This window comes from Triturus cristatus, chromosome 6 (assembly GCF_964204655.1).
Source record: "Triturus cristatus chromosome 6, aTriCri1.1, whole genome shotgun sequence".
Lineage (NCBI taxonomy): Eukaryota > Metazoa > Chordata > Amphibia > Caudata > Salamandridae > Triturus > Triturus cristatus.
In genome coordinates, this window is record NC_140589.1 from 567,578,787 (window position 1) to 567,722,965 (window position 144,179).

Sequence of the window (144,179 nt, forward strand, 5' to 3'; positions counted from 1 at the left end):
TTATTTAAGTGAATGATTGATATTTATTATGTAATTTATGTAATATTTATTTTGCGGGCTGCTTAATTACATGAATGACTGAGTATAGCCTGAGTATTTCATTACGGCACGTGTGCCTCAGTATTTCAATGACTGCGTGGGTTGTAAGTGGGTGTATAGTTGGCTGCATAGGTTCAGCACAAATGTTATAATGTTTGCATGGTTGCAGCCTAGTAAATTTAGTGTTAAATTTAAAAAAGTGTAGAAGAAGGAGAGATGCAGTGAAACAGAAAGAGCGAGTTGAGAGAGTAGTTGATAAGGCCTTTGCTTTGAAGAGGAAGCTTTTCATTTGGATTCTAAATAGAATGAAGTCTCTTGACAACATAGTGCTGTGCATGAGGAGACAAAACCAGAAGAAAAGATTAGTGAATAGAAGTAACTGTTGTACAGTTTTTAGTGGGCAATGCATACATACCTCATGTATTGACACAAATTAGTTCATGCTATTGATTAAAGAAAATGATGTTAGGAAATGAAGAATAGCAGTCCTATAGCAAAAGAGGTGATGGTACTTAGAAATTTAGAAAACGTTATTGCAGAAGTGGTACAAGAAAGTCACAGTCAGGATACTATATACAAATGGAATTGTGGTAGTTTTCTAGTAGTAGACAGCAATCCACTGATTTATTAAGAAAATTCCTACGTATCTTTCCAAGGCGAAGTTTAAACACAAAATATATTATACCACTCAACAATGCAATCTTTAGGCAGGAGGCTGTATCATGTGAAAACACCTGCTTTATGTTTACTAGAAATAAATAGAGCACTTTTGCATGGTAGTGTGGCAGAAGTAGAAACGGTCTGTGGTGATGTGCAGTTCCCTTTCTTTGGTCCTGAGCAGGATTCTAGGGAAAATGAAGAGTTGTTAAGAGGACGAGTTGCAGAACAACACAAATATATTACAGTTGATAGTTTAAAAAAAAAAGAGATTACGAAATTTAACACAGTAGTCGGTAAAAAGAAAAGAGTATGTTTGTCGGTGTTCTTGATGCACTTACTAGAAGATTTAAACACAGACTGCTGATTTACATTTAAAATGGGAAAAAATTAATTATAATAACTGGCAAAAGTTACCTGTGTTTTTTTTTGTAAAGGGACAGTTAGACTTGTCAATACGGCAAGTTAGATGTAAGTAGTGTTAAAATTAATTGGAAGATACTAAAACGAACAACACATAGACATTAAATACCCTTTTTGTAAGATTCCTGCTAATGTAGAAAAACTATGAAGAGCCCAAAAAAAAATAATCAATATTTATTATTCATTCCAGCATTGCGAAGGGCCGTTAAGGACAACTCTCCAGCACTCACTACAACTCCACAATCCATGCAGTATGATGCCATCGGGAAAACTGTGGAGCCAAACCTTAAACTTGAGGTTGTGGAAATTCTTGAACACAAAACTCAGGAGCCATATCTGTTATAGTAGTCTGCACCTCTGAAGGGACTTTCTTTCCGGTAGTTGTTGTTCCTGGTGCCACTGATGTAGATGGTCCACCAGCTTCCCTCTACTGGATTGCCATTAAGAGATGTTTTCTATGTTAGGTTTTAAGTTCATTCACCATGGACGTCATCCCACATGACTATTTTTTAATTGACCCTCTAGAGTGGAACTTTTCACAGAGAATGCATTGTATTAGTTTTGGAGCAGTTTTTGATTCTGTTGAGTTTGGGTAAGAATGGTTATTTCTGGGTGTTTTGTAGTTATATTCTATTCCTGAGTTCAGGTGTTGAAAGTTATTTTTTGAAATTGCTGTTTTTGTTGAATATGTTGTTAAAAAAAAGTTAAACTGAGGGGCGTGGCTAGCAGCTGAACGGAATGGCCGTGTTCTGAAGCGTCTCCGCCATCCTCGCCATCTTTCTGCACCTATCCGCCTCGAAATTGTCCACCATCCCCTCGAAATGAGGGTCACAGATCCCGAGGACACCAGCGCTGACCATACCGAGAGGCCCGACCTCCCGTCCGCACCGAACCAGCGGAGATTCCATGGAGCCCGTGGAGTTCTGCTGAAGACAGCATGGCGGCCTGCTTCCGGGACCCCGACTGAGTCAACGGTGGAGTTGCGCGCCGGCATGGTGCGGCACCTGGTGAGCACGGAGGGGGCCCTTAGCAAGACCTGAGCTTGCCAACAGCCGAGGCTGTGCCATCTGAACTACTGGGGGCGGCGGGTGCAGGTGGATGAAGGCGCGCGTCCCTCCTCCCCTCAGGACCTGACTCCTACTTGAGGCCCCAGTTTGCGGCCTGGTCGGGTGCGGGAGCCCCTCCTGGGTTGCCTGGAGTCTTTTGCCAGCCCGGACTAATGCCTTTGGGCAGGACCACAGTTCTGCTGTATTGCTGCCCTGAGGTGGGCAAGCCGGCTTGGGTGGTACCCCTTGAGAGCTCCTGTAGACATCATGGCGGCCTAGGACGACGATCCCGACAGCAGCGGTGAGTGGCCCTGAGCGGAAAAGCTGTCTGGAGGGCTAAGGTCGGGCCACTGACTGCCAACGAACTGCCTGGGGCCGCGCACGCATCGCATGGGCAGAGGGGAGCGACGCTCATGGTGAGAGGCGGCGTGCGTTCCCCCCTTCAATAACTGAAGCTCCGGTCTGAGGCCTAGTGGCGCGGAGGACCCCCTGGGATTTCCATCACCCCAGGGTATCGTCTGCCTGGGTTGCACGGCTGGCTGTAGTGTGGCGGCGTGGCTGATGACTGTAACATTTGCTGCTGACCCAATCACGCGAGGGCCCATGCATTTGAGGACACTGGCTGGCAGGGACACACTTTAGAGACGCCTTGGGAGGACTCTAGTGCCCGCGATCGCGCCTGCCTCATCATACCTCCTGTGTATCTCCGGCCCGTGTACCAATATTTGTTAGTCCCCTCACTTTCATTTGAAGACAGCTGAAAGCTCCAGTGGTGACGTTGAGTGGCGTTCACCTACCGGACTACACAACTCTCTTGCTCACCGGGAAAACCGACAGGCCGCCAGAGGAGAAACTCAGAGATCCCCCCTTCCCTGGGCAGGTGGCGGCGAGTACCGAGATCAGCCCCACACTGAAGGTGCTCACGCCCTACAATGGCCACCAACAGGGGATCTAAAACCCAGGCTCAAAAGGCGTTCACCAAGTTTGCATGGGGGAAAACAGGGGAAGAGCCCGACATGGCAGGCAAAGGAGGGGCAAATGACCCACACCCCAAGTCTCCTCAACATGACCCCACCCTCCAGGATGTAATGGAAGCCATTGCGGCAGTTCGGCATCACTCGAGTCCCGGATTGACACAGTGAATGTAGAAATCTCCCTCATCAGGGCGGACTTACGCGAAATGGATGCTAGGGTAAAAGATGTTGAAGACGCCACTGTCATCTTGATGTCGGACACGGACCTCCTCAAACAACAGGAAGCTCAACTTCGAGACCAGCAGGCGAAAAGGGAAGGCCTCCTCGATGATTATGAGGGAAGGGTGCAAAGAAACAACATACGCATACTGGGTGTCCCGGAGCGGGCAGCGGGGCCCGCAGCGGACCTCTTCGTGGAGGACCTGGTCATTAAAAGGCTCCAACCGAAACGCCTGTCAGACTACTTTTCCATTGAGCGGGCCCACCGAATCCCCGGGGGGCGGCCCAAGCCGGGGGCTCCCCCGAGACCTATAATAGCCAGAGTGTTCAATTTTCGAGACCGCGACGTGATCCTCCGAACGGCACGTGGCGGGCCACCTATCCAAATAGAAAACACCGCAATAACATTCTTCCCGGACTTCACAACCAAAGTACAGGCCCAGAGACTCAGCTTCCAAGCGGTCAAGAAGGCGCTACGGGACAAGGAAATCAAGTATTCCATGCTTTTCCCGGCGAAGCTCCGGGTTGAATCGGACGGTAAATCCTGGTTCTTTTCCTCACCAGAAGACAACAGGGACTGGCTGGAGGGATGGCGCAGGGTGGAGAGACAGAACGGCAGGCATGACGGGGCCAGAGGAGGCACACTGGACAGAGGATCGGAACAGTATGAGGAATCCTCTCAGAGAGAAAGCACCATAGGCCCAAAGGGTTCAGAGGGTGGGAGATGAAACAATGCTCCATGCTGCACCTGGGCGGACATTTGAGACCTTGAGGAACAAAGTAAGGTGTGGTGGGTCGCGGGGTGTGTGATGGGGACCCCTAGCTGAGTAATTTGAGAATTTAATGTGGTTGAACCGTGTGTTCTCATTGACAGTATTAGATAGCTCAATTGCAGCGCTGAGTGGTCCACGAGGATTTACTTGATATTTGTGTAACATGGATCCATCCTTCATTCACGGCGAGGGTGGGAAGGCTGTACACCAGGCACCCACAACGGAAGGGGGGCGACAGGCACTCTGCCTAGTTGGGGGGTGGATAGTTTGAAATCCACTGGCAGGGGGGCAGGGCAGGAGGTGGAGGGGAGGGGCGGATGGAGGGTTCAGGTTTTTGTCAATGTTCAATGTTTTTCTGCAGACAGTATTGTCTTTGGCCTAAAAAGCTGTGACTATTCTCAAGTGATGTTATCTACGAAACATACAGTTGTTCGATCCCCCACATGGGATATCCAGCCCCCATTGACACAATTGCTTACCTTGATTGACTTGGGTCCACCCCCCCAGGAGGGGATACCTTCCACACCCCCTCTGACTACATTATTACTCCACACTGACAACTATGGCTAACAAAACACTTTCTGCCCTGACGTGGAACATCTGTGGTAAATAAAATATCACGCTGTCATAATTTTTTCAGATATCAATAAGATCATGCATAAAGCAAGAGGCTGAGTCTGTGGTATCAGATTCATAAAGGGCTTTATTCCAATAACTCGAGTCAAAGGGAGAATATCTCCATCACCAAAAAGGATCTGGACGGGGCTGAAAAGTATTCTCAATATTCTCAAAACATTATTCACAGAGTACAGTATATATACATTTCTCAATTGTACGTAAGCAAGAGAGCAAGAGAGAATGAGATAAGAGCATGTGGGCGTGTAAGTAGGCGTGAAGGTGGGCGTCCATGTGGGCGTCCACTTGATGATAAGGGGTAAATTGTCATGTGTGGGTGGATACCTGGAGATGATTTCGCAATGTCAGCAGAAATACTTGGCAGAGATGCGCGCGCAGCAGCATGACGTGTGATTGACGCGCAACTAGAGGGTGAAGGGGACTTGACATTTAGCTCTACATGTGGAGACAAAAAGTCTGGGGTTATGTCAACCTAATCCCAAATCATATCTAATATCCTATGTTTAAAGAACTATGTTATCCACAAGGGAAGGGCTCTCGGACAGAATCTATTCTATACTGACTGTGTGTGCGTGTACAAGCGTCTAAGTGTCTACACTGAATGCGAGGGGATGGGAATATTCCATGGTGACAGGGCTATGAATTACTTGCATGAGGGCAGAGAAACCGGGCCTTTTGCTTGGTAGCTGGAAGAATGTTTACTTAAACTACTAGACAGGAATGCATCGGCTGAGGAGCAAAATAGATAATTCGAAGGTGAAATACAGCTTCTTGGCAGGCAGGCGAAAACTGGCCGAGGCAGGCACCGTTAGCTGCACAGGGAGTAGGACAAAGTTCATGGATACAGATGCGAGCTCAAACTGATGCTGTCAGAGGCAGAGAGCAGGGAAAGGCTTTGAGGACAGAATCGGGCCTACTCTGCCTGAACTGCAAAAATGGAGTAACTTAGCCATAAAAAGTCGGTGGCCTTTCATACTTAGGAATCGAATATCCAGCCCATTCATGGCGGATCTGACAGAGGACATGTTAACGGTGGACGCACATGTGTTTGCGTCTTCGAAACTGGAACTGGAGGGAACATACATGTACTTGTAACATGCATATAGAACCGTTGGGGTCCAAGATAGGGGACATAACTGGTCAGGAGAATCCACATTTCCACATTCCCTCCTTGTCCCCTACTTGCCCTTCAAGAGATATCAATCTTCATCAATCCATTGATCTGTTCATATAGCATCATTTGTTCTTCTTTCTTCTTCCGTGATCTTGAATGAAATCTTGGTGGTGGAATACACGATGTGGCACACAGACCACAGATCGCTGGTCCACATTGTAGACATAGACAGCAACTGAATAGTATGAGAAGGCCAATACCTAGGAAGGATAGGACCCTCCATCCAAAGGTAGATAATACACTCCAAAACCAACCGGACCAAGTCCAGGTGCCTGGATTCTGGTGTATCTGGCTTACAATCTTATGAAGGCGAGTTATGGCTTTATATACAGATGGCGAATTTTCTGGTATGAAAAATGCAATAGCTTGATCCGATGACCCTACAAGCTCCGCCCCTATCGGCCAGGATAACGTCAAGGACAAGAATATTTTGAAGCACAACAATCCGCATAGCAGACTGCTCTTCTGTTAAATTGCCTAAGGCGGGAATAGTTTCGTTCACTACTGCTTCAAGGGTTCTGGTTAATCTACGTATCAGCTTACTATTGGTAACTGTACCTATATAGGGAAAGAAACCTTTATTGAAATCTGTGTATTTTTCCCATGCTGTTTCAGTGTAATTGACAATTGGGAGATCTCTCTGCTGTCTATTGTGTACTAAATGAGTATTTCTATGAGAATCAGGAGGAGCTAGGAAAACAGGTGGTAGGAGGAATGCTATGTAACAGGTACCATCCCAATCTAGAGGTAAGCGTATATATGCGGTCTGGCCACATATAAAGTAGGAATGACGAGAAGCTCTAAATGTAGACTTGCCTTGATCACTGAATTTTATTACAGTGGTGCATTTACTATGGCCCATGTGTATGGAGCCATTCTTTCTTATACATAATTCCCCTTTTACTGGGAATACGGACATGGCGGGCAATATTGGTGTAGCTTCAGATTCAACGTTCAGGATCATGAGGTTAAGTGTAAAATTACCTAATCCATATACTTCATTTCTTAGATCAGTTCCTGTTCTTTTGGGAAGTCCCTCCTTGTTAGGGTAGCAGACTTTAAGCAAAACTAAGTTCAGGTTTCCCCATACCCAGTTGTCTTGATAAACTGCGGAATTCGAATCTAGGGAATTAATCAAACTAAACCATGCTCCACAGGAGCCATTGTGTGTGAACGGATAGAGAATAAAGGGGCAAAACTCCCTTATAGTTCTGATAGGGGGGGAGTCGGCCACAGACCCAGCAGTCTGTAGCATTGCTAGTCTGATGTGAATGGTGCAGCATCTGAATAAAGGTATTGTTGCGTAAGGCAAGTCGATATGATAGCTCATAGGATGGCAGATCACTAAATGTGTGCTTTATGGTGTGCTTTATGGTATCATTAGTGGAGGAGTATAAGAGTGAGGCAATAGGAGGAAAAATAGCATGTAGTATTAAGCTGATACATATTATCGTGATGCTCTTAAGATATTGAAAAATTACAGTCACTATACATCTATTTGCTTCTTATCTAGCTCTCTTATTTTTGCTTTGTTATTGTCCAAGATCTTATGCGAGCCAGAATACATGTTCAACCGCTTCACCACCTAGTGGACTTAATTGATCAAACGGGTTCTGACTTTTTGAATCAAGGTTTAGCTTTGTGGAAACTTCTGGGCATTCTCCTCTAGAAAATGTTGTTCAAAATCCAAGTTCAAAGTTTTTTTTTTCCTTTGTAAAAGAGTGGTGAAGGTGCACTTTGACTTTAACGGCCGTCCCCGTGGTCCAGAGCACTGACTTTGGCGCCTGTCATCCAGGAGCGATGGAGTATTCTTTGACCTGGGTGTTGTCAGGGAAGGCGGCACCAACCTGCGAACAACAAGAGAGTAGTGCAGACATCAAGGAAGCCAGGTAATCTGTCAGCATGTTACTGTCAACATAAGTAATCTTTTAGGCATTGTAGTGCCCACATATTTTGGTGGTCTACCAAAGACCACTTCATAGGGAGATAAGCCTGTTCTAGAATGAGCTACCATTCGCATGTAAAAGAGGGCAACCGGCAGGGCTACCATCCAGTCTATACCTTTGTCTGCGCAAAATTTTAATGTCTGATTATGTCTTTCTACAAGGCCTGCTGCTTCAGGATGTCGCACACAATGGAATTTCCAGGTATACCCTAACAGAAGGGACACCTGCTTCATTAGTACCAGGACATATTTGTAACCTCTACATCTGTTTATTTGGATATAATCCATTTGGAGCACTTCAAAAGGGTGGTCAGGTGGATGGAATCCACCTTGTTCCATCGGAATGCCTTTACCTGCATTGAATTGGCAACAGATCATACATGTTCTGACCTTTTGTTTCGCTGCTGCACGCAGGTGCTTGTTGAACCATATATTCTGTAAGCTATCTATCATTGCTTTCTCTCCTAAGTGTGCAGGACTATGTGCGGTATTTATAATCACTTGTACCATGGTATCAGGAAGAAACCATGTGGATTTGCCCTTATTCATCCAACCTTGATCAGTCAGTACCCCTCCTTGTTCCGATCATTTCTTTAATTCGTCTACAGTAGCATGTGTCTGTATGTCTTGTACATCCTTGGAAGGATCCCTAACTGTCATGGCTTTGGACACTTATTAAACCTGTAACTTTGTCATGTCTAGTGGGGTCTGGGCTGTCTGTTTAGCAGTTCGGTCTGCCAGATCATTGCCTTGGGAAATGGTATCTGTGGCTCTAGTATGTGCTTTACATTTTAGGATAGCTATGGCTGTTGGTAAATGTATTGCTTCCAGTAGGGCTTGAATAAGGGGGCCATGCTGTATCTTGGCCCCATGAGAGGTCAAGAAACCTCTTTCTCTCCACAAAATCGGTGTAAATGTTTACTCTCAGGTGCTTAGCTCTTATGCACGCTTGTGTCAGGGCGATGAGCTCTGCTGCTTGTGCTGACAATATGTCTATTCTTTTAGTCTCTATTATTACAGTATCAGCAGTCACTGCATATGCTGCCACTAATTCTCCCGCCCCTGTCCTCATGCATGAGCCGTCAACATATAGTGTTAGCTCGGGGTCTGGGAGTGCAACATCTGTCAAGTCTTGTCTTGGTTTAGTCACGGTATGTATTACTTCAACACAGTTGTGTGGTGAAACGCTTTCTGTACTGGAGGGCAAAAGGGTAGCGGGATTCAGTATGTTGCATCGTCTGATCTCTATGTGTGGTTGAAATAACGTCAGCTCATAATCCGTCAGTCTAGCTACAGTCAGGTGTTGTGTTTGTGTCCGGTTCAAGAGAACCTCTACTGCGTGTGGTACTTGTACTGTCAGAGGGTGGCCCAGCACTATCGAGTCACTTTGTCTTATGGCTAAGGCCGTTGCTGCAACTGATTTTAGGCACGCAGGCAAAGCCTGTGCTACTGGGTCTAATGTACTAGAAAGATAAGCACAGGGCTCGTGTTTTCCTGCATGATCTTGTGTTAGGACAGATAGTGCTGTTCCATCCCGCTCTGTCACAAAAACATAAACGATTTGTTGTAATCAGGGTTTGCTAAAACTGGTGCTTGACATAAAGCTCTCTTTAATTCTTCAAATGCCACAGTGTGTTCTTGAGGACTTTAGTCTTTTTGTGTCTTGGGCTGTGAAAAACCAGAAATCAATTGAATACGTTCCGGTGCCCACAACTAATTCCCCTGAAAGATCACAATAAAACATGAGAAAAAGGGGAAAGCACCATACCTATTTCCTCGGCTTAATTTCTAAGGGGGCTAATTTCTAAGGGGCTTAATTTCTTAAGGGGCTAGCGGGAAGCGAACCTCCTCAGGGGCCAGCAGAAAGCCAATATTCTCCTCCTTCCCCCCCCTTTTTGACAGGAGGAAATCTGAAACAGATTTCACTGCTGTCAAACACTATCAAACCCTGTGTCTTGACAATACTATTAATCCCTGTGTGTAGCTACTGGGCGTAAGCAAAATTATAGGAGATACACAGCGTATGTGAAACGGCGAGAAATCCTTCAAATTAATGTACAAACCTCATTGTGTTAGCTCATAAGCTGGCCAAATGACATCTCATATGCAAATGTCCCTATTACATGAACCTACACCAACCTGAAGTCAATATTAATGCTAGGAGGCCCTAATAGGAATGCTAAATTACCTAAATATTCGGAAAACCAAGTTTAAGAACAGTTGTTAATGTTGATAATTAATAATTTATCTGCTAAAGAAATCAGTCAATGTGCAATAATTTCCACCTATACAATAAATAGCCTAATTCAAAAACAAGTCAACTTTTGGGGCCACCACTCACAAGAATGAGCTTACTAAAGCAAACTTTAAAAAGGAAATCCTGTCAGATATTTTCTCATTACCCTAAATACCGAGCCTTATTTGTCACTCTGTGGTGGCAGTCCTTATTTAAAACAGGCCTTTCAAGAGTTAAAATGCGAGTGCACAGATCATAATTGTTCCTTAATGTCCAATCTGGAAACATATGACCGAGGCTGCCTGTCTATAAGAGAAAGGCAGTTATGTGAAAAATATTTTAGTCTTGCATAGCCTTTTTCTTTTGTTTCATTCATCTCCAACACCAATTAGACATACACTGATAACGTGTTGTCTGCTATTTTGACAGCATGATAATGGTAATATCATGTCTGTGAAATTTAGTAATTGTGCCAAGCCATCAGTATACCGGGCACAGAAAGCATAGATAATTACACTAACATATATAAATGAGCAGCGATGCGTAATTACAGTACCTACAGCTCAGATGCGAACATTCTGGCCTGCTTAATTTGTCAGGCTTATAATCAATAACTTATTTACCTGCCCTATACAACCCCATCTGGCAGTGGGTCATCCCAATGATGACCGCGTCAAGTCTGACACACAGGATCAGCAACAATAATCAAAAAATGACGAACACACGAACCTGTCTCTTTTTTTTTTTTTTTTTTTTTTTTTTTTTTTTTTATAAAAATGTGCTATGCTTCTTTGTACACAATGTACCCTCATGTCCTAGTCGAAGATGCATCTCACATCTTTCCTCACAGACCCGTAACCACTGGATCATTTATCCAATGCAACTGGTGGCAGCTTGTGGCCACAATTCAAAAATGTCTGAATTTGAAAATCGTTTTTATATAGGCACATAGCCCTTAAAATTCCAAACAAGAGCAACATTTTACTTTCTGACCAGAAGCAATATAACAATTGCTAAAAAATAAAACAAATCTTCTCCATAGACATTTCCTCGGGGCACTTGTTTTGCACAGAATAGAACAAGGGAATCTTTCTCGACTTACATTTCTCAGCTGCCCTGTCTTATCAGAGAAGTTAAAAATAGCCCCTCAGCGCGGCCTGAGCCTGGGCTGCCAGCCATCTTTTTTTTGTTTTTCCTACTCCTGGCCCCAAGGCTCTCCAGCTGCAGGCATTACACAGATGCGATGTCAGAGAAGCCTTCTAAGCAGTGCCCTGTTCTGCTCCTCTCATCGGCCCCCACCTACACTGGCTACAAGGTCAGAATCTGTCTCCGATTTCTGTATCACATTCTGCTCTACACGGCCCCCACCTTCTCCTCACTCTGAAGCTGTCAAAGACAAAAAGACTACTCAATTCCATAAAAACTGCAATAATTCGCTCAATTTGAAAAATTATTTTTACATACAATTTGCACTCAGGGGGTCATAATCTTACCGACTTGACCCAGCACATTGGCTCACTGGACCATCAAGAACACAAACCTGTATTCATGAAAAATTTGCAAATTCGAAATACCCACAATTCTTTTTCCAAGCTAAACTTGTCACTAATTATTTTTCGTTAACACTTTGTACATTAGGGGTGTCATCAAATCACAGGAGTTGCTCCTTCTCTAGCTGCACCCCTCTCAATTTCCTATTGACAATGTAGTCAAATGTTGGACCATGTAAACACCAGCTATGCGCTGTTCATTTGGTGGGGGGCTCAAGAACCTTTGGGCTACTATGTAATTAATATATGTATTATAACTGGTCTTTTTACTGGGGCCACTCTTGCTGGGTCCTCTGAAAGGACGGGATAAATACCAGCAACGTCAGTATTTCTTTTTCTGTCAGCCTGCGCTCATTTTACCAGCTCAAATTCCTCCTGTAACATCTCATCCTTGGCTTTTCCAGACTCCAGTCCACTCCTCTCTGCTTCGTGAAACACTTACTCTGTCCTTCTATGTCACTCCGTGCGCCAAAAACTCAATGGCATCCTTCCAAGCTGGTCTACATTTCCTCTTTCATAAGAGTGTTTCGTTGTCTGTCTACTTGTTCTGCTTTTACTCAGATACCTTCCTCAACTAACACGTTTTCTCGGGCTTTGTCTGAATCCTCCATACTTTTCTCTTCTTTTCTGAGCGCTTACTCTGTGCGTCTATGCTATTCTTTACGCCATAATTCAACAGCGTCTTTCTGTGACTGTCTAGCTTTCCTCTTCCACAACTCTTCTTCGACTTTCATGATACATTCGGCATCCCAGGTCCCAGCTACGGGCCATCTCTGACTTTCTGGTAACTCTTTGGTGTAGTCCACCCATAGATCAAGGAATAATATGGCGTCTAAGCCATGCTTGTGATAAATAAAATGTCCTGCAGTGTCCCTAGGAGGAATAGGAACTGCTTCTTCAAGCACCCCTTTTCTGGTAGTAAATCTGTCTTAACTTCGAGAAGAGCGGCATATTGACAACTGATCTGATACTTACTCTTGAACTCACTTAATACGAAAAAAACACAATAATGAACAGTGAACAATGAACAATCATTCATACCACAATATTTGAACACTTTAAACATTAAACATTAAACATTTTAACAACGACCGACAATGATGACAGTCTGCCTAACTAATCACCACGCTGAATTCTTGACAATAACTGAATACTTCGGAATACTTGATATACTGCTAAACAGTACATATACACTGCTAAACAGTGCAGACCGGATTTGTGTACCGAAATCCGTCTTGACCGGCACAACCTATGTGCGCGTCAACACGCCTCCCCGGCGATGGTACTCACCGAGTAGCTCCTTGAAACGGAAGGCCTCAGAGAATGGACTGGACTCGACGACTGCGGACATCGGACCCTCTGGACATCGGGACTTTGAAAACCTGGTGGGCCTCTATACCTCGGACGCAGCTCTCTCGCAGGTGGGCTCTGGGTAGACAATCTGCGTTCCTCACCGCCTCGTATGGATGCCTGGTCGCAGTCTGTCCCCTTCGGTGGCCTGAGGGAGTTGGCGGGAAAACCCGCGACGTGCACGCTTGAAGTCCATCACGGCTATGGAAGGGGGCAAAACAGGACCTTCATCTCCGGCGTGTGGGGAAAGAGATTAAACTGTTCGGGCGCCATTCTGTGGTAAATAAAATATCACGCTGTCATAATTTTTTCAGATATCAATAAGATCATGCATAAAGCAAGAGGCTGAGTCTGTGGTATCAGATTCATAAAGGGCTTTATTCCAATAACTCGAGTCAAAGGGAGAATATCTCCATCACCAAAAAGGATCTGGACGGGGCTGAAAAGTATTCTCAATATTCTCAAAACATTATTCACAGAGTACAGTATATATACATTTCTCAATTGTACGTAAGCAAGAGAGCAAGAGAGAATGAGATAAGAGCATGTGGGCGTGTAAGTAGGCGTGAAGGTGGGCGTCCATGTGGGCGTCCACTTGATGATAAGGGGTAAATTGTCATGTGTGGGTGGATACCTGGAGATGATTTCGCAATGTCAGCAGAAATACTTGGCAGAGATGCGCGCGCAGCAGCATGACGTGTGATTGACGCGCAACTAGAGGGTGAAGGGGACTTGACATTTAGCTCTACATGTGGAGACAAAAAGTCTGGGGTTATGTCAACCTAATCCCAAATCATATCTAATATCCTATGTTTAAAGAACTATGTTATCCACAAGGGAAGGGCTCTCGGACAGAATCTATTCTATACTGACTGTGTGTGCGTGTACAAGCGTCTAAGTGTCTACACTGAATGCGAGGGGATGGGAATATTCCATGGTGACAGGGCTATGAATTACTTGCATGAGGGCAGAGAAACCGGGCCTTTTGCTTGGTAGCTGGAAGAATGTTTACTTAAACTACTAGACAGGAATGCATCGGCTGAGGAGCAAAATAGATAATTCGAAGGTGAAATACAGCTTCTTGGCAGGCAGGCGAAAACTGGCCGAGGCAGGCACCGTTAGCTGCACAGGGAGTAGGACAAAGTTCATGGATACAGATGCGAGCTCAAACTGATGCTGTCAGAGGCAGAGAGCAGGGAAAGGCTTTGAGGACAGAATCGGGCCTACTCTGCCTGAACTGCAAAAATGGAGTAACTTAGCCATAAAAAGTCGGTGGCCTTTCATACTTAGGAATCGAATATCCAGCCCATTCATGGCGGATCTGACAGAGGACATGTTAACGGTGGACGCACATGTGTTTGCGTCTTCGAAACTGGAACTGGAGGGAACATACATGTACTTGTAACATGCATATAGAACCGTTGGGGTCCAAGATAGGGGACATAACTGGTCAGGAGAATCCACATTTCCACACATCAACGGGCTAGGGGACAAAATAAAGAGGGGCATAGTGTTGCAATATCTGAAGAGGCACGCACCCGATATAGTCCTACTGCAAGAAACCCATCTTATTGGAAACAGCTGCAAGGCCCTCAACAGATGGGGCTATAAACTGTTGGTACACGCACGATTTACATCCGGCTCCAGGGGGACAGGCATCCTAGTGCGTAAGAACCTCACACTTGCACCCACCTGTGTCTGGGTGGACCCACAGGGTAGATTTGCGTTTTTGAAGGCTACCTGGGAAGGGAAAGCACTAATTATCATCTTGGTGTATCTTCCCCCCGCATTGGGGAAAGAAGCACTTAGTGACTTAGGTAAAATTTTGTTGGAGCTGCCTGCTGGCTCTCTGATACTGGGGGGGACTTTATCCTGACTGTGGATGATACAGTAGATAGATATACCCAACGACCAAATCTCAGACAAAACATCCTTCTGAAGGAATTCACTCAGGCTATGGGACTTGCAGACATATGGCGATCACTGCAACCACAAGTGATGTATTACACCCACTATTCAAACACACACAAGAGCATGTCCTGTATTGATTACTTTCTCAGTCTACTGACAGACGTCGGCCAATTTCAAAATCCCCGCGGACTTCTGCGTGGCATCTCGGATCATTCCCCGGTTTGGGTCGAGCTTACCTTTCACCGCCCAAAACAGTGTAGCTCTATAGTTATCAATCTGTGGCTTCTCAAGATACCTGATATAAGGTACCATCTAGTTGAACAGACTGATCATTACTTTACAGAAAACGTTGGATCGGTGGAGTCAGCACAGTCGATCTGGGAGGCATTTAAAGCGGTATTGAAGGGCCACGCATTAACGTTAAAGCTGGGCTATGTCCGACATAAAAAGGAGCGCATTCTTGAATTAGAGACTGATTTACAACGACTAGAGTTACTCCATAACTCCTCACCCTGTGATACTACTGCGCACCACCTGACGATCAGGTGTCTTGAGTATAAAGCCCTACTGCGAGAGAAAGCAAGTGCGCACCTTTTGTCCACACGTCACAGAGTGTACAAGATGGGGGAAAGGGCGGGCAAGATGCTGGCCTGGCTGGAGCAGAGACAGCAGGGACACAGGTGGGTGCCAGAACTATTCACTGATAAGGGCGCGAGAATATCTGACCCACAGGACATTGCAGATGCTTTCGCAAGTCACTTGGAGGGAGTATATACTCCCTCTACCACCTACACATTGGAAGACTCCAGACAATTATTGATGGATAGCAACCTGCCTTCCCTGTCGGTAACCAAAAAGGCGGATCTAGAAGCGGATATTACAAATGAGGAACTCTGTAAAGCCATCTATAATGATCACTCAGGGAAGGCGATGGGGCCTAACGGTATCCTGATACAGTTTCTTAAATCCGTGGTGATGAAGGTGGCCCCCCCACCTCAATATTATGTACTCGGAGAGCCTAGAGAAGAGCATATTGCCACCAGACCAAAGACTAGCCTCTATAGTGGTCATACAAAACCCGGGAAGGCGGCAGACTGCTGCGGGTCGTATAGACCTATTTCGCTAATAAACGCAGAAGCCAAGATCCTGGCTAAACTGCTGGCCTCCCGCTTGAACGCTGTGCTACCCTCCCTGGTCCACGCAGATCAATCTGGTTTCGTACCCGGTCAGAACACGGCATTGAATATTCGCAGGGTGAATAATGTGCTCGCGACACAACCCTGCCTGGAGGAGGACGCAGTGATGATGTCCCTGGATGCCTCGATGGCATTTGATTCAATAGAATGGCCATACCTTTTCAAAGTGCTTGCACGCTTTGGTTTTGGCCCCAAATTCATAGCCTGGGTCCGTTTGTTGTATTCTGACCTGCAGGGGCAGGTGCGGGTGAATAATCATACCTCTAGGGAATTCCAGTTGCGCTGAGTAACCAGATGGGCTGCCCTCTATCCCCCTTGCTTTTCGCGCTTGTGCTAGAACCGTTAGCCGAATGGGTAAGGCGAGACGTCACTCTGCGGGGGTTAAAATGGAATGACGACATAGAGGACAGAATATCATTATGTGCCAATGACCTCCTCATTTATTTGGCTTCCCCATACGCCTCGATCCACACTATACTCAATAATTTTACTAATTTCGAGAAGTATTCCGGCTATGCCATTAATTGGGCAAAATCCATGCTCTATATTCTCCATGGCCCTACGCCTCGACTACCTAAAGGATGTAACGTAGAAGTAACTAGGGATGGCTTCATGTACTTAGGAATCTTCATCACCCCAGACCCCAAAACCTTTTATAACAAGAATCTGGCCGCCCCTCTGCAGAGATTCAGGTAAGATGTCAAACACTGGAGATCATTGCCGCTGTCGTAATTGGGGCGTGCGGTCCTGTTTAAAATGTTAGCACTACCACAGTTCCTCTACTCACTCCATAACTGCCCATATCCCATCCCGGACTCCTATTTTGTTAGTGTGGAAGCGGAGGTTCGGACTCTATTGTGGGATGGAGGGACGCCTCCTATTGCCCTCGGTAAATTGACAAAGAGCTGGTACGATGAAGGCATTGCACTCCCAGATCTACGTCTTTATTACTGGGCTTCACAATTAGTGGCAACAAACCACTAGCTGCATAGTCCCCCGTTGAATCCGGCATACCACCTTGAAAGGTATCAGACTGGCTGGGAGGGGTATTTAGGAGCCTTATATACCAAAGCCCACAAGGGAAGATTTCTTGGACCTATGGCTCACACGGTCTCCGTCTGGCAGTTAGCTAACAAACGATTGGATTGGCAGACAAAGCTGACGAAATCCACTCCTCTATGGTCCTCTCAACAATTGGGATTACTTTTCTATCAGGTAGGATTCAACAGATGAGATACGATAGGGATCTCCACGTTTGGGGACCTTTTACACAAAGGGAAATTAATCACATTCAAAGAACTACAACTGAAACATGAACTGGCACCCAAAGAGATTTTTAGGTACCTACAAATCCGTCATGCCCTTAACACAGCACTAACAGACCTGACTGCCGTCCTGGACTCGTCCCCTCTGGAGGACCGACTCCTCTCTGAGTACCTTCCTACTAAGGCCATTTCCCTCACTTACCGTAAACTGTGTAATAACCTCCCAGATCCCTTTCTCACTCTTAGGGACAGATGGCAATCTGATTTAGGACAGCTTGACGACGAGGACTGGCAGGCGGCTCTGATGTCCCCTAGGGAAGCCACGATTAACCAACGCTTCAGACTGGTTCAAATTAAGGTCCTACACAGGACATATTTTACCGGGGTGATGCTAGCTAAGTTAGGGACATGACAGGATGCGCTCTGCCTGCACGGCTGCCACCAAGTTGCCACGTTTTATCACATATTATGGGATTGCCCCTACATACGAAACATCTGGGAACGGGCTACAAATAAGATGCAGGATGCACTGGGAAAATCGCTCGTGCTGACACCCCACTGGGAATCCTGAACGTTTGGGAAGCAACTGATCTCACAGACATTGAACAGCAATTCACCACCCTGGGGTACACACTGGTTAAGAGAGCCATTGCTATGAAATGGGGGGCTGCCGACAAGCCGTTGGTTATTGGCTGGGTGGCTGAAATGGACAAATGTATGGTTGCCGAAAAATAAGTTTATAAAGCCAGGGGATGTCCTAAGAAATGGGATAAAAAGTGGGGGCCTGGAATGCCTATCGGTGAGAACTCTGCAGTTCACCGACTGTGGAACTTGAACTGTCACAACGAAACCAACGACACTGTAATGAATGATTGCATTGTTGTTTATACAATTGCACATTTTTTCCTTTCAATGATACAGTATATACTACCAAGACCTGTATATGCCGAAAAGTTTATTTTCAATAAAACATTTTATTAAAAAAAAGTGAAACCAGTATGTTACTAAAAAGCTGAACTCAAACTTTGTGCAAATTAAGTATCTGTTTTACATGTTGTCATTTGTATTTGTGACTACTTATGTCATTGCGACCTACGGTATTGATGTGAAGAAGGAATATGCATTTTTGAAGTAGTTTTTTTGACAAATGTATACAAAGGGGAAAGTTAAGTCAGTGAGACTTTATGTAAGATATCTCTATATATGTTTTTTATATTTTGTCAAAAGCACCCGGTATTCGCAGTGTGCCCTTGGCAATGGCACTCAAAGAATCATACAGGCACTGCCTGTGCAATCATCAAGGACGTCCTTTCTCCAACACTCTGCAAACAAGCCTCCTGGCATAGTACTCGTAAGTCCCCTTGGCTTCTGAGGGTTGTTGGCGCAAAACTACCCCTCCTGTTACCTCCAGCAAGTCCCACACAGTCAGTTTGCAAAGAGGTCTTCGGAGTTCACACCCCCTTTCTGCACCACTTTGCAAACACGTCTCCTGGCACACTATTGGTTGGGGAATGAAGTTCTCTTGGATGCTAAGGGACCTTTGGGACCAAGAAGCCCTCCTGGTACTTTCTGTAAGTCCCACACAGCGGGATTCCTGAGAGTTGGTCAGAGGCCCGCCCCCTTTCCACACCCTTTTGCAAACACCATTTCAAGCTAAAAAACCATAGAAATTCACTGAAAAATCCAAAGTTACAGGTAAGATGTAGTTAGGAATTAGCAATTAAAAAGCCTTAGAAATTCACTGAAAAAAACAAAGGTTACAAGGCTGTTATAGTTAGGAAATAGAAATGAAGAAAACCTTGGATATTCACTGAAAAAAAACATAGGTTACAGGGACATTAAAGTTAGGCTCAGATTTCACATGCACAAAACCAGAGAAATGTAGCAGTTATAGTTAGCTGACCGAACTAAAACTCGCACCCCCACAATGTACTGCTTATGACCTCACATATTACATCATTCGTAACCAGTCGGGCCAGTTTCTTATTGTCCCTGGTATTGGTCGCCTTATCCTTCAGCGTCTCCACTCATTTAAGACATTGTGCCCTCTCTCCAGCTTTAACAATCACCTCTTTATCGTAGCCACGCTGCAAAAATCTCCGTCTTTTAGAGAAGTTTAAATCATACTCATGGTCCTCACTACAGTTCCACCTTACTCACAACATTTTGCCAAATGGGATAGAATTAATCTGGCTTCTTGGGTGTGTGCTGTCAGCATGTAGTATTGAGTTACATGAGGTAGGTTTCCTATACATCCTGCTCTGTATCTCATACTCTTGGATGTACAGTTATATGTCTAGAAACACTTGTTTCTCTTTCCTGAATTCCATTGTGAACTTCATGTTGTATATATTATTGTTCATGTTGTCTAGAAATTTCATCAACCCAGAGTTAGTGGCTGTCCATATCATCAAAAAGTAGTCAATATACCTTCCCTAGCAGTATATGTTATTGGTCCATCTCTGACCACCGTACCCCAGATGCACTCCCCCTTGAACCAGCCCATGAAGAGGTTGGCAAAAGAGGGAGAGAACCTGGAACCCATCACAGTTCAGCATGATTGCTTGTACCAGTCCCCATTAAATAAAAAAAATATTGTTGTTCAAGATCATGTCTCAGTAATCAAGAGTAACAAGGTCAATTCTCTGGCATCCTAGATAGAGACTTCTCCAATAGTTTTGTGTATTTCAGATTGCTTTATTGTGTTTTTAGTGGCAAAGAACATCTTCAATTTCAAGTGTCTGACAAATCTGTACAGCTCCACTTTTACGTTGAAAATATCACATCCTTGTGTAAGGCAAAAACTCATACCTTTACGTAACACAGAAATTATATTCTGACAATGTTTTGCTAGGCAAATTCAGTACCTTATTATCTAAATCAGATATCCAATGGTAACGCATGCCAAAGATTGTACGGCTCAGGGTATACATAAGAGCTTCAGGTTTCATGGTATTCAAACTGTAACAAGTGACGCCAGGGGTGGAACCATGAACTTAAATTAAGACAATGTGTCATGTTGGATAATGGAATTATCAATAGTAGACAAGCGTCTAAACATTGATCATGAGATGCAATATTTCCTTGGCACATGAGCATGTATTGGCACAGACCAATTGCAACTAACAGTACAGTAGCTGCTTGATTATATAGACCAATTTCTTATATCTTCAGTAATGTAAATGTAAATGGGTTTCTCTTGGTTGTCTCTTTAATTCTGCATTGAATGTACTGAATCTACTCCCTTTTTACTCTTGCTCCACATCATCTTTGAATCTCTCCTTAATAATTAAAACTCAACGTATACTGTTGAGGTCCATTTAGACATTGTCTAGACTATTTAATGACTGAGGCGATATACAACAAATGTGCATCAGGAGTTAAAGGAAATTATACCATATCTCTGAGAATTGATGCATGCTGATGACTTTATACACCTCTCTAATGATATAATTATGTTCACAATAATAGGGACTGTATTATGTGACCATTGAGTATGTCCTTAAAGTATTTACAATTTTTAGGTGTATATCAACATGTCTCCCTTTTCACCCAACAACACTCTTAGATCTTATATTCATTACACTTCACTTGTAGTACATGGTGTTATGCCCAAATGTATATATAATAGTAGATTGGTTGACTGACGGCGTTGCATACCAGCCCACAATGCTACGTGTCCCGGATTCCTGAAGATCTAGGTTAAAATATCCTTAAATGGATATATTTGATTACATTCCCCACTCCCCACACCTTTACACCATGATGATGTTTCTGCTGAAATTTAGTTTTTCTATATCTTATTGCGCTAATATTGATGTAATGCAAGATGGCCACTGTATTTTTAGGGATATTGAGTGGCCCAGTGATGGTGAATATGTCCCCCATATTGGTGGAGTACTGTTTTTTTTATTTAGACATAATAGTGGCTAGACAGATAATGTATGGTTTTGAATACACTGTAACTCAAGGATACATGAGGATAAATGACACATAAACAGGCAGGGCTATTCATGATTTCCGATGCGGTCGCTGCATGACGAGATGTAAAGGATAATTGGGTATAAAAAATACCAGACACAAGATGGCGCTGAACAAACACGCTGACTAACACGGATCGAAAGACTGCTCTTGTAACGTCCAAAGGATCTAGAACAAGGTATTACACAATTATGAAACCTGTACAGTGTTGGAGTATTATTTACCGCACATTTGCCAAGATGCACTTAGTTACTTATTATGTGGGACTCAAGATGTCATGTGGAGTTTTAGTACTTGCTGTTGTACTATGCACTATGATGTTGTGATTCGAATACATGTAAAAAGCAGAGGGGAGAGGGTTAGATACAATGATAGCCAATTGGCTTTAGTATAATAATCTTGGTACGTGTACATACTCCATTCTAAGCTTGATTAGTTCTGTATTTAGAAGTAAGAGCAAAATAATCAGGTTTGGACATACCACGACAACGCATCTTGCATTTTTTAAATACAGGGTGCTACTCTGCCCTCAAATGGAATCTGGATCGTTATCACAAGTTAAAGGCTAATTTTTTTAGATACCATTGGTGAGCAATTTTAGAGAGATTCTTATGCAGCTTAATAATATAACAACCTGCATATATTGACTATACCCTTTGCTTAAATAAACAGATGAATGAGGATGGTGCATTAAATTAGCTGGATGCGCCGTTCGGTGTCACATTACGTATATATAGGTGAGCTGCTATGCATACATCTACATAAACTACCAACTTTTAAGTCAATAAGTGTGACCAAGGGTGGCTTCGTTCTGGAGCACTCTTTCTATTGTAGCACTTTTATATTTTGCTAATCATATGGAATATGATGATGGTTTTACACTCAATTTCTAACAGCATGACAATGGTCACATAAGGTGCTACTCTTTACTTTGGAGGGACCACACTTTGGTGCCGATCACGATCCGGTAAAAAAATTCCCCGTACGACTTGTATCCGGTCTTTTTACCGTACGAATCGCACAAGTGCCGTACAAACTGCCAATTACGATTTGCATGGTAAAAAGTCCATACGAATCGCATTGGGAAGTATTCCCCACACGTCCTCGGGTCGGAAAATGTGTCCGACACGTCCACGGACGATTTACCGTACAAATGTGAAAAGTGAAGTCCGACCGAGGAATTACTATCCATCCCGTGCGTCCGATGGTACAACCGTATGGAAAAAACACCGTCTGCACCGAACTCCCATAGCAACCATGGAGACATGTGCCCGCATACGCGCCGACCCCCCCCAGCCCCCGTACATACGCGCCGACCCCCCCAGCCCCCGTACGTACGCGCCAACCCCCCCCAGCCGCCGTACGTACGCGCCGACCCCCCCCAGCCCCCGTACATATGCGCCGACCCCCCCCAGCCCCCGTACGTTCGAGTTGTACCCCCCCGTGTATGTACACCCGTGTACGTGTCGAACCCCCCGTGTATGTACACCCGTGTCGAACCCCCCGTGTATGTACACCCGTGTACGTGTCGAACCCCCCCGTGTATGTACACCCGTGTACGTGTCGAACCCCCAGCGTAGCGCTGGGGGTACGCACCGTACATACACGGGTGGGGGTACGACTCGAATGTACATGGGTGTACATACACGGGGGGGTTCAACACGTACACGGGTGTACATACACGGGGGGTTCGACACGTACACGGGTGTACATACACGGGTACATACACGGGGGGTTCGACATGTACACGGGTGTACATACACGGGGGGTTCGACACGTACACGGGTGTACATACACGGGGGTTCGACTCGAACGTACGGGGGCTGGGGGGGTACGACTCGAACGTACGGGGGCTGGGGGGGGTCGGCACATATGTACGGGGGCTGGGGGGGCTGGGGGGGTCGGCGCGTACCGGGCCACCTACTCTGGTCGTTTCGCGACGTACTTCGCTTTTCCGGCACTTTTTTGGTGCCGTGAAAATATTGCCGTCCGGACTGCTGTCGGTTCGAATCGTGGTTCCTGGGTCGTGAAACGCTGCCTGACAGCGTCCCGACGTCACGTCGCAGCATTCCCGGAGCACATTCGTATGTATATTTTCGTCGGTCGGTGTTTTTTACGATTCGTGCGGAAATGGTGTTTCTGTGCGAATCGTAATTCCATGTTTGTGAAGTTTTACGACCGGGTACGAGTCGGACGGAGAAAACGCTCCGACCGACGGTTCGTACCCGGTTTTTGCCGGATCGTAATCGGCACCTTTGTTGGTGATATCTGTGATTAAGCGACTTTGCCTTCCAAACTAACTCACTACAGGTCTGGACATGTAGTTTTTTCGTTTTTTAGTCTTGTAATATAAACAACGTGGAGCATGACATGTTGTGGTACTTTAAAGAAACTATGGGGCATATTATCAAGAAACAGCGTTAAAATTATCGCCGCTTTAGCGGCAGAAAACTGCCGCTAAAGCGGCGTTAATGGGCTTGATAATATGCCTCAGAGAATTCCCATAGAAACCCATATTCTGGTGTCAACATGGGCTTCTATTGGAATACTCTGCGGCATGTTATCAAGCCCATTATCGCCGCTTTAGCAGCAGTTTTCTGCCGCTAAAGCGGCGATAAATTTAACGCCGTGCTTGATAATATGCCCCTATGTTTTGATATATATAGTTTTAAATATTAGTAGAATATATTTAATTTATAATATATTATATTGATATATTAAGCTATTTAACATTTACTACTTTAAAACCTCTATTTATATTAAAAATCGATATCTTAATACATTTTTAGACGGTATTAGTGTCAACGATTATTTTTTTCTGATATTTTTAACTTACCATTATAAGTGTACTATATTGTGACGAACAACATTTTTGACACAATATTTTGGTATTGATATTGTTTACCACAATAGTGTGTCAGTGATCAAGGCTTGGGTGGGTGTGATGCTGGGCTCACTGGAAACCTGTGATTCCTCGAACTGGCTATTTTAAACTTCTGGGTTGAGGCATGAACCTTGCAGAAGAGTCAGCTTGGCTGGGCCGGACCTGCACCTCAGTCCAGTGATGGGATCCTCGCATCTACTGCTTAGCAGGGCCGGACTGGCTGTAGCAGACACCGGGCATTTCCCTGATGGGCCGGAAGGGAGGGGGCCGGTTTTGTACTGGTGGCGGTCGATTTTGTTGCTGGGGGCTAGTTTTATGGTTTTTATTGGCTCCCTGTAACAAAAGCGCAGCCGTGTTCCATCAGACACCCCCCACTGCCCCAGGAGGCCGGTCGGACGTAATTGACAGGGCCGGTTTTTGATCCCAGTCCGGCCCTGCTGCTTTAGTCATGCTATAGCCCAGATTCACAACCAGTAATTTTTGTTCCACCATTACTCTACATCCTACTATTCTTTTTCATAATGCATGCCTCCCTGCCATCCTCCCCTGCCGAGTGCAATAACTTTTGTCTAAATGTGATGGCTGAATAGTCAGCATAGGAAGTGGAATGGTAAACAATATTGTCTTTTGTCGGTGCTAGGTTGGACGACTGAGAGCTTGTCTACAGAAACCGTCAAAGCTCATTTCGTAACGGCTGTTCAGGCAACAGCTGGACTCAGCACTTGGAAATTATAAATATGCAAACAGGACATTTCACATTATTAGCCTTGAAATTGTTTAACTGCCTCTACTGGACCAATCATCAAGATCTCACTATCTCGATGCATTATCTCTTACCCTCTGTGTATAGGATTTAAAGCAGCCTGTGGCAGGCCTAGTTCTCCAGCTGCTGTCGGGTGCAACTGTTCTGATTCTTCATGCCAGCCTGTGTTAACTTCCTGGCCACCCAGTAATGGGCAAGCTCCGTTTCACACTTGCATTCCCTTAACACTGGTCTGAGGAAAAAACAGTGAGACAGGATACAAAATAGTCCAAATTATAACTGCCTTGCCGTCTAGTATGTTTATAATTTGACAATGGCCACCTGACCAGAGTTGGCCAATTGTGTGTGCCAGAAGGCCTTGAATTCTTCACGTGGCCTGGGTTCTCCCAGACTGCAGCCTCATTTCGTGTGCTTGATCTAAATGACCACGTTCAGTATCTACCGCATGCTATTGTGCGCTTCAAAGGTTTCATTGAGTGCAGTTTAAACATTTCATATCAGCATTTTATGGTATATTGACTTCTAGTGGAACATTTGTTGTCCTCGACTTTTCACATAACAGTTTTGGGAGTTTTATTTATAGCAATGGAAGAATGTTTTCATGCCACAGGAGTACGGAATTTGCTTGTACTACTGCTGCAAACAAATGTAAATGATCTTTCCATTATACTAGGCGTGACCTTAGAAGTAGTGGCCTTGGCACTGTTCATGTATGATGTCATTTTTATAACATTAATCATTTCTAAACGTTCATCCAAAATATGCCTGCTCCCTCACCCATGTACTGTTGGCAAACATGTATATTCGGCAAATATTTCACTTTTACGAGTTTGACAGTGTGGGTTCATATTGCCCATTTTACGAATTTGACAGTGTTGGTTCATCCGTTTGATTTTAGCATTGCAGGCCTCTACATTTTTTGTTGGGCATGTTATGGCATTAAGATGTTGTACTGTTGTTTTATTTGCTAACGATTAGAATTAGTAAATAAGCAAAATGCATTTCCTCTCACCTGACTTTCGCTGTCACTGTGACATCATGCGCAATCCATTACGTATTGATATATTGCACGGTGTGTAAAATACATCAAATCAAAATTACCAGCTGAGAGAGAGAGACAGACAAAGAGACTACACAAGATGTTGAAAGATTTTTAGGACGCCAGGCCTGATGCAAAGCAGATGTGAACATTTTTATAAATGTAACGTCTTGGAAAGAATGTGCTGCACGCAGGATGGTACATGAAGCGCACCTCTATTACATGGTGAGAATGTAGCGGGGTGTGTAATGTAGTAGACAGCTGCTTTACTATGAAGATGGTTTTCTCACGCATCCATAGTTTGTGGAAGGACATCAACGGTTGGAGAAGTGAGCACTCAATACATAACAAGCATTGGCATAGCCAATAGATCTCACCTTTGGGACCTTATAAGTGATTAGCTAGAGGTTTTGACTTTGCCTTTGTTTTCAAGCTACGTTGTAGAGAAATGTAGCTGCTGTGTAGCATGTTAACGAATGATAATAAAGAAGACTACCCACATTATTTTGTAGGCATGTGCATGCATTACCATGTGAAATGGCGCATGCGCCTTTTTTTTACTTTTGTGATCCAAAAAGGAATTTAATAGCTCTCGCATTTGCTTGAGTTAGAGTTATTGGTATTTAAAATGATAATGTGTTTTACCTATGTGTTATGGAGTGTATGTGTATGGTGTGTAGTGGAATAATGTGAGTTGGATTGGTATTGTTAGTTAAGTAATTATGCAGCGTAGAATTGTGTGGTGTGGAGTGGATTTGTGTAGTGGAATTATGTGGCATGGGACATATTTGAAATATGTGGATAGTAATTATGTGGTATTGAGCATATTGGAATTATGTGAAGTGGGTCTGGGTGTGATGGCATGTAATTATGTGGAATGGTATATTGCGGTGTGGAGTGGTATGTAGTGAAGTTTAAATATGTGGTGTGCAGTTGAATTTTGTAGCATGATGTGCAATTATGTGGTTTGGATTGGATGTATGTGGTGGTATGTAATTGTGTTGTTGAGTTGAATTAGTGGGTTTGTTGGTAAATTAAGTGGTGTGAAATGGAAATGTGTGGAGTTGAATTGTGTGGCATGGAATTGTGTGACGTTGAGTGAAAGAGCAATGTGAAAGAGAGATAAGGAAATGAAGAGAAGAAAGGATTAGGAATTAAGGGAAGGAAGGGAGGAAAGATGAGAGGATGTGAGGAAGGAAGAGAGAGAGGGACGGAGTGAGTGAGGGAGAGAAAGAGGTAAAAAGGCTAGGAGAGAAAGCAAGAAGAACAGTGAAAGGACTTTGTGACAGTCAGAAAGGCAAGATATGAGTGACTGGAATAAGTGAAGTTGAAATTGGGGTTTAGGAAATAAGGTGGGGGTATAGGATTAAGGAGTGAAGAGAGGGATTAAGAAGGGCAAGAAGGAATAAGGAGGAAAGGAGGTGATGAAGAAATATAGGGAGGTAGAGAAGAAGATAGGCAGATGGGACAGTGGAAGTAAATAGGAAGGAAGGGTTTGAGGGAAGGAGGAATCGAGGAAGGGGGAAGAGATGGTTGAAGTAATGAAGAGTGGGAAAAGGAGGGAGGGTTGGGAACTAAGGAAAATAAGGAAGGTAGGAAAGAAGGAAAGAAGTTAGAGGGATAAAGGGGCCAATAAGGAAGGGAGGGACGAGGGAATAAGGAGGAGTGAGAAAAGAGAAGGGTGGGTCTGAACGAATTATATAGGGAGGAAGGGTGGAAGAAATCTGGAAAGAGAGTTAAAGAAGGTAGGAGGTTAGGGTGGGTTTATGGGAAGGAGATCAACAAATGTATGCTGGTCATATGATCGGTACTTATTTATTCAGGTTAGGCTGCCAACTGTACAAAGGAGAATGTTATATTATATGAAGTAAAAGAGACAATTGTTCAGGAGTACTGACCATACCTATTGTTCATAGATGATGGTGACAATTTTTGTTGTGCGCATGCTGTTTGTAGAGGCTGTGGAGTTGCTTGGTAGATGGGGGAAATGTTGGGGATATCAACGACATTGTGTTTGGTATATGGTGAATGTTTTGGTTGTGTCTTTGGTTCAGCCTGCACGAGGGAGAGCATGATTACATATGTATATAGTGGGAAGTTGACCGGAGGGTATTGGAGCACTATGTATGAGCAGCAGTTACCTATTTACTCAAAGGCACAGTGCTACTCACACATTTTAGAAAATTACAGAAACAGAGCTGGAGCCCTCTCATACACCACTCCTTAAACATGGGTGGAATGGCCTCACACCACACAGAGCACTGCATAATGCCCAGGTACTATCTGACTCTGGAGGAGTGAGGTCACTAACAATGCAGCAGGCACACCTGACAAGCAAGCAAGGGAAGAATCAATGGGACACAGCGCTCTCTCGCCCAAACTTCCATTCCTTTTCCGTGTCCCAAAGGATTTTGCTCGGATACCATTAGCACCACATTGGGAGGCATGCTCAGCCATGTTCGAACGATGACTGAAACAAATAAGAGGGTGAGACTAGAAATGGACTGCCTGTGGAGAAACTGAGATAATGCTTGACAGGCAGCTGGCTCTAATGTGGGCGTGTGCAGAGGAAGTCGCATGTCAGGCATTCCTGACATATGAGTGGATCTTCAACAGCCCCGCCAACCAGCTAAGCAAATACTGTGTTTGGTGTGTCAGGGATAGCTCAGTGTTACATAAACAGCCCCTCTCTGCCATCTCTTCACAGACTGGGCCCGTCTCCCTCTAATGATGAAACCCCCCTCCCCCTTTCGAATGAGCCACAGTGAGTCTGCAAGCCTGTCACCCCCCCACGCCACTGCAGTTTACTGGTCTCCTGATGCAGGGAGTGGCGATGCCACAACCCCCCACACACACGAGCGCCCTGGTATTATCACAGCGGTCTGTCATTTGTCACAGAGAACATGGCTCCGTGCTGGCGCCACTCGTATAACAATCCCCAGTGACAGCACTAAAAGCATTGTGTGTGTTTGTGCTGGGAGGTGGCGGGCTGGGGACGGGAGGGGCGATGCCGCAAATTGTTTCACAACTCCAATGTGTTGGGTTAAATAACAGCATGTCAGAGAGTGGGGAATCAAAGTTAATTCAACTGTATACAGATCTCCTCAGCAGGAGCGTGAACCTGCAGAACTGTCTAGTCAGCTAGAAGATGTTGCAGCCTCTGTTCCCTCCCATTTCAAATAGGGAAGAGCAGGAGTGTCTGTAGGGATAAGCAAAGGTGCCAGGCGAGAGGAAGGGGTGGAGCTGGGGGGGCAGGGGGAGGATTGAGAGAGGGGCAGGCACTGCATGGCATCACAGCGCTCTCCTTGTTACTGACCTGCGACCTCCGAAGATAACCCTCCCTCTGCCCACCTCCTGCCTCCTGCACTAACAGCTCAGCATCTAAGGGTTCGGTGTTTTTTTTTGGGGAGGGGGGGTGATTGCGAGATGCATGCCAGCACCTGTCTTTAAACAAAAATAAATGGCCTTTTTCAACAGGTTTTCAGGCAGAGTGAAAACACGTTTCCTTTTGTGACTGACAGCACCGCAAATCCTGGAAGCAATACTTACATTTTACTATTTCACTCTTATTAATAAATATTGTTGTTATTACAATTATTGTGAGTGAGCATAGACAGTAATAAAGTTCAACTGCAGTGATGCAATATTTTCATAGCACTTAGTAACACAGGGATGATTCTTCGAAGCGCTGTTAAGAGCCGGTCTTTCCTCCATCTAAAAACATACGCACACATACTAACCGCTTTAAGAATGATTTTTTTAAAACGTAGATGGGACAAGTAGAAGAGAGCAATTTAGAATCTGGTACAGTAGCCTTCAGGGGTGAGTTCTAGCTACAGACCCACGTGAATCCTGCAGATTTTAAACCACGCAATGCAGGCTCAGCCTTTTATCAGCCAGACATCAATAAAATAAGTACCGTAGAATAGAACATTAACTAACTGTGAGAATGGTTACAAAGCTGTTAATTTTGACAAGGTAGATGCTGCAAGAGGGGGGAGAGACTGTGTGGGAGACAAGCGCGCCGCTGCTAATGGAGAGAGGAGGGGTCCTGCGCCTATTTCCCTTGCGGGAGTGTGCAGGAACCATCTGTTAATTACAAATAGATGGTTTTAAAGCTTGCTCCCACAAGGGAATCGCCAAACGTGCATGCGTTGCCATTGAAAGCAATGTAAAGCGTGCACGTTTTTTGCAGAAAAAGGGAATCGATTACTAAAGGTCTCCTCCTAAGCAGCGCATGCGCGTTGCATAGGCGAGACCTAAAAAGGGCTTCAGACTAGGGGTGGGCGGAATTTGCGGAATTAACCTTCGCAAATTATCGCGAGAATGTTTAAAATTATCGCAAACAAGCAGAAATATCGCGAAGATGCGGAAGTTTTTTTCCGGCATGTTCGCGCGATTTTCTGCATGGTTGCGGGTCGCCAACTTACCCATGTGGCTGCTTGCGGGCGCGGCCATCTTGTTTTGAGTTGTTCTCGCGGTGCATGATCGCGAGAAGAAAGACGTGATCGCGCGACGCATGACGTCACTGCGGGCGCGAACTGTCGCGAGACAGCGCAAATGGCTAAAAACAATACAACATCTCATGGAGAACGCGACCGGATCAAGAAAACTTGTCGGCGAACGCAGGGATTCAGGTAAGGCGATCGCGCGCGCGCGAGAATGTATCATTTTACAGCGCGAGCAAGAAACAAATTATCGCCAAGCTGCGGAAACCGGAATTTTTGACATTTTCGCGCTCTCCGCGGAACGCAAAAATGTCAAAATATCGCAATTTCCGCGAACGGAACGAAATTTTTGCCCAGGCCTACTTCAGACTCAGTCATAAAACTTTTTACACCATCTTGTTGTACAGACTTATGGACGTAAATTCTTACTCCTTAGTTGCAGAATCGAAATGTGTGGGTTTCTGAATATCTGCGGGAAACAGCGCACACATACTAACCGCTTTAAGAATGATTTTTTTAAAAGCACATGGGACAAGTAGAAGAGAACAATTTAGAATCTGGTAAAGTAGATTTCAGGGGAGAGTTCTCTAGCTACAAAGACCCACATGAATCCTGCAAATTTTAAACCACGCAATGCAGGCTCAGCCTTTTATCAGCCAAACATCAATAAAATAAGTATCGTAGAATAGAACATTAACCGACTGTGAGAATGGTTACAAAGCTGCAAACTTTTGACAAGGTAGATGCTGCAAGAGGGGGGAGAGACTATGTGGGAGACAAGCGTGCCGCTGCTAATGGAGAGAGGAGGGGACTGCGCCTGTTTCCCTTGCGGGAGCGAGCAGGAACCATCTGTTAATTACAAACAGATGGTTTCAAAGCTCGCTCCCACAAGGGAATCGCCAAACGTGCACGTGTTGCCATTGAAAGCAATGCAAAGCGTGCACGTTTTTTGCAGAAAAAGGGAATCGATTACTAAAGGTCTCCTCCTATGCAGCGCATGCGCGCTGCATAGGAGGGACCTAAAAAGGGCTTCAGACTCAGTCATAAAACTTTTTACACCATCTCGTTGTACAGACTTGTGGGCGTAAATTCTTAATCCTTAGTTGCAGAATCGAAATGTGTGGGTTTCTGAATATCTGCGAGAAACAGTGAATTGCTTGAGTCTTAATAGTGGAGTGTGGAATAGGATTACAGGTTTTCTCAAGAGAGGTGTAGTACTTTGCTATTGTGGAGCTAGTCGACATAAACTAGTAACTGCTGGTTTCATTAATCTACCCACACGTTTTTCAGTCCTCAGACAGGCACTTAAACTTAATGCCAAAAATGGGGTGGTGTGATTATATCATGCATTTGCATTTTGAACGTAACCATGATCTAGCTAAGTTTGAGTCTGTATAACAACTGCCATTTTAAGGCTGCTTAAAGCCATAGAAACGTAGGACTTTTGTAGATATTACTACATCGGCTTTATAATTTTTGTGTCTCTCCAGGAAAGAGTTTCTTTCAAAAAAAAGTAGTAAGCCAAGGAAACACAATGTTACTCTGACACCATTGAAGCAGCACAAACAGTGTAGTGTATTTTAGCTCTTTCTAACCGCCTCTAAAGGTTTTCATTAGGGGTGTTTTTGTTTGCCATGTTTGTGTTATTAGCTTTTCCCTAATGTCAGGGTTTATGTAGTCCTTATACTGTAAGGTTTATGAATTGCACTGCAAATGACTTCTTTCCCTATCAGGGATAATACCCACCCCCTTCCAATATGCACCCAGGTAGAGGGTTTTTACCCATACCAAAGGCACCCAATAATAAAGGGAAACTGAGGTGTCCTTTGGATATTTTTATCTATATACACTACCCCATTGAAAGTAACATCCAAAGTGCTCCTGGAATATGGGCGAGCCCAATCTGGTTTATAAGGACCAGGGTGAGACCTGATGGTGAAGCACGACACCAATAGGGTGTGTGAGGGTCCCTAAAAAGCAGTCTGGATCTCTCCATCTAGAAGGACTTGGGTCAAGCTGAGCTAATTTTCTGCCAGTGTCCAGGGTGTGAATGGATTTCTATGGTGTTTTGTGTATTCCTTCCAGAGAAGGGGACAAAAGGGGCTTCGGTGTGGGGCAGAGTGCTTCTATCCTGAGAAAGATGTCCTGGAGTGTTGTACTCAGCCCTTCCTGAGCTTAAAGCTTGCCTATTGCCTTCCTGACTTCTAAGGACTGCCTCCCCTGCCACTAACAAATGCAATTCACACCTAGATATGCCTGCTCTTTGTTACCCTAGATATGTTGGGACCAAACCGAAGACTAGGCGGCAGTCAAAAGGAGCATCCCCTACTCACAGGCCAGCACTGTGGATAAATGTGGCACCACCAGGACCTCTCATAAGAACACTCCTGGACCTCTGGAAGATTCAGATAAAGGACGGCCTTGCTGTCTGAAGAAGGAATATAGGACCTGCTTGCCTTGAACCCAGGCTCCCCAGAAGTGACTCCAAGAACAATTGGCTGACCTCCTGTTTGAACTACAGGGGCACAGCACACTTCCAGAGGCTTCCCTGCCACAGCACCAACTGGACCTGCATGAGACCTACTGCTGGAATGAGTCCTGATCTGCAAGAGATCCCCCCAAACACCTGGAACCTTGGCTGTCATCAGAGTCTACTTGTCCTGAAATAAAGGTGAGGATACAGACGTTTTGGGCCCCTTGGGAACTTGAATCGGCCCCTAGTGCCAAGAATTGACAGCCCATGACGAACGCCAATGCGAAGCTCCAGCGGGACATGGACATTGTGCTGACAGTGGCTGTCTTCGATGACAGCCAACATGAATCTCCAACAAGACCTGTACTTCACGGCACCAGTGACAGCCCATGTCAACAGATCATGTGAGGCTCTAGTGATGGACGATTCTTCGCTCCATCACTGTAACCGTCCATGACACCTGACCTGCTTCTCACTTCAGCAATTACCTATTCGCAGCCCCTGCCAACACAAATAGCAGCTCCTCATGTGGGATTGAAACAGTAACTTTTCCACTGGATAAGCCTGTTCCCTGTATCCATCCCAGCATCCATTGAGGATTCGCCTGAACTTTTGACCTTACTATCTTCCAGAAGCAACCAGATAACCAATAGTGGCACTTTGTGCCTTATGGTGCTATTTTCACCTAAAGCTTTAAAAACTCATGTCACTGGTTCTGCTGATTAGGGTTTTGTCATTTTGGTGGCATTTTATGTATTAACATATACTCTATTCTATTTTATTCTATTTTTCCCAATTTGTTTGAGATTTTATTGCTGGTGTGGTTTTTTCACTTTATTACTATTTGAGTGCTACATAAATACTTTACACATTGCTTCTAAGTTAAGACTGACTACTTTTGTGCCAAGCAACCAGAGTGTTAAGCACAGGTTTATTTAGTGACTTTTGTGTTTCACCCTGACAAGGTTTGTGTTTATTAATTGAGTGGGTCTTGCACGTCTCTCAACTAATAACCCAATTTCTTACACAACCAGTTAGTCATCATCATCATCCTCACCACAATACTTTATTTGGTTTCAATAACCATAAATGCTACAAAAAAAGAATGAAATAAAGCACATAATCATCACAACAACTAAAAGCATGAAAAAAAACTTAAAAAGTAAGATAACAATTTTCGTAAAAACATGAACAAAAATACATAGTGCAACTAGTAAATCAGCTAAGAACAAAACCCATCAAGCACCTGGACACCTCACCTGCCACTGACCTGTGTCCTCCAGTTTCTGCTTGTTCCAGCCTGATCCAGGGACACTTCCGCTGCCTGGATTTTCCCGCTCACTGTTCTTCCCGCCAACAGAAGCCCCACCCATCCCAGGACCTACTTAATGCAGGCTGCGGTGGGACAGCACAGCGGGCGTACCACCTCAGAAGGCAAGCCCCTCTGTGCCTCTCTGCACCTGGAGTGCACCCAGCGCCATGAACTCTCCTCCTTCCCGGCACTGCCACCACGTCGACCCACACTACACAGTAGGACTTTTCACCTGCACTCAATGCAACTTCACCTGATACAGCGTGCACAACACCACCCCAGCGACCAGCCCCACTTCAAATACACCACAGACCAAGTGAACAAAACACCAACTCTCATGTGGACTTCTCAACACACACTCACCACACAATCACACCACTGAGATTTGGGACCTCAGGTGCACCCTCACACCTAACGTCCTCTGCCTCACAGAGACCTGGCTCAACTCCACTTCTGTATCCGACATCACCACCACAATACCCGAAGGATACAAGGTCACCCACTGCAACCACATCAACAAGCCTGGTGGAGGGATCAACATCATACACAAGAAATCCAGAAAATGCACCACCACAAATGAGAACATCACCCCAGCCATGAAACACCTCAACCTCTCACTCCAAACAGACAGCAAAACCACCATCAGGGGCACCCTCACCTACCATCCTCCAGGACCAAATTAAGCCTTCTGCAACTTCATCGCTGATTTCACCACCCCCTCAACATATACACAAACAACTACATTTTCCTCAGTGATCTCAACTTCCATCTCAATGACCACAATAACATTGACACTACCAAGCTCCTTGACAGCATGAACAACAGCAGACTCACCCAACTCGCCAATGACCCCATGCACACCGCAGGCCACACGCTAGACCCCATCTTCCCCTCCACTGACTGCATCAGGTACAGCCACACCACAGAACTCACCTGGACCAACCACTACATCATCCACTCCAATATCATGAGCTCACCGACCTCCATCCCTAGTCCACTCAATACCCCCTACTGTAGCTGGAGCAAAGTCTCAAAGAATACATGCATGAATGCTCTCAACACCACTCACCCCATCTCCTCCAACAACCTGGACCAGAACATCAGAAACTTCAACAATTGGATTACCAACTGCACCAACAGAGTCACTCCCATCGGACCACAACACCCACAGAAGGTCCACCAAGCAGGCTAGCTGGTATACTGAAGACCTCAGAACCGCTAAATGACACTGAAAACAAGTGGAAAAGAGATGGCAAACCAGCAAGGACAGGACCGACAAGACCGCCCTCAAGACAGCCCTCAACCTCTACCACAGACAGTTGAGAGAGTTGAAGAAAAAGGCCTTAGCCTCATGCATTGAATCAAGCTCCAATAGCAGCAAAGTACTCTTCAACATCATCAAAGAATTCTCCAACCCTTCAGCTGCAACAAACAACTTACCCACACACAGCAAGTCTGCGAGAAATTTGCAAACTTCTTCAACAACAAGATCGCCAACATCTACTGAAACTCCAAACCCCAGCCCAAGGCTACTGACTTTTCAAGCACCACAACAACCCACCACCACCACAGACTTCCAACTAACCAAATGGAGTCAGCTTGCCCCACAGGTTTCCGCCTCCACCATGAAATCAGTCCACTCAAGGACCCCAATAGACCCATGCACTACAACATTTTCAACCTAGGTGAAGCCAGAATGAGCCATGTTCTCACTATCTTTTTCAACACCTCAATTGCCTCAGTCACCTTCCCTGATGGCTGAAAACACACAGAAATCAATAGCATAATAAAGAACCCATCACAGACCCCAGAGAAATCAACAACTACTGATCGATTTCCCTGCTCCCGTTCCCAGCCAAAGTATTAGAAAAAGCTATCAACCAACAACTCTCCTCACATCTGGAACAGAACATACTACTCAACTACTCTCAATCCGGATTCAGCAGCAACCACAGCACTGAGACAGTCCTCATCGTGGCTACTGATGACATCTGAGTCCTACTTGACCAAGTAGAGACCGCAGCTCTGATTCTCCTAGACCTTTTGGCAGCCTTCAATACAGTCTCCTACCATACCCTCATCACGAGGCAGCACAACTTAGGCATCCAAGGAGCCACTCTCAGATGGATCACCTCTTTTTTCTCTTGAATAACGCAAAGATATTATCTGTGGAGTACCCAAAAGATCCTTGTTCGGCCGACCTCTTCAACATTTATATGATACCTCTGGCCAGCATCTCCAAAACCCACAGACTCAACATCATATCCCCAAGCTGACGACACACAACGCATCCTATCCCTCTCTGAAGCACTACAAACACCAAGACCAACTGCCACAACTGCAGGACAGACGTCGCCAGCTGTAAGAAGGACAACTACTTGAAGCTCAACATGGACAAGACAGGGTTGCTGATTTTTGAAAACAAAAGCTCCCCTTGGGGTGTATCCTGGTGGTTCTCAGAACTCAGACTTACACCAACCCTCACTGGCCATGCTAGGAACCTAGGCATCATTCTGGACTACAAGCTAACCAGGATAACTCAGGTCACCTATGTGTCCTCCTCCTGCTTCTTTATCCTCCAAATGCTTGATAAGCTATTCAAATGACTACCCCAAAGCTGAAGATTCACGATCACACAGGCCCTCATCTCCAGCCGACTGGACTACTGAAACACTCTCTACCAAGGTCAGCTCACCTCCTCCTCCGACTACAAACCATACAGAATGCCGCAGCCAGACTCGTCCTGGATCTCCCTTGATGGATCTACATCACCCCCTATCTCAGGAAACTCCACTAGCTTCCTGTACCGAAAACTACTGACCAATGCATTCAAGGCCTTACACAACTGTGGACCTGCCTACTTTAAGCAAGAACAAAACTTTCATCAGGCCATCAAACAACTCTGCTCCACGTCCCTTTCTCTCAGCCTCACTCCTGCATCAGATGTAGCAGATGCGGAGTTCACCCCTGCTCCTACCTAGGAGCAAAGACATGGAACAAGCTACCCTTTCATCTATGGACCTCCCTATCTCTTTCAGAGTTAGGAAAGCCTCTGCAGACCTGCCAGTGCCTGGATACCCTCACAGGTGACAAGTAGCACTCTACAAATCTACTGGTTGATTGATTACTAGAGGATTGAACAACATCTTCCCACATCCTACTCTCCCTCACAACATGCTATTAATCTTAGCATATTTATGTATATATTTTGCTACACCCCAGCATATATACACAGAGAGCATTTGTAGATATAATAGCACAGGTCTGCACTGAGTGTTCTTTGCAGAACATTATATGGGTTTCACATGGGGTGTCTTGCTGCACTATAAAGATGACATTATAACATAAAATGTAAAGCAGTCACAGGTGAGCTAGAATCAAAAGGACAATATTAAAACAAGCCTGTAAATAGTGACCTTTTCCTTCCAGGATTCGTCTCATACATCTAAAAAGCGTATCAACACTCCTAGCAAAGTCCACAGTCTTAGTAGTTCCTAAAGACTTCCAACTAATTTAAACATCAAACAAGACCCCCAGGTATGGAAAGAAGAAGGTTGTCCCAATCTGTGAGGTGTTGATTGTATAGGATCTCAATATGGCTTGTGTATATATCATAATATGGGCCTTATTCTGATTAATGGTCAAGCCCAGCTGGGCAAAACAAGAGATAAACAGTTCCAACATTTTCTGTAGGCTGATGGGCATCCTGGCCATCAACACGACATCAATATCCAGCTCTAACAAATACTTCCCTTCCAATAATATGTAGTGTAAATAGGAAAGAGACAAGTACACAGTCCTGACGCACCCCCCTTTCAAGCTTAGTAGGCTGAATGGTTTCTCCATTTAAACCATATCTCATGCTAACAGTGACAGTAGACTGTAGCTATCTTTAAAAGCCCACCCTGTGCTTGTCAACCCCAATTTCTTTCATAATATTCCAAAGTTTCGACCTGCTGACATTGTTGAAAGTTGAACTGAGCTCCATAAAGGCTAAGTACAAGTTTACCGACTTGACTTTAGTATAGTTAGTTATTAAAAGGTTTAATAACTAAATTAGATTCGGAAATTGTTCAATCGTACCAAGCCTGACGCGGATACCGTTATGCAGGTCAGACAAAATATGTTTATCATCGGTCCACTTCTCTAGCCGATCCAAAGAAATTCTGCTTTCAATTTTTACACTGGAGATAATGATTAAAATAGGACGAATACACATGTGGTCACTTTTTTTAATCGCCCCTATTAAAGTCTAGTACAATTACCTAATGCAACCATGACTGAGGTGGACCGTTTTTTGCCGTGCTTCTCAGACATTGGTCACAAGTGGGCCCCATAATTACAAATTGCCCTTGAATAAATGTACTGGTCCACCACCAAAACCAGGCGTCTTGTCATCGTACACCGATTGATGGCTGCCACCAGATCTGAAATCTCAAAATCGAGGGTAACAATCATATCAATGTTCAATCAATCACAAGATACCAGTTACAGTTGTCAGATATGTCTGTGGACTGGTCAGCCTCTAACTGTGAAATGATACAATTATGAAATAACTGGTAGAAGATCTTATTTACCTGCAACGCATGTAATGGCTACATCCTGGATCCAAGGAGCCAAATTTGTATTTTGAAAGTAACCACTTTCCTAATAGAAGAAGTGCTTTCTACTCATAGTCTAAATCTGTGTCTACCAAAAGCATGATTAAAAGATTCTATGGCCACATTTACTCATTTTGCACACCATGCACAGCAACAACCACACAGCAACAGCACAGTAAAGAGCCATATCTACTAAGATAGGCCTGCTGCTTTTGTCATCCCTCTGCCACGTTCCAATAAGGCTGCCTTGCATGATGCACAGCCTCGTACCATGACGCAGAGGTTAGTGTGCATTGTTTGGTATAGGAATTTTACCTGAAGCATACACTTGAAATACAAATTCCTGTCTAGGCAAACTTAGAACAATGCAAAAACCAAAGGAAATGATGGACCGAGTGTTGAACATTGCAAGCACTCACCCCCAGTCAACTGATCTGGGTTTAATCCATCACCGTTCTTTAGCCCACTCTGCCACCCCAGTTCAGACATGGCCATATGCAAATCAGTCTGACCCAGTGCCTCATGGGAACAGTCCAGCCCGAACTGCCAAGCCATGTCTTCCCTGGACCGGAAACAAGCTTCCTAGGACCGGTTTCTGGCATTTCAGCCGTCTTCAGCCAGGCTTGCTTGAATCCAGTGGCAAAGTGAGCAAGGGACTCACGTCTGAGCATACCCTGCCAACATATGGCGAACAAAGCAAAAACCAAAGGAAATGATGGACGGAGTGTTGAACATTGCAAGCACTCACCCCCAGTCAACTGATCTGGGTTTAATCCATCACCGTTCTTTAGCCCACTCTGCCACCCCAGTTCAGACATGGCCATATGCAAATCAGTCTGACCCTGTGCCTCATGGGAACAGTCCAGCCCGAACTGCCAAGCCATGTCTTCCCTGGACCGGAAACAAGCTTCCTAGGACCGGTTTCTGGCATTTCAGCCGTCTTCAGCCAGGCTTGCTTGAATCCAGTGGCAAAGTGAGCAAGGGACTCACGTCTGAGCATACCCTGCCAACATATGGCGAACAAAGCAAAAACCAAAGGAAATGATGGACGGAGTGTTGAACATTGCAAGCACTCACCCCCAGTCAACTGATCTGGGTTTAATCCATCACCGTTCTTTAGCCCACTCTGCCACCCCAGTTCAGACATGGCCATATGCAAATCAGTCTGACCCTGTGCCTCATGGGAACAGTCCAGCGCGAACTGCCAAGCCATGTCTTCCCTGGACTGGAAACAAGCTTCCTAGGACCGGTTTCTGGCATTTCAGCCGTCATCAGCCAGGCTTGCTTGAATCCAGTGGCAAAGTGAGCAAGGGACTCACGTCTGAGCATACCCTGCCAACATATGGCGAACAAAGCAAAAACCAAAGGAAATGATGGACGGAGTGTTGAACATTGCAAGCACTCACCCCCAGTCAACTGATCTGGGTTTAATCCATCACCGTTCTTTAGCCCACTCTGCCACCCCAGTTCAGACATGGCCATATGCAAATCAGTCTGACCCTGTGCCTCATGGGAACAGTCCAGCCCGAACTGCCAAGCCATGTCTTCCCTGGACCGGAAAAAAGCTTCCTAGGACCGGTTTCTGGCATTTCAGCCGTCTTCAGCCAGGCTTGCTTGAATCCAGTGGCAAAGTGAGCAAGGGACTCACGTCTGAGCATACCCTGCCAACATATGGCGAACAAAGCAAAAACCAAAGGAAATGATGGACGGAGTGTTGAACATTGCAAGCACTCACCCCCAGTCAACTGATCTGGGTTTAATCCATCACCATTCTTTAGCCCACTCTGCCACCCCAGTTCAGACATGGCCATATGCAAATCAGTCTGACCCTGTGCCTCATGGGAACAGTCCAGCCCGAACTGCCAAGCCATGTCTTCCCTGGACCGGAAACAAGCTTCCTAGGACCGGTTTCTGGCATTTCAGCCGTCTTCAGCCAGGCTTGTTTGAATCCAGTGGCAAAGTGAGCAAGGGACTCACGTCTGAGCATACCCTGCCAACATATGGCGAACAAAGCAAAAACCAAAGGAAATGATGGACGGAGTGTTGAACATTGCAAGCACTCACCCCCAGTCAACTGATCTGGGTTTAATCCATCACCGTTCTTTAGCCCACTCTGCCACCCCAGTTCAGACATGGCCATATGCAAATCAGTCTGACCCTGTGCCTCATGGGAACAGTCCAGCCCGAACTGCCAAGCCATGTCTTCCCTGGACCGGAAACAAGCTTCCTAGGACCGGTTTCTGGCATTTCAGCCGTCTTCAGCCAGGCTTGCTTGAATCCAGTGGCAAAGTGAGCAAGGGACTCACGTCTGAGCATACCCTGCCAACTTATGGCGAACAAAGCAAAAACCAAAGGAAATGATTGACGGAGTGTTGAACATTGCAAGCACTCACCCCCAGTCAACTGATCTGGGTTTAATCCATCACCGTTCTTTAGCCCAATCTGCCACCCCAGTTCAGACATGGCCATATGCAAATCAGTCTGACCCTGTGCCTCATGGGAACAGTCCAGCCCGAACTGCCAAGCCATGTCTTCCCTGGACCGGAAACAAGCTTCCTAGGACCGGTTTCTGGCATTTCAGCCGTCTTCAGCCAGGCTTGCTTGAATCCAGTGGCAAAGTGAGCAAGGGACTCACGTCTGAGCATACCCTGCCAACATATGGTGAACAAAGCAAAAACCAAAGGAAATGAAACCGGTCCTAGGAAGCTTGTTTCCGGTCCAGGGAAGACATGGCTTGGCAGTTCGGGCTGGACTGTTCCCATGAGGCACAGGGTCAGACTGATTTGCATATGGCCATGTCTGAACTGGGGTGGCAGAGTGGGCTAAAGAACGGTGATGGATTAAACCCAGATCAGTTGACTGGGGGTGAGTGCTTGCAATGTTCAACACTCCGTCCATCATTTCCTTTGGTTTTTGCTTTGTTCGCCATAAGTTGGCAGGGTATGCTCAGACGTGAGTCCCTTGCTCACTTTGCCACTGGATTCAAGCAAGCCTGGCTGAAGACGGCTGAAATGCCAGAAACCGGTCCTAGGAAGCTTGTTTCCGGTCCAGGGAAGACATGGCTTGGCAGTTCGGGCTGGACTGTTCCCATGAGGCACAGGGTCAGACTGATTTGCATATGGCCATGTCTGAACTGGGGTGGCAGAGTGGGCTAAAGAACGGTGATGGATTAAATCCAGATCAGTTGACTGGGGGTGAGTGCTTGCAATGTTCAACACTCCGTCCATCATTTCCTTTGGTTTTTGCTTTGTTCGCCATAAGTTGGCAGGGTATGCTCAGACGTGAGTCCCTTGCTCACTTTGCCACTGGATTCAAGCAAGCCTGGCTGAAGACGGCTGAATTGCCAGAAACCGGTCCTAGGAAGCTTGTTTCCGGTCCAGGGAAGACATGGCTTGGCAGTTCGGGCTGGACTGTTCCCATGAGGCACAGGGTCAGACTGATTTGCATATGGCCATGTCTGAACTGGGGTGGCAGAGTGGGCTAAAGAACGGTGATGGATTAAACCCAGATCAGTTGACTGGGGGTGAGTGCTTGCAATGTTCAACACTCCGTCCATCATTTCCTTTGGTTTTTGCTTTGTTCGCCATAAGTTGGCAGGGTATGCTCAGACGTGAGTCCCTTGCTCACTTTGCCACTGGATTCAAGCAAGCCTGGCTGAAGACGGCTGAAATGCCAGAAACCGGTCCTAGGAAGCTTGTTTCCGGTCCAGGGAAGACATGGCTTGGCAGTTCGGGCTGGACTGTTCCCATGAGGCACAGGGTCAGACTGATTTGCATATGGCCATGTCTGAACTGGGGTGGCAGAGTGGGCTAAAGAACGGTGATGGATTAAACCCAGATCAGTTGACTGGGGGTGAGTGCTTGCAATGTTCAACACTCCGTCCATCATTTCCTTTGGTTTTTGCTTTGTTCGCCATAAGTTGGCAGGGTATGCTCATACGTGAGTCCCTTGCTCACTTTGCCACTGGATTCAAGCAAGCCTGGCTGAAGACGGCTGAAATGCCAGAAACCGGTCCTAGGAAGCTTGTTTCCGGTCCAGGGAAGACATGGCTTGGCAGTTCGGGCTGGACTGTTCCCATGAGGCACAGGGTCAGACTGATTTGCACATGGCCATGTCTGAACTGGGGTGGCAGAGTGGGCTAAAGAACGGTGATGGATTAAACCCAGATCAGTTGACTGGGGGTGAGTGCTTGCAATGTTCAACACTCCGTCCATCATTTCCTTTGGTTTTTGCTTTGTTCGCCATAAGTTGGCAGGGTATGCTCAGACGTGAGTCCCTTGCTCACTTTGCCACTGGATTCAAGCAAGCCTGGCTGAAGACGGCTGAAATGCCAGAAACCGGTCCTAGGAAGCTTGTTTCCGGTCCAGGGAAGACATGGCTTGGCAGTTCGGGCTGGACTGTTCCCATGAGGCACAGGGTCAGACTGATTTGCATATGGCCATGTCTGAACTGGGGTGGCAGAGTGGGCTAAAGAACGGTGATGGATTAAACCCAGATCAGTTGACTGGGGGTGAGTGCTTGCAATGTTCAACACTCCGTCCATCATTTCCTTTGGTTTTTGCTTTGTTCGCCATAAGTTGGCAGGGTATGATCAGACGTGAGTCCCTTGCTCACTTTGCCACTGGATTCAAGCAAGCCTGGCTGAAGACGGCTGAAATGCCAGAAACCGGTCCTAGGAAGCTTGTTTCCGGTCCAGGGAAGACATGGCTTGGCAGTTCGGGCTGGACTGTTCCCATGAGGCACAGGGTCAGACTGATTTGCATATGGCCATGTCTGAACTGGGGTGGCAGAGTGGGCTAAAGAACGGTGATGGATTAAACCCAGATCAGTTGACTGGGGGTGAGTGCTTGCAATGTTCAACACTCCGTCCATCATTTCCTTTGGTTTTTGCTTTGTTCGCCATAAGTTGGCAGGGTATGCTCAGACGTGAGTCCCTTGCTCACTTTGCCACTGGATTCAAGCAAGCCTGGCTGAAGACGGCTGAAATGCCAGAAACTGGTCCTAGGAAGCTTGTTTCCGGTCCAGGGAAGACATGGCTTGGCAGTTCGGGCTGGACTGTTCCCATGAGGCACAGGGTCAGACTGATTTGCATATGGCCATGTCTGAACTGGGGTGGCAGAGTGGGCTAAAGAACGGTGATGGATTAAACCCAGATCAGTTGACTGGGGGTGAGTGCTTGCAATGTTCAACACTCCGTCCATCATTTCCTTTGGTTTTTGCTTTGTTCGCCATAAGTTGGCAGGGTATGCTCAGACGTGAGTCCCTTGCTCACTTTGCCACTGGATTCAAGCAAGCCTGGCTGAAGACGGCTGAAATGCCAGAAACCGGTCCTAGGAAGCTTGTTTCCGGTCCAGGGAAGACATGGCTTGGCAGTTCGGGCTTGACTGTTCCCATGAGGCACAGGGTCAGACTGATTTGCATATGGCCATGTCTGAACTGGGGTGGCAGAGTGGGCTAAAGAACGGTGATGGATTAAACCCAGATCAGTTGACTGGGGGTGAGTGCTTGCAATGTTCAACACTCCGTCCATCATTTCCTTTGGTTTTTGCTTTGTTCGCCATAAGTTGGCAGGGTATGCTCAGATGTGAGTCCCTTGCTCACTTTGCCACTTGATTCAAGCAAGCCTGGCTGAAGACGGCTGAAATGCCAGAAACCGGTCCTAGGAAGCTTGTTTCCGGTCCAGGGAAGACATGGCTTGGCAGTTCGGGCTGGACTGTTCCCATGAGGCACAGGATCAGACTGATTTGCATATGGCCATGTCTGAACTGGGGTGGCAGAGTGGGCTAAAGAACGGTGATGGATTAAACCCAGATCAGTTGACTGGGGGTGAGTGCTTGCAATGTTCAACACTCCGTCCATCATTTCCTTTGGTTTAAACTTAGAACAATGCCACACATTGAATATGTTCTATGAGCTGCTGAACACATACAACGCGTGTTTTAAAAAAACAACAATATTTCGACTTGTTAGTGTAAAATAACAATCATTCGAAGCCAAGTCTGGCTACCGCTGTGGATTGGGCTCTGCGTCAAAACCTATTGGTATTTGTGCTGACCTGCCCCAGTAATGCCGCATTTAAGCCCTGGTGACCCAAAGCAGGGTAAAGATTGTTTTGGACTGAGAAAAATGCCCCTTCGCAGCTCAAACGACACTTTGTGCTGCGTAGTAACTACCTTTAAGTGACTCTGTACTGCTTTGCATAAACTTTGGCCTAGGAGTATCTTTTCTTCCAGCCTTTATCAGAAGGTCTTTTTTACCACTTTGACACTCATCCTGCAGTTTCCAGTGCTAACCCTGGGCGTAGGACTACGCTACGCTGGCGTAGTTTGCGCAACTACTCGCTATGCGAATTGCACGTAGCACAGTTCAAAAATGCGTAGCATAGTGTAGCAGGCATTTTTTGCTTGCTCGCGGCCCTCAACGTCAAGTTGGCGACCGCGAGCGTGCAAAATAACATCCCGGCGAGACTGTTTCCTCATTCGCGATCAGCAACATCAAGTTGCCGATCGCGAGCGTGGAAAATAAACCTCCCGGCGAGATTCTCAACATGGGGAGGTCAGGTTTCTCATTGCGAGCGGTCGCGTATGCTCGCAACCGCTCGCGATGAGAAACTACCAGTCCGCGTTGAGAAAGCTGCCGCTCGAGTACAAATCTACTCAAGCGGCATAAAACGACCACTTGCACTGTGCAAGATGCCGTTTGCAATGATTGCACAGTGCGGACAAGTATCCGGCACTGTGCAATCAGTGCGAACAGCATTTTGCATAGTGCACTACGCAGTTCGCGTAGCTATGCGCAGCTTGTGTAGTGCGAAGTGCACATCGCGTAGCTATGCGTAGCACTACTACTCAAACTACGCCCAGGGTTACCCAGTGCTCGAATTATCTTATAAACATTTGTCACCTCATTCGTAGGAACTTATCTGCTCTATGTCCTTGTTTCTATTGCTTCTCTATGCACTGTGTTTTATGGTGTTCTCAGATGCAGAGTCACAAGACTATTGTTCAGGTTTTGTAGTGATGAACTTCCAATCACCTTCAATGGGAGTTATTCAAGTTGATTCACTGCTGGTGTATGTTGAGTCTACAGATGAGACATTTTGATGAACGTCTATGATTTGGTGTTCTGCTTTTGGCCTAGTCTAATACAAAGGAGATATTAGGAAACTGACTTCGGATCTGACGTTTATACTAGATCTATAATCTTTGGTATGCGAGTGAGGCTGTGTTTGAACCTGTTTAACCGATGATGGAGCGCGACTGGATGTCTCTTCGTGGGTACCATTTTCCGGTAGCACATTGCTGTGGCAATTATTGTGCAACCTGCAGTTTGGGGAGTTTGCTGAAACCAGCATGCAAAACTGTCAGATGAGCCTTTTCGAGGGAGCGATGATTCTTTCAATCATCCTCATGAAACTTGCAAATGATCAAAGCCAGTAACGCTTGATAAAGCATGAATTCTTGAAATCAAAAGAGGGCCAGCATTTTGCCTTTCTGTGTTGCGATCAGAGCCAGACTAGTATCGCCTTCTTGGGCTGGGATCTAAGGGGCATATTATCAAGAAACGGCATTACAATTATCCCCGCTTTAGCGGCAGGAAACTGCCGCTAAAGCGGCGATAATGGGCTTGATAATATGCCCTTGAGAGTTCCTATAGAAGCCCATGTTCTGGTGTCAACATGGGCTTCTATTGGAATTCTCTGCGGCATATTATCAAGCCCATTATTGCCGCTTTAGCGTCAGTTTTCTGCCGCTAAAGCGGCGATAATTTTAATGCTGTGCTTGATAATATGCCCCTAAGTCATCAATAATTGCCTGTTTAGGCAGGTCTTCTATTTTTAGACGTTGATCTGATAGTGAAATAATACATTCTGTGGCAACACTAAAATGTTGTATCGTATAAATTAAATAGGTCGCACTTTAAAATAATTTTATGCTTTTTCTCACCCTTGTTACCAATTATTTATACACTAAACATGCATTTTTTCTAAAGTTAAAATGGCATAGCAGGATATCGTGTGCCCCTCTTTTTGATTCACACAATGCACCAGGCTTTGCAAGATACAAATTCAGATTGAAATATTCAGTAGTAACTAACAAATGTCAAACTGTGATTGGAAATGTCGCAATGCATGTATTCATTGTAGAGTATGGTGTGGTATAATATTTCCTCGTGTCATGATGGACCAACTATCTGCCTTAATCTGAGCACGGAGAACCTGACAACATAAAACAATCTAAAGAAGCACTGGTAGTGCCAATCATTTTAGCTTTGGTATAGAGAAAAAAGATTTCCTGAGGCTTTAGTAAGCCACAGAAAACATGTACTGCGTACGCATTACCAGTGAAATATTCTACAAATAGATACTACAAGGGCATCACATCAAGATCACAACCTTCCCTCGGTAGGTACAGCATTTGGAGTGGGCGGAATTTGCGAAATTCACTTTCGCAAATTATCGCGAAAATGTTAAAAATCTCCGCAAACACGCGGAAATATCGCGAAGATGCGGAAGTTTTTTTCCCGCCCGTTCGCGGTATTTTCTGCGTGGTTGCGGCACTCCAACGGTACCCATGCGGTTGCTCGCAGGCGCGGCCATCTTGTTTTCACTAGTCTCGCGGTGCATGATCGCGAGAAGAAAGACGTGATCGCGCGACGAATGACGTTACTGCGGGCGCGAACTGTCGCGAGACTGCGCAAATGGCTACCAACAATCCAACATCTCGTGGAGAACGCGACCGGATTGGGAAAACTTGGCGAACGCGGGGATTCAGGTAAGTCGATCGTGCGCACGCGAGAATGTATTATTTTACAGCGCGAGCAAGCAAAAAATTTCCGGTAAAATGCAGATTGCGGAAATTTTGAAATTTTCGCGCTCTCCGCGGAACGCGAAAATGTCAAATTATCGCAATTTACGCGAGCGGAACGGAATTTTAGCCCAGGCCTATACAGCATGTGAATCAGCAATGTAAGTTTCCATCCCATTCAGAACAGTTACAGCACAACCATCATTAATGCAAGGTGTTCTCCTCATTTAAACAGGTACAGTGCAGCATTATAATGGAAAGCATCGCTCCCTTCAGACCAGAAACAGAGAAGGATGAAAAGCTGTAGCATCACTCGCTAACAGACCTATTATAGAAAGGGATCGATCGTGCCATCTTTTTGTCTCAGTTAAACTTAAGTTTTGGTCTTAAGTTTAACTTGAGTAAAACTTAAATTTAACTGAGACAAAATCCTAACTTTATTACTCTTAAATGGCCTTTGTGAATACAGAAAGTCGTAAAATTAGGATTAAGTCTCAAACTACTTTTGTGAATCGGGCCCTGACTGTTGAAAAGATGTGTCTTCCTGATGGCACAATGTCAAGCAATTTTGATGCTGAATCAGTGTTGGATTTATCATTGAATATGGTGAAAAGGCATTTTTGCTTATTGGAAATTAATGATGTGGAGGTAAAAGTCATGGCAGATTCTGGATCCCCATTTTACCTTTATAATCAAAAAGGTTTGGGGGGAGTCAGTTAGCAAGTTTATGCTTAAAGATTCATTGAAACATCCTGTTGGGTATGGGAGTAATGGGTACATTTGTGGCAGTTCAAAGACAGTGTGATGGAAGGTGTAGTAGATGCAGCAAAGGATGATGCCTCCCTATTGGGGTGGTATGGTCATAAGAATTTGGGGATATTATGGGATCCCAATAATCTCGGTCATATTAAAAAAAGAATATAGCATGAACTTTAAACCAAGAAAAATGTTTTAGAGAGTGCTTATCCTTAAGTGTTTTCAGGGGAATCTTAGTATATTTAAAGTTTTTGCACTCAAAATAGGGGTTGTTGACAGTGCGTGTCCTGCAGTGCACACATTTTGTAGTGTGCCTTTGAGGCCTGAGTTTAAAAAAATGAACTGGATAAACTGTGTGAGCAGGATCTCATTGAACCTATAGAAAGTTCAGATTCAATACCTCTGAAAATGTTGACCCGCAAAGCTAATGCATCATTGCGCATGTCCATGGATTTGCGTGATTTCAATACTCAGATATGTTTGGATATGATTATTTCCATTTAGAAAGAGCATGGCTACCCAGCAGGTTACCCGGCGCTGATAGGCATACCCTCCCCAATATCACAGAAATGTTGTTCAAACTCAGAGGGGGGAACATTTTTAGTTTATTGGATATGCCTTTAACTTCCCATCAGATCAACATGAATCATGATTCTAGGCCTCTCACATCTGTCATAACACCTTGTATCAGTTTAAATGCATGCCATTTTGTTTGGCTTCTGCTTTGTCAGTTTTTTAGAGAGTTTCAAAGAGTTTGTTTAACGAAATGGAAGGTATTATAGCTATCCAGGATGATGTGTTTTTATATGGTTATGATTAGAAGCAGCATGATGAGCAATTACATCAACTGTTATCTATTTTAAAAGGAAGGAGTGTTACTCTCATTGCAAAGAAATGTAAATTTAAAATTCAGAGTATTGCTTATCTGGGTTACAAGATATATGGTAATGGTGTTGTACCAAAAGCAAGTTTGGCTAAAGCAATTGATGTTTATACTCCTCTTGGGAAAAAGACCAGTTGCAATCCTTTATGGGGTTAGTGGAATTTTACACTATATTTATTCCCAAAGCTTCTAAAAACATGTTTACAATGTGGAATATTTTGTAAAAGAGTGAAAAAATTATAAACCTGGTAAAGAATGAAATATCTCATGCTGTTTCCCTGAACTCTTTTGATACTTGTAATGAGACTGTGATTATGACAGATGCTAGTCAAAAAGGTTTAGGGGTAGTGTTGCTACAATGTAGAGGAGGGAGAGAAGAAGTGGTTGCATTTGCATCTGGAGTTTCAGAGGAGCAGAATCATTGTATCTTGTAGTGGAGAAAAAAACTTTGGCATGTTGGTGGGTAGGTCAACCACTTTGAGCCATACGTGTGGGGCACAGGATTCAAAAACCTCTCATACTTTTATTTACCACATGTGGTGGTGGAAGGGCAACTCCAACAATTACAAAATAACAATATAGACTACAGAAGTATGATTATCCGGTGGGGTAGGAACCAGCAGTCAAGAATTTCTCGACTGATTGTCTTTTGCATCTTTCTGGATATGACCATGGTGAGGATGTGTTCTGTTGGACGCATAGGGAATCCGTGTGCACGGTGGAAAGTCACTCAGATGGTACAATGTCTCAGGATGAATGGGTGACCGTGTGCAATCAGGATAAAGACATGATGGAAGTAAAAGATTACATTTTTCAAGGGTCATCCTATTGGAAATCAGTATGTGTTTGAGGAGTTGTCTATAGTTAATGGACCTTTTTTCTGGTCAAACGTGTTGGTAGTACCTTGATGAATGAGAAGTAAAGTTTTGTCTTTGCCCCATGAGGGACACATTGGTATGTGAGCGGTTGTGAACATTTTTGGTTGCCAGGGTTTGATAAAAGTGTTGAACATTTTGTGCAAGATTGCATGTATTGTGCCTTTAGTGACAAATCCCAAGTCGCTGGTCCCAGTCCTGTTGAAGCTATAAGAATCTCCAACAAAGCCTGGAGCAAGGTAACTATATATATAAAAGGTCTTATGGTTGTTTCTAGGGATGTGCTTGTGTATGGCATACTGGTCATGGATTTGCACAGCCTGTGGCCAAAAGTTATAATTGTGAAAACAATGAATAGCTGCAAGGTAATTTGATTTTTGGAGTCTATTTATGCAAGGGAAGGGATACCTGTTGAAAGTTTAATGGACTATGGAGGTCAATTTACATCTTCCTAGTTTGTAGACTTTTTGAATTATTTGGGGATTGAAAATAGGTTCAACATACCAAGACCTCAAGGTATCATCCCACGAGTAATGGTATTGTTGAGAGGTTTAACACAGTTATTGTATCACTAGCTACAGCCAATGGGTTGAATTGTATTTTGGAGCTGAGGAAACGTCTGTGGGCTGTGAGGTCAACTCCCAATGCTGACACTGTAGTATCACCTTTGTGCTGTTGAGAGGTAGAATTCTTTTGTCTAAAATGTTAAGGGGGTGAGTTGGGGAATTTTCTATTTCCATGTCTAAAGTGCAAGAAGTTGAAAAAAAGGATTGCTGGCACAAAGTAGGTATGTTGGCAAGAGTGAAAAGGGTGTTGAAGTAAAGATTTCATGGATTTTGCATAAATGTGGGTCTGGGCTTTTTGTGCCAAAAAGAGTGATGGAGATGAGGAAGAGAGTGGTGAAATTGGATGATGAAAAGTGGTGGAATAAGAACAAAGCTTCTGTGGCACATGATTTAGAATGTAGAGATTTGAATATCGAAAGTAGAAGTGCAGAGTGTTGTGCTGCACAGGATGTCAATGGGGAAGGTGAAAGAGTTGAGAGCATGTGATTTGCAAGTTGTTTGAGTGTTTCATAGAGCAGGAGAAGGGTTCCAAATAAATTCCAGGAATGTGACTTAGTTATTTAACATGTTTATATCATATGTTTTCCAGTACAAGGGAAAAAGTTAAGTAATCTATTGTTGTTTGTTATTATTTCTTGTTTTGGCTTGTGTTATGATTCTTTTGGTCAGATTGTGATCTAACTTATTTTCTATATTATGATAGCCTTATTTTTGGAGAAGGTTTCTATTTAACATGTATTTTATTTGTTGTGTTGTAAAGGGGAAGGTGTGTTGGGTCTTTGCTTTGTAGAATGTTCATGTTTCCAGGGAGATAGAGTGCATGTATTCCTTTAAAATGCAATATATCAACTTATATACATTGGATTTTTGTCATTTTGGTCTTGTGTTCAGAATATAATTATCTATATTTCTGAACCTATGTGGAGTCTTTCTGTGGTGTGGTCAGTGTAGTCATTGGGTTACTGTGTGAGTGTGTTTCACAAATACTTGACACATTGCCTCTATAGATAAGCCTTACTGCTCTGTGCCAAACTACCAGAAGGTGAGCACAGGCTATCTTTTAGTGTGTATCTAGCTTACCCCGACTAGAGTGCTGGATCCTGCCTGGCCTGGTGCATACCACCGCGAACCTGGAATCTCAGTTTTAACAATGAACTTATGGCCTTAAATCCACAGGGCCCGATTCACAGAACAAACTTAAGACTAAATCCTAAACTTAGTACCAATCTGGTATTCACAGAATGCACCTAGTACTTCTGGTATTCACAGAATGAACGTACTACTTTTGTGATTCACAAAATGAACTTAGGACTTTTGCTATTCACAGAATCCATTTACGACCACTAAACTTACGTCCGCACTCAGGCCGGAATTTCCGCCCCCGGAGCGGAATTTCCGGGCCCGGAGCGGGAAGTCCGCACGCGGGCCGGAAAGTCCGCTCCGAGGGCGGAATATCCGCTCTCGGGCCGGAAACTCCGGCCTCGGGCCGGAAATCCCGCATCCGGGCCGGAAGTTCCGATTACGGGCCGGAAAATCCGGTTTGGTGGCCATTGATCATGTGAGCCAAGGGTGAACCTGTCCAAGTCCCTACCATCCCCCACCATGCATCAGCTGACACACTCCAGCCAATCCTAGCTCGGCAGCACGTATAACTGCAGAGCAGACACACACAAACCCTTTCAACATGTCACTGAATGTGTTTGTTGCACTGCCCCTTGCCATGCAGCAAAACCACTTGAGGAGGAGGAGGAGGAGAGCCAGAGGATCTTCAGACAGAGGATCAACTTATTTGGAATGTCCAGTCAAGATATAAGGGCCAGGTACCGTTTCCCTCCAGAAATCATCTTGGATATGGTATGTGAGTGGGAGCAGGAACTTGACTCCGTGACCTGCTGCTCACATGCAATACCAGCATACCTCAAGATCCTATCAGCGCTCCATTTCTTCGCCACTGGCTCATTACAAAGGGTCTCCAGTGACCATGTGGGCATATCCCAGGCGAGCCAGTCGCGGTGCCTGCATCAGGTACTGCGATGCATCACTGCAAGATCCCACCACCACATACATATGCCACCGACACTGGCCCTGAGACAAAGGGCAGCACGAGATTTCTTTCGCATTGCACAATTTCCACGTGTGCTGGGTGCAATTGACTGTACCCATGTGGCCCTTCAGCCACCCTGCCACATTGCACACATCTTCTGCAATAGACACCAATGGCATTCCATCAACGTGCAAGCTGTCTGTGATGCCAGAGGGAGGTTCATTGATGTGCATGCCGTGTTCCCCGGCAGTACCCATGACAGCTTCATATTCCGCATGTCACCTCTTGCCCGGCGGATAGCTGCGGAAGAATTTGGCAACATGTGGCTACTGGGTAAGTACCAAGCGTTAGAAAGGAGGAATATGTGTTTTTGAAATGTCTGAATGCCCCCCAAAATTAACCATTGTACTTTAAGAATCATAAAGCTAGATACAGGGCCCACCTGACAATGCATGTAATACAGTATAGATCATGTCCTGTGCAAGTCAAAGAGGGAAATCTAACCAACTGCCCTTTCCCCTCTACTCAGGTGACGCTGGGTATGCACTCACCCCACATCTCCTCACCCCTTACAGGCGTGCAGACACTGTACCACAGCGTAGGTACAATAGGGCACACATACGGACTCGAGCCATCATAGAGCGCACTTTTGGTCTGTTGAAGTCGCGATTCAGATGTCTCGACCGTACAGGGGGGGTGCTGCAGTACTCCCCAGAAGTAGTGTGCAAGATCATTTTAGCCTGTTGTGTCTTGCACAACATTGCCTTAACGCATGGCTTACAGATACCGCTGGAACCTCGGCTACCTATGAATCTGGGAAACCGGGCCATGGCACATAACCGAGGTCAGGGCATGCAAGTCCGTGAGCAGCTTGTTGCCACGTTCTTCACATGAGCAACCTGTAGTGGAATGGACCAAATGTGGATTGCTGTCTGTTGCCAATGATGAAACTTGGATATACACGACTGTGTCAATAAATTCCTTCCTGAGGCAACTTTGCAAGCCACACTAACTGCATGTTAATCACAGCTCTTGACAGTAGTCAAAAGGTTGAGCCTGCATCAGCACATGTGCCCATGTCAGCGATCAGTGTAGTGGATGTCCCGAAAGAATCTATACCCGCAGATGCAAGATGATACATGTACTGAGAGACACAGCCGGACCTCATGAGGATGGGTCTCTTAATCAGAAAAGGCCATAACCATAGCATTGTCGGCCCTGTGCCATCAACAGATGTGACTCCCCCACAAATGATGCGCCCACGACGTGAGTGATGCAATGGGTCAATCAGACACCATGGGGCAGATTAATGTGGGACTTGCGGCCCTTTCACGCTGCCGTTGCGTCACTTTTGTGACGCTGCGGTGGTGCAAAGCCAGCCCCATGCTGCGGGGTATGTACTATATGACGCATCTGGGAGATGCGTCACGTTGTAAAGGCCTGCGCCACATGTAGGCGTTCTGGCGCAGGGGGGGGCCTTCCGGGCGCAGAAACGCCTCCTAAAAATCTACAATATTTCACTCAGTCACTTTTAAGGCCATGCTGCGTCAAAACCCTGCGCCTGCTTGAAGCAGGCGTAAGGATTGACGCAGCATCATAGGGATAGGGCACCCCCGAGCCTTGCTGGAGCTGCGTTGTGCATGCGACGCAACTCCAGCAATGCGCCGCCTTTCCAACGGGGGATGCGTCACGCATCTGCACATCCGAGCAGCACGGTGCACCGAAATGTCAATGCGGCGCATCTGTGTTGGCGCACGGGTGGGCAGATGCATCGCAACTCTTCTGACGCATCTCTGCTGATTAGCAGAGATGCGCCAGAAGCCGTAACTCTGCCCCCCTGTGTCTGTGATATATCCACACTTCTCAAACACAATGTTCCGGAACACATCACACAACTCTGCAAATGAGCACCTAATATGGACTACATGTACCATAATGCAAAGCATGAGAAACTGAAACAGAAACTGCAGAAATGTCTTGAAATGGTCACTTCACCCTCTTGTCACATTTAAATAATTCTCACATGCACTGTCTTTTCTTTTTTATCCACAACAGAACAGCAGGATGGCAGTAGATGTGATTCCAGATTGTGGATGGATCTGGATGACTACAAAATGGCAGGCAACTACTTCCTGTGATGTATTTGCTGCCTCCCACTCCCTGTCAAACATTTCCTGTATGGAATTATATGTTCCGGGTCATTTTCGGAATTTGCGGCCAAAAAGCGGAAGCTCCGATTACGGAGCGTACGGCCCGTGTGCGGAAGCGCCGATTACGGAGCGTACGGCCCGTGTGCGGACCGCCCGCTCCGGAACCAGAAACTGCGCTTACGGGCCGTAAACTCCGAAAATGACCCGGAACACATAATTTCATTCAGGAAATGTTTTACAGGAAGTTGGAGGCAGGAAATACATCACAGGAAATAGTGTGCAGCCATTTTGTGTTCATTCTGAGTCATCCTCTATCACAGACAGATCCTCTGACATCCTGCTGCTCTCATCCTTCTTATTATCCCCATAATGGCTGAGGGTTACGAAGAGAAGGCACCCCCTTTCACTGAAAGTGAGTTGGACATCTTGGCTGAGGGGGTGCTGGCCACATTTTCTCAGCTATATGGGGACCCTGAACACCAGCTGAGCAATGCAGCCCGGGCCAGGCTGTGGGCCAACATCGCCGAGCGCTGCAGTGCAGTGGGAGTCCACACCAGGAGTGCGAGGGCATGCCACAAGCGCTGGGAGGACCTAAAACGGTGGGCCCGGCACAAGGCTGAGGAGCTGGTGGGCCAGTCTTCCCAGCACCATGTGCATCGTCCTCGCCTATCCCCACTGTACAGGAGGGTCCTGCGATCAGCTTGGCCGACCCCCCATGCTCAGCTGGAGGAGCATGAGCAGCAGGGACATGGTAAGTGCATCATATGCTAAATGTGTCTGGGTGTATGATGTGAGTGAAACAGTGCTGTACCATTGTGTGTCCGATGCCTCCATTCACAGATTCCGTGTCCATGCAGCAGTAACCAAGCTTAAAAAGGCACACTGTGGCATATGGACTGTACAGGGCAGAGTGCTTTTTGGGAGTTGGAGTCTCGCCATGACAACTGGCTAAATGAGCCATATTTGTGCATTTGTACTGAAATCAGCTCTTCCCGCACCACTACAATTGGCACTAGGAAATCATGTGTGCATTGGATGAGCAATGGTACAGACACTGTCCTGTGTGCGCATGGCAGGCCAAAGGGTATTGGATGCTATGACTTGCATTGCATTTTTAGAGTTTGGGTTCCAATTGTGACAAAACATCATGTGCCATGGAGTCAAGACAGACTTTGACATCCTTGCATCACTCTTAAGCGCTTCTAAATTTACAAGGGGTGTCCACTGACAGACGTCTCAGCCTCAGTGGCCTGTTTCACATTTCACATGCACAGGTAGCTGTCACAAAATTCCCCCAGTGTTCAGCGGTGTACTGCATTACCATATCAGTCACCAAAGCCAATATGTGCCACTGGATTGTCAGTACATGTGTGGGGACAGCCAAAGGCTAGACTCACAATTTAGCTACAGAAATAGGCCAGAGCCTCAGTGCATGTGTGACCCACATTCGCCACTTGTCGTGTCCCATACAATGCTACAAAGCAGATGACACTTGTCCAGACCTTCAACAGCTGCGACTCCCTATGAATGGCCATAATCTGAGATTCGGGACTTCATGTTCTCAATTGGTGGACTGCTTTTGGAACCTGCACATGTAGCTGTGGCAGGACACACAGATCCCCAGAATGCCAGGTTGAGGGTTGGCCAATACAGTCGTGTAAGCCACACACATCCACGTGAGATGGCCATGTCAGACTCAATCCAGGAACTGATGGTGAACATACACGTAATGTCAGCTCATAGACACTGACAACTATTGAGTGTGATCAGAGGAAAATAAGTCTGACCTTGGCTCCTTTGAATGTGTCTCGTCCTGCATGACACAAACATAACATTCGGATTTTGCTTACATTTCAGCAGGCACAGCTGGCGAAACAGAAGGGCAGCAGGACCTGGTCCGGAGCAAGAGGCCACCAGTGCGGCGGCGGCTACACCCACTTTCCACCAGCGAGGAAGAGGAGGATGAGGAGGGACCCTCAACATCAAGAGGCAAGGGGATTGCGCCCACCCGGACTGACAAGGGACACCCTGATGCTGGTGCCACATCCCGGGTGGAGGCTGCAGACATTGAATCGGGGGGGGGGGGTGAACACGACACCTCGGACCATGAGGTGTTGGAGAGCTACTCTCCTCAGGAATCTTCACCTGTGGTCCCTGAAAAGGTGCTCCGAACAATGGCCACCCTCACCACCAGCATCAATTCACTGTCCGCAGCCATCTCGTCTGTTGTCTCCCCAATCCCTTCCCATACCACTGTCAATGTCTCCCCCTGTCCGTTGCCCCACACTGTTTCCCCCCGTACTCCTCGTGTGGCACGAACCCAAGTGGTGCCTGTTCCTGCACCCGCCAGACGTGTGCCTGCATCGGACTCTGAGGATCTGGACATTGTGGTCCTAGAGGATGACCGGAAGGACACTTGACTTTTGACGTGAACAATTATTTCATTTTCCCCTTGTAAATAGACTGTTTTCCCTGACGCTCCCTGACGTGTCATATTTTTTTTGCCCCACCCCAATCCAGGTTCCCATCTTCCTCTGCATTAAGATCATCATTTGTTTTCCTTTCTCCCTTCCAAACGGACGGTTGTTCTTTTGTACCTTCTTAAAATACAATTCGGAATACTAATAACTTCCACTTGTCTTACTTCATTCTGAATGTCTGGTTCTGAATATGGACACATATTTGGTGAGTCATCTGCTATGCACATAATGGCTGGTTGCAACGATGGGTTACACTTGTAACTGTGTCACACACACACATACCTTCTCACATCTCCAGGCCACTTGCAACGTTACACAGGACATGATACACAACAGATTATTATTTTTGGTAGGTGTTTATTTGGTGCACACACAAACACGTGATCACATTGTCCCGGGTTCCTGTCACTGGTGAGTGCGACGCCGCAATTTGGGGGGGGATGACCGCTCTGAGTGCTCAGGTCTGGCTCGCCGCCTACGTGGAGGTGGGTACTGTCCAAGGGACTGTCCAGGGTCATCCACATGTGCTGGGGCAGATGGTGTATGCACACTTGATGGCTGTACAGGTGGTGGTGGTGGTTGTGCAGGTGGCGGGAGTGACTGTACAGGTGGTGGTGGTGGTTGTGCAGGTGGCGGGAGTGACTGCACAGGTGGTGGTGGTTGTGCAGGTGGCGGGAGTGACTGTACAGGTGGTGGTGGCTGTGCAGGTGGCGGGAGTGACTGTACAGGTGGTGGTGGTTGTGCAGGTGGCGGGAGTGACTGTACAGGTGGTGGTGGTTGTGCAGGTGGCGGGAGTGACTGTACAGGTGGTGGTGGTTGTGAAGGTGGCGGGAGTGACTGTACAGGTGGTGGTGGTTGTGCAGGTGGTGGGAGTGACTGTACAGGTGGTGGTGGTTGTGCAGGTGGCAGGAGTGACTGTACAGGTGGTGGTGGTTGTGCAGGTGGCGGGAGTGACTGTACAGGTAGTGGTGGTTGTACAGGTGGCAGGAGTGACTGTACAGGGGGTGGTGTTGGGAGTGCCAGTTCAGCCCGCTGGTGTGGATGTCTCCCTTTGCTGTATTGGTGTGCAGTTGGTACAGGTGTGGGGATGTGCTGTCCTGTGGGCAGATATGATGGCTCCCCTCCCTGCGTTGACCGTGAAGGGAAAGGTTGGCTCACTCTCAATATGCCCTCCATCATCTTCATGGCCAAGGCATGGTGTCTTGCACTCTCTTCCCTCTGGATGGATAGCATGTCTCGCATATTTCTGGACATGTCCTGCCAAGTCCTATCCATCCTATCCAACACTTGGCTCAGCCTCTCCACCGCCTGAGGGAAGTGGACCATGTCCTGCAGGGAGTCCGACATGGTGGACAGGGTAGCCTCTATGGCACTAATGTCCTGCCTCACATCGCTCTGCTGTTGGAAGAAGTCCTGCTCCCACTGGTCATCACAGCCAGGTGCAGGCCCTCTCTGCAGCTGTCTGCCATGGATGGGATGTGCAGGTCCTACGGCAGGGGGTGGGGTGGGAGGTGGGAGCCTGTGGGCAGGTGAATGGTGCCCAGGGGATTCCAGCAGCACAACAGGGCTGGTACTACCCCCAGATGGTGGAGAGGATGGCAGGGATACACTGTCTAGGGAAGAGTGGGTAGGGGAACCACCATGTTGGTCCTGGACATGAGGACTGTGAGGGAGTGATGTCTGTGTTGTGATGCGTGTGTGCTGTGGCTGGTTTGCTCAAGTCTGGGGACAGGCCATGGTATGCCTGGGAGGAGGCGGAGGGACGTTGCTTGGCAGAGGAGTTGATAGCCAATCTGGCACGATATCGCGCATTGGCATCTTCATCGTAAGACATGTAGTCCTCATCATCCACCAACTAGAGGTCCTCAGGATATTCTTCGTCCTCCTCCTGAGCAGTGCTTGCAGCCGACATCACAGCTTGGAGGATCAGGGGATTCTCCCCTCTGATTCCCCGTCGGCCCGCACTGGTCATAGGCCTGTCATCCTCGTCATCAGCATCCCCTGGAACAGAGGTTGCAACCGTATTAGGGATTGACCTGGTATGACATGTGGTGCAACACAAGGGTTTGTATCAACTGTACTTTGCATCAACAGATGAGGATCATGTGACCTGTGTAGGGTACCACCACAAATGACAGCTCACACCACAGCACTGAGGTGTTACACAGATACAGGCAAACTCACCAGCTCCAGCCACAACTCTCTGTCCCTTGGTGTTCCCCCCTAGTGTCACCTGCTGGACCTGTCTCCTCACGGGCCTAGCTGTCCCTGAACCATCAGCTGTAGAGGGAAGTGACAACATTCTCAATTATCTGCATCACCAATTGTCAGACAGGCACATGACACTCCTGATTTGTATTTCACTTTGTACACAACTGCTGATTACATGCAGAGGGGAATCAGGATCTCTGACATGGCTTTGGAGTCGAAGACAGTGACACACCTCATGCTAGAATTACCTGAAGGACGGCTGCGCGAGGGTTGGATGTCATTCAGTCCCCGGGATGGTGCATGCTGCTGGGGTGTAATCCGGTCAGCAGCTGTGATAAGACATACAGGTCTATATTTTGCAACAACAGATGGTAGCTCTGAGCCAACATGTCATTCTCTATGACCATTTGTGGGTAATCCAGAACTATGTGCAGCATGTTTAGCTCCTGAACTTTACATTTGGGCACCTGCTCACATGCAGCAGTTGCCAGCCGTTCCCTCCACACAGCAGTGACATCAATCAGATGACACATCAACAGACACCTCATGCTAGAATTACCTGAAAGACGGCTGCGCGAGGGTTGGATGTCATTCAGTCCCCGGGATGGTGCATGCTGCTGGGGTGTAATCCGGTCAGCAGCTGTGATAAGACATACAGGTCTATATTTTGCAACAACAGATGGTAGCTCTGAGCCAACATGTCATTCTCAATGACCATTTGTGGGTAATCCAGAACTATGTGCAGCATGTTTAGCTCCTGAACTTTACATTTGGGCACCTGCTCACATGCAGCAGTTGCCAGCCGTTCCCTCCACACAGCAGTGACATCAATCAGATGACACATCAACAGACACCTCATGCTAGAATTACCTGAAGGACGGCTGCGCGAGGGTTGGATGTCATTCAGTCCCCGGGATGGTGCATGCTGCTGGGGTGTAATCCGGTCAGCAGCTGTGATAAGACATACAGGTCTATATTTTGCAACAACAGATGGTAGCTCTGAGCCAACATGTCATTCTCAATGACCATTTGTGGGTAATCCAGAACTATGTGCAGCATGTTTAGCTCCTGAACATTACAGTTGGGCACCTGCTCACATGCAGCAGTTGCCAGCCGTTCCCTCCACACAGCAGTGACATCAATCAGATGACACATCAACAGACACCTCATGCTAGAATTACCTGAAAGACGGCTGCGCGAGGGTTGGATGTCATTCAGTCCCCGGGATGGTGCATGCTGCTGGGGTGTAATCCGGTCAGCAGCTGTGATAAGACATACAGGTCTATATTTTGCAACAACAGATGGTAGCTCTGAGCCAACATGTCATTCTCAATGACCATTTGTGGGTAATCCAGAACTATGTGCAGCATGTTTAGCTCCTGAACTTTACATTTGGGCACCTGCTCACATGCAGCAGTTGCCAGCCGTTCCCTCCACACAGCAGTGACATTAATCAGATGACACATCAACAGACACCTCATGCTAGAATTACCTGAAAGACGGCTGCGCGAGGGTTGGATGTCATTCAGTCCCCGGGATGGTGCATGCTGCTGGGGTGTAATCCGGTCAGCAGCTATGATAAGACATACAGGTCTATATTTTGCAACAACAGATGGTAGCTCTGAGCCAACATGTCATTCTCAATGACCATTTGTGGGTAATCCAGGACTATGTGCAGCATGTGTAGCTCCTGAACTTTACATTTGGGCACCTGCTCACATGCAGCAGTTGCCAGCCGTTCCCTCCACACAGCAGTGACATCAATCAGATGACACATCAACAGACGAAGATTACTGATAGGAAGGGATAAATGACCCGGATTCCTCCCCATTACACTGCTATCACCTTTGCCATTCAGACTTACATATTTCCAGAGTCTCATGTTGTTTGTTGTCAAGTCAGAAAGGGTTTCATGTGTGAGATTTACAATAGTCAGGGACATGATGTTGCTCATTTGTGCTTCCCCACGCATGAAGTCACACATATTTGTATGAGAGAACACAGATGTCTTACGTCCGTCCTTTGAGTGTCCTCTCTTTGCGTACTCTATTTCCCAGATCATGGTACTACTTAGCTGACGACGATTGGTGTCTTGTACAGCAGACATCCAAACCTCTTTTGTCAAACACTAACCTATACATGTGAATACAGTAGGAGAGGAGGCAAGCAGAATGTAACATTGCGGATAGGCTGAGAGGCTTTGATGCCTTCTGCCTGCACTGGATTAGCGTGTTGCTCTTCAGCCTAGTCATTTAGCAGGTGTAACTACATGAAGATTCACCTTAGCAGCCCCTACATTCATCTCAAAGGTACACTACTGGCATCAGTGTTGGCCTCAGCCATGCAATTTTCATCATGGTGTTTCCTATCATTGAATTGCAAGCCGGTTGTGTTTTGGTCACTTCATATGACTCATGGTACTATTGAATGTCCATTCTGCACTCACTTGGCATACATTTTGTGTCATCCTTTCATTAGCCACCAGGGTCTGATCTTGCATGGGTTCAAATGCCATATGTGAGCATATTGTGATGCAGGACAACAGTGTTGTAATACACATGCAACATACGGCGGACGTGAAAGGCACATTTCTTGAGCAGTCAGCCTGATATATTCTTGGGTTCCCCTCCCTTGGCCCAGCACGGGAACAGTGTGTGGGCCCTGAACAGATGTCACAGCCAACCTTGTAGCAGAAGTCAGTGTGTGTCTTTGATTCTGGGAGGACCTCGTTGTACCTACAATGATAAGTGTGTTTTGCTACTTAACATTCCGGCAGCCACATGTGATGCACTAGATTTCTGGCACAAAGGATGAGCACAAGCAGTTGTGGGCACCTGCGTTGCATTAGTGTGTTATACGTAATATCATGATTGCTCCCACATTACTTCGAATGGGCCCACTACCTGGATGCAACCTATATCACAATGACATGTCTACGGATCCTGATGTGCGGTCCACTATCGTGTTTTGTTGATGGGCAACACAGAAGCCAGACAATGTAAGTGGTACATGACCAGCTGTGTGGACTGGGTATTTGATCTATATTGGAAACATTCAAAGTTGGACAGTGTATGCATTGTCAATACTAATGACCCTGGGATCTCACTTGTTCATCATTGCCATATTTCAGTCAATTACTTTGATTGATTACGTCTACAGACACCATTACAACATAGTGGGGGCACCCTTTTGAGTAGTTGTGGCACTCGATAACAGGATTGGATTCCCAGGTCTGGGCCTGTTGCTGTAAAACATGTCATGTTTCGCAATTACGAAGGTTTGATGAGCCAAGACATGTAATATATTGTCTTCAGCTGTTCACAATTATAATTATCTAAAGGTGGAGGTCCATTGACTACTCCAATAGTAATGCAGCTATTTGTACATCTCTGGTTGACTTTCATATGTGGGCACTACATGTCCCTCGGTCACTCCTGGCAATGCATGCATTTTGACCATCTCCTGGCCACTTTGACTTACCAGTCGGTGAGGGTGTACGGTGGCGATGCCTCCCAGTAGATGCAGGGACCTCTGCTACGGCAGTTGTCTGTGCTCTGGCTGAATGTGTCAATGGGTGAGAAGAGAGAAAACTAAACATCTGGAATATGAGCTTGTGGAACATTTCTGTGATTTCCCCATTTCTTCTGCAAGCTAACAGTGTTATGCAGTACTGCTGCTGACTGGGCAGGTAGGAGCAGTGGTGCATTGGGGTCGTAGTGGCGTGGCAGGGTGGGAAATGTACAACAGAATAGGTGTCTGACTTTTGGACCAGATGGTTCTCTCACCTTCTGCTTTGTGCTTTCAGCTTGCACGGGGTGATTTACTTCTTAGAGATTTAGTGGCATGTTTCCACGCCCCTTGTAATACATTTACACCGCAGTTGCGTCACTTCTGTGACACAGCGGTGGGGTAATACAGGTGACACATTTAGACTTATTACCAATGTTATGCATCTATGGGGATGCCTCACGGTGTGCGGTCCTGCGCAACATTAAACATGCATCAGCTGTGATGTAGGCAGGGTGTGTGTTTATTTGGTTATGCCTCCTACAAGTGATGCATTGTAATCGCCGGCATTTCACGTAGTCACTTTTCATAGGGTGTTGCCATGCAAACTTGAACCAGCTTGAGGCACCTGTAATGAGTGGCAATTGAAGCCCATGTTAGATGTCCTTCACATCTAACCTGAGCTTCAATTGGAATTCCATAGAGCATATAATCAAGCCCAGTATCGCCGTTTTAGCAGCAGTTTTCTGCCGCTAAAGTGGCAATACTTTTATCGCCTGTCTTGATAATATGCCCCTAAGAAGGATAGAAGATGATTGGCAGGACATTTTGGGCAGCTGGCAATTCATTAAATTGATTTTTTTTGAGAAACATTAAATTTCTGTCAGAATTGTGAAACAAATGTATAATGATGCAGCACACATAAAGATAGAGTGGGTGTCATGAACCAACAATTGTATTTTGAGGTATTTTGGAAAAATGCTGTTTTTTGACTTTGTGATAGGCAGCTAAATAAAAATGTTTGAACAAGACATTTCAGCGTTTCATGATAGACCTATATTCACTTAGATACAATATGCAACAATAGTGGGGAGGTTTCTCTTCATTTACATGAGATGGCATTGCAGGGCACTGACTGAGAGACAATCTTGGATCTTGGGAGACAATAAGATTCAGTGACGGGGACAAAGAAGATAGAGAGACCAGAGTCTGGATGCATCGCCTGGAGACAATTGTGACCAGCAAGTTCTTGTTTGTGGATCCTAAATTCCTAGTGGGTGTGCAGTAGATGAGTATGTTGGCAAGATAGTATTGAAACATACTGATGCCTTGTAGAGGCCCCTGTTTTAGCTGAGAGATGTCTACTTTTATAAGGAACAAGAGTGGTGAGTAAGTGATTGAGCAAGTTAAATAAGATTTGGTTAGCAAATTTGAGAACCTTTTCCAATGGGCCCAAAGAATATGGAAGTAAGCCCATAAGCAGGCTGTTTAAATAACTCAATTTACCGTGCATTAGTAAATTGATCAGTATATTAGCGGGGAGAATTGAGAGATCTGGGCACTTTTTTCTTATGTTTAGTGTTTGATTCCCTATCACAGTGGTGGTGTCAATTATAAACAAGCATATACACATCAAAGGTAGTGAGACAAATAGGAGTAAAGGGAGTAGGTAGGAAAGGAGAAGATATGTGTTTCATTATCTTAAAGATGTTAGGAGGAACCAAAAAGACAATTATGTTATGAAATAGACAATAAGAGATGTCCATAGATCTGATCATGAGGAAACTAACTTTTCAGTAGGCTGATGGGGCTCTCTTGGAGTCCTAAGTCGCTACAAATGAGCGGTTTGATGCCATTGTAAAACATAATTGCTAATGTTAATGGGGTACAAAAAGGATGTAAGGTAGGGTGATTTTTGACAAAGGCTGTGGATAGAATAATAAGAATGAGGCATCAAAGCGTAAAGTCCTGGCTTTAGCACCATTGTGCGCAATTACCTAGCAAGGATCCATCAATCGTGGGGATAATTATACCATTAAACCGAAGATGTCTGCCGTTCTGTCTGGAACAAAGAAGGGTTTGAAGTGGTGGGAATCAGTGCTCCTAATGCGCGGCCAATGAAGTGTGTCCGCCACTCTGCAATGATCTCTAACCTTCCCTTGATTGCATGACACTCAGCGTTAGCGGGCTTGACTCATAATTTCCACGTGAATGAATCATACAGTATTGTAAGCAGCACATCCAGCCATGCTCCATGACACGTTATTTTGTTGAGCAGAGCAAACTGGCAACACTGTAAAGTTCAAGTTCACTTGAGTGAAACGTGGAAGGCTATCTGGAAGGGTTTGAGGAGATTGTTAAATAAAAGATAAGTATTTAGTTTGAATAATAGGAAGGGAGCTGGAATACTTCACAATAAATGGAGAGGAAGGGTCAGACATGTTTTCCTTAGTAAAGGCAGTACAACATCAGATTTAAAACAGTGTGGATGCGTTCTAGGTAAGTGGAAGTGAATGAACAGAAAAATTAGGCAGAGAAGCACCTTATAAGAAAGAGGCAAAGGTTTAAAAGCGTGTGGATTGAAGCAGTCAGATTGAGAACATGATGGATTAGCATATTTCAGTATAGGCACACAGGTGAGGTGGTAGTGAAGACAAAGAAAGTAGCAGAGCAGGGCTGGGGTTACTGGAGGTGAATAAGTGGTAGAAAGTACATTTAGAAGGGTGTGGCTGATCCTGGTGATATTGAATGAACATTATGATGCAAAATGTGTGCTTTACTGAGACAGTTGTAGCATTTTAACCAAAGTACTGCAATGTGCATTTCAATGGAACAATGTAGATCCTACAAAACAGTCCTTACAGCATGAGAGGAAGAGTCCAGTCAAATGTGTAATATGAACCTAGATCAGTGCTTCCCAAACTGTGGCTTGCCTCCCACTGCTTGGTCTCCAGTTGATTGGGGGTCACTAAAATCCAAGCAATAAACAAAGGAACCTTTAAATTCTGTATTTATATTGTCACATTTGCTGAGTTTGAAATGCAGCGGTCTGTGTCTTCTAACAGATTGCTGATTAGTTTTAACATGAGGACTGGTGTTTAGAAACTCCTGTCACTTTGCAGTCAGAGAAAAAAAAATAAAGTGAATTATGTGACGATCTTGCTGGGGTACAGGGAGAGTGAAATGAATGGCTGTGGCATGCCTTTTCTTGTAACACACAACAAAATGTACATGCCTGTAAAATGTGAACTCTACACATTCAGCAGTTGGGAAAACAAAAATGAAGCACATTTCTTTAGACTTCCGAAGTGTCATGAAAGCAAAGATTTTAATAGGATTAAAAACTTTTCCTGAACTTAAGAGCAGCGAAATTCCATTCAAAGATGTTGCCAAATTCAGTCACCATATTTAGGTTTCTTAAAGGCCCGGTGTCTGAAAAGGTGTGCTTACAGTTAGCATATATTTCTGGCTGGAGTGTACTAGCAAGGCAGTTCTTGCAGTTAGCTGGGACCTTTGCCCCATCACGCTTTTTGCAAAATGCATGGTGCTTTGAACTACATTCTTGTAACATGTGAACTGGTGTGGAGAGATTGGGACAAGTATATCTATCTACCCGTGAATGGTCCCCAAATCATGAGTATCTGACCCCCTGTTTCCCCTCTAAGAAAAACAATCAATAGTACGACGGCACCGTCATTGACAGCTTGCATCAGATGGAAATGAATTCAAATGCATTGCCTGTTACTGCAAGGGATTGGTGGTGAGACTAGTAGAGTCGGGGACCAAGAATGGGGAGCTTGAAGAGGAGATGAACAGTTTGTGTGAAGAGAGCCGAGAAAGAACCACATTTAGCAAGGGATGCTGGAGGATTGGAGACAGCTCTTGGAGCAGAGCCAAGCTGAGGTGAAATCAGCAAAAAACGAGGAGGCTATGAGTACACTGCCAGATATCTTAGTTGCTAACTGTCCCTATTTTGCAGGGACAATCCTGTCCAGTTGCAGACTGTCCCTGATAATATTGTTGCATAAACGTTTCCTTTTTATTACACACAGGTAAGCGAACAAGAACCTAATATCTGCAGCAGCCCTGTGCTGCAAAGTGTTCCTGGAATTCTTTTTCAAATGTTGCCAACTATGAGATATCCAAATATGCTAAAGTTTTTGAGTAGAAACAGGCACCGTGGGGCAGATTTACAAGCCCTGTACGCCACATTTGCGCCGCCGTTGCATCACTTTTGTGACGCAGCGGCAGCGCAAAGCCAGTGCCATGCTGCGGGGTATTTACAACATGACGCATCTAGGGAGATGCGTCACATTGTAAAGCCCTGCGCCACATGTGGGTGTTCTGGCGCGGGAGGGGCGTTCCGGCGCAGGAACGCCTCCTAAAAGTGTCTGAGTGAAATCTACAAGATTTCACTCAGTCACTTTTACGGCCATGCTGCGTCAACACCCTGCGCCTGCTTGAAGCAGGCGTAAGGATTGACGCAGCATGTTAGGCATAGGGGCACCCCGAGCCTTGCTGGAGCTGCGACTCCAGCAATGCGTCACCTTTACAGCAGCAGATGCGTCACACATCTGTCTATTCTTGCCCCATGGTGCACCGCATTGTAAATGCGGCGCATCCATGGTGGCGCAAGAGGTGTGGGCCGTGACGCAAAATAACTGGCGCATCCCTGCTGATATGCAGGGATGCACCAGTTATTGTAAATCTGCCCCCTAATTCCCTAATGTGATGATACCTAGAGCAGACCACTGCCTCAGGCATGCTCTGGTGGATTGGTGGGGAAGATATTCCCCTCACAAGGGGAGGAGGATGTAGCAAGGAAAACGTTGTTACCTCGATGTAACTTAATATTTCCTCACCTTCTTGTGTCAGTGAGATTTGGAAATAGACCTTAGGCTTCTATCTGGAATTACACATTTTTCTCCTTGAATATAACAGCTAGCATTCCACCTATCAATTTCAGGAAAAGGATTACAGTAAGATAGCAGCATTATTTCCTCTACCTACATATTAGTTGCAAAACAGTTTCTTAGCTTTGTTTGAGGGACAGCTATACTCTTTCTGTTGACCCTAGGAAGCTATAAAGAGTAACAAGGCAAACACAAGGGGAATACAAGACCCTGTCTTTACTTATTAGGCAGAGACTGAATACTCTTGATAATGTAACTTCTTAAGTTCATTACCACATTGTGGAAATATGGATTTTTATGATCAGTTATGTCCCCTATCTTGGACCCCAACGGTTTCATGTATAAATCACAAGTACATGTATGTTCCCTCCAGTTCCAGTTATGAAGACGCAAACACATGTGCGTCCACCGTCAACATGTCCTCTTTCAGATCCGCCATGAATGGGCCGGATATTCTATTCCTAAGTATGAAAGGCCACCGGCTTTATATGGTTCATTTATCCCATTTTACAGTCCAGGCGAGTAGGCCCTGATTCTGCCATTAAGCCTTTTCCTGCCTTCTGCCTCTGAAAGCTCCAGTCTGAGCTCACATCTGTATCCATGAACTTTGTCCTACTCCCTGCGCGGCTAACGGTGCCTGACTCAACCTGTCTGCCTGCCAAAAACTGTATTTCACCTTCGAGATTATCTGCTCCGCTCCCCATCCAATGCATTCCTGTCTAGTAGTTTAAGTAAACATTCTTCCAGCTACCAAGCAAAGGGCCCGGCTTCTCTGTCTTTATGCAAGTAATTCATAGCCCTGTTACTATGGAAGATTTCTGCCCTCGCATCTAGTGTAGACACTTAGACGCTTGTACACGCACTAACAGTCAGTATAGTCAGTATAGAATAAGATTCTATTCTAAGAGACCTCCCTTTTTGGATAACATAGTTCTTTAAACATAGGATGTTAGATATGATTTGGGATTAGGTTGACATAACCCCAGACTTCTGTCTCCACATGTAGAGCTAAATGTCAAGTCCCCTTCACCCCCTAGTTGCACGTCAATCACACGTCATGCTGCTGCGCGCGCATCTCTGCCAAGTATTTCTGCTGACATTGCGAAATTCTTTCATGGAACCACCCTATTGTGACATCATACCTGATGACGTTCTTTAAGTTACGCCTAGTTACACCCACTTTAATTACGCATGTATGTTTTATCTTTTGTCACGCCTCCTGCATCTGTTTCACTGTAATGCATATTGAATAAAAATGATTACTTGTCAATAAAGTATGTTCCTTCACTTCCTGAACCTTCGTGGTGATGGAATATGGAGTCCATCAAATTCGAATTGATTTTGGAATAAAGCCCGTTCCGAACCTCTAATACCACGGATTCTGCCTCTTATTTTACTGAGCTATTATTATAGATTTTCCGCATCAAATTAAGTACCGGTAATTAAATTATTTACCACATATATGGCGCCCGAACAGGGACACTTTCTCATCTCACGCGCCGGAGGTGCGTTGCAGGCCCGGTCTCCTGCCACAGCTGGACGGACAACAACGCGTACCCACAGGATTTCCTGTATCTCCCTCCTGCCAAGCGGGGGTAACTGAGGCTGCGATCAACACCCAGACGAGGCGGTGAGAAGTGCGAAGTATCCCGACCAGAGCCTAGCTGAGAGAGCAAGATCCGAGGTATACAGAGGCCCACCAGTGTCCGAAGTTCCGAAGTTTCGAGTCGAGTCCAGTCCGGTTCAAGTCCAGTTCAGTTCAGTTCCGAGGCCTTCCGTTCCGAGCTACCCGGTGAGTACCATTGCCGGGGAGGCGTTCTGACGTGCACATAGGTTGTGCCGGTCAAGACGGGTTTGGGTACACAAATCCGGTCTGCACTGTTTCAGCAGTGTATCTGTACTGTTTAGCAGTATATCAAGTATGTCTAGTATATAATTCAGAATTACCTAGTTAGTGCCGAGTATTATGCTTAGTGACTAGTTCCCTAAATGGCCATCATTGTTGTTCATTAAATGTTAAATGTTAAATGTTTTAAATACGTTCTGCATATTGTGGTATGAATGACTGTTCCTTATTGTGTTTTGCTGTATTAAACGTGTTCAAAATTAGGTATCAGATCAGTTCTCAATATGCCGCTTTTTTCGAAATTAAGACAGATCAAAACTAGAAAAGGGGTACTCGAAGAAGCTGTTCCCATTCCTCCTAGGGACACTCCAGGGTACTTCATGTATCATAAACATGGCCTAGACGCCATATTATTTCTTGATTTATGGGTAGACTACACCAAGGAATTACCCGAAAGTCAGAGGTGGCCCGCAGCTGGGACCTGGGATGCAGATTGCATCATGAAAGTAGAGGAAGAATTATGGAAAAAGAAAGCTAGACAGTCACAGAAAGATGCCATTGAATTATGGCGTAAAGAATCATATAGACGTACAGAAAAAGCGCTCAGACAGGAAGAGAAAAGTAAGGAGAACTCAAATAAAGTCCGAGAAAATGTATTAATTGAAGAAGGTACTAGAGTAAAATCAGAACAAGTAGACAGACAAAGAAATGCCCTTGTGAATGGTATGTATCCTCTTCTGGCCGAAGGGTTACCTAAGGCTACTCCGGAGATACCAAAAGACTTGCCACCCCCATTGTTTCCGATAAAAGTACATCCCAAAGGGCATCCCAGAACCGCAGAAGATGTTTTCCTTTCCTCTTATTTAGACGACGCAGCTCCCGAGTATGCTAATACTGCGCCACATAGACCGCCTGCCGAGGAGGTTCAACGCCAAGACCCTCCCCCGTCTGTACCTCCGCAACAACAAACTCCGACACAAGTTCCGGCAAGCACATCTGTTTCTACAGCTGTATCCACACCTATGGTTGCTATATCACGTTCAACGAATCCTTTCACATCCAGCACCCCAGGTGGGGCTACAGGAAGTGCATCAAACATTTTTTCCACGCCACCCAGAGTAAATAAACTTTCGTTTCAAGAATTAGCCCACCAACGTACGCCCAAACTAGTAACTCCCGACACGCTTAAGGAACTTCTAGTAGATTGTAGATACGACCCTGTGCCCGGCAAAGAGGACGAAATGCTGCTGGCATCATTACGTATCCGACGAGCTGCAATATATTTAGGGAGGCTACCAGGAATGACTACACATTTAGAAAATATATATCATTTTGTCCAGTCAGGGCGAGATTCTGAAAGTATTAATCGAGCAATGGAATACCAGAAAGTGGAGATACAGGGGGAACTGTTACGATTCCTCATAAATTGTGTGATCAGAAATCAAGACCGACCAGGGGTAAATCCGGAAGAAATGCGAATTCTTACCACATGGAGTCGGAATATATCAGAGGGGAGACATGATAGACTATTAAGTATAGTAGCTATGTGCCGAAAGATCCGCAAAGAAGTAGAACGAATACACGAAGAAAGATTAGCAGTAGACCAGCCTGAACAAACCGAGGAGGAGGAAGAATTAGAACTGCCCGCAGGACAGTTAGAAACCATGGCCTATGTAGGTAGAGGAAGATCTTGCAATAATACTAGATGCTTTACTGATCCGATACGTCCGATACGTCCAGATAATAGCAGAAATTTCCAAACCCCTATAATAAATATAAGGTCCCCCGAGCATTCGTTCCAAGCTGCTGACAAATTACTCCGAGAACGAAGGGGTTATCATATACTCGATTCTATGGACGAACAAGAATTAGCCAGGTCAGCCGTTCACTGGGTTGATAGTCCCGGAAAATATAGTGATGATACACTAGCGCACACGTTTTTGAACCTCACCCCAGATGAACAGCATTTAGCTGGTATCTATATGATTCAACAACTCCTTATATTATATAAAAGCCAACACTCCGATCCTGGTCCCTTACCTAATATATTGACTGAATTACTCACGAATAAATGGAGAGGTTCAGGTACTGAGTTAATTAGAGAAATACTAGAATCCAGAAAGCAGTACATTTTTTTTGTATGCCCCGAACATGTCTCACTGCCCATCAAGGAAAGAATGACGTATTACATGGATAGACAGAATCCCTTACGCGAAGTGCACCCGATAAAAGGTGATGACAATCAGTTTAAACGTGTGTTTGTATACACACCCATATCTAAAATAGAACTATTAGAAATGAAGAAAGTGGTACCCAGTCATGATAAAGACCCAGCGGGTTTCCACCGAGAGATTAAAGACATGTTGCTCATGGGAGAATATACCTATCCCGACATTATGAAAATATTGAAAGTATTAATGCCTACGGGCATTTACGAAAAACTCAAGGAAAAGGATTGGGAGGTGGGAGACCAAAAGATAGATTGGACAGCATTAGAAAACGAAGAAAAGGCTCGAGGTCCAGGTTCAGGGCTTGGGGACAAGACCAAAACACTACCAGGTTTACTAGTACAGGTACTGCCACGTTTATTAACTACGAAAAAGGAAGACTGGGGTGCAATCTCAGCCTGTAAACAAAAGCAAGATGAAGACACTAGTGATTTCTATGCCCGATTCGAAAAATGTTTTGGTATAAATAGTGGAATAAAAGCAAGTAGTGAATCGTATCCACATCTGTTTGTGACAAAATTAGTTGAAAATTCCTTGCCTCAAGTTAAGAATAGAGTATTGAAATTCGAGAGTACATGGCAAGGTAACACTCCGTCACAAATGTTACAAATGCTACAGTACCATCACAATAGAATTAGAGAGGAACAAGAACATGAACACAGACGCATGAAAGACACGAAAATAAAAATGCTAGTTTCCCAGACAGTTCCAGCTGACGGTCATAAAAAGGGTATGACACAGTCCAGTGTTTCAGCAGGTCCTGTAAAAGGGACATGCAACTATTGTAAACAGCCAGGTCATTATGTACACGATTGTCCAGTTTTAAAACATAATATCGCCATAGGTAATACAAAAGAAAGACCACGGCCACTTAGACAGGATCAGAACCAACAAGGAGCCCCGCAGCATGCACAGTCCATGCCAGCTCCGCAACAGTCTATGCCAGCTCCACCACCGCAGCCTATTGCTGCCACACAAACAACGACACAACAGATGTACCAGACCGCACAGTATGACTATCCTGATTATCAACGATACTCATGAAACAGCCTAGAGAGGGAAGTTGGCTTACCCCTTATCGAGGTCCCTGTAGATCAAGAAGGACCTTATGTACACAGTGAACTATTAGGCCAAGATAGAAAATTTTTACTTGATACAGGGGCAAGCCGAACAACCATAAAACGTAGTGAAGTTCCAGGGGCACCCCTCTCAGGCTCACAGAATATTTCCCTTGGCTTTTCAGGAAAACCTATCATTAACGAAGTATCACAGCCTCTTCCACTTACGATTGGTCCCTTGACACAAACTACAGATTTATTGCTTACTAAATCATGTCCAGAAAACCTGTTAGGCATAAAAACATTGAAAGCTCTAGGAGCTATAATATGTTGTTCTCCGGAAGGAGTAAGATTGTTTTTACGTGATTTCAAAGGGCACTACGTGTCCCGAGACATGGATCACCGACTGCAGACTTTACCCACAAGTTTATGGGCACAAGGCCCTACAGATGTTGGTTGCATGAACATTACACCATATCGAGTCACACTAAAGACAGGAGTGGTATTACCACGAATGCGACAATACAAGTTACCCCCAGATGCTGTAGTGGCTTTACTGCAAATCATTGACGAGCTTATTACCCAAGGAGTGGTTGTGGAAACCGACTCCAATGTATGTAATTCCCCGATAATTCCGATTCTTAAACGAACTGATCCAAAAGCCCCGCCAGTATATCGATTGGTTATTGATCTGCGCGAATTAAATAAATGTATTGTACCACAATACCCCGTAGTCCCAGACATTTCTTCATTATTGACAGCCATTGATTCCGAAGCAACATTCTTTACTGTAATTGATCTCAAGAATGCCTTTTTCAGCGTCCCAATAGATCCGGAAAGCCAATACTTGTTCGGATTTAGTTTAAATGGACGAAGCTTTAAATTCACACGCGCACCTCAAGGATTCACAGAAAGCCCCAGCATCTATAGCCAAGCACTGAAACGAGAACTTGACAGTATCCACATGCCAGTCAACACTGCCCTGCTTCAATATGTCGATGATCTGCTGATCACCGCTAGAAGCGAACATGAATGTGAAAAAGCCTCACTGACGGTTCTACAATTTTTGGCCGAAAAGGGGCATAAGGTGTCCCCTTCTAAGCTGCAATTCTGTGTCCAGCGAGTTGTTTACCTTGGGCACTCGCTGTCCAAGGAGGGAAGGCAGCTTACACCAGATCGCATCCAGTTAATTGCTAACATGCCAATACCCAAGACACAAAAGGAGGTACGGGCTTTCATAGGCCTCACTTCATACTGTAGGCAGTGGATCCCTCAGTATGCATTTCTAGCAAAACCACTCATTCAGTTGACAACACAGGAGGCAGCCACATCGACTGTTCTCCCTTGGACTCAGGAACATACACAAGCTTTTGAAAGCCTAAAGAAAGCTTTATGTCAAGCACCTGTTTTAGCAACACCATGTTACAATAAACAGTTTACACTCTTTGTTACAGAACGCGAAGGTACTGCCTTGTCAGTACTCACACAGGAACAAGCAGGATCACACAAACCATGTGCTTATTTTTCTAGTACATTAGATCCCGTAGCTCAGGCTCTGCCTGCGTGCCTGAAATCAGTGGCAGCAACAGCTTTAGCAATCAGACAAAGCGATGCCATAGTGTTAGGACATCCATTGACAGTACAAGTACCACACGCAGTAGAGGTTCTCTTGAACCGAACGCAAACACAACACTTGACTATAGCAAGACTCACCGGTTACGAATTAACATTGTTTCAGCCACACATAGAAATCAGACGTTGTAGTACATTGAATCCTGCCACACTGTTACCAGTAAACGGAACAGACCCACTAGCACATGATTGTATTGAAGTTATCACTATCACGACGAAACCCAGACAAGACTTGACAGACGTCCCTTTGTCAGATCCAGACCTGACGTTGTATGTAGATGGTTCATGTATGAGAACAAATACAGGAGAGTTAGTGGCCGCGTATGCAGTCACAACAGACACTAAAGTCATTGAAACAAATTGCATAAATACCTTGTCAGCTCAAGCAGCAGAGCTCATCGCTCTGACACAAGCCTGTATTCAAGCTACAAATAAAAAAGTCAACATATACACTGATTCACGTTATGCATTCGGAGTTGTACATGACTTCGGCGTGCTGTGGCGAGAGAGAGGTTATTTAACTTCTCACGGTGCCCACATTCAGCACGGACCCCTCATTCATGCCTTATTAGATGCCATACATCTACCCACTGCAATATCAATTATGAAATGTAAAGCTCATACGAAAGTTACTGATATCATTTCCCAAGGCAATGATCTAGCTGACAGAACAGCTAAACAGACTGCTCAAACTCACACATCTGACATGACAAAGACAATAGTCCCGACACCAACACATTGCATGATGGTTAAGGATCCCGCTCTTGACGTAATTGACATACAGACACATGCTACACCAGAGGAAATAAAGAAATGGACTGAATTAGGAGGGATCCAAACGGATCAAGGATGGATGACGAAGGAAAAATCTGTATGGTTCCTTCCTGATTCAATGGTCCAAGTTATCAATAATACTGTACATAGTCCAGCGCACCTAGGAGAAAAAGCTATGCTAGACAGCATTCAACACATTTGGTTCAACAAACATTTACGAGCAGCAGCTAAACAAAAAGTTCGTACCTGTATGATATGTTGTCAGTTTAATCCAGGTAAAAGCATTCCCGTAGAACAGGGTGGATTTCAGCCTCCTGATCACCCTTTTGAAGTCCTCCAGATGGATTATATCCAGATGGAACGATGTCGAGGATTCAAATATGTTCTTGTAGTTGTCTGTGCTCTTTCCCGTTGGACAGAGGCATACCCGGTTTCAGATTACACTGCCCCGACTACTGCCAAACAGTTGGTTCGAGAATTCTTCCCACGGTACGGTTTACCACGTGTTGTCTACTCAGATAACGGCCAGCCGTTCTCATCCGAACTAATGAAACACGTTTCACTTTTGTTAGGCTATCAGTGGAGATTTCACTGTGTCCGACACCCCGAGGCAGCAGGTCTCGTGGAACGACATAATCAAACTCTGAAAATTAGATTGTCCAAAATATGTAGAGAGAAAGGTGTCGACTGGGTAGTAGCCTTACCCGTTGCACTCTTTTACATGAGAATGGTAGCGCACTCTCGAACAGGGCTATCCCCTTATGAGGTGATCTTTGGCAGACCACCAAATATGTGGGGGACGCCTATACCACGCAAAATAACTGATGTTGACTGTAATATGCTGACAGATTACTTGGCTTCCTTGATGTCTGCACTACAATCTTGTCGTTCACAGGTAGCTGCAGCCTTTCCCGACAACACCGAGGTGAAACCCCATGACGTAATTCCAGGGGACTTGGTGTTAGTGAGGAACTTTGACCGGAAGTCTCAGCTGGATCCTAGGTGGAAATCGCCTCAACTCGTACTGTTAACGACGAGGACAGCCGTGAAGATCGAAGGTCGAAAAGGCTGGATACATTCAAGTCATATCAAGAAATTTCATGGACTACCGTCCGATGTAAATGACACACCTCGCGTGTCTTCACCGATTGACTCAAAGCTTCCTTTGGTTGAACTGAATGACAACGAACAATATAAACTAAAACTACGGTCTAACAAGTCAGGCAATTTGATTGTTTAAGTCCTCTCCAAGGTGAATCGGTCGAATTTGTCTCTGACATGTATCCCTTAGACCTGAATAGAGAAAGAAACAGAAAAATGCGACTGAAACAACATGCGTACTGTAAATCACTGCGTAGTCATTGCACAGTGACGTTATTAATTTTGTTTTTCTTAAGTCTTTTTATAATAGCTGCAAGTATATTGTTGCATATATATTATCCTATTTCTAAACATGTTTACAATGTTACTGCTGAACATTCTTTTAGTGAATTACCCCCGCATGAGTTGTCCTATAGATTTGCGCTGCGCAATAACACTTTTATTAGTATGTTACATCATTCCCATCAGGCTAGCAATGCTACAAATTGTTGGATATGTGGCCGACTCCCTCCCTATCAGAACTATAAGGGAATTCTGCCTCTCTTTCCATATCCGTTCACACACAATGGCTCCTGTGGAGCATGGTTTAGTTTAATTAATTCCTTAGATTCAAACTCAATAACTTATCAAGACAATTGGGTATGGGGAAACCTGAACCTAGTTTTACTCAAAGTCTGCTACCCTAACAAGGAGGGACTTCCCAAAAGAACAGGAACTGATCTAGAAAATGAAGTATATGGATTAGGGAATTTCACGCTTAATCTCATGATCCTGAATGTTGAATCCGAAGCTGCACCAATTTTGCCCGCTATGTCAGTATTTCCAGTTAAGGGTGAATTGTGTGTAAGAAAGAATGGTTCCATACATATGGGCCATAGTAGATGCACCACTGTAATAGAATTCAGTGTTCAAGGCAAATCTACATTTAGAGCTTCTCGCCATTCCTACTTCGTATGTGGTCAGACTGCATATATACGTTTGCCTCTAGATTGGGATGGTACCTGTTACATCGGATTCCTTTTGCCACCTGTTTTCCTAGCTCCTCCTGATTATCACAGAAATACTCATTTAGTACACAATAGAGAACGGAGAGATCTCCCAATAGTCGATTACACTGAGACAGCATGGGAAAAATACACAGATTTCAATAAAGGTCTCTTTCCCTATATAGGTACAGTTACCAATAGTAAGCTGATACGTAGATTAACCAGAACCCTTGAAGCAGTAGTGAACGAAACTATTTCCGCCTTAGGCAATTTAACAGAAGAGCAGTCTGCTATGCGGATTGTTGTGCTTCAAAATCGTCTTGTCCTTGACGTCATCCTGGCCGATAGGGGCGGAGCTTGTAGGGTCATCGGATCAAGCTGTTGCATTTTCATACCAGAAAATTCGCCGTCAGTATATAAAGCCATAACTCGCCTTCATAAGATTGTAAGCCAGATACACCAGAATCCAGGCACCTGGACTTGGTCCGGTTGGTTTTGGGGTGTATTATCAGCCTGGGGATGGAGGGTCCTATCCTTCCTAGGTATTGGCTTTCTCATACTATTCAGTTGCTGCTTATGCCTACAATGTGGACCAGCGATTTGTGGTCTGTGTGCCACATCGTGTATTCCACCACCAAGATTTCATTCATCCCAGAAGAAAAAAGAAGAACAAATGATGCTATATAAACAGATCAACGGATTGATGAAGATTGATATCTCCTAAGGGCAAGTAGGGGACAAGGAGGGAATGTGGAAATATGGATTTTTATGATCAGTTATGTCCCCTATCTTGGACCCCAACGGTTTCATGTATAAATCACAAGTACATGTATGTTCCCTCCAGTTCCAGTTATGAAGACGCAAACACATGTGCGTCCACCGTCAACATGTCCTCTTTCAGATCCGCCATGAATGGGCCGGATATTCTATTCCTAAGTATGAAAGGCCACCGGCTTTATATGGTTCATTTATCCCATTTTACAGTCCAGGCGAGTAGGCCCTGATTCTGCCATTAAGCCTTTTCCTGCCTTCTGCCTCTGAAAGCTCCAGTCTGAGCTCACATCTGTATCCATGAACTTTGTCCTACTCCCTGCGCGGCTAACGGTGCCTGACTCAACCTGTCTGCCTGCCAAAAACTGTATTTCACCTTCGAGATTATCTGCTCCGCTCCCCATCCAATGCATTCCTGTCTAGTAGTTTAAGTAAACATTCTTCCAGCTACCAAGCAAAGGGCCCGGCTTCTCTGTCTTTATGCAAGTAATTCATAGCCCTGTTACTATGGAAGATTTCTGCCCTCGCATCTAGTGTAGACACTTAGACGCTTGTACACGCACTAACAGTCAGTATAGTCAGTATAGAATAAGATTCTATTCTAAGAGACCTCCCTTTTTGGATAACATAGTTCTTTAAACATAGGATGTTAGATATGATTTGGGATTAGGTTGACATAACCCCAGACTTCTGTCTCCACATGTAGAGCTAAATGTCAAGTCCCCTTCACCCCCTAGTTGCACGTCAATCACACGTCATGCTGCTGCGCGCGCATCTCTGCCAAGTATTTCTGCTGACATTGCGAAATTCTTTCATGGAACCACCCTATTGTGACATCATACCTGATGACGTTCTTTAAGTTACGCCTAGTTACACCCACTTTAATTACGCATGTATGTTTTATCTTTTGTCACGCCTCCTGCATCTGTTTCACTGTAATGCATATTGTATAAAAATGATTACTTGTCAATAAAGTATGTTCCTTCACTTCCTGAACCTTCGTGGTGATGGAATATGGAGTCCATCAAATTCGAATTGATTTTGGAATAAAGCCCGTTCCGAACCTCTAATACCACGGATTCTGCCTCCTATTTTACTGAGCTATTATTATAGATTTTCCGCATCAAATTAAGTACCGGTAATTAAATTATTTACCACAACATAATAAAGATTGTGTTTTGAAAACGTCAACCATTCGTAACTGCACTTTTTGAGCCATGGCCGGTGACGGATTTTTGGACCTGGCCTTCTGTGCAGGCCTACCTCAAACCTTGTCCCTCCCCCCCTTCTGAACACTTTCTTGTTGACTTTTAGGACTCTGAGCCCCTTGCACTTTGTGTGACGCTCTGGTGGCTCAGGAGCCTGCTCCATATTTACCAGGCAGCACTAAGCAACGTTTTTTGGCTTAATGATTCCTTGTAAATATCGTTCAATTTAATGCAATTTCCTGCATTAAAAGAGCACGTAATGGGTGCTGCTGGGAGCGATACCAGCAACATCCATGGCTTTTTGACACTGCCCCAGATTTACAAGAAATCATAACTCTGCGGCAGTGCCAAAAACATACATCTCCCGAGAGGAGGCATAAGGGAGGCACAACGAGGAGAAATATCTTTATTTCTCCTCGTTTTTCCTTTTCCTATGTGTGCTGCATTCTGCAGCACACATAGAATGAGGAAAAAGCCTCCTGTGATTGTTTTTGTGCAGGAAGGTGTCCCTTCCTGCACAAAAATAATCATCATTGCAATGCAGACACCCTTGCACCACAGTGCATATACTGGAAATTATGTCTGTAATGTTGTTTGAAGTGCAGAAGGAAAATAAGTCTGACACCATCATCCACGACACACTCCCATATGGAAGAACTGGTAAATGACAGGCCATTATCATCTGTCCCTCTGGGTGAGTCGAGAGATGTCTCCTTTCAAGCAGGAAAGACCCTTTATTTGTTGTCCCCCATAGAACCTGCGTGTAATCTTGAAAAGGAAGAGCTTTGTTTAATCACATTATATGGGGAGGCCGAATTGGGACCCCTTCTGGGAAAGCCTATATTGAAACCTTCCCTTTGTTTAATAATGGTAAAAAAGGGGGCACCGGAGAAGTTGAGAAAATCAGGGGACAAGTCAAGCAGGTGGGTAGAGGAGGAGGGGAGGGGGTGGTCCCAACTCCATCTACCTCTCATGCTCATTTCCATAATTTGCCAGAGAAGAGAGGGTTGAAAGTAGGGAAGAGAGGAAGCCCCTTAATAAATCATAAGGGGGAAAATATGAAAAAGAAACATAAAAAGTCTTAGAGATAGGGTCCCTTTATGGATCCCCTTGAGGGATGTCACAAAGAAAACCAGTGTGGTGCAGAATGCTCCATCTTCCATTGGGGATTTCACCTGGTTATTCGACAATGAATCCATTCCGGTAAACACAGGATTCATTCTCAGCTTTTTTTCTGAGATAGAGGCACTAAAGTTAATATCAAGTACGGATATTTTAAATGTGAAGATTAGCTCATTTGACACTTTTCCCTACTCTAGAGTTACTTTTGGCTCTGTGATTGTTGCCACTTTGGTTATACAGAATTGTGAGCATTTTCTCAAATGAGGACTTGACATAACATCTGTTTTAGAATGTAAGGAATATCCTACTATGTGTCCCATAACTCAGTGCTCAAAAGCCCCAAGGGCTGTTAACTCCATGGTGCTAGATGCGATGGATCCAGATTCTGAGTATTCACTTGGTAATTCCAAAAATATTGTGTTTCCTTGGACAATAGGGGATGTTCAATAAATCTGGTGACGGGATTGGTAGCTGATCCCCAGGCTTTGGACATGGAAGATGAATCGGCCCAGTGGATCTGGGTCGCAAGAGCTTTAAACAACATCCACCTGGTAGCAGAAAGAAGTGATTCTTTGAGGTAGCCTGTGGGGTTTACTATTGTCTTGGAATATGTCCGGTTTGGGTCATAATGAGATGAAATTGGATTTTTTGAAAACTATGAACCCTACAATTATGTGCTTACAAGAAACTTGGTCTTGCAAAGAGTTTGATTGTGATGGCTATTTTGTCTTTTCCTGTTATGCTAAGTGCTCTTAAATGGGACACGCTAATGTGGAGGGTCTCTATTCTGCTTAAGAACTCTATTAACTGGAATCAGAAGGTATTTTGCCATCCCTTAAATCTTTGTATATGCTTGAAGTTGGCACGTTTGGGATACTACGGCAGGTCTACTTTCTTCCTCGTGGCAAATCTGTATATCCCTCCTGGGATTTTTTTTTACTATTTGTTGAGTGTACTTTTTTTCATCATTCATGAGATAGCTAACAGGGAAGAATGCCCCCTAGTGATAACCGTGGGAGACTGAAATGCCAAAATCTCTAACTCTGCTTTGGAGATTCATGCCAACACTGATAAAGAGGAAATTTGGCATATACCCGAGATTTTATTACCAGAAAAAATAAAAACGGATAAACTGGGGTTCTCCCTTCTTGATAGCATTAGAAGTACAGATCTTATCATTTTAAATTGGATAGTGCCTGTCGACAAAGCAGCACAATTTACGTTTCACTCTCATCATACTCAGAGTCTCTTAGACTATGTGGTTGTCTCATCAAATGTTTGGGGCTTGTGAAAATTAAATCAAATCAAATCAAAGAAACTTTATTCAGTTTCACATAAGTAAACCATAAAAGTTACAGAAGGATCCTAAATATATTAAAACATGATTTCATTAAACAGTATACCATATAAAATATAGAGAAGCCCAATGCTTCCCCTCCTAATTTAATCAAAAATAATAAAATGCCTAGAAACCGGACAGACCACATCCCCCTTAGATTGATGTTGCCCTTTTAGGGTGAGCTGGTCCTCCTCGGCCTAGAAGTCCTTAAAGGATCCTCAGCTATACTTAAGAATCTAGACAAGCCCTGGTTCTTACAGTGGATTTTAAGTAGCCAACATAAAAAAATATACAGTCCTCCTTCAACAATTGTAGATAGAGGAAAGCAGGACGAGCCTGGGTAAAATTCAACCTCTTTAGAATAGGGACTAAAACATGCCTACCAAGTATCACAAAAAAGGTACAAAAGAGCATAAAGTGTAGCAAATCCTGTGGAGACTGTCCGTCGCAGCCACAGGGTGTCAACGATTGCCCTCTACTGCAACCTCTTGGCCTGGCAAGCAAGAGGTGAAAAAGATTAATTCGAAACCTAGTCAATAAAAACTGCTCGTATGTGGATAAAGACCCCAAAAGATATGGTTCAGTAGCTGGAGTCGCTTTGAGTGTTAAATAAAAATGAACACTAGGTTTCTGTAATTCCCGCTCGTCTCTTTCCAGTTTTCTTAAGCTCAGGAAGGATTCCCTAATTATCTCCACGTCCTTCTTTACAATAGTTTCAGGATTAGAGTATAAATCACCACATCCTAACCCTTCAAGGCTACTTTTGATATATTTGAGCCATGGAATTCGGGACACATTGTCAAGAGCCATACACTCTTTTAAAATTACGTGGTTAAGAGTTAATGTCTCATTCAACCAGCACTTCAGCCAAAACACAAGTAGATGTAATGCCAGGATGTCACTTAAATAGGGGACCTCCAGTTCCTCATTGGCCGCCAGGTTAGACAAACCACGCAAAACACACAACAGGCGCTTCAGAAAAATATTCTCAGCCACCTGAGGAGAATCCGCAGAGATATGTCCCCAAATTTCGCTGCCATAGCTAGCTGTAGCCACACTTTTTGCTTGATAAATTTTCAGCATAGCTGCAATTGGTCTCTTCCCTAGTTTGGAAGCAAAATTAAATATGGCCACATTCACCCGGGCCAGATCCCTCTTTTTCCTGCATAATTGTGGGCCCCATTTTAACTGGTCATCCATAAGGACCCTGAGGTAAGAAAAAACGTTGGCGCAGGGGACTTTAGCGGGGCCAACTATAAATTGAAAACTTTTTCGGGGACGAGACCCCACCTGCATTACATAAGATTTCGAATTATTGACCGATAGGTCCCTGTCCAACATAAAGTTGGAAAAATCATCTAACAAGGATTGCAGACCTCTAGCAGTCCTCGATAAAAGGACTGCGTCATCCGCATATAGGAGGACGGGAAGACCACGTCGCCCTACATACGGATAATCTACTCCCATAGCGTTTAACGCTCCATAAATGTCATTGATGGAAAGATTGAAAAAGAATGGGGCCCGAATACATCCTTGCTGTACTAAAGTCCTGTGAAACACGGAGGTCCTAGGAAAATCTGACATTGGCCTTAGTTGTCCTATTACAGAGGCGTACATATCATGGCCTGCCAGACAGGTTTGCTCCGTTGGGCTTTCATACATAGTTTTAAAATGGAGCACCCATTCCTCCTTTGTAATATGCAAGTCTAAAGCCACCCCCACATCGTGCTCAAAGAGTGGTCTATTAACAATGCTCCAAAACCTGGAGCTATTTCTAAGGGTACTCAACTCAACCAACTCCCTCCAAGCCTCCTCCTTCAAATCTCCCTTCCGTTTGGCCAATATTGTTTTATACTCTTTGCGGCACACACAAACCAGAGATTGGTTTCTCGGGTTAGCTATCAGGGCTTCCTTCAGCTTTCTCGCTGCCTGGGAGCATGAAGAATCGTACCATCTGGGGGTAGAAGTCGTAACTCTACAAGCCGGTGCACTTAAAAGTTCTCCAATTTTAATGGAGATAAGATTATAAGCACTGTTAATCTACCCCCAGGGGAATACCCTGAGAGGTACACAGTGCAAGCTCAGAAGCACAGGATTCTCTAACTGCATAATAAAACTCATTTGGAGAGATCTGAGACCGTTTAAGCCGTCGTTGTCCATCTGTTGGTCTTAGCGTACCTTAGATACCAACATCTTGTTGGCGAAACCCGCTATATTCCATGATAAGATGCTATTAGCAGATAGGTATGGGGCTTCCTCAACTACCACTGGGGAATGCTGTTTATTAGGATCGAGCTCAAAAGCAGATACGCATGGGGCCTCCTCAGCTACCACTGGGGAATGCTGTGTATTAGGATCAAACTCAGTACCAGAAGAAATAAGGCTCCTGAGTCAATCACACTCCTCCAACCCTCCCAATGAAGAGAATCTATTACTTAACTCCAGGTTGGGAGGGGCGATATACTGACAGCCAGACAGCGATGTTGCATGAGCTAATGGTGTAGGCAATTACGCAAATGCAGGTGGAAATCTTTGTAACCACCCATCTTGATGAACTTCCATAGAAAGGCTTCTAGGGATATCCACGGGTGATTCAGGTTTATAAAAGAAACCCAAGGGTAGGGCCCTTATAACTGATCCAGCCTTTGGAAAGGCAGGGTATCTGTCCCTAGACAAAATCCTACCAGCAAGATGTGGGCCATCAAAATCGCCAGTACCCAATTTACCCGAGCTGACAATCCAACTGACTCTTTGCACCATGATGATATTATTGGCCACTCGTGCACCCAAAAAGGTATTAGTAGATAGCCAGTGAAATACTTTATTTTTTAGCTGGCCATAATCCTCCTTGATCCCACGGGGGAGAGATAGAACATTCCCCAGAACAACTACATACGGAGTGGATTCGGGTGGTAAGTCAATAACTGGAAATCTCGATGACTGAGCCTCACTGCTGCCCATCATCTGAGACCTTGAGCAATGACTTTCACCAGTAACATTAGCCTGTACAGGAGTATCCCTTCTCTCGCTTGTGCCCTTATTCCTAACTCCAAGCCCCCCCTGTGCTACAGACTGCATCTGAGGTTGATTATATTCCTGATCCACAGTAGTGTTCGTCAGGGTTATCCGTACGCCGGAGACTCTTGCAGTACTCTGACTTTGATTAGCATTTAACCCTTCTAACAAGGGAGGTAAGTCATTAATGTTCCGGGTTACTAAGATTTTCTCGATCCGAGTCAGCCTCTTCACAATGGGGCCCAATTTTAAATCCAGTAAGCTGGTCATTACTGCCTGGAGGGCTTCCAGCGCCCCAGGAAGATCCAAGATAGGGGTAGGCATAGAAGGTACTGAGGCGGGCACCGAGGGTTTAGGGACCAAATTAAGTTTTGATTTCTTCGCTTTATCCCTGATCGGTTGAGTTTTACATTTAGAGCCAACGCCTAACCGATGATTCCCTTTATCTTCCAGGTTAGCAATTTCACTGCTAGATGCTGCGATTAAATCCGACAGCTTGCTGGTCGCTTTAACACCAATTCCCAAAGGAAATATAGGTTCACTACCCCCTTTGTTGCATATTGTAATAACAGGCAGAAGAGGCATTGGCGCTTGCTCAGTGGAGGCTGTTAACACATTAGTTGCCCCCTCGCCGACCTGTGAGATCTCAATGATCCCAGAGTTACTGACTATGCTCGAGGGTTCATTGTCGCCCTCTATCCAGGGTGCAAGGAAGTCTATAAGAGGAGGTTGCAAAATGCTGGTTGGAGACCTAGAGAGGCGCCTGTTGACCAACTTGATCTCCTTATCTATCACTGCTGCAGCCCGCTGCAAAAACGAGTCCATAGTAGTTACTGACGCGGTGGAGCAGTCTTTTCCTTCACCAAGGCAGTAGCCGATACAACTTTGCGCCTGACCATGACTAAGTAATCAAGAGTCCAAAAACTAAAAGATGAGAAAACAGAATAAGCTATGTCCGCGAATAATGGTGACAGAGAAGAGTGCAAAACAAACAGGCCCTCCTATCCCTCCAGACAAGAGATCACTTCAAGTAATCCAGTCAAGGTATTAATCAGGGCCAAACATCAACAAGGACCAGTCCAACCTCCTTCCCGCTGCTTGTAATATAAAGGATGGCAGGTACTAGGGCAATGCTCAACTTACTTTGGCGGTGTAAGTCTCCAAGGTTGCCGTAGTCAGATCCAGGCGGGAGCCCATGTTACAAACCCGAAGCCTCAACTGGCTGCGGATGGGCGCTAGCGGGCCCGCCCTTGACCCGGGCTTTGCCCGGGCGCGTCCCGCACTGCAAGAGCCCGCAGCCGCTTTTGAAGCACCTCCTGACGCTTTCTGGTGATGCTGGTGGCCGAGCGCCAAGTAGGGAATGCTGGATGTTGCGGTCCCCCTCAGACCGTTAAGGCGGTGAAAGAAGGTGGAAGCCAGCAGGAACAGAAGATCAAGCGTTGCGATCCCCTTGGACCGGGAAATGGCAGCCGGTGAGCAGCGCACTGTGCGGCAAAAGGAAAAGCGGGCCCTGCACTGCGGGAGCCCGCGGCCGCTTTTGAAGTGCCTCATAGCACTTCCTGGTGACACTGGTGGCCAAGCGCCACGTAGGGAATGCTGGATGTTGCGGTCCCCCTCAGACCGTTATGGCAGTGAAAGCAGGCGGGAGCCGGCAGGAGCAGAAGACCAAGCGTTATGGTCCCCTTGGACCGGGAAATGGCAGCCGGTGAGCAGCGCACTGTGCGACAAAAGGAAAAGCGGGTCCCGCACTGCGAGAACCCACGGCCGCGTTTGAAGCGCCTCCTGGTGCTTAATTATTTAATTTAATTTTAATTTTGTGTTTTCTATAGTGCGAACATGACCCAATCCTGCTTCCTGGTGACGCCGGTGGCCGAGCGCCATGTAGGGAATGCTAGATGTTGTGGTCACCCTCAGACCTTTATGGCGGTGAAAGCAGGCGGGAGCCGGCAGGAGCAGAAGACCAAGCGTTGTAGTCCCCTTGGACTGGGAAATGGCAGCTGGTGAGCAGCGCACTGTGCGGTAAAAGGAAAAGCAAGTGTGAAAATCTATTTGTCCTCCCGTCGGGATGGAGTGACCATAGTGTAGTGGGTATGACAGTGGCTTTTGATCTACCTGTGCTGGATCCGGGGAACTCTGTCCCGGGTATGGCAGTCTTCAATAAAGCAAATGGACATTCATTTTGGACTTTACAAAATATCTCTGTAGTAAGTTTGATAGTGAAGAGGGCTATGTAAAACAGCGGGGTTATGCTCACGCTAATATCATTCAGTATTTTGAGGCCCAAATGGAAGAGATACATAATTTAAGCTCTAAATGTACTGGCCATTGCTTGACTAAACAGGGTATGTTCTCATTGAATATATTAAATCAAGAAATTAATCGACTAGTCCAAAAACAACATTTACTATTCTTTATGGGTCGCCAGCAGGAAATCAATCACCTTAAGTGAGTAAGAAGCCACCGTAAACTCAGTAAAAATAGAAGGGAGTATGACTCTAAGTGGATTGGGTTGAGGGAAGCCGCAAGGGCCAAAGATTCAAGAAAGCATTGGCACGTGATTGCGGAATATTGTGATTCAAGGCAGAGGGCTGTGCCTATTCCAATACCAGTAGAGGATTGGGTGGATTATATCTCACTATTATATAAAAACAACGGTCCAGTTGTTCCTGTGATGATTGGTGTGGATGAGTCTTCTTTTCTTGAATTTGGTCCTCTGTCAGGGGATTAAGTAGTAGGTTTTATAAAGAACGCCAGAACATCCGGTGCACAAGGTCCAGACGGAATTCCGATTGTGCTAATTAAAAAGGTGTCAGCTGCATGGGGAGCTCTCGTAGCGTCACTGTTTCATTATTGTTTTCGCAAAACTAAAATTACCCCCTCTTGAAAGGGGAGTATTATAGTCCCTTTGAATAAAAAGGGCCTAAAAACTTTGCCAGCTAGTTTCAGACAGATTGCACTGCTAGATGCTTCGGGCAAATTATTTGCTAAAAAGCATATTATGTCATCTGTAACAATGGGCTTATGACCAGAATATTATACCACCAGAACAAGCTGGTTTCAGAAAGATAGTACCTTTGACAATATCACAGTCCTTCAGTCCATTGTAGGGAAATATGTTTTTTTGCGAGGCATGTCAGTCTATACTGCATTCATTGATTTCTCCACGGCGTTTGACAAAGTGGATCGCCAAACGCTGAGGAGAAAGATCCTTCATCTTGGTATACCACATCACCTTTTGGGTCGTATTATAGAATTACATACAGACACCTGGTGCCAAGTTTTGATGGGAGGTTTGCTGGGGCTATCATGTAAGATTAGAATATATAATGGGCTTAAGCAGGGCTACCTGATGGCCCCTTTTTGGTTTTCTCTATATATATCTGATCTCCCCGGCGTCTTGAACTCAGTGAGGGGGGATGCCCCCAGAATCGGTACAATGTTTGGTTCTGAATTATATCCGGATGACGTGGCCATTTTTGACTTAACGCCTATTGGTTTGCAACGTTGTCGGGATATCCTGACTAAATATGTAGACGCACACTTCTTGAAAATGGACATTGCAAAAGTAAGATTTTGGTTATCCGCAAGAAAGGGCTCAGAATAAAGAGATGTTTTAAGTGGATGTTGGGATCTGAAAAATTGGAATTGGTTGATTCTTATTTATATCCGGGAAAGGTTTTTTCAAAAACAGGGTGAGATATAGAGCATATCATACTTTGTGTAAGTAGGGCTGTCTCCCAGGCCAGCGCATTAAGCAGATTTTTATAAGACTTGTGGGAGACACCATTTCGGTCTTGTTCTGTCAGTTTTCAAGGTTAAAATTCCACCTTCATTAACATATGTTGCTGAGGTTCTGGATATGAACCATTGGCTTTCCCTTGATAAGGCCTATGGTTGAATCCTGCACCAAATTTGTAATTTAAAGTCTCTGGCTGCCCCACATGTTTTACGTCTCGAACTTGGTTTATCATCCTCATATACTTTATCCCTGGCAGCGGTTCTGAGGTAATTCCCTCTGCTGGGGGGATGAGGGTACTCTTAGGGATGCCTTGAGAATGGAAATCTTTGATAAACTGAAAGAACAATCAACATTCTTTATGTCCTTTGCACAAGCAAACAATTTATTTGGGCTCAGCTTGAACACTGTCTCCCCCATGCCAAAGTCTGCATTGAAGTTGTTTATAAAGAAGTTTGCAACCTCTATCAGTCTGGTCAGAGATATTGCTTTAAGTCAGCCCAAGTCCCGTAATGAGGTGGTCTGTGTGAGCACTCTGGGGAAAAAAAGACTGCCCTATTTAACTTGGAACCTACCTCACGGGATTAGAAGGTTGATACTCTTATTTAACATCAACTTGTTGTCCCTAAGAGCAGTTTCCGGCATTTGGGATAAAATACCGAAAGGAAGAGTGAATTTGTGAAATGTGTTATTTTCAAATCCAAGATTTTAACCATGTGCTATATGTGTACACGGAGCCTCAAAGGGCCAGGTACATGTTTTAAGACCATTATTTATCAAATCTAATATTCATTCTGCCCAGGAGGCCCGTTTATTTGTTTTGTCCCCACCAAATGAGATGGTTTGTTATAGGATATATCATTCTTTTAAACATGTTTTGGCTATTTAGTGGTAATTTTTAACTCTCATTTGTACGTTGCAATATTTTGATGGTTGGATATTTCATTGTATACATATTTTATTATTTATCCTCTTGTTCCATAGGAATGTTCTGATTTATTTATCTATTCATCTTTTCTGCACACCACAAAGTATGTTTGATAAAAGTCTTTTTTAGGAGGCAGCCATGTATAAAGGAAGAATTACGTATTGTATGTAAAGTATTTCTTGTTTAATCTATGTGTGTATTTTTGTGGACCTCTGTAGGAGTTCCATATCAAAATAAAAAAATAATTGAATTGGAATTTCATTAATTGAATTGTACTACTTTAGGATCGTCCAAGTGTGGAACCTGGAGAATAAAGTCTCTTTTATTTTTAAGCACAGATATCTTCACATAATGACGTTGAACAACTTTTTAAAGGAGGCAGGAGATGGAGAGTTTTCCCATATTAAGTGAATTCCTAGATCTTTGATGGCCAGATCAAGATAACTGCAACCTGTTGCAGCTTTGTTTTGTTTGTAGTTCCTGCCAGAGTGCTTGGCACAGTTCATTTTCTAAGGACCTCATTCTCTTCTATGTTTTTACATAGGCCCCTTTTTTCGCTATTACCTGATTTGAATGTTTTAAAAGAAATTAGGTTAAAGATTGCTGCATCTGCCACAGAGGGCTTTGCTTCCATAAGAGATACACAGGATGAGTTTTGCTCCTATTATTTTCAGCGGGGACCTAAAGTTTGGTCTGGCCAGAGCTCTTTAGGGGTGTGAAAGGCAAGTATCAAGCTGTTATCTCTCCTCATCATGTCTTTTCCTATGCTGTTGAAAGCAGCCTCTATCATCAAAACGCACTCCTAAGTATCTTTAGGTGCTTGCCAACTTGCCAAAGTGACCATTTTGCAATCAAATTAAGTTGATCTTTACTAAAGCAGTAGTTTGCAAGAGCTAGGACTGTATCACCAATGCATCCTTTTGTATTTTCTGGCCAGCTGAGCTTCCAATAATTTGTTGTAGCAAGCTCTCCCGGTAAGGAGGATGTCTTGTGATGGAGAGGATTTTGTGCATTGATTTCTAATTGTTGTTGTCCACGATCACTTTCGGTTGTTTTGACAATCTTGAATTATGTAACTCAGCTGAGTAAAAGGTAGGTAGAAACTGTGCAGTCTAGTGTGAAATTTGAGTCCAAGAAATAGTAAGACCATTCTGGTGGAATGTCTTGCTGATATCTGCCATTCATCACTCTTAGTCCTAGGTATTCAAGATCTTTCACCAATGCCACAGCCTTGGCATTCTGGGCTTTCCCACTTGTATCCCTCAGAGACTGAGCAGGGACCAACCAGAGATGGTCCTGTTGGATTATTTGGTCATCTTGAGCAAATGAGCACAATAAATTATTGTTAAAGTCCCCTGTGACTAGAATTTCTGAGGATAGTTGATCTTGCAGGCTAGTTAATAAAGTGTTTGAAAGTTTAGCTACAATCGAGGTCCTAGTTCCTGAGTCTGGATGTATGCAGAGGTTTTTACGTAGGAGAGGATTCTTAATTTCTTGATGCCAGTTCAAGAGTTTAATTATTAAGATGTTATCATCATCTGATTCCAGCAATTGGTTTTGAGTCTGCAGTGCTAGAGCTATAAAGGTGGGCATGATCCCCCTTTGGACATCCAGACTTCATTGTTTTGAACACAGGGCTAAAATAGCCAACAAAGCCGTCTAATGAGAACAGTTGGAGAGCCCAAGTCTCTTGCAAGCAGATGATGTGATTTCCTCTTGAAATATATGGATGGTTCTTTTTCTGAGTTTTGGTCTGTATGCTGTTAATGTTCCATGAACAAAAGTTCAGACTTTTCAGTTGATTAAATGCTTGGGGTGGCTGAGATTTTTTAAATTTATGAAATTTCGGTCATCATGAACGATTATCACCATGTAGGGCTGCTGTAAGCCAGCCTAAATTTTGTTGTATTGGGCAATTTTGGTTGATCGCAGATGGGATATTGTGGCCTGAAGAAGCCGTTAAGGGTGATTTTCCAGCAGGGTTCATGAGAGTCAAATACATTTGTTTGATAGTTTCAGAGCCATGTAAGTTGAAGCTCGCCTTTGGAGGAACAAAAGATGTTGGGTAGGCTGCAGGAGGAGGCATGGGGATTTTAATACCTTAAGCCAAGGAGCATTCTTTTTCCTGGAGGACCATCTTTGCGGGCAAGAGTCCTCTTCTGTCATTTGGAAATAGGATTTAATCAATTAGATTACTTCTCGTGCTGCTTCAAAAAGGGGCCACAGGGCTGTCCAAGGTGGTTTGACCATTTAAGAAGCTTAAATGTAGATCAGATAGGAAGTTAGTAAATAAATAGAAGTTATTTCCTGTACATAGTAACTTTGACACAGAAAGATTAGGTAATCTATAAAAAACATAAAAAGTGCCCCAAGAATAAAATAAATGCTGAGCAGTGGCCACTCTTCCTACAGTGGCATTAAGAGGCATACGGATGAAAGCTTGAATCCCATGTCCGGAGCATGAAAGATACACAGGATGCAGCACCAGCAACATTCCAAAGACTGATGCATGAGACACTTGCATCAGACCAAAATTATGGGGTGACTTATGCAGATAGTAATATTACTTTTAGTTCCAACTGTAGGCCTCACCCAGAACACCGTAGAAAGGTGTTTTATGCCTTAAGAAAGTTAAGGATTCATTTTGACTGGAAGAAGAATACTCTCAATGTGTCCCAAGTAACACATAATTTCACATATCCTACAACCAAATAAGCCTTATAATTCTTCGTTGGAATGACAGCTTACTACAGATGCTTGATCCATGCCTTTGCAACTGCGAGTACTCCTTTGGCCACTTTACGGCAGAGAAAAATGCAGCATCTTTCTTTCGTTCAGCAGGTTCTTGGACAATAAATGTTTTTCACACCCTATGGAAGAGCCTTTGTTCCTTCCCCATGCTAGAATATCCTAAATTTGTTTAGGCTTTTACTTACATAAAGACACATTGAGTACTGGTCAATGGATTTGTTACTATATCCCATTGCTCTATTACAAGTTCATCATAGCCAATGGCACTCCTAATATTGCGTACAGAATACCTTTCACATTTGTGTTGGAGAAACATGCCAGACAAACTCTAAATCAGGCCCTTAGCATTGAAGAGACCCAGATGATTTAAACAATGTTGCTGAGAGTACAGATTGACTTAATCAGCACCTCTGGGGTAGACATTTCTGAAATGTGAAAGATATTCTTTGTGTGGTTCAAAGTCTTGAGATGTAAATGATGAGGTGGGTCTTTTCTGCATTATTTACTGCCTTGTGATATCCCCTCCTCCAGATGTTGTAGGCAGATTTGTCTGTTTTAGCTAAGAACAGTGCCACCTGGTTTTCAAGTTCCAGCATATTAATTTGATTTAGATGGGGCATTATTATATCACTTGTTGGTGGCTTTCAGCATAGGTGTTTGTTTTCTAATCCAGGGTAAGCAAGGCCCCAAGATCAGAATGCAGAAGACATTTAAAGTTTGCTGGTCTGCAAACAATTTTGTTCAAATGCCTAATTTGGTTGGACATTGTCTTCCTACAGGTACAAGAGTGAAGCTTATGCTAGAGGATGTGATGTGGGGGGTAATTAAATACCATTCATTCAACAAAGCTTTATTCGACAGATTAGTCATAAAAGCAGATCATATACAATAAAACATTCATAATAAGATTATAAATATACTGAATCTAAAACATTTAAAAACGCATTAAACATAAGTACTGCCGAGTTAGTTGACTCTAAGACATTAAAACACGGGATCATTCAATTTATCTCAGACAATTCATATCTTCTGGACTGGAGCAGTAGTGTCAATAAGCCTGGTCAACACCCTAGATCTTATGAACCAGGCCCAACCTAAAAACTTAGCCATTGCAACAGCTATAGGCTGTGAGGGGTCCGTTGTAAGAATTCTTAGGGCCTCCTCATGTTTACTAAAGCCTAGAAGCTTGCAAATAGGAATTACCCACTTAGCCCGAGGTTTTTTATACAGTGGGCAAAAAAATAAAAGATGGCTAACCGATTAATCTTTATCTGGGCAATTAGGGCAAACTTTAATGGTAGCCCCAGCCCAATTGCCGGTAAACAATCTAATGGGTAGAGATCCAATCCTCATTTTTAAATAAAGCTTTCTGTCTAGGGGTTTCTCTATAAGGTTCCAATATTGCTCTAGAACGGGCTTTGCCTTAAATTCAAGAAAACAACCTGACAGATGTTTTGATGCATCCTTCAGACAGGCAGATTCCAATATCATCACCCAATACTTCTCCTTCAGTATCTTTTTTGTAGGAAAAGAAGCGTTTTGAGGGTCAGCCCATAGTTCTGGCAGATCTAGTTTAACCAACAATGACCTTAGCTCTCGTAAGCATTTGATCCTATGAAAACGGTCTAAGTCCATTACGTCTTTTACCCCTTTAGCGTAATGGGAGAGTTCAACCGTGCACCACAATCTTCGCCAGTATAGTAGAGGGCGAAGTTTAGCCAAATCTCTAAGTGCTTTCCTTCCCAGATCAAGGAATAGTGGGCACATGGGGGTGCTTTTTGGGACGCCGATGACCTTACGCAAAAAGGAATTTTCGGCAACGGTTATTGTCTGGAGGTTCTGGAACCCCCATAACTCCGCACCATATAAGGTGGAGCTTAGTACTTTCAGGCCATAAATTTCCATTCATGGGCCGATGGGTTTAGAAAAGGAAGTGTTGAAGTTGGCTAAAAGAATCCCCGCCTGTTGTTTATGTTGTAGGGTGGCTAAATTAATTTGTTTAGACCAGCTCATGTCTGACTGAAGTGTAACCCCCAGATACGTGAAAGCATCTACTCTATCAAGGGGTACATCATTCATGAATACCCTACCTCTAAAAGATTTATGCTCATTAAAAGTCATAAACTTTGTTTTTTCTGTATTTATTGCAAGACCCCGGGTTACACAGAAGGCCTCAAACCTGCTAAGGGCATTTTGTAGACGGCTAGGGGTCTTGGAGATTATCAGGGTGTCGTCCGCGAACATGAGGATAGGTATATGTTCTTTCGCCAATACAGGGGCGTCGGTGGGGGTCTCAAGGAGGAATTCAGCCACCCCGTTCACGAAGAGCGAAAACAGGGTAGGCGCAAGCACACAACCCTGGCGCACTCCTCTCTCAACGGGGAACGCTTCAGTAACCTCGCCCTTAACCCCCCACCGGACCCGTGCATGGTTATCCTCATGTAAGCGGACGATCAGGGACAGCAGTTCAGCCGGCATCACCATTCCGCTTAGGACATCCCACAGCCTTCGTCGTGGCACCAGATCGAAGGCAGCCTTCAAATCAACAAATACCGCATAGAGGGTTCCTTTCCCCAATATGACTGTCTTCCAATAAATGTTAATAAAACGGAAGACCTGGTCAATAGTGCTTGTAAGGGGGCGAAAGCCCGCTTGCAGTGGGGTTAGGATTTGCTCATCATCCATCCATAGTTGTAGTTTTTGTAGAATCATTCTACCCATGATCTTTTGGATGGAATCAATAAGACTTATTGGTCTGTAATTAGCGGCAACAGATGTATCCCCCTTTTTAAAAAACGGTATTATCTCGGCCCCTTTCCAGGAGACCGGGATTGGTGCCCCACACGCAATGGCATTTGCTAAATGTTTTATGTACAGACGCCATGAGGTTTTATAATTCAAAAACACATCTCTGGGAATGTTATCCATTCCAGGGGCACGACTAGGGGTGATGGTATCCAAGGCCCTATCTACTTCCCCTAGCGTAAACATCTCGCCAGAGAAAAAGGTTAGCTCAATATGGCCCAAGGACTGTTCGTCCTCAAGGGAGGCATACTGAGGTTTGAAGTATTCCACCCATAAATGGTGTGCAACATTATTCTGCGGGGGGTCCGAATTCCCTCCCCTGTCCCACTTGAATGTATCCCAGAATGCTTTTGGGTTATGTGACTCACAAGCTTCTTTGAGCTCCGACCATCTTGCCTGGTCCCAAGATTTTTTTGCAGCTTTGACTCCTCTTTTATAGGAGTCCCGTGCCAACCTTACTTTCACTGTGTCTCCCTCTCGTATAGCTAGGCCCAGGTTTCTCCGCAGCTGGCGACAATTATTAGTATACCATCGAACTGTGTCCTTTTTCTTGCCCTGACTGTGCTTGGGAGGTTTACAAAAAAACAATTTCAATTGTTCAAACAAGGCTGAATGCATCTCAGTGAACTGGGTCAAGGGAATCTGGTTGCCTTCACCTGAATCCCAAATTTCTAATACCCTGTCCACCTCAATATTCAATGCTGACAAAACCGTCTGCGATCTTGCAACACTTTTCAATCGTAGATGTCGAACATCATTTGCCAGTACAAGGTCATCACATTCTACCACTGGGCTAACTTGCATGGCCTCTCCAATTAACACGTACATTGAGACAATAAGTGGGTCGTGGTCACTTTCCAACCTAGTAACCACCGTCATATCCCTCACGCAGTGCCACAGGTCCAAGCCTACCAAAACATAGTCAATACGACTTGCCCTGCATCTATTGTTAAAGGTATTGGCTCCTTTCTTGTCAGATGTTGTGCGCCCATTTACGGCTCTCAACCGATGCCCAATACACAGCCCTTTCATTTGTATGGCCGCCTCAGTCCATTTTTTAATTGGCTCGGCCTCAAGGGTGGGTATATCCCACTTTAGATCCTCATCCTCCGTTAGGTCATGGTCCTTTAGCCCAAGGGGTTCAAACGTAGTATTGAAATCCCCCACGACCACTATACTACATTCCCTTGGTACATTATCCAACAGCCTATCCAGGTCGGTTACAACATCAGAACGTCGTCCACCCACCAAACCTCTAGCATATACATAAAAAAAAAATTCTGGAATGATTTTTATTGCAAGGATGTCAATGCTGTTTGTGGGAGCTTGAGTGATTTTACACTTTAAGGCTTGCCTTGCCCAGATAATCAGACCCCCCATTGGACGGCCCTTCTCCTGTCTTACTGCCGGGATCTGAAAGGTAAGATACCCCAGACGAAACAGGGGCTCTATTGCCCATGTTTCTTGAAAAAAACATATATCATGGGTTTCAATAAAATCCGACCATTCTGAATGTACCATTTTAGAACCCAAGCCTGCAATGTTCCAGGACAGAAACTTCAGGGTCCGTGGTCCCTGAATACAAGGATCCTTAATCATAAGGCTAGCCAAATTAGGAAAGGGAGGACCCAAGGCCATAGACGTCCTAAATTGCAATGAACAGTCATTACTCCTATTTTCCCCGTTTCTTTTCCCACTAACATGGGTAGGGGTTTTATTTACTAGGCTCCTGTTCAGATGGTGACTAGATGCAATCCAATTTTTATGTTCCACATCGAGCATCTTCGAACTTAGATCTGAAGAGTATGTACCTTTTGGATTATATTCCAAATTGTGATGATTTATTGTAGCTTGTTGTCAATCACACTCCTCTAATCCAGATAGAGCATCAAATCTATTTTCTAACAGAACTCCTTGCTCACCCCCAAAACCCCCAACCATACCATTTCGTCTTTCGCTAACTTCCCAATGACCGGAAAGGGGGGCAGGGTAAAAATATGTTAGAGGAATTATCCTAGAAGCCGTGCCTTGATATCGGCCACAAATGTGCTCCCTAGCCCTTATATCCCCAAAATTGATTATAATACAGTCACCCTTGATCGTTTTCTTTGTTGGCCCAACCCAATCCACCCTCCCAACAAAAAGAATTTTTGCCAAAACACCAGATGGTAATGGTCGGTTCGCATTAAGCCAGTGGATGCACTTATTTTTTAGATCGATATAATCCTCTCGTTGACCCTTCCTCAAAGCTGGTACCCCCGTTAAAATACACACATATGGGGTAGATGCAGGAGGGAGGTCTATACATGGGAGTCTGACTAGGGATAAATCATTTAGCACCCTACTACCCCTATCACATACTGGGGGAATTGTGATAGACTCACCCAATGGTGAATCCACTCCACATGGGGCCTGTAAACTCGTTATAGGCTGAGAGGAGGTCTGGGGATTAGAAACACTTGCATTCACCGTGAGGTTACTTTTAAATACAACAAACTGTGGGGGCTGTGCTCGGGATTCTAGCCTTAGCCTAGGCCGAGTGAAAGTCTGGGCATTAGGAGCACTCACGTTCAGAGAGGGGTTACTTATAGATACAACAATCTGAGGGGGCTGTGCTAGAGGTTCTGGACTTGGGCTAGTCTCAGTGGACCCTATTGTATTCTGCCCAGTGGTAGCACTGACCATGGTCTTGACATTATTAGTAGTTTTTACACTTGCGCCTTCAAATAGGTCGAGTCTTTCCTCTATGGAGATCAATCTTTTATAAATAGAGATACACATTCTATTGAATATCTGCTCAATTATTTCCCATATTGACTGTGATAGTTTAGTTGGAGTAACTATACCAGGCAATGATTCTTGACCTGTCTCGACCCCCCTTAGTAACGAGAACTCAGCACTATTCTCTACGGGCGGTATTCTATCTCCAGGATTTTCAGTTGAGACATTTGGCTTCAGAAGTTTAGCCTTCCTGCCCTTTCTGTGCCATGTTCCCATGTTTCCTTTTAGTTACTGGCAGTGGGAGCGCTGGTTTTACACTACGTTTATAGCGAGTCCTGACATTATTCTCTACAGGATCAGGCGATATACTACCAACAAAAGAGCCTATTTGGGCCTCAGATGGAGATTCTAGTGTTGTAGCGAGTTCCGCCCCCTATGGGGTTCACTAGAGGCTGCGTGTACTAGAGCGGTGTGAGCATTCTGGGCCATTCCAATACAATCAACTGGATGGATTTCTGTGACCCGGGTGGTAATAGGGATGGATGAAATGCTGTTGTGGGGAACAGGGGACAATGCACCAGCTGAGAGACCCATAGAGGACCTTCTGTTGGCCGCAATGTCCAATGATAGTCTTTTTTCCGTACAGTCAATTTCATAAGCCAAAATAAATGATGCACGTACGATAAATTGGTCCAGTGTACCCATAACTGAGCCTGTGGGCACCGCTTTCCCACTCTTCCCCAGATTCCCCGACTTTGTTGTCATTTCTTTCTGCGGGAAACGTTTTTCGTTCCCTATTGGATCAGAGGTACACTCCAAGCTCTAAATATAAATGCTTGTAGATATTTCAAAATATTGTAACAGCAGCACAAAAAACTAATTTAGCTGTTCTATATCCGTTACTAACAATAAGAGCTTGGCCCCTGATTACAGGGATAACAGAAACAAATTGTGTAGCCCCAACAGCATCAATGGAACCAATACCTTGAGAACCCCCTCCGGAAGACAGCGTTAGGGGGTTGGCCCTGCCCTGGCGAGTCCTGGCGATGACGGGCAAGGACGGGCCCACCCTTGGCCCGGGCTTTGCCCGGGCACGGCCCGCGCGCGTCCCGCGCTGCGGGACAACTAGCGTGCTTAATTCCCTCCCCGGCGCTGCCTGATTATGTTATTGGCAGGCGTCCGGGGCAGGGAATGCTGGGAGGTGTAGTTTGTTGAGCCGTTCCCCTCACGGCAGGAAAAGGAGTTCCGAGGTCTGCCAGCGGGTCCCAAAAGGCATGGTGAAAAGCCGTTCCCCTCACGGCAGGACGAAGAGATCCAGAGGTTCAAATGAAGGTAAGATAAGAAGCACGACCCGCGCTGCGGGACAACTAGCGTGCTTAAATCCCTCCCCGGCGCTGCCTGATTACGTTATTGGCAGGCGCCTGGGGCAGGGAATGCTGGGAGGTATAGTTTGTTGAGCCGTTCCCCTCACGGCAGGAAAAGGAGTTTCGAGGTCTGCCAGCGGGTCCCAAAAGGCGAGGTGAAAAGCCGTTCCCCTCACGGCAGGACAAAGAGATCCAGAGGTTCAAATGAAGGTAAGATAAGAAGCACGACCCGCCCTGCGGGACAACTAGCGTGCTTAAATCCTTCCCCGGCGCTGCCTGGTTACGTTATTGGCAGGCGCCCGGGGCAGGGAATGCTGGGACGTGTAGATTGTTGAGCAGTTCCCCTTACGGCAGGAAAAGGAGTTCCGAGGTCTGCCAGCGGGTCCCAAAAGGCGAGGTGAAAAGCCGTTCCCCTCACGGCAGGACGAAGAGATCCAGAGGTTCAAATGAAGGTAAGATAAGAAGCACGACCCGCGCTGCGGGACAACTAGCGTGCTTAAATCCCTCCCCGGCGCTGCCTGATTACGTTATTGGCAGGCGCCCGGGGCAGGGAATGCTGGGAGGTATAGTTTGTTGAGCCGTTCCCCTCACAGCAGGAAAAGGAGTTCCGAGGTCTGCCAGCGGGTCCCAAAAGGCGAGGTGAAAAGCCGTGCCCCTCACGGCAGGACAAAGAGATCCAGAGGTTCAAATGAAGATAAGATAAGAAGCACGACCCTTCTGACTTACTTATACCACTGGACTTAAAAGATGTCTTATAGTATGCATTCAATTAAATACCATAACTGCGGATACCCAAAAACTGATTCAGACTCGTTGGTGGTTGACTGAATGTAAGGCTCACCAAAATCCAATTTATTCTATGTTCAAAATCATAAGTAGACATGAAATACATGTTTTACAGGAGAAAATTGAAAACTAGCATAGTGGTATGCACTTCACTAAGCAGTGTGAAAATTTGCATTACAAAATGTGGCATATGTGGTAATGAGGGAGCTGGAATGCTCTGCTTTGAGTGAGGCAAATGAGAACCCCAGATCTGTCCTCTTGGGTGGTCTGTAAATCTTATCATGTATTATAAAAAAATCACTAGCTCGTGTTTTTAAATGCACCATTTTTCACATGATTTCCCCAAAGAAAATCATCACCACCCTAAATCCTGTTAAGTTTCTAAAATTATGCAATGGTTGAATATACTTTTTACATTTATTTTCTTGAGGTAAACATTTTATTAAAAATTAGTAATTATTAATACAAGTTGCCAAGTGATCAACCACAAGGCTAGTGGTATGTAACAAAATAGATAATAATCAATGCGCATATGCAATGATGTCCAAGAGAGAAAAGGAAGAAATTAAAGAGAAAATGAAATAGAAACGGAAAGACAAAGGTCTGAGAGTAGAGAAAAGAAAAACGGAAATGTATTGTATTTAAGATATGAAACAGAGGAGACCATTAAGTATGCTTTACAGTTATCTAAAATTAATTTTCAATTTAGAACAAGCCAGCTTAGAACTATTTTAGAGCTATAATATGAAATTGGCGTTCTTCTATTGGGACTGCCACTGCGGCAGGCCTAGGAAGACCTCCAAGGCCATGGTGAGCCCACCTGCCATATTACAACTTCAATCCAGGGTGGGCAGACGGTGCGGCGGTGGTCTTACGGCAACAGTATGTAAGGCTCCTAGGAGAGCCTACACAGCATACTGTGTGACAGCGCCAACTGCTTGTTCATGCAGGGTGTGGCATGCACCATGTTGTGCATGCCACACAGTGCATGCACAACCATGCACTTGTGGGGGGCACATCATGTGCCTCCTGCACCCACCCACATGGGCATTTTTAACCAGGGTCCCTTCACCAGCTTTTACAAGGCAGTATCACTGCAATGGAAATGCTTGCAGAATGGCAAGTCGTAATATGGATGGTGGTACCAGGAACAGCACTGCCTTCATTCCCCCTCACTTCACACACCGCCAGCACTCTGGGATCCAGGATCTTGTTGGTGCCAGCGATGTCATAGCGGGCTGCTGGGAGTCTGACCACTGCAATTGTAATACCGCGGGCAGACCGAGCTGGTCAGACTGCCACTAAGAGTACGGCAGTTCCAGTAATTCAGTTCATTGAAATATGCTAGTAAAGAGAGCTGGGGATCAGATATAAACAGTATTCTATTATCTGTATAGACAGTTCATTTAATGTGCTAATTTTTAAACTTAATGCCAGCAAAGTACTCAGAAATGTTGTTTTGAGATGGTGTATGAATGGTTCCAAAAACAAAATACAAAGGGTGACTAGACACCATTAACTCTGACAGACGATTTAGGAGAAAAGAATAATAATGAGATTACATTTTTACGAAATTAGATATTGCACTACAGGTTATAAGGCCTCTCTGTTATAGGCAAATTAGAGATAAACAAGCACTGGACCAGGGTTTCAAACCTATCAGGTTTGAAACACAATTGTTGAAATATGTCTTTTTAACCACTTAGCTGCTGGGCCTCCAATCCCCCCCCCCCAATGCTGAGCTCTTTTTTTGGCAGTTGGGGGCAGCTAGCACTTAGGACTGCATAACCTTTTTTCCACATAGAGCATACTTGCTAAATTTGCATCCTTTTTTCCAACAACCTGTGTAGTCTCAAGATACCCAGGGTTTGTGGATTCTCCTGGAGGGGACTGAAACAATAGGCAATGTGCTCAAGCTAAAAGGGTCTATTTTTTCCCTAAAAATTGCATCAACGAACGGTTTACTGTACCAAAGTCACCATCTTCTCAGCTTTCAGCAACATGCAGAGCTGATTGAAAAAAACAATGTTTTTTTACCACAGTTTTGGCATTTTTCAAAAAGGCAGCCCATTTGTCCTATTTTTTGTGCTTTCAACCTACTTCCAGTTTGTGGTGGAAACCAGTGTGAAACCTATTTGTGATCCAGGAAAGCTATAGATTGCTGAAAAGCAGACACAATTGTAATTTCAGCAAAGAGTCATATGTGTAGATCCCTCAAATATTTCCTAAGGAAAATAATGTTGAAACAAAGAAATATGGAAAATGAGTAGGAAAAAATGGGTATTTGTAACTTTTTGACAAGATGGTCGATTTACAAAAACAATATACCATTAAGTTCACTATACACTTATGATTATGGAGTTATATAAGGTTTGTAGGTTCTCTACAAACCCAAGGTACCCAGAGCCAACAACTGAGCTGCACCATACAGTGTCTTTTCATTGAGTACTGAGTATAGACCCAAGATGTAGTCTGATCCGTTGAGTTCATTTCACAGGTTTGAAACCACACGGGGGCAAACGCTCCTCTAGCAGACCTTCGAAGTGTTATTTATCAACGTGACCGGTCACTGCATTGAATGTTAAGGAACCGGTACTAATCCATAAATTAATCAGCTGCACTCACGGTCATGCTGACATTCAAACCCGTGAAATGAACTCAATGGACCAGACTACATCCTATTAGCAACTCTTGTAGTCCCCTACGTAGCTTCTTCAGGGACAGTCAACATATGAAATTATCGTCCTGAACATGGTCTAGCAGATGCCTTCATCACATAGACCCAAACTTCGACAATTGCACCCATCTTCTTTGTGATTTTTCATTATAGGAATTGTTTTCTGTATGGTTAGTTACAATGTCCTTATGTATATAGTGTATGGTATGGGTGACCACACAAATGACAATGAGATGAGTGACAACAAAAAATTTGTGAATCTCAGTCATTGTTTACTTATATGTTCAGTATTTTGTGTACCCTTTAATATATTGTTTCTACATACATTTGTGTTTCAAGAAGTATACACTTGTCTGTGTTTTGTTCCTCTACAGTTCTTTATACATCAGTTCGTGTTAAAACAAGTAATTAATTTTCTGAAATAATTTAATATGAGCTACTATTCAGAGCTTACCACAGAAGAGTTCTTAAAAACTTGAAAATAAGCAGTAGAAAAAAATCCTTGTAGGCACTATTACATGTTGATATACTATTTACCCAAGCCTCCAAGGGTCTATTGGGTTCCCCACTCTTCTTACATGTGTAGTGAGGCTTTATTTTATATATATATGTGTCTGCTTACAGAAGTACACTATTTTTCTCATTAGGTAGAATATAGTTTGTATTCATGGGGGCAAGGTCCTCAGTACATAAAAGCCACTATGGCGCCAGCAATTTGTACGTAATTCTTGTATTCATACATATTACACCATTTTGTAATTTTGAGTGTTCCATGCCCCTACGAAACGCCAGCCACCAGATTGACACCAAAGCCCCCAGACTGCATATTCTGGAAACTGTATGTTCCCAGAACATATAAGCTTACCTGCATGAGGGGGCACTATAGACCGGGGAAGATGTTTATTATGCAATATTAGTCTTCCTTTAGATTTAGATTTAAGAATGTTCCTTTCCTTTCCTTTCCTTTCATTTGACTTTGCTTTCCTTTGCATGCAGAATTATAACTGTGAAGCAACAATGTTAGTATTATGCAACCATGCCACTAATGCACCGCATACACCCCCGAATTTCAGATAAACCCACAGGAAGGGTCAAATCTTATCAATGAATTTTCAGTTATTTATATACATTTCAAATATTATGTTGTTAATAATATGTCTGACAGAATTTATTTTGTTCATATATTGAGCAACACTCCACTACAAAATGGATGCTGTTTTACTATCCTCTGCCTTTCCATCCATTCAAATTTTATGGTGGTTCTTTGTCTATGTTTGTTCACTACATATGTGGTGTGGAAAACAAGTATCCAGTGTGTGAGCAAGGGGACGGTGTTACCCAAAACGCGTTACTGGAATAAAATCTAAGCCTGATTTAATCTCCTGAGAGAACGTGATTACTTGGTGTTCTCAACAAAAAATAAAAAACAAGAAATAAATTATATATATAACCTGCTGGCGGTCGCCAATAGGTAGTTATAGTTAGGACCTAGTTTCCACAGGAAAAGCAGTTCTTCATTTGTCAATATCTTTTGCACTGTTTGACGAATCCTTTGCAAATTTTTCAAAACTAATGGGGCGCTTCGGGCAGCTCCTGTCATGAGGGTTTTGGGGTGATTCGTCAAGCAAGGGCCGAGAATTTTTTTTAAATTTCAATTGGAAATGTTGGAACAGGCTACTGCCCGAACTGCTGAACCGAATTACACCAAATTTGGCAAAAAGGTAGCTCTTGGTTCAGAAAGCAAAAGTTTTTTCAGTGGTGGAAATCCATGTAGTAGTTCCTGAGAGACTCACAAATAAAAAAATATCGATATCTGGTAACCTTGGTGAATCTGCGAACCCTCCCGAGCACGAGCTTGATTCTGATTGGCTGCCAACACTCCAAACCAAAAAGTGTTGGCAGACATCTTGTGACTCCGAAGGAACCGAGTCACATGAAAAAAAAGAAAAGGGGGCAGGGTAGAAACACCCTGACCCCCTAGGCCTGGTCAGGGGGCACCACAGGTACCCTCAGGGCCAAAAAAAGCCCCCCCCACAAGGCCCCCCTGCAGCCCCGGGGACTGCCACCTCCCCGGGGCTTTGCAATAAAATGTGTGGGGGCTCCTGCCCCCCATGCTGCCCTGGGGACCACCACCTTCCCAGGGCATTAGTTTGATTATGTGCAGAGGGCTTTGTGGGCCCCCCATGAGCCCTGGGGACAGCTTGGACTGCTTGGGGGAAGAAGTCCACTTTAGTCCTGAGGGCCTTAGGACACAAGAGGACCTCAATGCCCCACCAGCAGTGTGCCAGGAGGAGCGTTTGCAGAGTGGTGTAAAAAGGGGGCATGGCCTAGGACCACTCTCATCAATACAGCTGTGTGGGGCTCAGTGGAGGTTCCTGGTGGGTTAGTTGGCCCCCAGGAAACCTCAGGATTCAAGGGGACTTAATCCACCAACCAGGAACACACCAGGAGGCGCGTTTGCAGCATGGTGGAGAAAGGGGGCATGACCTGTGTCCACCTGTCAGCAATCCCACTATCTGGGGCATACTGGAGGTATCAGGTAGGCGAGTTGGCCCCTAAGGGACTTTAATCTCCATCCAAGAGCACGCCAGGAAGTGAGTTTGAAAAGTGATGGGGAAAGGGGGTGTGGCGTGCTATGAGAACTTAGCAATCCTGCTATGTGGGACTTACTGGAAGTAATAGGAGGGGTAGTTGGCCCCCAAGTTTGACATTGGGGGCCAACTGCCCCTCCTGTTACTTCCAACAAGTCCCACACAGTGGGATTGCTAAGAGGTTTTTGGAGGCCACGCTCACCTTTCTCCACCACTATGCAAATGTACCTCCTGACACAGTACTGGTTGGGGGATGAAGTCCACTTTACTCCTGAGGGACTTTGGCGGCCAAGTAGCCATCCTGGTACCTCCTGCTGCCAGGATTGGGACCTATGCTGTGCAGGGTTCGAGACAGCTACCCAGCAGTACGTGTCAGGGCCCGCCCGGCTGCCTAGTGCATCCTGGTAACCCCACTGCCTCCCTTCTGTTGCTGATTGCTTTTCTGGTGCCGATTTAATTTTAGTTGTAGTACTGTGTTGCGTTTTTCCCCCCTTGGTTTTGCCTTTGCTCGCCCGTTTCCTGCTGCTGCTGACCCTGCAGGCCGACCCAGCCGCTCCTGCCTCCTTGCCTCTGCTCCCGCCCCCGTCCCCTTCATATGGCGACTGATGCGGGGGAACGAGCGTGAGACCTTGACCTCCGGGCCAAGGCCAGCACTCTCCCCAGCAGCTCCGCCTAACCAGGACTCTCCCCAGCAGCTCTGCCACCAGGACTGAGACCTACGCTGTGCAGGGTTTGATACAGCTACCCAGCACTACGTGTCAGGGCCCACCCGGCTGCCTCCTGCATCCTGGTAACCCCACTGCCTCCCTTCTGTTGCTGATTGTTTTTCTGGTGCCGATTTAATTTTAGTTGAAGTACTGTATTGCGTTTTTCCCTCCTTGCATTTGCCTTTGCTCGCCCGATTTCCGCCGCTGCTGACCATGTGGCCCCGCCCCCCAACCCAGCCGCTCCTGTCTCCCTGCTCTCCTCCTGCCCCCCTCCCCTTCATATGGCAACCGCTGCGTGGTGCGCAGTGGACTCACGCAGCGGGCACGTCGTTGGCGTGCTGAAGGCGTGCCTAAGGCAAGACCTGAACTTCCACCTCAAGAACACCAACTACGGCAACTCGACCACCCTGCTCAACACCTTCGCCAACCTCGGCCTCAAACAGCTCGTCACAACACCCACCCACTCCGCCGGACACACGCTCGACCCCATTTTCTCCTCCAGCAGCCACATCTCCATCAGCCACACCACAGAACTCCACTGGACAGACCACCACTGCATTCACTTCTCTTTCAAGAAAGCCACAGCACACAACCACCAGCAAAAAATCTCCCACCGCAGCTGGAACAAGGTCACCGAAGACCAGCTGATCACCGCCCTCACCCGAGACCCACTGACCGACCCCACCGACACCGACACAGCTGCCCGCAGCCTCAGGCAATGGATTGACGACTGCACCAGTACGCTCACCCCGATCAAGAAACCCACCAACATGTGCACCGACATAAGAGTCGTCTGGTTCACCGCCAACCTTCAGACATCCAAGCAGACCCGCCGGAGACTAGAGAAGAATTGGCACCATGAGCAAACCCCGGACAACCATGCAGCCCTCAAGAACGCCAACCGAAGACACCACCAACTCATCCGGTCGGCCAAAAGGACCTCCTTCAAGGAACGCATCGATAACAATGCACACAACAGCAAATAACTCTTCAAAATCGTTAAGGAACTCGCCAACCCCATCTCCAGCTCCAACATCCCGCCATCACAAGACCTTTGCGATGCTTTAGCTAACTTCTTCCACCGAAAGATCGCAGACATCTACGACAGCTTCAACACCCAGACCTCTCCAACAACCGCCGTCACCCCAGACTCACCGCCACCCAGTCACACCGGCCGCTTGATCTCCTGGAACCACGTCAACAATGAAGACACCATCAAGACCATGCACACCGTCAACTCAGTCTCACCTTCAGACCCCTGCCCCCATACACATCTTCAACAAAGTGAGCTCCATCATCGTACCCCAACTCCGCAAGATATTCAACAACTCATTTGAGACTGCCACCTTCCCAGAGAGCTGGAAACATGCAGAGATTAACGCCCTGCTCAAGAAACCCAAGGCCGACCCAAAGGAACTCAAGAACTTCTGGCCCATCTCCCTGCTACCGTTCCCGGCAAAAGTCATCGAAAAGATCGTCAACAGACAACTGACCCAATCCCTCGAAGAAAACAACACCCTGGACTCGTCCCAATCCGGATTCGGCGCCAACCACAGCACCGAAACAGTCCTCATCGCTGCCACCGACGACATCAGGGCCCTGCTGGACAACAGCAAACCTGCAGCCCTCATCCTCCTGGACCTCTCGGCTGCCTTCGACACCATCTGCCACCACACCCTTCGCACACGCCTCCACAATGCAGAGATCCGTGACAAAGCCCTGGACTGGATCACCTCCTACCTCATCAGCAGAACCCAGAGAGTCCGCCTCCCTCTATTCCAATCCATAGCCACCAAGATCACCTGCGGCTTACCCCAAGGATCATCCCTCATCCCGACCCTCTTCAACGTCTACATCACTCACCAACATCGTTCGATCACATGACCTCAACATAGTCTCATACGCCGACGACACCCAGCTGATCCTCTCCCTCACCAGAAGGTCAGCCGACTGAAACTGAACTCAGAAAAGACGGAGGTCCTCATCCTCGGCTCCACCCCCTCCGCCTGGGATGACTCCTGGTGGCCAGCCTCACTGGGAGATGCACCAACACCAACCAACCACGCACGCAACCTGGGGTTCATCCTGGACTCCTCGCTGTCCATGACCCAACAAGTCAACGCCATCTCCTCCTCCTGCTTCAACACCCTCCGTCTGCTTCGTAAGATTTACAGATGGATCCCCACCAAAACCAGAAGGACGGTGACCCAGGCCCTTTTCACCAACAGGCTGGACTACGGCAATGCCATCTACGCGGGAACCACGGCCAAACTTCAGAAGAGACTCCAACACATACAGAACGCCTCCGCACGCCTCATCCTCGACATCCCCGCCACAGCCATATCACTGCCCACCTGAAGTACCTACACTGGCTTCCCGACAACAAGAGGCTCACCTTCAAGCTCCTCACCTGCGCTCACAAGGCACTCCATGACACCAGACCAGCATACCTCAACGAGAGACTCACCTTCTACAGCCCCAACCGCCAGCTCTGCTCCGCTGACCTCACCCTCGCCACCTTCCCACGCATCCACTGAACAACCACCAGCGGCAGATCCTTCTCCCATCTCGCCACCAGGACTTGGAACACCCGCCCCATCCACCTGCATTAGACCCAGGACCTGCTGACCCTAATATAACCTTTCATACACATACTCTAAAAATACAAACTACCATTCTCAAAACCCTAGACACACCAATTCCACTTAGTACATACCCACTCACTGATTAATAGGTCTATACAAACATCCACTCACTAATACATGCAGTCACTCATCAATATAGCCACTGATATATGCACTCATAAACCTACACAGATACTCCCACACCGGGACATACCCATAGAGTTACTCACACACCTAGTCAGTCACCGAAAGAACCAATCACACTGCCATTTACTCATTATACAGTTATACACACACCACCAATCGTTAACCCATATAGACACTCATGTAGCTACTCACCAACCCATGCTGCTACTTACATACCAACTGACAGACTGATACAGACATTCACACAGATTAGTCACTCATGCATGCATTCAGTAAGACACATTTAATCACTCACTTATACTGTCAGTCATGCACCTACTAAATTAGCCATTCAGTCGCTCATGCACCCACTCATTCTTTCAATTTCACTGAAAAAACATAGGTTTTACAGATGTTATAGTTAGGAATTAGCATTTAAAAAACGTTCGAAATTCACTGTAAAAACCATAGGTTTCAGGGACCTTATAGTTAGTTGAACATTTGACTCATATAAAACCAGAGAAATTTGCCTGTTATGGTTAGTTGGGCTAACTATAACTCGCGTGCCTGCAATGCACTGCTGATGACATCACATATTACATCACTCATGACATGGTCAGTGACATCACTCATGACATCACTGATGACATCTCAAATGACATCACTGATGACATCACTGATGACATCATCCAGTGAATGTGTGTTTCTGTAAAGTTTAAATATTTTTCATATATATCTATGCCAAGGTCTATTCAAGAATAAGTCAATGTAAAAGCGCCTAAGTCACTGATTGAATGTATGTTACTGAATGCATAGATTAGTGACTAGACTGTGTGAATGTATCTCTTAGTTTCTCACTTGGTGTGTAAGCAGGTACATGGCTTGGTGAGTAGCTACATTAGTGTTTATATGTGTTTTTCATTGATTGTATGAGTATCTGTATGGGGGTCTGACTGTCTATGTGGGTGTGTGGGTGGTGTCTGACTCTGTGCATACATGTCTGAATGGCCGATTCACTGGTTCCATAGATTCAAAAGTGCATCTCAGAAGGGCTGTATAGATAGCTGACTGTGTGAACAGGTGTGTTGATTAGTGAATTGATGTCTCAGTTGTGTATATGTGAATAACTATATATGTTTTTACACACTATCTGTGAGTGTTGGGGTGTATAATTGACTATGTGAAAGACAGTGATTCCAAGAGTGTCTACATACACGAATGTGTACATGTATTAGTGATTGTATAAGAGAGTATGTGATAGTATCTATATAAATAAGGAAAGTGATGTGTGTATAAATAAGGCAGGTGTTGTGTATATACCTGCATAGGTGAGTACATGGGTGTATGATTTATTTTTGGCATGACTGAATAGATGTGTGAGTAACTCTATGGATCAGTAGCACTATGTAAATGTATATAAAGTGTATGAGTGGATATTAGACTGATGTAATGATGAGTGACACCATGTATGAGTGACTGTATCAGTGTATATCTAGCTCACAATATATAGATAGGAATCAGTGGATGGATATCTAGTATCTGGTATTGGTGTGTCTATGCTTTTCAAAACGGTAGTCTGTATTTTAGAGTGCGTCTATCAAAGGTTATATTACAGTGTGAAGAGGTGTGTCAGACTATCACGTGGATGATGTCATCAGTGATGTAATTTGAAATGTCATCAGTGATGTCATGAGTGATGTCACTGACCATGTCATGAGTGATGTAATATGTGATGTCATCGGCAGTGCATTGCAGGCGCGTGAGTTATAGTTAGTTCAACTAACTATAACAGGTGAATTTCTCTGGTTTTATATGAGTCAAATGTCCAACTAACTATAACGTCCCTGAAACCTATGGTTTTTTCTGTGAATTTCCAAGGTTTTTTAAATGCTAATTCCTAACTATAACGTCTGTAAAACCTATGGTTTTTTCAGTGAATTTCGAAGGTTTTTTAAATGTTAATTTCATATTTTAATATTTATAAAACCTATATTTTTTCAAATTGTTTTTTAATATTTTGCAACTCTATCATGCTTTTGTTAAAATTTACAAATTATGTAATCTTTTATATCTTCCCACAAAATATGTATATATTATTTTTTTTTTTTTTTTAGAAAACTACAGTCCCGTACCGGTAGTCTACCAAGCTTGATCAACACGCAAATCCTATCCACCACATTTAAATGATGCGCATTTCGTATCCGACGGGTTTGTGGCACCGTGTCCCGCGTAACAACATGTACATATGAGGTTGCGCTAGCTGCTACTTTGGTATGCGACGGGTACGCACTACCAAGCCGCCCGTTACGTCATGTACGTATAGGGTTGCGCCCGCTGCGTGTTGCGTATGCGATGAGTGCACGCTGCCACGCCCTGTGTTACGTCATAGACGTACGATGTAGCGCCGCATACGCCATTCCCTCATTTTTTTGGTCTCAAAACTATATCTAAAAAATTTTAAAGTTTATATGAGAGCAAGCGATAATTTAAAATATTTTAAACAGTTATATATTTCTAACTCTAATAAACTTATATTATAATAAATATATTTTCTCAAAATCACATTGGGTGCGATCTCATTGTGCACTGGCTGCGCGATTGCCATGGAACCATAAAAAAAGCATTTAATTAGTTCATAACATTTCCCATTGTAACAGTTCAAAAACGCCACCCATTTTAGTCAATATCTGTACTGCATTTCATGAGATACACCTCTTCTACTTAGAGAGCTTTGTTCAAAACATTTTGCAATATACACATATCTTACACTACACACAACATGCAACCATCATTTTCATCAATATTCATGCTCTGTAAAGTAGCCTTCCACCTATGATACCCATACACCTAAAAGTTACATTACCGAAATTTTCTCCAATAACACAGGTAACATGGTTCAATACGCTCACAGTGTAAATAACAAGGGGACCCGAACAGGTAGCTTTGGACCTCGGGTGATTACTTATTTTTAAAGAACAAAGGTCCTTGGCTTAATGATAGATAATAAAGACATTTCGACATAGACTTCAATGAGACCTATGGAAAGACTTCCAATGTCCAGCCGGACAAATGAACATTTATTTCTTACAATTCAAAAGGAATAACAAGGAATGAAAGACCATGAAAAAAATAAATTAAGGGCACAATCCTGTACCGAGCTTTAACAAAAGAAAAATGAAAAAGAGAACAGAAATGACAGGCAAAAACATGGGGAGCAAGTAGTGGCTTACAATACAGTGAAAACTTAAGTAAGCTCTAACCAACAGTGGCCACAATAAAATTTTTCACAATGGATAAATTGCGGTACTGTTTGGAAAGTCGATGTTTCGATCCCTAGCTCCAGGGCAATGGGATCATCCTCAGGACTACAGAATAAACTATTGCCTGAATATATGACGCCTGTGGGATTTAAAAGAGGAAAAGAAGAGAAACGAAAACATAACAATGTCCACCATTAATTACACGGTAGTTTGTCAGCAACATTAAAAGTTGTAAGGAACAGATGTATTGTCTGTGAATAAGAATAAGGAAAACGACACAGGGAAAGTAGCACATGCAATGGCAATTAAGTGCATATAATGCATCGGTGAGCAAACAAGGTGAAGAGCCTTATGCGCGTGAGTAACAGAAAATCACAATTATAGCAGCGGGCTGGGCCAAGGTGCCTGAGTGAATAAAGAGCAGTGACAAACGACACAATGGAGTAAGACAAAAACATGCTGAGGCGTTTTTCGGTAGTGGACTAATCAATAATCACTATACGTTATCAATTTGTGGTCGTAGAGTGTTAATTGAACCGTGGTCGGCAAGAGTTGCGACAGCTGTGAGGGAAACGGTCATGTATATTGACGACGGAGGCGATGCGATTGTGAGATAAAACAATCTAGTTGTGGTGATTACTGGTTGTGAACAGCTATGTTGCGAAGCATCGTCGTGAAAGTGATAAGGAGCTAATGAAGGCTAACCTTGTGATTTGGCTCATAGTGTGCCAGAATCCGGGTAGATGGCCATTAGAAAGCCGTTCAAATATCTGGAAAAAACGGAGCGAGAGAATTTGTGAGCCGTTAAGTTGGTCACGTCAAGTGCCCAGGGAGTGGGGAAGGAGGAGGTAGAGTACCTTGAATGCGGAATATGGACCGTTGTATGGGAGATAAGGAACAGTTCCTGATGTCCACTAAAGGGGGGCGTCTGCAGACGTAACAAGGATTGTGTAACAGCAAACGATGGCTGTTGGAATATATAGAGCTGTAGTAACAGAATGGGGCGTTAATATAGGAATACCGAGGTCAGGAAATTATGCCTGATATCTCGGGTGCTATGTGTAGTGCTTACCTCAAAGGAGTCTCTAGGGACCGGGGTGAGTAGTCGTCCGGTCTTCCGTTCGTGCGAGCGTGATAGCTGGAACGGGTCGTTGGACCTGCCATGACGTATTTGTAGGAACTGCAGACGCGGTGAGAATCTGAAACGGCACCGATGGGGGCCATTTTGGAAAGGGATTGCTGATTGTGCCGACAACTTGGAGGGGTGGGGGGGAGAGAGTGAGGGTGGTTGGCGCTGAGTGCTTATTAAGAGGAAAGACGTCGCTAGTGCAAGTGTGTTATCTAAATAATTCTTGAGTGTGAAAGGACATATGTGGTATATAAACATCTATGATATAAATGAAGTTCAGACAATAAAATGCATTATCATTACATCATACAAGGTGGTCAGTAACAGAACAATTGGAGACTGGGAGAACCTGTGTTCCGACATCTTGAGGGAAGGATTATTGCGCTTATGAAGGGCATACCAAAGGAAACACTTCTCACGGTCTTAACTTGTCTAAGATTACAATACACAAGCATTAGTTATCATAGAAACGATCAACATTAATTATTCGCTGCTAATGGTAAATAGGAACCGGATTGGCATTATGTACAATTTATATCAACAATGTTTAGTGCTCAGAGCAAAGTTGTCCAGTCCTCTAGAACAGAGTCCATTGCGAATTGAATCAAAGAGGATGATTGATTTTAGTTGCTCTCGGTTGAGCAATTGGGCCATGTTGCCGCCCCTTGGGGGCAATTTCAAGACTTTGAGAACGGTCCAACGTATGTCATCCTCGTTGTGGTTGGCATCTGAGAAATGGTCAACAAGGGGCGCATTTAGTGTCCTACATCGGATGCGACTTCTGTGTTGGCAGATCCTTGTCTTGACTCTTTGTGTTGTTTGTCCAATGTAAACTTTCTGGCAGGGACAGTGGATGAGATAAATCACATTGGATGTGTTGCAGTTTGAGATTGATTGACAGTGCACTGTGATGTTGTTGAAAGTAAAACTTTTGCCCTCGATAGTGAACAAACAAACATTACAGACACCACATTTCGAATGCCCAATATTGGGGGGTAGCCCCCAGACAGCCTCGAGAGTAGAGGCGTTAGAAGAGACAGGTAATGCAGCTCTGATCAAATGGTCCTTCAAGTTTTTGCTCTTTTTGAATGCAAATAAGGGTTTATTAATGTTGAGACTCCCAGCATTCAAAATGGGCCAGTGGTGTAAAATCATTTTCCTCAGTTTGTTAGACACAGGGGAGAAGGTTGTGACGCATGCAATTCTTTGCAATTCTTTTTTTGGCTTCGGGGTCAGCAGAACTTCTCTGGGACAGTACCAAGCTCGTTTGGACGCATTTTTTACAATTTTTTTTTTGGGTATCACCTGACTTTGAGTTTTGATGCAAGGACAGTTGCCTCTCTGAAGTAATCAGCCCTACATGAACAATTTCTTCTGATTCTGAGGAATTGGGAATACGGCAAAGAGTCCCTTAGGGCCCTGGGGTGATTGCTGGTGTAGCTCAGGAGGGTGTTACGCTCTGTGGGTTTACGGTATAGGCGTGTAAGTAATTCGCCTTCAAAATGGAAAACCGTAAGGTCTAGAAAGGCGATGGAGTCACTGTCAGTGGTGATGGTAAAGGACAGCCCTGAGCAATTATTATTTATCCAGTGTAGGAATTGGTGCAGAACAACGACTTCTTGTCCCAAATAATGAAGATATCGTCGATGTATCTGCGCCAAAAGCCGATACCTGGAAAAAAGGGATTTGTAGGGGTCAAGATGACATTAGTTTCCAATTGGCCCATGAAGAGCACCGCTAGATTTGGGGCAAAAATAGCCCCCATAGAAGTGCCCTTGATTTGTTGGTAAAAGGTATTGTTAAACATGAAAAAATTGCGGGTAAGACATAGTTCTAGAAGCTGTAGGATGAAATTACTGGGAACAGCATGTGGGCGTGGACGTGAGTCCAGTGTCTTTTGTATTACCAGGAGAGCAGCCGTCTGAGGTATATTTGTGTACAGAGACTCCACGTCCATGGTACACAGAATCTCTGACTCGGGATTAAAGGGATGGTGTTCAATCATATTGATCATTGCCATTGAATCTCTCACAAAACATTGAGTAGTTGGGATGAAATCTTTAATGAAGAAATCCACATATGCACCGAGCGGTTCTAAAATAGAGCCGCATGCGGAGACGATTGGTCGGCCAGGGGGGTTGGTGCTATTTTTGTGAATTTTTGGGAGTGTGTATATTACAGGAGTACGTGGTGATTTTACGTTCAAGAAATTGAACTCTTTTTTGGAGAGGAAGCCTGCAATCAGACCCTCTGTAGTGGTCTTGAGGATCAGTCCCTGTATCTCTTTTGTGGGGTTTGAAGCAAGCCTCAAGTAATGATCTCTGTTATCGAGTTGGCGTTGAATCTCTGCTATATATGTTGTTTTTCATGGAGCACTATGCCGCCTCCTTTGTCTGCACTTTTAATTACAAGGGTGTCATTTGCTTTGAGGTGATTGACTGCTTGTTTTTCTTTGAGAGTGATATTGAAGGGAATGAACCTTTTGTTATTCTGTATACTGGATAGGTCCTTGAGAACCATTTTCTCGAAAGTGAGTATTTCTGTGGGTATCATGCCTGCGGATGGCAGGAAGGTTGATGGGGGCCGGAAAGGTGTATTGGCAATATGGTCTGGTGTAGGATGCAGTTGGAAGAAGGCCTGTAGGCGGATACGCCGGAAAAATCTAAGGAGTTCAGTCTGCAGATCCATAAAGTTAGATGGAATTGTGGGGACGAAAGATAATCCTTTTTTGAGGAGGGAAAGTTCGTCTCACAAATTCGCAACATAGTTGTTCACAACCCGTAATCACCACAACTAGATTGTTTTATCTCACAATCGCATCGCCTCCGTCGTCAATATACGTGACCGTTTCCCTCACAGCTGTCGCAACTCTTGCCGACCACGGTTCAATTAACACTCTACGACCACAAATTGACAACGTATAGTGATTATTGATTAGTCCACTACCGAAAAACACCTCAGCATGTTTTTGTCTTACTCCATTGCGTCGTTTGTCACTGCTCTTTATTCACTCAGGCACCTTGGCCTAGCCCGCTGCTATAATTGTGATTTTCTGTTACTCACGCGCATAAGGCTCTTCACCTTGTTTTCTCACCGATGCATTATATGCACTTAATTGCCAGTGCATTTGCTACTTTCCCTGTGTCATTTTCCTTACTCTTATTCACAGACAATACATCTGTTCCTTACAACTTTTAATGTTGCTGACAAACTACCGTGTAATTAATGGTGGACATTATTATGTTTTCTTTTCTCCTCTTTTCCTGTTTTAAATCCCACAGGCATCATATATTCAGGCAATAGTGTATTCTGTAGTCCTGAGGATGATCCCATTGCATTGGAGCTAGGGATCGAAACGTCGACTTTCCAAACAGTACCGCAATTTATCCATTGTGAAAATTTTTATTGTGGCCACTGTTGGTTAGAGCTTACTTAAGTTTTCACTGTATTGTAAGCCACTACTTTCTCCCCATGCCTTTGCCTGTCATTTCTGTTCTCTTTTTCATTTTTCTTTTGTTAAAGCTCGGTACAGGATTGTGACCTTAATTTATTTTCTTCCTGGACTTTCATTCCTTGTTATTCCTTTTGAATTGTAAGAAATAAATGTTCCTTTGTCCGGCTGGACATTGGAAGTCTTTCCATAGGTCTCATTGAAGTCTATGCCGAAATGTCTTTATTATCTATCATTAAGCCAAGGACGTTTGTTCTTTAAAAATATGGTTCAATACGCTGTCCACAAAACAACGTAATATAGTACGGCCCAGAGACAGTATCATGCATAGATAATGAACACACTGACACAGATAGATAGTGGAAGTGGATACGGCCACGTACGCTCAACTCCTTTTTATTACCATGGTGACATATCCAGTGATGTCTGTGCTGGATGTGTGTGCGGTAAGTCTAAGCGAGCCTTCAGTCAATGGTTGCTGCTAGCATCAACTACAACAGTAATCATTGGATCACACACAGAGATTCAATATTAAAAGAATCAATAATTTTTGCTGCTATAAGGTAGGGACAGTAGATGTGAAATAATACGAAAATAATTACATCGTAGAAGAACAACAACTTGTGGTATACTGACGCACAATCAATAGATCTGAAATAGTACACATAAAGATTATATCATAAACGCTCCATCAGTTCTAGTGCACTCACGTAACCACATCAAAAGCATTCAGCATGTGCACAGCCACCCATAATGCGTGCTGTAGACAGCCCGTACTAGGCGCAATATCTGTTGCCATCAACACTGCATCATCTGCAAAACCGACTCAATCTGAATTATGAACACTGCTGTCTGCAGTGTAGGCCATAGAGAGCGGTCACAAGGGACCCACAGATACGTGAAGTGACTTCACCTACCCAGTTTGTCGTCAGCGAAGCAACAAAAAAGAGAGTGCAAAGCCTGCAATGATACATATGCATGGTGCAGACAGTACACACTGAAGCAATGTCTTTTCCTACAGGACTACCTCATCTACAATACCGACTCAATCTCAATTGTGAACACTGCTGTCTGCAGTGTAGGCGAGAGTGAGGGTTCACAAGGGCCCACAGCCACAGGGCATTCACTTGAGCTCTACAGTTTGCAATACACAAGCTAAAAAAAATGCGTGCAGAGCCTGCAATGATGTATATGAGTGGTGCAGACAGAGCACACTGGAGCAATAACTTTTCCTACAGGACTGCATCATCTACAATACCGACTCAATGTCAAATGTGGACACAGAAGACTGCAGTATAGGCCAGAGAGAGCGTTCAGCAAGGGCCCACAGCCACGTGCCATTTACTTGACCTGTACAGTTTGCAATACACGAAGCAAAAAAAACGTGTACAGAGCCTACAATGATGCGTATGAGTGCTGCAGACAGAGCACACTGGAGCAATGTCTTTTCCTACAGAACTACCTAATCTACAATAGTGACTCCATCTGAATTCTGAGCACTGCTGTCTGCAGTGTAGGCCAGAGAGAGCAGTCAGCAAGAGCCCACAGCCACCTGGCATTCACTTGAGCTCTACAGTTTGCAATCCACGAAGAATAAAAACGTGTGCAGATCCTGCAATGATGCATATCAGTGGTGCAGACAGAGCACACTGGAGCAATGTCTTTTCCTACAGGACTGCATCATCTATAATACCGACTCAATGTCAAATGTGGACACTGAAGTCTGCAGTATAGGCCAGAGAGAGCGGTCAGCAAGGGTTCACAGCCATGTGGCATTGACTTGAGCTCTACGGTTTGCAATACACGAAGCAAAAAAAACGTGTGCAGAGCCTGCAATGATGCGTATGAGTAGTGCAGACAGAGCACACTGGAGCAATGTCTTTTCCTACAGGATTGCATGATATACAATGCCGACTCAATGTCAAATGTGAACACTGAAATCTGCAGTATAGGCCAGAGAGAGCGTTCAGCAAGGGCCCACAGTCACGTAGCATTTACTTGAGCTCTACAGCTTGCAATACATGAAGCAAAGAAAACGTGTGCGGAGCCTGCAATGATGCGTATGAGTGGTGCAGACAGAGCACACTACAACAATCTCTTCTCTTCTTTTACAAAAAAAATCATCCATTTAGACATTTATATACCCATTTATTCCATCGACCTTGAGATATACATATATAAAACATATTTAATTTTCAGAAAAACACACATTCACTGGATGATGTCATTTGAGATGTCATCAGTGATGTCATGAGTGATGTCACTGACCATGTAATGAGTGATGTAATATGTGACATCATCAGCAGTGCATTGCGGGCGCGCGAGTTATAGTTAGCTGAACTAACTATAACAGGGGAATTTCTATGGTTTTATACGAGTGAAATGTCCAAATAACTATAACGCCCCTGAAACCTATGTTGTTTTCAGTGAATATATATATATATTTATTATACTATGTATACATGTGAAAATGTCTCAGTCCGCCTGTTTGCCTCGGTGGCACAGAAAAAATGGGTGGAACTGATGTCAGCAAGCCGACGAGGTCCTCTTCGGGCTCCGATGACGTCATACGGTGTCGCTAGCAGAGCCGTACTATTATGATGTCCTCGTCGACGTGGGAGAGCTAGGAAAGAATTTCCGTGGAATGCTGGTGCAGGGGATACTCACCTAAGTGTTCAGGCTAGTCCTTTGGGAGCAACAGTTTATGATGCCAGTCCAGAAACTGAAACCAGTGATCCGAGGCAGAGGCCCTGCAGATGGCACACGAGGTGGGGTGCCCAGTCGTATGCACCGGCGGGGCAGTGAAGTGACAAGCACCACAACCCACAAAAAAGGTAACAAGGGCACTGAATAACACAGGATCTTCTCTTTGTATCTGGCAGGAACAACAAAGTTAAAATGCCCCAGTACCAAAATGTAGAATTAGTGTTACAACGGTCTTCAAGAGGACCTGCGATGCCGCGTCTGCCTCCCGTACCCTGGAGGCGGCACATGGGTCACGCGGTACGGTCATACTGCGGTGGGACGCACACCCGTTGACCTCTCATGGCACTGCTCCACACTTCAGGGAGGACGCTTTCCATTAGCTATGTTTTCTGATGACGTGTTGCGCCGGCCCCGTCCAGCAACAGAACTCCTTTAGATCCAAACAGACTCTTCCACTTTCTCACCGGAAGTGAAACCAGGCCACACGGACACTTTCATAATACAACAGCTGGGAATGCACTTTTTGGTAAAACAACACATTCCTTCATCCTAATTAATCAAATAAACGTCTCACTGAAGAACAGGGGCCAGCTTCGATCGGTAAACAGCCGTTACGACGACTTTTTTACTTCGCAATACCATTACAACGCATGCATTACCACGCATGCGTTGTACATCGCAAAGTCATTACTACACATTTCTTTAGAAAGCATGGTCAGTTACCACGCATGCCTTTACAACAAATTTTGTTGTAAAGGAATGTATGGTAAATGACCATGCGTTCTAAAAAACATGTAGACGATCCACGTTGTTGTAAGGAAACAGAGGCTGTTCCGTTTCCTCACAACGACGTGCACCGCCCCTCAGAGACGACGTGAAGCAGGAGAGGTAAGGGGGATTGGGCATGGGGTGGAGTTTTTTTTCTTCTAGGGTTTAGGGCAGTACAGTGGTGTTTGGGTAGTGTAGGGGGTCGTGCTGGGGGTAGTAATTTAGGGTTTAGGGTAGTGCAGTGGTGTTTGGGTAGTGTAGGGGATCATGCTGGGGTAGTGTTTTATGGTTTAGGATAGTGCAGTGGTGTTTGCGTAGTGTAGGGAGTCGTGCTGGGGGTAGAGTTTTAGGGTTTAGGGTAGTGCAGTGATGTTTGTGTGGTGTAGGGGGTTGTGCTGGGGGTAGTGTTTTAGGGTTTATGGTAGTGCAGTGGTGTTTGGGTAGTGTAGGGTGTAGTGTTTTAGGGATTAGGGTAGTGCAGTGGTGTTTGTGTGTGTAGGGAGTAGTGCTGGAGGTAGTGTTTTAGGGTTTAGGATAGTGCAGTGGTGTTTGTGTAGTATAGGGTGTAGTATTTTATGGTTTAGGGTAGTGCAGTGGTGTTTGTGTATTGTAGGGGGTTGTGTTTTATGGTTTAGGGACGTGCAGTGGTGTTTGGGTAGTGAAGGGGGTCATGCTGGGGTAGTGTTTTAGGGTTTAGGGTAGCGCAGTAGTGTAGGGGGCCGTGCTGAGGGTAGTGTTTTAGGGTTTAGGGTAGTGCAGTGGTGCATGGGTAGTGTAGGGGTCGTACTGGGGTAGTATTTTAGGGTTTAGGGTAGTGCAGTGGTGTTTGAGTAGTGTAGGGGGTCATGCTGGTGGTAGTGTTTTAGGGTTTAGGGTAGTGCAGTGGTTTTTGTATAGTGTAGGGGGCCATGCTCGGGTTAGTGTTTTATGGTTTAGGGTAGTGCAGTGTTGTTTGGGTAGTGTAGGGGGTCGTGCTGGGGGTAGATTTAGGGTTTAGGGTAGTGCAGTGGTGTTTGGGTAGTGTAGGGAGTCATGCTGGGGGTAGTGTTTTAGGGTTTATGGTAGTGCGGTGGTGTTTTGGTAGTGTAGGGTGTAGTGTTTTAGGGTTTAGAGTAGTGCAGTGGTGTTTGTGTACAGTAGGGGGTCGTGTTTTAGGGTTTAGGGACGTGCAGTTGTGTTTAGGTAGTGAAGGGGGTCGTGCTGGGGGTAGTGTTTTAAGGTTTAGGGTAGTGCAGTGGTGTTTGTGTAGTGTAGGGTGTCATGCTCGGGATCGATTTAGTGTTTAGGGTAGTGCAGTGGTGTTTGTGTAGTGTAGGGGGTCGTGCTGGGGTAGTGTTTTAGGGTTTAAGGCAGTGCAGTGGTGTTTGTGTAGTGAAGGGGTCGTGCTGGGGGTAGTGTTTTAGGGTTTAGGGTAGTGCAGTGGTGTTTGGGTAGTGTAGGGTGTTGTGCTGGGGGTAGTGTTTTAGGGTTTCGGGTAGTGCAGTGGTGTTTGGGTAGTGGTTGGTATAGTGTTTTAGGGTTTAGGGTAGTGCGCCCAACCAGCCACAATATCCATGGACAAAGGGGATCCTGACTTTTTTGAACGCTCCGCCAATTGAATAATTTGGGTCAAGGGCCCTACCACGTCCAAGACCTATCAATTCCTTTCTTGGGATTCCTCATATACTTAGAGAAAAAGGTACCTAGTTTTTCTACAATTCCAGGCGTGTGTGCCACCTTCCCCTTCAGTGAGGGCCTGGGGCATTCTCCCCTCATCCTATTCCTGACCTCTCTTTCAAGGGGTTGATGGATTATCCCCACAACATACTCTGCCACTTTGGTGTTAGGGGTCCACTCCGCCGACCTAGGATGGTAAATTTGGGTAGGCTCGAACATGTCCGAGTGGACCCCATCCCCAACCCGGGACTGAGAGGAGTGGGACTCTGGATGCCAGGGACGCCCCGAGTCCTTATCCTCATCGGAGGAGAAATCGTCCTCCGATCACCCTCTCCCTCTAAGGGAAACCCACCGTCGGGGTCTACAATAGTGGTGACAGCATCGCAATTTTCTCCAGACTCCTCCTCCTCCCGGCAGGGTGCATGTTTTAGCATTCGCGCATTCTTGAGGAAGGTCTCCGTAAGTTTATCAAATCCTTCCAAGTGCCCCGCGTTATGCTTAACGGCCCTTTTATTCCCCATCTGGGAGCTACTGGGACCCACCACCACCAGATCTGGGTCACTGAACACCCCAGGGATGCTTTCGCCAGCTTATCAACCTGATCCCTAAGAGGAACCAGCGACCTAGAAATAGCTAGAGAGATGACTTGGTCCACTGCTGGAGGGAGAAGTTGGGGGCCATTCCTCCTCCACTTCCTGGTAGGAGGAGTAAAAATGGTCTTCTGGAGAAGACATGATAGCAGAGGGTGTGAGCACAGAACAAATGCCATTAAAATTCGTAAGGCAGCCCCCTCGCCGGTGCTCCAACAGCTGGGCTTTCCCCTAAGCTGTTTTAAGAATAGACTGAGGCTCAATACCAATTACCACCACCAGGTGGCATTGGTCACTAACGTGGCCGTGTGGGGAAAATTAGGTGAGGGTGGGTCGGGAATCAAGCGGACACTAAAGGAGTGACCGGATTCCCAAACACGCGTAAAGACCAGCGGGAGCCCTCGACGGAGCTGCCTCACTCGGACCAGACACGCCTGACAGAATCTCACCGCGCGCAGTGCGCACAGCAGGAGCAACTGCGAGGGGGAGAATGCTCTCGGGCAAGAGCCTGCTGCACAGGGAATATGAAACAATACCAAGGCAATAATGCTAATAACGTGCACAAGAAACCGTTATACAAACAGCAACAACGTCAGATTAAGCCAAGAATGTAAGGAATGCACTTAACTGACGGGCAGTGAAGAAAGAGGAAGCGGAAGGGACGTCACGATATTATATACGATGGACTGTGATATGATTGGACTATAGTTGCCTTGGAGACTACCCCACTAATGGTTCATGGGTGTTGTAGTCTCTTGTTTAATGATTGTTGTGTTACGTTTTCTTTGAACTGCTATACAAATAAAGTGAGGAAAGATATGCATAATCCTCGCCTCCGTCCTGCCATAGAATTTATTAAACTTTATTCGATCTGATTTAGAAACATAGATCATAAAAGTGTACATAAAAACAGTAAATCATCTTCCCTAATACAATACAGTGAGAATTAATTAAAACCAGTAGGGTAAAAACGGGTGATACAAAGCCCGGTTCAGAGCATCTTTAGGTTAACAGAATAGCAAAGTTCAATGTTTCCCAAGATCAATCTCATGTACTTCGTGCAAAATACGCAATAAGGGGTCCAAAGAGAATGTAACGCTCCAATACCTGACCCGTCTGCACTATATAAAACTGCTGAAAAACTCAAAATAAAAAGTATTTTGCACACTTCTGTCAATGGGCTATATGTAGGCTACATCTGGGTGATATTTATGCTACATTTGGGCTCTCTTTTCTCTGGTGGCCATCTTGGGAGACTTATTTGTTATGAAGTTTACTAATTTCCTCATTTACTGCAGTCTCCTCAGTAGGAAATGCTTTCAGTTTTTTACTTTGATTCCATCAAGAAGGCATTCAGATGTGTCACACATTTGCCATCCATTCTGAATGTTAGCACTCTAGTTGTTCATTAGATCACTGTGGTAAAGCTACTGCTCACCAGGGAGTTAACTGGAAATCTACTGCTGGTATTAAAAGTGATTGTTTCAGTCTGCATGTCAGAATTTTCTAATGAAGTAGAAGAGCATTTGAGATCTCATTTAAAACATGCCCTAAATTTTCTTTCTGCAGCACTAACCATAATTTCTATGGCAAAATGAATCTCCTCATTTTGTTCCTTTTTAAATTAAATGTTTTAAGTGTTACCAGTCTATTCCAATCAAGATGGCTTCAGGTGTGCCATCATTTTGTCATAAGTAAGACTGTTAGCTCTCTAGTTGTTCTTTAGAACACTCTGGGAAGCTGCAGTAGAACACAAAGGCATCAACTGACAGGCTGCCCCTGTTGAAATATAACAGGAAGATATTTGAGATCACACTTGAAACATGTCTTAATTTTTCTTTCTACAGCACTAACCATAATTTCTATGACAAAACTGAACCCCCTCATTTTGTTCCTTTTTTAAAGTAAATGTTTTAAGAGTTACCAGTTTATTCCAATCAAGATGGCTTCAGGTGTGCCATACTTTTGTCATAAGTAAGACTGTTAGCGCTCTAGTTGTTCTTTAGAACACTCTGGGAAGCTGCAGTAGAACACAAAGGCATCAACTGACAGGCTGCTCCTGTTGAAATATAACAGGAAGATATTTGAGATCACACTTGAAACATGTCCTAATTTTTCTTTCTACAGAACTAACCATAATTTCTATGACAAAATGAACCCCCTCATTTTGTTCCTTTTTAAATTAAATGTTTTAAGTGTTACCAGTTTATTCTAAACAAGATGGCTTCAGGTGTGCCATACTTTTGTCATAGGTAAGGCTGTTAGCTCTCTAGTTGTTCTTTAGAACACTCTGGGAAGCTGCAGTAGAACACAAAGGCATCAACTAACAGGCTGCTCCTGTTTAAAAATAACAGGAAGATATTTGAGATCTCACTTAAAACATGTCCTAATTTTTCTTTGTACAGCACTAACCATAATCTCTATGCCAAAATGAACCCCCACATTTTGTTCCTTTTGAAATTAAATGTTTTAAGAGTTACCGGTTTATTCCACTCAAGATGGCTTCAGGTGTGCCATAATTTTGTCATATCTTGGACTGTTAGCGCTCTAGTTGTTCTTTAGAACACTCTGGGAAGCTGCAGTAGAACACAAAGGCATCAACTGACAGGCTGCTCCTGTTGAAATATAACAGGAAGATATGTGAGATCACACTTGAAACATGTCCTAATTTTTCTTTCTACAGCACTAACCATAATTTCTATGACAAAATGAATCTCCTCATTTTGTTCCTTTTTAAATTAAATGTTTTAAGTGTTACCAGTCTATTCCAATCAAGATGGCTTCAGGTGTGCCATAATTTTGTCATAAGTAAGACTGTTAGCGCTCTAGTTGTTCTTTAGAACACTCTGGGAAGCTGCAGTAGAACACAAAGGTATCAACTGACAGGCTGCTCCTGTTGAAATATATCAGGAAGCTATTTGAGATCACACTTGAAACATGTCCTAATTTTTCTTTCTACAGCACTAACCATAATTTCTATGACAAAATGAACCCCCTCGTTTTGTTCCTTTTTAAATTAAATGTTTTAAGTGTTACCAGTTTATTCTAAACAAGATGGCTTTAGGTGTGCCATACTTTTGTCATAGGTAAGGCTGTTAGCGCTCTAGTTGTTCTTTAGAACACTCTGGGAAGCTGCAGTAGAACACAAAGGCATCAACTAACAGGCTGCTCCTGTTTAAAAATAACAGGAAGATATTTGAGATCTCACTTAAAACATGTCCTAATTTTTCTTTGTACAGCACTAACCATAATCTCTATGCCAAAATGAACCCCCACATTTTGTTCCTTTTGAAATTAAATGTTTTAAGAGTTACCGGTTTATTCCACTCAAGATGGCTTCAGGTGTGCCATAATTTTGTCATATGTTGGACTGTTAGCGCTCTAGTTGTTCTTTAGAACACTCTGGGAAGCTGCAGTAGAACACAAAGGCATCAACTGACAGGCTGCTCCTGTTGAAATATAACAGGAAGATATTTGAGATCACACTTGAAACATGTCCTAATTTTTCTTTCTACAGCACTAACCATAATTTCTATGACAAAATGAATCTCCTCATTTTGTTCCTTTTTAAATTAAATGTTTTTAGTGTTACCAGCCTATTCCAATCAAGATGGCTTCAGGTGTGCCATCATTTTGTCATAAGTAAGACTGTTAGCTCTCTAGTTGTTCTTTAGAGCACTCTGGGAAGCTGCAGTAGAACACAAAGGCATCAACTGACAGGCTGCTCCTGTTGAAATATAACAGGAAGATATTTGAGATCACACTTGAAACATGTCCTAATTTTTCTTTCTACAGCACTAACCATAATTTCTATGACAAAATGAACCCCCTCAGTTTGTTCCTTTTTAAATTAAATGTTTTAAGTGTTACCAGTTTATTCTAATCAAGATGGATTCAGGTTGCCATACTTTTGTCATAAGTAAGGCTGTTAGCGCTCTAGTTGTTCTTTAGAACACTCTGGGAAGCTGCAGTAGAATACAAAGGCATCAACTAACAGGCTGCTCCTGTTTAAAAATAACAGGAAGATATTTGATATCTCACTTAAAACATGTCCTAATTTTTCTTTCTACAGCACTAACCATAATTTCTATGACAAAATGAACCCCATCATTTTGTTCCTTTTTAAATTAAATGTTTTAAGTGTTACCAGTTTATTCCAATCAAGATGGCTTCAGGTGTGCCATCATTTTGTCATAAGTAAGGCTGTTAGCTCTCTAGTTGTTCTTTAGAACACTCTGGGAAGCTGCAGTAGAACACAAAGGCATCAACTGACAGGCTGCCCCTGTTGAAATATAACAGGAAGATATTTGAGATCACCCTGGAAACATGTCCTATTTTTTCTTTCTACAGCACTAACCATAATTTCTATGACAAAATGAACCTCCTCATTGTGTTCCTTTTTAGAGTAAATGTTTTAAGAGTTACCAGTTTATTCCAATCAAGATGTCTTCAGGTGTGCCATAATTTTGTCATAAGTTAGACTGTTAGTGCTCTAGTTGTTCTTTAGAACACTCTGGGAAGCTGCAGTAGAACACAAAGGCATCAAGTGACAGGCTGCTCCTGTTGAAATATAACAGGAAGATATTTGAGATCACACTTGAAACATGTCCTAATTTTTCTTTCTACAGCACTAACCATAATTTCTATGACAAAATGAACCCCCTCATTTTGTTCCTTTTTAAATTAAATGTTTTAAGTGTTACCAGTTTATTCTAATCAAGATGGCTTCAGGTGTGCCATACTTTTGTCATAGGTAAGGCTGTTAGCGCTCTAGTTGTTCTTTAGAACACTCTGGGAAGCTGCAGTAGAATACAAAGGCATCAACTAACAGGCTGCTCCTGTTTAAAAATTACAGGAAGATATTTGAGATCTCACTTAAAACATGTCCTAATTTTTCTTTGTACAGCACTAACCATAATTTCTATGACAAAATGAACCTCCTCATTGTGTTCCTTTTTAGAGTAAATGTTTTAAGAGTTACCAGTTTATTCCAATCAAGATGTCTTCAGGTGTGCCATAATTTTGTCATAAGTTAGACTGTTAGTGCTCTAGTTGTTCTTTAGAACACTCTGGGAAGCTGCAGTAGAACACAAAGGCATCAAGTGACAGGCTGCTCCTGTTGAAATATAACAGGAAGATATTTGAGATCACACTTGAAACATGTCCTAATTTTTCTTTCTACAGCACTAACCATAATTTCTATGACAAAATGAACCCCCTCATTTTGTTCCTTTTTAAATTAAATGTTTTAAGTGTTACCAGTTTATTCTAATCAAGATGGCTTCAGGTGTGCCATACTTTTGTCATAGGTAAGGCTGTTAGCGCTCTAGTTGTTCTTTAGAACATTCTGGGAAGCTGCAGTAGAATACAAAGGCATCAACTAACAGGCTGCTCCTGTTTAAAAATTACAGGAAGATATTTGAGATCTCACTTAAAACATGTCCTAATTTTTCTTTGTACAGCACTAACCATAATCTCTATGACAAAATGAACCCCCTCATTTTGTTCCTTTTGAAGTTAAATGTTTTAAGAGTTACCAGTTTATTCCACTCAAGATGGCTTCAGGTGTGCCATAATTTTGTCATATGTTAGACTGTTAGCGCTCTAGTTGTTCTTTAGAACACTCTGGGAAGCTGCAGTAGAACACAAAGGCATCAACTGACAGGCTGCTCCTGTTGAAATATAACAGGAAGATATTTGAGATCACACTTGAAACATGTCCTAATTTTTCTTTCTACAGCACTAACCATAATTTCTATGACAAAATGAACCCCCTCAGTTTGTTCCTTTTTAAATTAAATCTTGTAAGTGTTACCAGTTTATTCTAATCAAGATGGCTTCAGGTTGCCATACTTTTGTCATAAGTAAGGCTGTTAGCGCTCTAGTTGTTCTTTAGAACACTCTGGGAAGCTGCAGTAGAATACAAAGGCATCAACTAACAGGCTGCTTCTGTTTAAAAATAACAGGAAGATATTTGAGATCTCACTTAAAACATGTCCTAATTTTTCTTTCTACAGCACTAACCATAATTTCTATGACAAAATGAACCCCATCATTTTGTTCCTTTTTAAATTAAATGTTTTAAGTGTTACCAGTTTATTCAAATCAGGATGGCTTCTGGTGTGCCATACTTTTGTCATAAGTAAGGCTGTTAGTGCTCTAGTTGTTCTTTAGAACACTCTGGGAAGCTGCAGTAGAACACAAAGGAATCAACTGACAGTCTCTGCCCTTGTTGGATGTACATGATTTACTGAGAATGACAGACTTCATTCTCACGTGACTGAGAAAGATAATGTGAATTTATAGAAAATATGCTCTCATTTTAGCTTCAGTTTTCTCTCAAACATGATTCATGATATCCCAGCAGAAGGTTTTTCAAAGGGTAAAATCCCCTTAGAACACACCAACATTCCTGAAATTAGTATGGTACCATCAACAAATTAATTCTAATGTAATAAAGTCTGTTATCACCCTTTATAGTTCTCCTTTTGGTAACCCTCAAAATCTTCGATTCACTACAATGAATTTCAATGGGGTACTATCATGTATATTGGTCCCAAGGTGGCTGCCAGCAATTCCAGGATGAAGTGCTGACAGGCAATCAGATCTCACGATGAGATGTGTCGTTAGGCTCTGCCCAGATATTGAAACTTTTTCTTTATCTAATTTCTCATGAACTACTGAACGGATTTACACCATTTAACAAAAAGGGATCTTTCTGAACCAAGGGCCACCTTTTCACCAAATTTGGTGTAATTCTGTTCAGCAGTTCGGGCTGTAGCCAGGTCTAAAGTTTCCTATGAGAATTAACATGGAGAAAACACGTTTTGGTACCCCCCATTTTTCTCGGCCCCCGCTTGTCGAATCTCCCTGAAACATTTAAGATAGGAGCTGTCAGAAGCGCCCCATGAGTTTTGAAAATTTTGCGAAGATTCGTCAACCAACGTCAAAGTAATTGGGAAAAGAATGTTACGATTTTCCTATGGATAATAGGTCCTAACTATAACTACCTACTGGCGACCGCCAGTAGGTAATATATATATGTGTGTATGTGTGTTTTCCCACAGGTGGCACAATCGCCTCATCAATGGGAAACACACAATTATTAACCAATGCCTTCAGGGCCGACCCCCTACTATATACCTTTTATATTATTTGTGTGAAATGTGTTTTTTCCTTATGGGGGCGCTATCATTCCCCAGTGAAAACAAAGATTTCCCCCAAAAAATGTGAGTCCAACAGGGGGTCAGCCCATATGTCAGGAAACCCCTGATAATTTTTCATTAAAAAAATATATATTTTACTTCTTCAGGGAGCACAAACGCACCCCCAGGGGAAAAAACACTTTCTTTTATCTTTTTATACAACCAAAAGGGGTCAGCCTGTTCACCTCGAGGTCCAACCCCCCTGATCAATTTATCTTTTCTTTTTGTATTATTTCGATTCCGTAGGGGGTGCGATCATGCCCCCGGGGAAAAGCACTTTCTTTATTTTGATGAGTAGGTTCCAAAAGGGGGGTGGCCTATGCACCACCAGGGCCGACCCCCCTAATTTCTTTTCCTTGTGTCTAGTGGGTTTCCTAGCAGTGAACCACTGCCAGCAAACTGTTCCTGGAAGGCCTCATTGGAAAAGGGAGACTTTGTCCTTTCCATTGAGGCCTCCCTGAAATGTAGGGAGTCCTTTTTAAGCCTTTCCCCCACCAGAGTGGAGACATGGTTGTCATTTGAAGGTAGTCAGAGGTCACAGCTGTTTTCTCCCCTCTGTGGCCAGGGGTTGCAAAGGAAGCACCAGGAGTGGCAGGGAGCAAGCTAGAGATCACAGATTTGACTCCTGACAATCTCATAATAAAGTCCATGAGTGGAGAGAGTGCTTACCTGCTCCTTCCACCAGCTTGGGGGAGGGGGAGATCATTGAAGTCAGCTCACCTTGCATGTTGCTGACATCACAGATGGCCCGGAGGGAGGTGGGGAGAGACATGGAAGCGATTACTTATCTTTTTTTTTTTTAAAGGAATCCTTCGGTGCTTGCAACAGAGGATCCTTTTCATCCCTCCCTGGTGTCGGCCAATGACCGACACATTCACCGAGGATAGTTTTGCCTCAAACTCGGGCAGGAAACTTGAAAATTAGAGGAATCAGGTTTTCAGCTGTCAAAAGAAATAAAGTTCTCTATAAGCGGTAGGTCTAGCATAATAACGTACTGCCCGGAAAGAGAAAGAGCCGCCAACGGTTGTGACGTGGTAGATGTGGGGAATGGATGTGAGAGATTGTGAGGCTGAGCAAAGCAAACATGCTGAATTGCAGAGGAAGACTCTATTCATTAGGTAGCAGAGGTCAGTGCCAAATATAGGCATGTGAGTGTGGCACAAGAGCTTGAGTTGAGGTTTTTTTGCATAAGGGGAGCAGTTATGGATTTTCAAAAGTGGCTTTGCTGAGGTGGGGGCAGCCAGAATGAGATCTAGCCATGCCTCAGCAGTCTGTCTTGTCTATATTAGCCTAACAAATATACTAGGAAGCCCGCACAGAATGTGTTTCCATAGTTGAGATGGCTGATGATCAGCAGATGTGTCACTGTATTGAGCATCTCTAATGGCATCCATTAAAAAATATTGTAGAGCATCTGAAGGATGCCATAACATGATGCAGAAATTGAGTTCACCTAATCTTTCAAGCACAATTTTATTTCAAGCATAATTCCAAGGTTTTTGGCTGAGTCTTTGGAGAGGGAGGTGAACCTGACTCTTTAGGCCTCTATTCCTAGGACCAAAGTGGGTCAGCTTTCCCAAATTGGATGGCTTGGTTTTCGGCAATGGATATGATCAGCTGCACATAATCAGCATATGCCATGATGCTGAAACCAAAATATCTGATAATATCAGCCATGGGGTCATGCAAATATTTTAAAAAGCCAGTCTCATGGAAGAGCCTTGAGGGACTCCCCATGCTATTTTATTGTTAGAAGTAAACAGTGGTATTTAGGCAGCTTGAGCTGTGCTGTAGAGAATCGGTAGGAGCACTCCATCCACACATAGCCCATGTCATGCAGGTTTTTAAGGAGAATAGTATGTGACACTGTAGAATACTGCAAAGAGGTCAAGTAGGATCAGGTTGCTCAGCCTAAATTTGCCCAAAATGCATCGAATGTCATCTGTCGCTGCCAATAGCGCTGTTTGAATGCTGTGGGCCACCTGAAACCTGCCTTAAATGGCTTTAACACGTGATTCATTTCTAGACACTTTGCTGGTAACAGCAGGAGGGAAATTAGTCTGTAATTGGCCAAATTAATGTGATCTGCAGAGGGTTTGTTTGAGCAGAGGCAGGATGTTAACATGCTTCCAACAAACAGGAAGTTCTGCCGTGGGCAGGTACATACTGAACAGTATTGTTAGAGTGTTGCTAAAGAGCTCTTCATGAGAGGAGAAGTGACTGACTTGACAAAGTTAACTGAATAAATTAAGTTGTGCCTAAGTAATCATCACTATACACATTGCAAAATGACAAGTACTGTTTTCCGCTCATTAGTTGAAGAGATCTATTCACAGTATGTCAGGATCTGGCTCCCTTAGACCCCAATCCCATGGAGGAAGAAGAGACTCTGCCGCACTAGCCCACACCTCTGTTTCCTTTTCAGCCCCCGGGACCTGTGTATGATGTGGAATACACAGGGACAATCCTGAGGACAGGTACTACGGGCCCTTTAAAACCAAAACCCCGGAAGACGAAGGAGGAACAAGCCACGTCCCCAGAGGTGGAGTTATGGCATGCCGGAGGAAGAAGAGGAAGCCGAACGCGGTGACGAGTTCGTCGTGAACCCGAAGGAAGACATCTCTGTAGCGGAGGCGAGAGAGATGACCCGATGATCCAGAGGACGGATCGGAAGCGAAGCTGACCTGGAGACACCGGGTTATGGCGACAAGCCAAGTGAAGGAGTGTCAGGAGGCCTACAACCCGACAAGTCGCCCAGCCGCGTTCCTGGAGGAACGTGGTTTGCACAGGTATGTGCACGGTTCCTGGGTGCTGGGAGGCAGGCGGGAGTAACGTCCCCGGGTGGGTAGAAGAGAAACCCCTAAGAAACTTCTTAGAAACCCAGGAGCGTTTTATTTTTGAACTCCTCCAACACTCACGGTGGCGGTATCCTGCTCTGATACACCCTGTAACCTGAGTTGAACGGGTGTTTATTCCCTCACTCCCTCTCCCTCACAGCAGTATTGATGCACCGCTCTGACCTTATTTTTATTTTCCTTACTTTTCCGGTGCCTTCCCTGGCTGCCTGAGCCAGCTGAAAAAAAAGCCAGGTGAAGAAAGGCGCAATCTCAAAGAAGCAAATTCCCCTGAGAAGCTTTGAGACATTTGTTTTGTTTATCTGGAATCTGAACAACAATAATTTGTGTGTAACCCATACTTGGTCACGTAATTCCTGCATACCCTAACACATGGTGGAGAATGCGGGCACTCTGATTTCCATTGGTGTACCGAAATGGAAGCACTAATCCACCACCTGGTGGATGACCAGAAGAAACTGGAGTGGGCCATTGAACGCCAGATGTCGTCTGCCCAAGTGGACTGGCATACCTTCAAGGACATCATAAAGTCTCAAGTAGACGCCCTACAAAGAGTGGCGGAAGAACAGACGCAGACGGCCGTAGGACAAAAAGGCCCTCTGATAGGTGCTCCAATGCACCCCAATGTTTCCTTACAGAAATACATACCGGGTGAAGATCTGGATGCATTTCTGCTCAATTTTGAAAGGGCGGCCAAAGCCTCGGGGTGGCCGGTTGGAAAGTCGCCATTTTTCCTGGCTCCCCTTCTGTCTGGGGAGGCCCAAGCGGCGTACCAGGTCACCAATGCAGGGAGTACCACCCCTTATGATGAAGTGAAGTCCATAATCCTGGATCATCTAGGAATGGATTTTGAGTCGTACAGGGTCAGGTTCAGAAAGAAAAAAGGGGCCCCAGGAGACAGCCTAAACACACTGTTTTTCAAATTAAAACTAGCTGCGTATAAGTTGTTAAAACCAACAGAAAGAACCAAAGAGGAAATTATGGACCACATATACCTTGAGCAGTATCTGCAAGCCTTGCCATTTCCCACTCAAAGGTGGCTTCGACAGCACTCCCACCTCACGGTGGAGTAAGCAGTGGAAATGGCTACCTCCTTTTCACAAGCACAGCCACGTGTCTCTCCCTGGGAGACGGAAAAAACCTCACGGGGAAACCCGATGCCCAAGAAGACCATAAGGCCTATCAGTGTGCCTCCAAAACCCGGGTTCTCCAACCAGAGACTCCCCCTTACCGAGGCCTGTAATGCTTCGATTGTGGGGAATGGGGCCATATAGCACGGAACTGTCCCCACAAGAAGTCAGTGATGAACCCAGGGACGTTTGCTGTGTGCCGAAGACCCTTATGTACACCGAGGAAACGGGCGCTTGTTTTTATGTGAGTCAATTAGTCAATCAAACGCAGGTAACGGCTCTCTTGGATTCTGGGTGCCACCAATCCGTTGTCCGGGAAGAACTGGTTGGGACTACCCAGACACTTCTGGGGAGACAGGTACAGATCTGATGTGTCCATGGGGATATCAAGACTTATAAAGTAGCCCATATACCCCTTCAATCGCTGGGCGGGCCTCAAACCCTGGGGACTGTAGGGGTTCTATCGAACTTGCCCGAGGAACTGATACTAAGGACCGACAACCCTAAATTCCAGTCATTATTTATAGGAAAAATACAGGGAAAATGGGGACCTGCTACTTAACACCGAAACCTGGGTCTCTCGAGCTCTCATCACCCAAGAGCCATGGCGGACTGATAGGAACTTCCGGTTGGCTCAAGTCGACGACGCAACCTTACACAATGCTTGGTAAGAAGTGCGCCCGACATACCCCTACTTCCAGGTGACCAATGGGCTTTTGTATCGGGTGGGACGGAATGAATTTCCTCAGCTGTTGGTCCTGTGTGCCAAAGAAAAAAAACTATAAATCCCCTCCCATACCACTTCAGCCAATGCCCATCATAGGCAAACCGTTTGAAAGGATAGGCATGGATTTAATTGGCCCCCTACCCAAATCCACCAAGGGGTTCCCATACATCTTTGTGATGGTGGATTATTCCAATCAGTTCCCAGAGGCCTTTGCCCTATGGTCCCCTAACACCTCTAACATAGCCGACAAACTGATAGAGTATTTTTCCCGTGTTGGGTTCCCACACCAAATTATTACCGATCAGGGAACTCCCTTTGTATCCAAGTTGATGTCCCAGGTATGCCGGATGTTACACGTAAAGCACATTAAAACCTGTGTCTACCACCCCCTAACTGACGGGCTAGTGGAGAGATACAGTGGGGGTCTTAAGCTGACCCTGAAAAAGATGCTTACCGACAAAGGGAAGAACTGGAATCAGCTACTCCCCCTCGCCCTATTCGTCATCCGAGGACAGGTCCAAAGCAGTCTGGGTTGCTCTTCTTTCGAATTGTTATACAGCCAACAGCCAAAGACCCTGTTAGAGAGGACAAGGGAGGCATGGGAGAAAGGGGAGGATGAAGCCAGTGAACTCCTTGATTACGCCCGACACCTCAGATCTAGGATTGGCAAATTGCGAGACCTAGGTCATTCCAATCTGGAGAAAAGATAAAAGACCCAGAAGGCTTTCTATGATAAAGGGAAGAAATGGAGAACCCTAGGGTAAACAACTGGGTACTTGTTCTTCAGCTCACCTCCCTTATTAAGGTAGGGGCAGAATGGAAGGGCCCATTCACAGTGGTGACTACAATTGGCAGAACTACCTATTGCGTACAAGTTACCCCCAGAAAACAGCAGACCTACCATATTAACTTGTTGAAGAAGTGGTTAGGTACCATACCCCAGAACAATCAACTAGCCCTAGCCCCTCTCGTCGATTCTTGTACCTTAGAAAACCTGGTAGTAAACGAGCTGCTGATGGAGGAGCAACAGATGGTCTGTTAGCCCTCCTGGAACCCTTCTCTGCTCTCTTTTCTGACCTACCCGGAAAGACCATCTTAGTAGAGCATGCCATTGAGACAGTTCCTGGGCGGGTGATAAAACAGAGACCCTACAGAATACCAGCTGCCCGTAGAAAGGCCATCCCTGAGGGGGTCAGGAAAATGTTACGGATGGGGGTGATAAGGCCTTCTCAAAGTGACTGGTCCTCCCCTATCATTATGGTCCCAAAACCGGACGGTTGTTCAGTTTTGTATCGACTTCAGGCAAGTCAATGCCATTTCTATATTAGACGCATACCCTTTACCACGTGTAGATGGGCTTATAGAAAAGCTAGGGGACGCCAGATTTAGCACCACGCTGGACCTCTGGAAAGGGTAATGACAAGCACCCTTGCGTAGAGGCGACCAAGAAAAGACCGCCTTTTCTAAAATACCAGACAGTCTTTTTGAGTTCACAGTACTCTCTTTTGGCCCACATGGAGCGCCCGCAACGTTTCAGAGGCTGATGAATTCAGTCCTCCGGTCCCATCAGGCAAGCTCTTCGGCTTATCTGGATGACACTGTAATATTTTGCCCAACATGGGAGACACACCTCGAACATTGTCAGCAGATATTCCAAGAGTTACAAACCGCGGGCCTGCATGTCAATGCTAAGAAATCCCGCGTCGGGTTCCAGAAGGTACGATACTTGGGGTATCTCTTGGGTAACAGATGTATAGAACCCCAAGAGGAGAAGATAAAAGCCATCGTAAAGACACCCCTTCCCACCACCAAAAAAGACATGAGAGCCTTTTTTGGCCTCCTAGGTTATTATAGGAGGTTCATAACTCGGTATTCTGAGATAGCAGGCCCTCTTACAGATCTGCTAAAAAAAGACACAACCAAAAAGAACCTCCTGGATCCTTCAGAATCAGTCCTCAGGGCATTTCAACAACTAAAGGAGGCTCTAACCAGCAGTCCAATCCTAGCCTCCCCTGACTACACCAGGCCCTTTATTTTGCAGACCGATGCTTCGGACAAAGGTATAGAGGCGGTTCTTTCCCAAGAGTCCAAAGATGGCCTGGAACGACCCGTGTTATTTATCAGCCAAAAACTCTTTCTGAGGGAAAAGCACTACCCTGTGATCAAAAAGGAGTGCCTGGCTGTTAAATGGGCGATAGAAAACCTCAGGTATTATTTAGAGTGAAGACCTTTCATCCTTTACACTGATCTCTCCCTGCTAACATAGATGAGCAGGAACAAGGGAAACAACCCTAGAGTAATGCGATGGTTCCTATCCCTCCAGCCATATGCCTTCAAAGTCAGACACAAGAAAGGTACTCATAATTCTAATGCGGACTTCCTCTCTCACATCCTGTACCTTCCAATCGGGAAGACTGTAGGGGTGGTGTGTGTCAGGATCTGGCTCCCTTAGACCCCAATCCTATGGAAGAAGAAGAGACTCTGCCACACTGGCCCACACCTCTGTTACCTTTTCAGCCCCCGGGACCTCTGTATGACGTGAAATACATATGGGACGATCCTGAGGACATGTACTACGGGCCCTTTAAAATCAAAATCCTGAAAGACGAAGGAGGAACAAGCTACACCCCCTGGAGGTGGAGTTATGGCACTCCGGAGGAAGAAGAGGAAGCCAGACGCGGAGACGAGTTCATCGTGAACCCGAAGGAAGACATCTCTGTAGAGGAGGTGGGAGAGATGACTCGACGATCCAGAGGACGGGCCGAAAGCAAAGCTGACATTGAGACACCGGGTTACGGTGAAGAGTCCAGTGAAGGCCTCGGGGTGGCCGGTTGGAAAGTCGCCATTTTTCCTGGCTCCCCTTCTGTCTGGGGAGGCCCAAGCGGCGTACCAGGTCACCAATGCAGGGAGTACCACCCCTTATGATGAAGTGAAGTCCATAATCCTGGATCATCTAGGAATGGATTTTGAGTCGTACAGGGTCAGGTTCAGAAAGAAAAGAGGGGCCCCAGGAGACAGCCTAAACACACTGTTTTTCAAATTAAAACTAGCTGGCGTATAAGTGGTTAAAACCAACAGAAAGAACCAAAGAGGATATTATGGACCACATATACCTTGAGCAGTATCTGCAAGCCTTGCCATGGCTTCGACAGCACTCCCACCTCACGGTGGAGTAAGCAGTGGAAATGGCTACCTCCTTTTCACAAGCACAGCCACGTGTCTCTCCCTGGGAGACGGAAAAAACCTCACGGGGAAACCCGATGCCCAAGAAGACCATAAGGCCCATCAGTGTGCCTCCAAAACCCGGGTTCTCCAACCAGAGACTCCCCCTTACCGAGGCCCGTAATGCTTCGATTGTGGGGAATGGGGCCATATAGCACGGAACTGTCCCCACAAGAAGTCAGTGATGAACCCAGGGACGTTTGCTGTGTGCCGAAGACCCTTATGTACACCGAGGAAACGGGCGCTTGTTTTTATGTGAGTCAATTAGTCAATCAAACGCAGGTAACGGCTCTCTTGGATTCTGGGTGCCGCCAATCCGTTGTCCGGGAAGAACTGGTTGGGACTACCCAGACACTCCCGGGGAGACAGGTACAGATCTGATGTGTCCATGAGGATATCAAGACTTATAAAGTAGCCCATATACCCCTTCAATCGCTGGGCGGGCCTCAAACTCTGGGGACTGTAGGGGTTCTATCGAACTTGCCCGAGGAACTGATACTAAGGACCGACAACCCTAACTTCCAGTCATTATTTATGGGAAAAATACAGGGAGAATGGGGACCTGCTACTTAACACCGAAACCTGGGTCTCTCGAGCTCTCATCACCCAAGAGCCATGGCGGACTGATAGGAACTTCCGGTTGGCTCAAGTCGACGACGCAACCTTACGCAATGCTTGGTAAGAAGCGCGCCCGACATACCCCTACTTCCAGGTGACCAATGGGCTTTTGTATCGGGTGGGTGGACGGAATGAATTTCCTCAGCTGATGGTCCTGTGTGCCAAAGAAAAAAAAACTATAAATCCCGTCCCATACCACTTCAGCCAATGCCCATCATAGGCAAACCGTTTGAAAGGATAGGCATGGATTTAATTGGCCCCCTACCCAAATCCACCAAGGGGTTCCCATACATCCTTGTGTTGGTGGATTATTCCAATCCGTTCCCAGAGGCCTTTGCCCTATGGTCCCCTAACACCTCTAATATAGCCGACAAACTGATAGAGTATTTTTCCCGTGTTGGGTTCCCACACCAAATCATTACCAATCAGGGAACTCCCTTTGTATCCAAGTTGATGTCCCAGGTATGCCGGATGTTACACGTAAAGCACATTAAAACCTGTGTCTACCACCCCCTAACTGACGGGCTAGTGGAGAGGTACAGTGGGGGTCTTAAGCTGACCCTGAAAAAGATGCTTACTGGCAAAGGGAAGAACTGGAATCAGCTCCTCCCCCTCGCCCTATTCGTCATCCGAGGACAGGTCCAAAGCAGTCTGGGTTGCTCTTCTTTCGAATTGTTATACGGCCAACAGCCAAAGACCCTGTTAGAGAGGACGAGGGAGGCATGGGAGAAAGGGGAGGATGAAGCCAGTGAAGTCCTTGATTACGCCCGACACCTCAGATCTAGGATTGGCAAATTGCGAGACCTAGGTCATTCCCATCTGGAGAAAAGCTAAAAGACCCAGAAGGCTTTCTATGATAAAGGGAAGAAATGGAGAACCCTAAACAACTGGGTACTTGTTCTTCAGCTCACCTTCCTTATTAAGGTAGGGGCAGAATGGAAGGGCCCATTCACAGTGGTGACTACAATTGGCAGAACTACCTATTGCGTACAAGTTACCCCCAGAAAACAGCAGACCTACCATATTAACTTGTTGAAGAAGTGGTTAGGTACCATACTCCAGAACAATCAACTAGCCCTAGCCCCTATCGTCGATTCTTGTACCTTAGAACACCTGGTAGTAAACGAGCTGCTGATGGAGGAGCAACAGATGGTCTGTTAGCCCTCCTGGAACCCTTCTCTGCTCTCTTTTCTGACCTACCCGGAAAGACCATCTTAGTAGAGCATGCCATCGAGACAGTTCCTGGGCGGGTGATAAAACAGAGACCCTACAGAATACCAGCTGCCCGTAGAAAGGCCATCCCTGAGGGGGTCAGGAAAATGTTACGGATGGGGGTGATAAGGCCTTCTCAAAGTGACTGGTCCTCCCCTATCATTATGGTCCCAAAACCGAACGGTTGTTCAGTTTTGTATCGACTTCAGGCAAGTCAATGCCATTTCTATATTAGACGCATACCCTTTACCACGTGTAGATGGGCTTATAGAAAAGCTAGGGGACGCCAGATTTAGCACCACGCTGGACCTCTGGAAAGGGTACTGACAAGCACCCTTGCGTAGAGGCGACCAAGAAAAGACCGCCTTTTCTAAAATACCAGACAGTCTTTTTGAGTTCACAGTACTCTCTTTTGGCCCACATGGAGCGCCCGCAACGTTTCAGAGGCTGATGAATTCAGTCCTCCGGTCCCATCAGGCAAGCTCTTCGGCTTAGCTGGATGACACTGTCATATTTTGCCCAACATGGGAGACACACCTCGAACATTGTCAGCAGATATTCCAAGAGTTACAAACCGCGGGCCTGCATGTCAATGCTAAGAAATCCCGCGTCGGGTTCCAGAAGGTATGATACTTGGGGTATCTCTTGGGTAACAGATGTATAGAACCCCAAGAGGAGAAGATAAAAGCCATCGTAAAGACACCCCTTCCCACCACCAAAAAAGACTTGTGAGCCTTTTTTGGCCTCCTAGGTTATTATAGGAGGTTCATAACTCGGTATTCCGAGATAGCAGGCCCTCTCACAGATCTGCTAAAAAAAGACACAACCAAAAAGAACCTCCTGGATCCTTCAGAATCAGTCCTCAGGGCATTTCAACAACTAAAGGAGGCTCTAACCAGCAGTCCAATCCTAGCCTCCCCTGACTACACCAGGCCCTTTATTTTGCAGACCGATGCTTCGGACAAAGGTATAGAGGCGGTTCTTTCCCAAGAGTCCAAAGAGGGCCTGGAACGACCCGTGTTATTTATCAGCCAAAAACTCTTTCTGAGGGAGAAACACTACCCTGTGATCAAAAAGGAGTGCCTGGCTGTTAAATGGGCGATAGAAAACCTCAGGTATTATTTAGAGTGAAGACCTTTCATCCTTTACACTGATCTCTCCCTGCTAACATAGATGAGCAGGAACAAGGGAAACAACCCTAGAGTAATGCGATGGTTCCTATCCCTCCAGCCATATGCCTTCAAAGTCAGACACAAGAAAGGTACTCATAATTCTAATGCGGACTTCCTCTCTCACATCCTGTACCTTCCAATCGGGAAGACTCTAGGGGTGGTGTGTGTCAGGATCTGGCTCCCTTAGACCCCAATCCTATGGAAGAAGAAGAGACTCTGCCACACTGGCCCTCACCTCTGTTACCTTTTCAGCCCCCGGGACCTCTGTATGACGTGAAATACATAGGGGACGATCCTGAGGACATGTACTACGGGCCCTTTAAAATCAAAATCCTGAAAGACGAAGGAGGAACAAGCTACACCCCCTGGAGGTGGAGTTATGGCACTCCGGAGGAAGAAGAGGAAGCCAGACGCGGAGACGAGTTCATCGTGAACCCGAAGGAAGACATCTCTGTAGAGGAGGCGGGAGAGACGACTCGACGATCCAGAGGACGGGCCGAAAGCAAAGCTGACATGGAGACACCGGGTTACGGTGAAGAGTCCAGTGAAGGAGAGCCAGGTGGCCAACAACCCCACGAGTCGTCCAGCAGCGTTACTGGAGGAACGTGGCTTGCACAGGTACGTGGAAGGTTCCTGGGAGGTGGGAGGCGGGCGGGAGTAACGTCCCCGGGTGGGGAGAAGAAAAACCCCTCGGAACTTCTTAGAAACCCAGGAGCATTTTCTTTTTGAACTCCTCCAACACTCATGGTGGCGGTCTCCTGGCCTGATACACCCTGTAGCCTGAGTTGAACTGGTGTTGTCTCCCTCAGTCCCTCTCCCTCACAGCAGTATCGGTGCACAGTGCTGACCTTATTTTTCATTTCCTTACTTTTCCTGTGCCTTCCCTTGCTGCCAGAGTCATCTGAAAAAAAAGCCGGGTGAAGAAAGATGCAATCTCTCAAGGAGAGGAAGCAAATTCCCCCGGGAAGCTTTGAGACATTTGTTTTGTTTATCTGGAATCTGAACAACAATAAATTTGTATGTAACGCATACTTGGTCACGTAATTCCTACAAACCCTAACTCAGTATCAATAGAAATGTTAACAATTTAGAAAAGTCCGAATATAGTTAATCACAACTTAATGTAGATTTAACGTTGATGAGAAGGCAAGGGGGTCTTTGGGTTTCTCTGTCTCCTGTTATCATGATGACAATGTTGGGCTCATGTTTCATTGCCAGAAAGTTTAATTTTACATAACAAGAAACTCAAAAAATAGTGTGCTCATTCTTTGATGAGGACAGATCCCAGTAAATAAAACTGAATTCTGAAAGCCTCCTTTCAAATCGAAACGCTTTCAAATAAAGCTTGAGACTCACAGGGTTAGATTGGAAGTCTACTGTTGTTTCACTTTAGGAAATTCATATTGTTTGCCAGGGCTTTGAAGCTGAGCCTGACTCACAAGTGTGATAGACAGTGAATAGCTGCCCTCTTGCTGCTAAGTAACTGAAATCAGGCATCACCTTTTTTTAAGGAAAACAAAGTGATGAGCTAATTCAAAAGAAAAGAAAAAGGAGCATGCACGTTATATAATCTCTCCTTTTGAGATCTCAACGTTTCTATTCAATTGAGAAAAAAACACACTGAGAACCGTGCAGGAGTTTCACTTTACCCTTGGTTGCCATGGGTTTGTTAATAGTGTACCGTAGTTCACCATACGTCTTTCTGCCTTTTCTAATGCCATTTTAAGCTGCTGTTTACTTTCTGCTGTAGTTCCGCTGTGGCTTTTTCATAGTGCACTTCCTTATCTGCTGTCAGCTGAGCCAAACTCATTCTGCCAAGGAAACAAGGCTTGTCTGATAGAGCACTCATCACTTCAGAAGAAGAATGGTTCTTAGAGAGCTATGCTAACTGATTGAATTACAGACTTTGTGGGCTGCATATATTTCTGAGGTGAAGCAAGAATGAGGGACCCTTTCACAAAGGTAAACTTACAAGGGCTAATTATACACGTGCACATTTACTAGTCATGGTTTAAGAGTGTAAATTTACTACAGATTCTAGGCTTACATATCTCTGAGCCTCATTTACAAGTGTAACGCTACTAGTAGTAACTTTTCGCTAGGCCACTGGGGTAGAACGTTCCCCATTGTAAAGTGTAGGTAAAAGTTTAAAAGGTTTATTAAATCTAATGAATAGTAAAAACAAATTATGGTAATTATTAATATGAATTCATTGTTTATATTTAATTTAAATGTATAACAAAATAGGAAAAATTCCACTGCGCTCTTAACTCAATTTAGTATGAAATATGTACTTTATTTCAATATATTAAATTTAAATTATTTTTAAAGATTTTTTAAAACACACCTGGAGCAAAATGTTTGCATTTATTTATTGTGTAGAAAACACTTTGTGCACTCCAATGCTTAAATACAGGCCAGCACTATTTATGCTGATGTGTCCTCAAACTAAATTGATGTCACTATTGATTTCATCTGGCATAGTACATGTGGCATACACACCCTGCAGTGTTCCACACATTTTGATTTATCATATGATGTGTATTCCTGAATACTCCGGGACACTTTTCTTTGTCTCAGCTCCATCCAGATTGGACGAGTCAGTAATGGGTGCACATCATGTAATCAATAAGTGTCTCTTTAATGCACATATTCAGTGGTATTTTTTTATAAAACATTATTTGATTACATAATATACATGCATGACTAACTCGACCAATGGGAACCAAGCTGATACGATGAAAAGTGGGCCTGCGTATTTAGAAATACACATATGTTAATACGTAATTAGTGGGGCATTGTGTGATATGCATGATGAAGTGATAAAATGATTTGAGGCCAAAATATGTTAGTTTCATTTAAGTCTGTTTTCTATGTTCACAAAACTGTGCACCAAATGTTTTCTGTGGGAAATGTAGCTTGCAGTTGATGAAAGGTTCTTCGAAACTGAAAAGCGACATCAGCTGTGTTGTCAATAAAGAAGAATTTCAAATTCGAGGAAAGATCATTTAGTCTGCAATTTATATATGTATTTATAAATGTATAAATTGTGAAAGTAAATAGTTGGTGATTCCCCAGAGAGGAGGAAATTAAATTGTATTCACAGATCGCCAGAGCATGTACCGAGCAACTATTAATTATGGCAAAAGGTCTTCACGAGCCGTATCATGATGGGCTGCACTGCTCAGTGCAGAGTCTAGTGACTGTTTTCATGTTTCTGCAGTCTGTGAAGTGAATTAATTTAACTTGATATTTCTCAGAAGGTGCATTATTTTAGACAGCACGGCTCAAAAACAGAAAGAGACAAACCTTGCTCACTGTTTCGGATGACCTGGACAGTGTGAATGTCAAACTCTAACTTGAAGGAATATTAGGTTAAAACGTCTGCTCTGTGAATGGCCAGCACAGTCCATCATTATACACCCCATACACTTTAATAACTCAGAGATGTTTGATGTCATTCTGTATTGCTACTGCTGGTATATACATTTGCAC